The following is a 144,179-nucleotide window of genomic DNA, read 5'->3' on the forward strand; positions in this document are numbered from 1 at the left end:
GAGTTTGTGTGGGACGTCTGGGGTCATTGGGACAGAGTCTAGTAACCCTGTGTCCTGGGACAGGCCTAAGCAGTGAAAGAAGACGGACAGATGGATGAATGGATAAACCATAACTGCGTTCAAATTATTTGCAATAACACGTTTTTGTGGCTGACATTTTTTCTTAAAGCATTTCTTTTCACTCTGACTCAGTTTTCGCTTTGTTTTTTTTGGCTAATTTATGAGTAACTCTTAAAAAAAATAAATGCTAAACATTTTGTTATCTTTTGACCACTCCCCTTAGGGGTCGCCATGATTCTCACATGTGATTTCTGTGGCAGATGCCCCTCGTGACACAACCCTCTGCACTGATCTGGTGCTTGGACCAGAACAGTGAAACACTGAAGAATGCCCCCATGTGCTTATAGTTGCTTACAGCACCCAGCATTCTCTGGGGGTCAGCAGCTGTCCAGGATGGTACGATTGTACCAAAATCAATTTCCTAAATGTAAATCGGAAATAGGGGTGTGGTCATTTGATTGACAGGTAACTACCAAATCCTCACCTAAACCTTCTTTAAGGTCATCTACTGTTAGTTTTGCATTTTTCTATTAGTTGCCTCTTTTAAAGCTAAAGTTGTGATTTTATTAGACGACCACAGAAATAAAAAAACTGGTTTTAAGTCGTAGTGATGGGTCACATGACCACACCATGCCCACCATTAAAAACACAGGCACTGAGAAAAGCATCAGTGCCATTTGATATGCAGCAGGATTTATGGGCACACAGTGTGATAAAAGTCTATATCTGTTTTATGTGGTATTATGTCATTGTTTAAAAACTTTGACATTAAAATTCACTTTGTGAGACTAAAACCTTTTGAGAAAACATGTGCATGCTTGGTCTGAAGAGCACAAGCTCATTCTTTTTTCGTGCAGAAAAAGTGTAGATTGTAAAAAAAACAGAAGTGTGCAGAAAATGAAGTATTTAAAGTTAATTTTTTAAAACTTTAGACTGTTTAGCTGCAGCGTCTTGCTTTACTGCAGTTACAAAGCAGTCATGATTCAGCAGCTGACACTCATCAGTTCCCCTGTCATACTGCCTGTTTTTTTAAGTCAGAGGTGTGAGGTCTGACTACAACAGCTCCACCTCCTCTGCTGCCTCCGTTTGCCTTTGTTGAGTCAAAACCACATTTGCTTAAATTGACTGCTCTTCTTTCGCCGTGGCATCCTTCAGCTGTCATTCTCCTCTGATCACGATGCTGAATGCTCACAGGTGGCCTCCTATCCTCCTGGCTGCTGTTATTCCATGTAAGTGTGGTACTATTGTTTCATTATGTTTTTCTATGAAGGCTGCTAAATCAACAGGTCATCCTTTAAATTCTTTCTCTTTGCTTTTAAATGTTTATAAGTGTAATTGATATAATCTAAATAGTTTGAAAATAAGGGTGTAATCTAGATATTAAACTGTTTGCATTTCTAAAATGGAAAAAAAGGACTGTCTCATTGTAAATAAATGGCAAGATTTTAAAAATACTTTAGCTTCCTGAGCTGCATTTTGTCACTGTTGTAAAAGTCACAAGTGCGAGCGCCTGGCCTAGTTTCATGTCCTACACTTCAGCTCAGAAAGCTTTGGTGGTCCTGCATTTGGGTTTTGTGTCATTGTGGTTTCTAAAGAAGTGTTGAGATCAGAATGCATGCTACGTGTAGAAGCAAGTTCCACGTTTCCAGGATGTAAAATGTGTTCAACATAAAGAGGAAAAAAAACAAACATTATATCTTTGTATAAAAAACACAAAACTGCAAAACGTTAAATCCCAAATATCCAATCCTGACCTGAGATAGATCATGCAATCACTTGTTCCGTTAAATGGTCTTGATGATGCACTCCTCGTGCACACCAAGCAGGAAAACAACACATAGCTTGTTGCATTTAGGGGAGCTAGTCATAGCTAGTCAGTGTGCGGGAGGATTTCTTTTGGACTAAAATTTTTGTCAGGATCTTAAATTTACATTTCTGAAATAAGGATTTTTTCTGTAATTTTTTTTTGCAAGAAGACCCATTTACCCCTTGTGCTGCTTTGATGACCCCATCCTTACTTTGACGTGTTCTCCCTACCATGACAAAGGTGGATAACGGTGGAAAGATTTCATGTAATCCATGGACACCATTGAAGATTACAAATCATTGAAGAAAAAAGGTTCAGAGCACTGTCTAGTGGGTCTAGATGACCCAACTCCCAAGGTCAAAGTGCCTAGGATAGCACAAGGGTTACTTATGTTTCTAAGAAGAAACTTGAGCAGGGAAGTAACACCTTTTATGCTGCCTTGTCATTCAACAACCACAACTGAAGCAAAATAAGCTTAACATCTGCTTCTCCCAGAAGCATGACGGTTACTCAATGAAGTGATCTCGCTTAATTTCCTGCAGTGCATAAATTAATATTTAAAAATACCTTTTTTTGAGGCTTTTTCAAGCTTTAAAATAATCTACTGCCTGTGAGTGATTTTTATAGGCTGGCTTGATGATTTTATAGGAAAGGAAAGTCTCATTCTTAACTTGTTTGGAAAGCAGCACTAACAGATCTCCATTTATAATCATCGATATGATTTTCTCCAAAGACTAAACTTTAAAGGGTTTTTTTGTTCTCAGAGAAAAGAAAGTAGAAAAAGTAGAGGTGTACCCATTCATATAATTGAGTCACCCTGTCCTGGGCTAAAGGGGGCAGAGCCCTGTCGTCTGACAACAGACTCTGATCAGGAGGAAACTGATGCAGAAAAATGACAGATGAATGTAAAGTGACAGGTGTTCCTCTGGACTAGGTGTCTTCCTGCAGTGGACTGATGGGTTTCTCCAGCCTGGATTGCTTTCTGAGGCTCACATTTATCAGCCCATCCTAAACCCCAACGAGAGCATTCCCACACAAGGTATGCAGAAACCAAAGACCACATGTTATCTGAGGCTGGTTTTTAATTTTCGTGAGATGATTCACCATCGATGGGCTGAATGCAGCTGCTGTAGACACTGCTGAGTGTTTCAGATCAGATATGGAAATCCAAACTGGATCATTTTGGACAACACCTGTCCTGCAAACACCCACTAAAACAAAGTTCAGAAAAACTGATTCTTCACGGTTTATTGAGTTTTTGTAGATGATTCGATTTTTTGTCAATACTTTTCACGCATTTGTAGCTACATAAATACTTGATGTAAACAGGAAATAGAGTTTCATTTTTAATGGCTTAGGTTTTTTTTTTTTTGAGAAATAAAAGCTTTTTATAGTTACTAGGACGTTCCTGTACCCCTTGAGGTTGAATTTCAGCTTTCCTGCCAAGTGGTCACCATTTTATATGACTATAAATTCATTTGTCAAAATTCCATTCTTAATAAATTTCTATTTATAAAATCTTTTTCACACATATAGTGATTTAAACTGAGCAAATGTGGGACTCTTCTTCATAAAAACAAATTCTTATGACAAAAATTGAGAGAAAATTAGTTTGTTGCCAGAAAAAAACCCCCACAGAAACTGACTGACGAATTGCTAGTTTACGTGAGGACTTTGATTTATGGATTTTAGAAATAAATAAATTAACAACCAAATGAAAAAAGAACAAATGAAATGAATTAATGTAAAAACTGATTTGACTGGTGATATGATTCAGAAATATCCCTTAAATGTCCACAAAAAGGCTGAAGAACAAAAATTTGTGTAAATGTGCCTTAAAAAACATTTTAGGCATTTTTGTTCTGATGAAAATTTTATGTCTTCACACTTGTGTTTTAAATGAAAATTTAAAGTCATTTTTTGTATGAACAAGTATGGGTGTGTGTATAGAAATGTACCGATGTGTACAATGAACTGTAGTATGTGTATGTTTATATACAGTACAGACCAAAAGTTTGGACATACCTTCTTATTCAAAGAGTTTTCTTTTTTTTAATGACATATTTTCAGTCGTTTCACACTTTTTTTGTTATGTATATAATTCCACATGTGTTAATTCAAAATCCCACAATGAGCATAAATGAGAATACAGCTGAAAACACCTGAACAGGTTAAAAACAGCAGCACATCTGGCTTGTTTTTGTTGTGTGCAGGAAGCTACGCAGTGAAAAACTATAATGGAAATTCGTGTGTTATGGTCGTCATGGGAGTGGAGTACATCATCACTGAAAACAAGGTCAGAGTGTGTCCTTTTGAAATGTGTAGCTTTATAAATAGTAGAAATACAAAGCTACCGTAATTTATGCTTTTGGTCCTTTTTTTCTTCTTAAAAACTGAAAAGAAAAACCCAGATCAAGATGTTTTTTCTTTTTCTTGTGCCCTCAGATAAACTGGTATTTCAGCCTGGACCCATCAAAAGTTAAGGTCAATGGATATTGTGGCAAATATGTTGCAAATATCTCTCTCACGATACCAGGTGATACAGCCAGTCTGCAGTTCACTATTAAGAAGGTAAAGCCAAATAAAGCAACTTAAATAGAGAACAGACACAATTCAAATTCAAATTCAAATTCAACTTTATTTATATAGCGCTTTTCATGCTTCATAGCATCTCAAAGTGCTTACCAAAGGAAAAAATAAAAAATAAAATAAAATATAAAACAAATAAGATAAAAAAATATATATTTTAGTTAAAATAATAAACAAAGTAAAAAGAATGTAATAATAATAAAAATAAAAATAAATGCAAATAATAATAAAAAAAATGAATTAATAAAAACACACAAAAACCCAACACATACACATCCCTCCTTTAAAATAAAAACAAATAAAATTAGCTGTTAAAATTTTATAAAATCAAATAAAAACATGTGGACAAGTAAAAACTATGTAAAAGCTTTACTTAAAAGATGTGTCTTAAGTTTTTTCTTAAAAACCTCCACAGTGGCTGAAGCCCTCACGTCCTCAGGCAGGCTGTTCCACAGGCGAGGTCCACAGTGTTGAAAAGAGGCCTCGCCGTGGGTTTTAGTTCTGACCTTTGGGACCACTAGCAGACCTGCACCTGTGGACCTGAGGGCTCTGGGAGGGTCATAGACTAAAAGTAAATCTGATAAAAATGAGGGTCCAGTTCCATGTAAACTTTTATAAACTAATAAAAGAACCTTAAAATCGATCCTAAAGCTGACTGGGAGCCAGTGCAAAGACTTCAAAATTGGAGTAATGTGCTCCTTCTTTCTGGTCCTGGTTAAAAGGCGTGCAGCTGAGTTTTGAACAAGCTGCAGCCGGTTTACAGTATTTCTCTTAGCACCAGAAAGAAGAGCATTACAATAGTCAATGAATCAGACTCATCTGCAGAAGAAATCCTCCCAGTTTGAGCAATAATGTTTTAGGATTGCAGAAAAATGACACCCCCACATGCAAAACACTGATGTTTAATTCCTGAAAAAACTATTTATAATAATGATAAAGCAATGCGCCTTTCAAAACACTCAAGGACATTTTATATGAAAGTAATAAAAACATTTTATGACATATTTTTCAGGATTGTACTTTAAATTACATTTTTCCATGAATGTGTGTTTATGTTTTGTGATTTTTTTCACTTTCTCCAATTTGTTTTGTCTCCAAGAAATTCGACAAATTTTACGTCTCCCAGTTGAATGCTCACTTGTCCCCTCAGCCTCTTTGCAAAGGATGTATCAGTAAGAAAAGAGATTTTGTGAAAGTTTTACACCAAAAAAAATGAATAAGAAAAGCCCTCTAACTGAACATTTGGTTCATTATCTATTACCCACAGATAAAACATATTCAGGCCAGATCACCAGTGAGATGCTTTTCATGACACCTGTCTGTGAAAGCTTCAAGTGCAGGTCAGGACGCCTGCTTTCTGTTTCACCTGAGATGAAGATCAAGATGGCTCCTCTGCAAATGCAAGCCTTCAATTTTTCTGACAGAGAGTATGGTAAAAATGAAAGGAATTTGATTGTTTCAGGATGGTTTTAAAACAATGGTAAAAGCGGAAAACTGAATAAATGTTTTTAAAAAGTACAAAGACAAAAATCAGTGTAAAAATAAGGTAAAGGTTGTCAAAAGTGAAGATCGTACTCCAGGTTTTTCTCTAGTTTTCGATCACACTGTTGGAATTACAATTTTTGAGGAACAGATGTTTATTTTGTATGAGTTTTAGGTTCAGTAAACTCAATATTAATCATTCCTTAACTTCTCTTTTAGATGCAGTGTGTCTCAAGAAGTCAAAGAAAATCATTGGCATGGTTATGGGAGCAGTAGTGATGACTCTGGTTTTCATCATCGTGCTGTCATTTCTGTTCATCAGAGACCGGCACAGACAAGGATATGAAAGGATGTGAATCTGCACATGTGTGTGTTTTTTATGTATGCTTGGAAAAAATTAATAAAGATAACCTATTTTCAAAAAAACAGACAGCTTTCTTTTACTTTATTATCTTTCTATTATATGTCTTAACACCAATATAATATCAAAACATAAACTATAATATTATAAAGTAACAGTAACATTACCCAGGGTAAAAACAATATAAATTACTAAGACCTTGTTGTTTTTGTAAGGCGTATTTTTAGGATGTTATATCGAGTAAAAACGTTAGAAAAAACATACTTTACATACTGTAAAGTCAAACAATATAAAAAACTTATTTCAAGGGCACGCTGACTGCTAAGCCCTCTGGTGGCAAAATCGGATCCCTGCAGCTCCCTCTACGCCTCCACATCCCTAATTCCGATTGGCTGTCACAACTACGAGTCCCTGGTAGGAACATAATTGTTAGAACATTTTTCAAAATAATGTGTTTCAAATATATTTCGTGCAGTTGTAACCTTTTTCACATGTATTTCTAGATTTTTCTAAGCGTTTCTTTTGCTTAAGATAACATACACTGCCTGAAAAGTGTCAGACGAAATCTCGCTTTTTTCCTTTCACCTGCTCATTAGCTAGCTAGCGTCGCTAGCCTGGTCAGCTGAAAGAGATGGCTGCAGTAATTCTGAGTTTCCCCACACTGTGTGGGCTGAGGATACTTCCGCGGTGAGTGCATCAATATGAGAAAACGATTCAGGTGTTTTTATTGCTCCGATTTTCAGTTTAGTTAACAAAGTTGAGGCAGTCAGTGTTTATCTTCCATCCTTGCTAGCTCAGCCTCCAAAACCCTGAATTATTTGCAAAATAACGACAAAATCAGAAATTTCCCACTAAACTAAAGTTGTAGACCTTTTTGTCGTGTGATCACGTAGAACTAGTGTGATAACTGATATGAAAAAGAGCACACACTGACAGCTATCAACGAGACACAACAGACACAACGATCAATCAAAAAGCTCGTTTTCTTTTTTTATTCTGTATTTAACGTCCTTTGTCCTTTTTAAACCAGTGGATTCATTTAGGTTTAATAAACAGTAAAAAGATGTTGAGGATTGCGTGTTTTTCTTCTCAGGAAGCTGACATGGAGCAGAAGAAGCGTGAGGCTAGCTTCAGGAGGAGGAGGTGAGTAAACAAACATTTAATTTGGTTTAGAGACTCGTTGAGGTTTGATCTGAAGTTAAAGTCAGTTAAAGTCCCATTATCTGTCACACACCTACCTAGGTGTGCGACATTTGTTCTCCGCATTTGACCCATCCCCTGGGGGAGCAGTGAGCTGCAGACACAGGCGCGTCCGGGAACCCCCCCAATCCAACCCCTTAATGCTGAGTGTCAAGCAGGGAAGCATTGGGTCCTACTTTTAAAGTCTTTGCTATGACTCGGCCTGGGTTTGAACCCACGACCTTCCAGTTACCGGGCGGACATTTTTACTGGTTTGGCTCTTCCTGACAAAGCAAATTCCCCTAATGTGTAGTTCAGGAGGCACGATGTTGGTTCAATATCCTTTTTCTTTTGACAGGAAGAAACAAATTATCTTTAAAAATGTTTCTTATCAATAAATTTCCTTAACTGCAACAGCGTACGCCGTTTTATTTTCTTTATTATGAAGTTGCATTCCAGTGTAACTTAGGACTCTTTTCATGGATGCATAGTTTGAGTTTTATGTTGTTGTTTTTTTTACTTTTAAACTCTGCAGGAGTAGAAAGGATCGAAAAGGTGCTGATTGCCAATCGGGGAGAGATTGCGTGCCGTGTGATGCGTACGGCTAAAAAGATGGGTGTGCGCTCCGTGGCGGTGTACAGTGAAGCAGACAAAAGCTCCATGCACGTGGCAATGGTGAGACGCTCAAGTCTCTGCTTCTGGATCTGTTTCCATCGCTCGCCACAGTTTGACGAAGCTTCGCTTGGGCTCATTTCAGGCAGATGAAGCTTATCACATCGGCCCTCCTCCGTCACAACAAAGTTACCTCTCCGTGGAGAAAGTTTTGGAAGTGGCCAAGAAGTCGGGGTCACATGTAAGTAATCTTGCCAAAAGTTGTCAGGGGTTTACCTCCTTTAAGATCCACTATTCACGTTTTTGTTCCCCTTTTGTCTCTTTTGTAGGCAGTTCATCCTGGTTACGGGTTTCTATCAGAAAACACAGAGTTTGCAGAGGCGTGTAAACGGGAAGGAATCATCTTCATCGGGCCTCCCTCCTCTGCCATACGGGACATGGGCATTAAGAGGTGATAGGATTTTCAAATTTTTTAAGCTTAAAACACATTTTTCTTCTTTGCTGAACTTAAGCTTTTAAGGATGTGTTGAAAAAAATTTGCAAAAAGGAAACAAAATTAATTTCTAAAAATGTGTCCTTAGCACATCCAAGCACATCATGTCAGCTGCCGGGGTGCCAATTATAGGTGGTTATCACGGAGAGGACCAATCAAACGAGAGGCTGCTGGCAGAAGCTGCAAAGATCGGCTTTCCCGTGATGATCAAGGCGGTCCGGGGTGGAGGAGGGAAGGTAGAGCTAAAGGCAACAAAACAGTAGTCATATCTACTGCATCTTAAAATGACTCTGCCTTCCAGGGAATGCGGATCGCACGCTCAGAAACAGACTTCCTGGAGCAGTTGGAGTCTGCAAGAAGAGAAGCCCGGAAGTCCTTTAATGATGATGTCATGCTGGTGGAGAAGTTTGTGGAGGATCCCAGGTACTGTGGCACAAACTGTAGAATGAGTCGTCCTGGCCCCGCCTGACCGACACCCCCGTCTTCCACAGACACGTAGAGGTCCAGGTGTTCGGCGACACGCACGGCAACGCTGTGTACCTGTTTGAGAGGGACTGCAGCGTCCAGAGGAGGCATCAGAAGATCATAGAGGAAGCGCCGGGGGTGAGTGCTGCTCACGCGGAGACCGAAATCTGACTCATGCATGTGAGGGACGCTGCAAATCTGCAGTTCTGACATTGTCTCATCACATTAAAAGGATCCTGAAGCACAGGAAATATTCAACCTTCTATTTCTGTGTAGCATATTAGCAATATATTTCATTTGTGAGTCTCACAGTTGAAAAAAAAACATGTATTTTATTACAATTTTACTTGAAAAAAGAAAACCTTATATTTTATACATTTCTTTAACAGGAGAACAGTTATTTCATTGTCTTAAGTCCATATTTGCAGCACAAAAGAAACGGTGTGCTGTAATATCTACTTCAACAATGAATAAAAAGGCAGTGAAGAGGAATGATTACATTGAAGAGTAAAAGACCTCCTGCAGACATAAACTACTTTTGAAGTGTGTTTTTTGTTGCAGGAAGAATCAGAAGTGCATTAAATAATAAATCCAGTTCCTGGTAAGTGCACTGAAGCCTGTGCACCAGCAGAACGGGCCTGCACATGATCTATTTCTTAGTTTGGAGGATTCAGCCAGATTTTTACGACCTTGTCATCATAGATTTTGTTTTTGCTTACCTCTTTGAGAACTTTTGCATTCTCTGGCAGGACGGTAAAAAAGGGAAAACAATAGCAATAAAAAAGAGGTTTAGTGTTTTTCTACAATTTTAGAAGCTGTGCAGGAATTCTCTTTTTTTTAATAGATTTTTATTAAGTGCTTCCATTTGTAAGCTTAGTGTCTTTGTGAGGAAAAAAGCTGAAAAATAAGTGTTTTTCTACACTAAATGGCAAAGATAAATGTTACTGAAGTTTCCTAAACATAGCTTTGTTGTTTTTTATCGGATGTGTTCGAGCTGAGTTTCAGTTTCCAGCATGAAGATCACTTTCACATGGATTGGTTGAAGTTTACATCTTCACGTCTTCTTCTTCTTCAGCCAGGAATAAGCCCTGAGGTTCGGAAGAAGCTCGGCGAGGCGGCAGTCAGAGCGGCCAAAGCTGTTAACTACGTTGGTGCAGGTGATCCTTACTACCAGCTGTTCACCCCAGCTGTTCACCCTTGAGACTCTAAAAACCTTCCCCTTCCTGCAGGTACGGTGGAGTTCATAGTTGATGCTCAGCACAACTTCTACTTCATGGAGATGAACACCAGGCTGCAGGTGGAGCATCCAGTCACTGAGATGATCACAGGAACTGACCTGGTGGAGTGGCAGCTCAGGGTGAGGCTGGAAGAGAGGCCTGAAATGTGAACCATCTGTTGATGTTTTCCTTAAGTCGGCTTTATGGAAATCTCCTCCAGGTGGCAGCAGGGGAGCGCCTGCCCCTCCTTCAGGATGACATCATCCTGAGAGGACACTCTTTCGAGGCCCGCATCTACGCTGAAGATCCAAACAATGAGTTCCTTCCAGGGGCGGGGCCCCTGCTGCATCTGTCCACGCCTCCGGCGGACCGACACACCCGCATCGAGACCGGAGTCAGAGAAGGTGGGGAAGGACGGAGCCGCTTTTGTGGGTTTTAAGGTGGAAAAACGGGGGCTTGACGGCTGATTTTGGCTGCAGGAGACGAGGTTTCTGCGCATTATGACCCCATGATTGCCAAGCTGGTGGTGTGGGGGGAGGACCGCTCTGCTGCCTTAAAGAAACTGCGCTATTGTTTGCGGCAGTACAATGTGAGGGCTGAAGCACATTTGAACCTGTCAATCACCAGAACCGCTCCCAACATGCCGCCTTATGGTTTTAGATTGTCGGACTGAACACCAACATAGACTTTCTGCTGAGCCTTTCTGGACATCCGGAGTTTGAGGCTGGAAACGTGAGCACCAGCTTCATCCCTCAGCACTACTCCGACCTCTTCCCCACTCCCAGAGCCCCGTCAGGGGCAACCATCTGCCAGGCCGCCCTGGGCCTCATCCTGCAGGAGAGGAAACACACGCAGGAGTTCATAGAAACCTCGACAGGTATCCAACGGCTGGGGAGGGTCTCCTAAGAATGAGGTCAAACTCGAAGGTTCTACTGTGCTGTTTGTTTTCAGATCCGTTCTCCCCGTTCGGCTGCAGCAGTGGGTGGAGAAGCAACACGGAGTTCAACAGGAACATGACGCTGCAGATCAGTGACAAGAGTAAGTCAAACTCATAACTGCTGCTGCAACCAAACAGTCAGAGAAAGAAGGCAAGTCTGCACATTTTATTAAAATAATCCATGTCAGAAAAAATGCAACACACTGTTTTTTTCACGTTTTTAAAAGCTTGGGTTGTAGAGAATATCCTGTGAAAACTGTCAGAGGAGAGGAGTGCAGATGTGGGCAGAGTCAATCCTGCATCTGGGATTGAATTTGCTCAGGGGTTTAATGTGCTGGAGCTCATGAATGAACCTGCATTCATCATTAAATGTTTGTATTAAAATGTTTGTGCAGGAGAAAAGGTCAGCCCTTCAGTCACTGCCATCACGGAGGAGCTTTTATTGTGACGAGCATTTGTGTTTGCGCCAAACGTTCTATATTTAAATCAGCTTTTCTCGTCTGCAGAAATCGACGTGCTCGTCGTTTACAAGAAAGACGGAAGCTACAAAATGCTTGTAAGATCGTTTTTTATGTTTTGGTAAAAAATAATAATATTAAGACTAAAATATGAAAGCTTTTTCTTTTCTTTTAGGTTGGCGAGGACGTGTATGATGTGACAGGGGAGGTGGAGGAAAGTGGGGGAGCTTCATTCTTGCATTGCTCAATAAACGGAGTGAAGTCTCGTCCCAAACTGGTGATTTTGGACAGCGCCGTGCACCTGTTCTCCACGGTATGACCTTTTTTGCCTCTTCCAACACAAACATTTATGCATATTTTGAGGTGGCATGTGTCTTTCTGTCAGTGAACCGCATTCCAAAATGCTCACCTCTCTCCTGCAGGAAGGGAGCTCCCAGGTGTCGGTTCCTGTGCCAAAGTACCTGGCTGGAGTGAGTGGGTCGGGGGCCCAGGGTGGAGCCGTGGCCCCCATGACTGGAACCATCGAGAAGGTGAGTTTCAAACTCTGTTCGGAAGGGCATCAGTGAAAAACCTTTGTTTGGTTTCCGTTTGCTTTCCATCCCATTCATGGAGTAGACTGGAACCTTCAAGCTGCTTATTTAGAATTAGACTGAACCAGCTAGGATCGCAAGAATAAAAAATCTAGAAGAGGAAACAAATCCAACTAATAGATAGCAATAGTATGCAAATGAACTCTGCTGTGAATTACTACAGTGTGAATGCAAAGTACTGACAACCAAACTAAAAGTAAAGGGAAAGATGAAAAGGTATTTTACAAAAGTCTAATGCAAAAAAGCACCAACTTGCTACAAATTTAAAAACGCCCTAACTGGTTAGATTCAGTATTCAGGGCAACTAATGTTTTTATTTCATATTTATGATTAAAATTGAGCTTAAGACTGAGCTGGTCTTTTGATTGACAGGGAACCTGTAACCCTTGTGCTATCCTAGGCACTTTAACACTGGGTCATCTAGACCCACTAGACAGTACTCTGAACCTTTTTTCTTCAATGATTTGTGATCTTCACTGGTGTCCATGGATTACATGAAATCTTTCCACCTTTATCCACCTTTTTTCATGGTAGGGAGAACACTTTAATGCAAGGGTGGGGTCATCTAAGATAGCACAAGGGTTAAAACTCTTTCTCCCCTCCTTGCAGGATTTTTTATTGTAAAGTTGGGGTTCAGTGATGTCACATCAAGCTGACGACCGCAGTGTTTAAATGACTCAGAGGGGGGGATCTTACTTTCATCGCTCTTATCAAAGACCCGCTCTGATGAAAGTGGTGCTTTTGGAGCTTTTAACATGTTCTTGTGGCCTTTTTCTGACATATTTGATGTATATCAAGAAAATTAAACTAAAAATTGCAGTTCTGAGTATTTCTTTATTCGAATTACTGTGAATCAGGTGCAGATGTAAACATGCTGTCTGAGAGATTATTAGTGACATAGAAGATATGCTGGGTGGGCCACAAGCTCCCAGCTTTCCACCACAGAGGGGGGGAGGGGGGGTTGCTCCACACCAACAATCCTGCCCACAATTGAGAATTTTAAATAAACTTGTGCTGCTCTGCAGAAACTGTCCTAGAAAACTACTCAGTTTTTTTGGTTTAACTGAATTAAAAGACCACCAGGGACAAAAATGGATCAAAGAATGATCAGAATGGGTCTGTAACCTCACATTTACTTTAGCTTACCTGAGATACCTGCACAAATATGGACTCTGAACTTTGACCTATGGTTCACCATATTTTCCCCTCATTGTTCCTGAGATGCACACAGACTTCATATCACGGACGGTTGAAGCAGCTGTTTGATTTCAGGTGCTGGTGAAAGCCGGAGACAAAGTGGAGGTTGGAGACCCACTCATGGTCATGATTGCCATGAAGATGGAGGTGAGCAAAGCACCCCCCACCCCCGACTCCACCCTTTATTGACACTGAATCTCTTGGCTGACCGACGCCGTTTCTCCTGCAGCACACGATCCGCGCGCCCAAATCCGGCGTGATAAAGAAGGTCTTCTTCCGCGAGGGCTCTCAGGCTAATCGCCACGCTGCGCTGGTGGAGCTGGAGGAGGAAGAGGAGGAGGAGGAGGGGAGCAGCCAGTAAAACCCACAGAAACGGCTGGACGAGGAGATCGGGACGGAGGTCATCCGCTGGAGTCTAATGCATCTGGAGTACTTTTGTTTGTTGCCAGATTTATAAAGCTTTGGACGTTTCTCCTACATAAGTCTCAGATGAATTGACCTGACTCTAAAATATTGTTCTTCAAAACTGTGACCACTACATGCACAGACGTGTTTTTTAATAAGTTTGTCCCAAAAAACAACTCGAGTGTCTGATTTAGCATTAAATATTCAGTCATGGTCACAGATTTAAAATCTATCAATTCTGTTCTTTCACAAGGTTTATGGAAGGTAAATAGAATGTTACAAACACTCCAGATTCAGGTCTGCTCTGAATTTTTTGTTTTTTCCCCCCAATAAGTTCTAGGGCTTCATTTGGCTAAGAAAATCATCTGTACAGGATTAAAAGTTGGACACAGAGCCTTAAGTGGACAGATGTTAAATCACAGCGCCTGAGCCGCCAATCACCCTCCTCTTTCTCACTGTGTGTGATAAAGCCTTTTAATAATCTAAGAACTTTTACACTAATGTAGACCTTTGATCATTTCCTGGAATATTTTGTAAATGATGGAAACAAAAGGTCTGTGTGTAACCCTTGTGCTATCTTAGGCACTTTAATGTTGGGAGTTGGGTCATCTAGACCCACTAGACAGTGCGCTGAACCTTTTTTCTTCAATGATTTGTGATCTTCACTTGTGTCCATGGACTACATGAAATCTTTCCACCTTTATCCACCTTGGTCATGGTAGGGAGAACACGTCAATGGTCATCTTGACCCCATGGATAGCACAAGGGTTAAACAGGTGATACCTGTAGCTGTATAGCAACTAGAAAAATAATAAATCTTATTCTGTCTGGTTATACCTACTTGCCATTTGTTTGAGGAGGGATTTCTGGCGGTGGATCACCTGCTAATCAGGGAAGAGTCATGTTTAGTCAGAACTGGATCTTAAAGCTGACTTTTAAATATAATTCAATATCACTCAACAGGTTTTCATAATTCACTTGTACACCTTTCCTTCTCCTTACACTAAATATTTTTTGTAGTTTCTTGATGGAGAAATGTAGTTTATTTGACCACTAGAACCTTTTTTCCTTAATGATTTGTGATCTTCACTGGTGTCCATGGATTACATGAAATCTTTCCACCTTTATCCACCGTTTTCATGGTAGGTAGAACACGTCAATGTCATAGGATAGTACAAGGGTTAAATAAAATTTAAAAAGGAAGAATTCTTTTGTAGAGGTTTAAAGGTAAAATGTAGATGTGGAAAAAGTCACTTAATCTGGATCTGGAAAATGACTTTGCAGATATTAATGGTTAACATAGATCAGGAATAATGACATTCCAGATATCCATAATGCATATCTAAAATGTCGAGACTGCTCGTCATTGAAGAGTACCGTTTCAGATGCCCTGAAATAACAGCAGCATGATAGGAAATTGTCTGTCAGATGTGCCTCTCTGACACAAATTCAGCCAACGGCACAAGATCTGAAGATATTCTGGATCTCACAAACTCAAAGGCGACGTGTGTAAAAATGTTTTTATTTAGTAAATAAATCTTTAGCTATAAGACAGATTTACAGACAGGAGGAGCAGAACAGACAGCATGAGAAAGCGTCATCAGAGGAGTGATGATCAATATCAATGTCTGGTGCGGCGGCGGGATTTATTGATGTGAAGACGGAGGGAGATTGCTTCAAAAAAAAAGGCTGGTGTGACCCACTGCTGCTGCTGCTGCTGCTGCTGCTGCTGCTTTGGGAAGAAACGCCTGCTGCACTAAACCGATGGGTTGACATTTTAATTAAGAGCCTCACTTTTGAACTGATCGGATCAAGGAAACCGTCATTGGATTACAGCCTTTAAATGCATTTCTGCACTGATGGGACATCAGTCAGACACGTATCACCTTACAGTAACCACAGTTTCATGCATTGGGGGGCGGGGCTTCAGCCTGCAGAGGAGGACACAATACACGAGTGGCCGTTTCTGTGGCAGCGTGAGCCTCCAAATGAGCAGATAACCCCAGAGCGGAAGACGAGGACGCATTCAAACAGATGTGACTAGGATTTCTTTCAATAGGGTATCCAATTGAATTTGGACGGTGCCTCTGATGAATGACATGGCAATAATCAGAGGTTGAAGGGCGATAAAATATTAAACCACCATTCCAAATGACATGCTTGAGTAATCTCCTGCTTGTGGAACATCCCAGAGGGCTTCCATTCAAACCTAATGAACGGCGCTGGAATGACGCCGGAGATGGAATCAAGCCCTTTTCCATGTCATCCGTCACTTCCGCTCGTATTTAGAAGAACTGCTTCAATCGATTGAAAGTGTACTTCTGATGAAGCTACCAATTATTCAGACCCACTGAACACAAGAGGGCATCAGATCCGCACATTTCCACACGTTCCTCTCGTTTGCCTCTGGCCAGGAGGGACTCGTGCTCATCGGCTTGAATCATCAGGCAGAAACCCACAACAACCACGTCCTAAAATGGCCCAAAAGCCAGAGGTTATTAAGCTTGTACCACCATGAGGGAAAACTACCCGTATTACTGATGCGCTTGTGTTTAATCAGACAGATCTGACGTTCCTGACGGCACTTGTGGGCATCGTTTACACTGAAAAGCAGATTTCAACAGCAGGTTCACCACTAAGACAGGAAGTGTTAGATTTTGATGCACAAAGAGTTTGGAAAATCAACATCCTCCCGAAAACGAAGAATATTCTGCCTAAATAAATACGCACAGAAAACTTGAAGAGAAGTGCAGCAGAATTCTTGACTAGAAGGCTGAAAACAGACAGAAGCAGCCACCAAAAGAAAACATTTGTGACGTGTCACCAAGTGCTTTTAGACCCTCCTTTGACATGTGCAAGGCCACAACAGTCAAATATTCTTCAACTTAGGAGTTTTAGGAACTAAACTGAGAACACAACACCTCTGTCATGCGCCTTTTTGAAGTTGAAAGTTTTGTTTTTTTTTAGCTTTGCAACTCTTGAGGTTACGGCCACTTCCTGAACGCCAAACGACTTTGAGGGCCCGCCTCTTATCAGACCAAAAACCAAAAACAAAAAAACAATCTGCTGGATTGCATCCATCTCTAAAGTCAGTCTCAATGTCGTCACAGACAAAGCTCCGACTGAGACACGTCAGGAACAGATCAGGTGTTTTCTTCTGACACCTGTGAGGTCAACTGGTTGAAAGAAAAGGAGGAGCAACGGCGTGGCGGTTCTATTCTGCACCTGGAAGCTTTCACTCGCTCGTTAAAACAGCCGAAAACATGTGCAGAAACACTACGATGCATGAAAACAACAACGTGAACAAATGACAAGAATAAATACACACTCTTCAGTGAGCAATCTGCACTGACATGTACAGAATTCAACATGGACCCTTCTGAAAATGAGATCAACAAACTAAATCGGAGCTGCCGGGGAACGTCTTCAGCCTTTCAGCGACGAGTGTGGGTGAGTGGGTGTGTGTGTGTGTGTGTGTGTGTGTGTGTGGAGGGAAAGGAGGGTTTCAAACCGCCTGACAAACGTGTGACCTGAGACAGATCTGACCTGTGGAGCTTACACTACAGCGACGGAACAATAAACGTCAGCACACACACAGCAAAAACAACGTCAATGGAAAACTATGAAATGACTTCAATGGTGACAAACAGAGATTGGTTTTTGGCGAAAAACATGAAGAAAAATGAAACTTTTGATATGCGAGCTTCGTGAAATGCCGTTCCTCTCCCCTAAAAGTGAATTCTGTATTCTAAATGTATATATATATATATATATATATATATATTTCTCTAGTAAATATGGAGACATTCTGCTGTCTACCGTGCAACAGCCGGGATTTCAAAAACGCTTCTCTGCATTAAAGTTGGCCCCCGACACAAACGTTTCCCAATCCAACCCTCCAGGAGAGTTTTCCAGACATTTGCATGGATGTTCCAGTCATGTTGTGCCTTAAAACAGTCCAGGTTCTCTCAGTCTTTAATGCTCAGATGTTTTTGACCATCAGGCTGATGGAGAGAAGGCATTCAAAGGGGAAAAAAAGGTGTAACAGCTCTACAGTACCTTTACTATTTCATCAACAACATCTGCAGAACGTATGGCTTTTTAGATATCTGGCCTCCCTCAGAAGTGGAAGATCAACAAGAAAGCAGCACAAACTAACAAGTCTTCTTAACAAAATAAGCGTCTGTACAATCAGGCACAAGAATCCTTTAGTCTTTGGTAACACAGTGGAGGTGAAGCGCCAGATGAGGCTCAGGGAGATGAGGTCCAAGATGCTACGGTGGTTCCAGCTTTTTTTTTAACCTCTCAGATCTGAGGAAAGAGGGTGCAGCAGTGGAGCAGAGGGCGTAGAGACACCAGCACTACAAGTTCAAACATGAAGGAAACAACCGAGATCAGACCTTAGCTTCTTGCCAGATGTTTGATCTGGATGATCTGACTGCGGTGCTACAGGAGCAACCCTGGATGTTGGGCTACAGAGCTTTGAGCAGAAGATTATATTTGCATCTATAGAAATAAACAAAAACAAGCACGGGCCCTTCGATTTTCATTCTCCTGCTCTTGAGAGTTCATTATGCGTCCTGCCAGTTGCAGCAAAAATGTTTGGCAACTGATCCAAGAAAAAAAAAAGAACAATCTATGTATTTTAGATACATTTCTATTCTCCAGGACAGATGAAACCCCTGAACTTGGCAGGAATTAGGAATTTTCCAGCTGGTGTAGGGACTGACGCTGCAGATCCAGAGGTGTTGAGCCTGAGCCAGGCTGTCTGCCTTCATTCCCTTTGATGTGCAGCACAGCTCAGGTGTCATTTTCACTCTTTTTGTGAGGATGTTTAATGAAGCAGCCTGCATCACTCAACCTGTTCCGCTCAACTATTTCCAGCTGAAGATGCTTTAAGTCGAGGCTAAAGCAGGTTCATAAAATGGTGATGGAGGGGGTGGAATAGCAACTCAAAGGTGAGTGGAGGCTTGCTTGTTTCCCATTTGTGTTAAAGTCAGCGGCCGTGGGGTTCAGCAGCGGGTGCCCTCGATGGGCGACAGCGTCAGGATGCTGCGATCGTTGGAGTAGAAAGTCTCTGTGTCGCTCCAAGACCTGGAAACAGGCAGCAGTGACTGAGGGTTAGGAGGCTGATGCATTGGGTGTGTGTGTGTGTGTGTGTGTGTGTGTGTGTGTGTGTGTGTGTGAGAGAGAGAGAGAGAGACAGTGGGGCAAAGCCGTCACTAGCTATAGAGAACTCAACAGAGATCAGCATCTACCAAACCAAGCTGAGGAAACAGAAGATGAAAGGATGGACGAGTGATGGATGTGATGAGTGAATGAGGAGAAAGGAAAGTCTCCATAGATTTAGATGTGAAGCTTGGCCCTTTGTTCAGAGAATGACACTTCTTTTCTAGATTCGGTATTAATACATTCTATTCCTGTTTTTAATGTAGTTTTTGACCTGTGTTTTAAAGAACTTTGTGATTTTTTTACTGAGAAAAGAGCGTCGGTGGGGCAAAATGTGAAAGAAAAATCCAGAAAAATCACATTTATCTGTAAATATGGCGAAATATTAAGTATTTGGTCAAGAACAAAGGTTAACTCAGTACTTTGTTATATAGACTTTGTTGACAATGACAGCAGTCAAATGTTTTCTGTAAGTCTTCACAAGGTTTTCACAAATTGTTTCTGGTATTTTGGCCCATTCCTCCATGCAGATCTCCTCTAAAGCAGTGATGTTTTAAGGCTGTCGCTGGGCAACACGGACTTTCAACTGCCTTTTCTATGGGTTTGAGATCTGGACACTGGCTGGGCCACTCCAGGACCTTGAAATGCTTCTTACGAAGCCACTCCTTCGCTACTTGGGCTGTGTTTGAGGACGTTGTCATGCTGAAAGACGCATCCAGGTTTCATCTTCAATGCCCTTAATCAGGGAAGGAGGTTTCCACTCAAGGTAACAAGTGGAGGACAGAAGATCCTCTTACAGAAGAAGTTACAGGTCTGTAAGAGGCAGAATTCTTGCTTGTTTGTAGGTGACCAAATACTTATTTTCCACCATATTTAGAGATAAATTCTTGAAAAATCAGGCTGTCATTTTCTGGATTTTTTTTTCTCATTTTGTCTCTCATAGTTGAGGTTTATTGAGGATGAAAATGACAGGCCTCACTCATATTTTGAAGTGGGAGAATTTGCACAATTGTGGCTGACTAAATACATTTTTGCCCCATTTTGTATATAAATGAAATGTCATTGCTTGATGTCTTCAAACTTCTATATTTTCTTTCAAAAGTGATGAGACTGGTCTAAGTTAACTTATTAAACAAAACTTTCTGAATTCTAGAACAACATGTTATATTAGAGTGACTTTTCCCTCATAGTTTTAATAAAAGCAATACTTTCTATTTTCTGCTACACGAATAAGTATTTGTCCTTTAAATGTATGATAATTTGCATCCCACAAAATTTCTGGTGAAAATCTAACAAATGCCAAAACAAGAAACTTACATTCTCTTTAAAAAAATAAATTAAAAAAAGGCTGATTTTAAAGCTATATTTGATGTCAAAGAAAGGACTCTAAGATCTACATTGGTTTAGATGCTCCTAGCTTGTTCTCTGTAGGGATGGGATGAGCTTAATTGCTGGATATATGAAGCTGAATGAGAGTTATTAAAAGGAAAAACAAATCATGATAAACAAGCAGCAGTCTTCCCACTTATAGCATCTTTAAAGCCTTTTTTCTTTTATGTTGAAAACTCCGGTAAAGCAGGAAACTATGCATCAAACTTATCTTCCAGCCTACAGTAATGAGCTTATCATTGAAAATCATGCACTTCACTTCTAAGTGGCCTCAACTGGTACCAAAGTGACTTTTCAGAAAGAAAAGGGAAAAATATTTAGAATATTAGAATTTTTAAAATAATGGGTTGAGGGTCGGTGGCTTGTACAGCGAGTCATCCTGAACCAAAACTAGCGACCAGTCAGTCTAAGCTGTACTGTATTAGAACCACCTTAAGAAAAGTATATGGAATCATGAACGTCGTCTTCAAAACTGCTTCCACACCAAGAGTGAAAGCTATCAACACATGCAACATCTTTACGCTTTTATTCTCTTATGGCAGTGGTCCCCAACCTCCGGGCCATGGACCGGTACCAGGCCGGTATATAGAAAAAAAATGTTAAATAAATAAAAACAAATGCTAATTTTTGGATACTTAAGGAAGTTTAATTTTGGAAAACTACTGGATTCTGTTCAGCACATCCATCTGTCACCCGTCACGTGACTTTAAGAAGCTGCTCAGATCACAAAGCTGGTAGCCCAATGCTTAAAAGCTAATAAAAACCAAAAATGAAAACGTATTTGGAAAGTTTCTTAGCGGGAAAAGACGACAGTTTATTAACAAATCAGAAACAATTTTCACAAATCAACAACTTTGTTAAATTGCATCTTAGGTCATCTGTAAAAAAAAAAAAAAAAAAAAAATATTAACGTTTTCATGTTTTTTTTCTTTTTTTAAACAAATTTTCTTGTACGCATTATACTATGAAAAACACGTTTTCAGAAAGCGGCAGCTTAAAAACATTACACGCAAACTTCGGCCCCTTTTTCGACCGGTCTGTAAAAATATTGTCTGACATTAAACCTGCCTGAAAAAAGGCTGGAGACCACCGTGTTATGGTACCATGATGTCATTTCAGAATAAAATGAGACAGTAAACTGCATAATTTTCAGAATAAAGTTCAGGTACACTAAAGCTTTTTCTTTTCCAGCATCCTTTGAAAATATCTAACGAAAACGGATCTTCGGGACGTCTGCACCTTTCTTTTGTATTTTATTTTTTAAGTAGATACCCATCACAAAAGTCCCAGCAAACCAACATCAACAGCGTTTACCATCAAAGTGCAAACAGGGATTACGGTCAGAACTTTTTCTCACAGCAGAGACCCCGACGACAACAGCGGCTCCACTCTGATCTCTACATGACCGCGTGAGATTTCAGAGGTTTTATTCTTCTGGTTTTTAGAATTAAACACAACTTTTTTTTATATAAAAAATGTATCAAATAGATATTTTATTTGATTTCTTTCACCCCTTGCCGTTTTGCTTTTACAGACGTCTTCTTCATCCTGAAAGGTAATCATGATCTTTGTCTTAAAACTATCAACCGTTTTCAAAAGACATGGTAAACAACAACAACAAAAAAGACACAATAAAGCCGCCCACAGTCTTTAAATAGACCCATGACTCAAACGGAGGTTGGACTGGAGGCGCTCTCACATGCCTCATCACTTGCTTGTTTATCAACCCAAACACCTGCTTAGTACATGGACTCAAGCAACCTTCTTCTCTACAACCCTTCTGGTAACACATGACAGAAAAATACACATATAATAAAAAGAAAACAAGCAAAAGCCCAGAACAAGCAGATTTATGACAAGAACAATACATTAACACATAAATAATTAAAAGAAAGTCGAACATTTCAGATACGTGAGGACAAAGACACACAGGAGAGGAAGAATGTGAGCGGCTGCACAAATACATACAGGATTACACCTACTATAAAATATCTAAAGCATCTGCTGCCTTCATGCGCTGAGACAGACTCTGGGCATTTGTACTTTGTAGGTGTTCGTAGAGTGGAAGCTGAGCTCCTTTAGTTTGAACCTTAAAAGGAGGTGAACTCCGTCCAACTGGAACAGCAGCACGTATAAAACAAGCACGCCCTCAGTGTTGGCCTCCAAATTCAAGATCCGCAGAAAAAATAAAAAGATTAGTAGATACACCTAAAGAGGATGTATTTTCTTTTAGGTAATGTCAGTCGAATGCTTTCATCTTCTACAAGTTTATTTAGTGCATGAAAGCCCAAAGAATACACAGGCATCCTCTGTATGTTATGCAAAATCCCTTTGCCTTTAAATATGAGTGCATTTCTATCCCAAAACATGATTCAGCTGCAGCCAGCATTCAACACTGCTACAGGCAACGGCAAGCAGCCACTTCCAATAAATACTGAATAAATACTTTGTGTATCATAGTAATAGTAAATATGCGAGCTATATTACGGTTAGCCGTCAGATTTAGAACACAGGAGTGGGTGGACACCCTTTTCAACATGGCAGTGTCCTAGCATTAAGGCAAAATGTGGATGAAGTTTCATGTCTTTCTCATTTCCTCGAACCAATGAAGCAAGGAAAAGCTCAAGGAGATGGGGGGTGGGGGGGGCAGGCGTGTTAGGTTAGCAGAGAGGTGTAAAAGAAGGGTAACGAGATGACTCACCCAAAAAGTGGGGGGTATAAAATTACAAAAGAGAATTCTGCCAATATTCTATTTACAATGTAAAAGCTCAGCATTTTTTTGTGTTTTATTTACAGCCTATTGGGGCACAAATTTCCTCTCTGTTGTATGAACCAAACGGCTTCCTCCCAAGGTCAGGAAAACAGATCAATCATTACTGCAGGATGGAAATCATTCCAATTAAATCAAGGGTTTTGAGGAAATCCCACCCTGAACTGACAGTGAATAGAAGTCAATTTCTGTGGTGGATATTCCACGTAAACTGGACTAATAATTATTTGGAAAAGCGCTGAAACAAAAAAGCAGGCTTTCTGCTCTCCCACTTAAAGTGGTTACATAACAGGATGATGGTATTTCCACAGATTAAATTCTGTCGGTGCAGCTGTTGTCTCCACTATTAAAGCTAATCCAGACTAGTTTTTATGTCCTAGTGTAGAGACGGCAGCTTCTGCTCCACTACAGTCTGCAGGTGGGGCAGCGAAGAAGAGGAGGAAGAGAATACAGTTTCATTTTTCATGCATGCAGCCATAACCTTTGTAAAAGAAAACACAAAACTTCAGACAAGCCGACATGCAATTGACACCACAACGTACTGAGCACAACCCTGAAAACGCTCGTGAATGGCGGTACATCTTCATTCCCCATTTAGTCAATACAGAGTTTCAAGAAGAATTGATTGCTCAGCGAAAAGCGTTGATCAGATCAATAAATCGATGACCTCACGGGGTCTCTGGGATTTAAGTGCAGACTGGGGAAACTGCGTGCTCATCTCCCAGGTCTTTAAAGCTACATGAGGGTAACGCTTTCCGTGAAGAATCAAACGGCTTATCATTTATCACCAAGAGGGCCAAAGTGACAGCATTGTAAAGTCTGCATCCGTTCAATAAACGGACATGACACCTTTAAGCGCATCTTTAGAGCTGCTTTGAACTCTGCAGCGTATACACATCCCCATTTGTTGCTTTAGTCAATTTTGATTTGACCATTGCCTGGAATCATCAAATTGTAATGAAGTGCATGAAAGATTAGATAGTTTCCTGTGAAAATCATCTAATCCCCATTGATTTTTATGGAAAATTACAGACAACAGAAAAGACAAACAGGAACGACAGAACAGATCATAGACGGTTTCAGACATTAGACACATGCGCCAATACACTGGAGTATGCACCAGTGGCACAGACATGACGTAGTGTAGCGTTCACACCAGCTGGGTGCGTAGAAAGGTCATCATGTCTGTAACTCAAAATGTCCTACCACCAAACTTAAATGTAAAAGTAAAAGCCTCAACAGTGCAGTTTATGCCACTCTAATGCAAATAAACTATAGTCATAAATCATCTTTTAGCTACATGAGACTGGCCTCTGCATCTATATGAAATGTAGCTTTTTAATCATGTTTGTTCAAATTACCACTATCCTCAACAATAAAAATCACAGCTGCGTCATGGTCATAGCAGCAGGCTTAATTCACGACACCAAAAGACCCTGGAGATTCATGGAGATCCATAATCATGGCTCCTTGATGCCCTGCCCACCTGTTGCAGCGGCTGGATGTGTGGCAATTGCTGGCGCCGGCTTTGCAATGTCCAGTCATTTGGTCCAGGAGGCTGGCCAAGCGGGAACAGCCACTTTGCCCTTGTTGGTAGCAGCACAGGGACTCCATACAGCTGAGGGCCTGCGCTGGGGGGGCTGATAGAGACTGCTGCAGAGCAAAGGTTGTGCAAGTGCAGAAAAAGAGCCAGAGACGGTGAGTGCAAAAGAATAAGAATGGTTGAAAGATGGGATGGGGGAAGGGGGAGAGAGATAAGGATGAAGAACAGAAGTGTGTGAGAAAAAAACAAGTAGAGAGAATATATTAGAATCAATACAAGAAAGACAGGCTGTCCCCCCCCCCCATTCGTCTCATCCATGTGTTATCTTCCACTGACAGAATGATAGGAGCAAATGGAGGAGGACTTATTGCATGCGGTCACAACACAATACATTAAAAACTTGCTACATGAAGGGACTGAAATGTCGCAAATAAAACATTCATTTCCACCTGCAAACAAATAAAAAACACACATTAAAGGGCAACAGGTTTAGACAAAAATTACTGGGAAAAATGTGTATTTTAATGGGATTAAAGTTTGATTCAGATCCTGTTAAAAAATATTGCGTCAAACTCAAGAAACTGGCAATGTGTCGAGGACTTCTCTCTTTGATCACTAGTACTAAAATAGAGTGAAGCTACGGATGCTCTGTGGTCGCCTGCCTCCTTAAATATTTTAATATTTTAAAATAATTTTTCAAAACATTATTAATGCAACCTTGGACTTGGCCCTGAAATCTCTGTCGACTCAGATGCATTTGTTAAGTGTGCATTATATTTAAAGAAAGACAGAAGAGTCTGTAAAAAAACAGCCTGGACTCTAAAATAATGATTAATGTGTGATAAAGAATGGATAAAGCAGCTTCTAAAGAGTTGCAGATACAAAACACAGAAGTAATAACACGGTTATGGATCACTATAATTGTCTTTCTTTTGTTTGTGTTTCTGGGAATTGTTGATTACTTGTTGGATAAATTTAAATAAAAAAAGCTCTTCAAAGAAATATACCGTAGTAAAACCTCTACAGAAGAAAGAGCGATCACATCTATAATGTGTAATGTTGACTCTCCTTTTCGTAGAAATAAGAGGGGAAAAAAAGAAAGTTTAATCAAAAACATGAAGACCTGTACAACTGGTTGCTTGATTACTAAAATCATTCTTTAAAACTATATAAATGATCTATAAAGCTTCCATCAGTTTAGGAGAAACCAAAGGTTTGACTGGGATTTGACCTTTACTCTGATCCACGTTTGGCATAAACTCAAACTTTTTTTGCTGTTTGGATGGCAACAGCGAAACACAGTGACTTCTAAATAAACTATGAAGCTTAAAGTGCTGAGAGGAAATAAATGCATGGTTCAGAGCTTCTGCTTCTCTTGTAACATATTGGTTTTCATTGGTGATGGAAATTGATTTGTGACGCTGCTGGGCAAAAGTTGGAAACAAATATTTACTCCAAACCGTTTAAAATGGTACAACACAATTATGGTCATCAAAGTTTCTCAGATTGTTGTTTGAAAAATACTCTCTATCTAATGACATCTTGCTCAAGGCACAAGTTAATAAATGAACTGCTAAAAGCTTAATTTAAGAACTGTAAATTAAATAGAAACACCCAAAAATGAGGATGTGTGATGTATATAGGAGTGGATCATTTCTGAAAAATATACATTTTGTTTTTTATTTAAGGATGAGGGCATTTCACCTTAGAGTAACGCTAAAGTACTCTCTATAATCATCTTATTTTGTTTAGAAAAACAAATGACAGAAGATGTTTGACCCTATCACCTGGAAGCAGAGTCTTACAATTTTACAACATCTGAGATGACATTTTACAAGTATAGTAGGGCTGCACGATATGAGGAAAACTTGTGATGTGTGATATTAGTGATCAATATTGCAATGACCATATAACTTGCGATAAATTAATAAATAGCAACAACAACAACATTTCACTGCAACAGTTTAATTTAAATAAGAGTCAAAATATTTTAAATTTTACTCCAAATGACCATCGACTACATTAGAGGCGTACATCTAACATAAAAGCTCCATCCGATTGGTCAACAACGTGAACAGCTATATCTGATTGGTCAAAAGCATAAAGGAAGTTATTCAATTTGTTAAATAGTTCAAGTTGCCATAAGATTGTTTTAGCTATTTAAGGTTTACAATTTATTGCGATTTTCGCTCAACTTTTGTGATATGGATATTGCACAGCTTGAAATTGCGATAACGATAAATTTGTGATTAATTGTGCAGGCCTAAAGTCTAGCATATATATGGAGTAAAAGTAATAGTAAAAACTGTTTGAATGGTTTTTAAGTCTCTTAATTTGTCAGTTTAAAAAAAAAAATCAAATTCAGACTAAAAAGGAGCCTCAAAACACCAAAAACACAGATAAATCACAAAGCATGATGAAAGCAGGTTGAATGGAAATATGGGAAACAAGCCAACATGCCACCAGCATTCTCTCTTTGTTTTAACTCTAAACCCATACCTGATCAACAACAGTGAGGGATGGATTGAGACCAGGTTAGAGAAAGTCAGGCACAGTGATGGTTAGGTGGGGGAGGACAGTCAGTCACATCTGGGCTGGGAAGGGTGAGGTTATTCATAAAAGGGCAGGGAAGGGCGGAGTTAATTGTGACTGGGTGAGACAGTATGGGGTCGTTCAAGTACAAGGTGTTTCTGACAGGAGGCGATGCAGAAACACTATTTTCCTTTTTCACAATAAAAAGCTAGCATGGGAGCAGCTGTGACATCCAGCCATGAGGTAATGAAGGCTGCCGGACGTGTGCAGGTTACTGCAGCTTTGACGGGATGCACAGGGTCGGTTGCTCCTTGGGGGGAAATTGGGGCAGTGAGTGTACAATGGGGTAAATGGAAGTGAAGTACATGTGAGGTACTACCTAGGGGGAGCAAGGGTCTGGGCCGGGGGCAGCACGGGGAGGATAAGCAGCTAGCAGGTGCCAATTGTCCTCCCCTGGCCTCCGCTGGGCTTTAACAGGGTCATATTTTGGGCCGACTGAAGCCTCACCCTCTTCCATCTGAAGGACACAAGATGCTGACAGTGAGCCCTGCTGACTAACCAAACAGCTTATCCATCAGCCATGAAGACTGCTGGTAGGTTGGACATTAACCCGGTAACCAAGAGTATAGCCCAACAACACAAAACAAACAAAGGCATCGTAGTCATTTAGACTTGTATTCAATCTATGATTGTTTGCTAAAACTAGAAAGCTGCTCGTGTGACCGGATCTGATAACTGAATTCCGTTCAAAGCTTGAACTTTGGATCAAGCCGTATTTCAGCTGAACAGAGGGAAAAAATAAAGATTGATTCCCATATTTGTGAACTTTGGAGCCATTACATTTTACGTATTACATTTTTGAATAATACTTCAAAATTTTAGGACTCAATACAAGCATAAACAACTCCAGCAGCACACTTGGATTGATTGGCCAGTGCTGATAATTTTGCAAAAGGAAAATCAATCAATAAAGCAGGCAAAATGATCTCCAGAAAAGTTTTGTTTATAGAAATGAGCATTTTCAATCTCCTTGGTGGTTGGTAAAACAAACAATCTACACAAACCCATGCAAGTTATAAGAATTAACTTGAACTTTCTTCCAATTGACCTTATTGTACATGTTTGGCTAACAAATATTGAGATCTATTTCTTCTTGGTCTCCTGATGCATATCAGAACATCACTAAAGTGAAATGATAGCGAATCACAGGTTTGCATGGGTTGATGAAGCATAGCCCTCATTTAAAAAAAAATAATTCCAAACTGGATGGGGAGGTAGGTAAAGGTACCTTTAAGACTATAAACAGTACAAACAATTAAGCAGAAGTTTAAAGCATTTGTGAGATTTCTTTAAATAATGTCGATAAGCAGCAGATTTAATATCACAAGGAATTAACCTTCTGCTACATGCTTTACAGCTACAGAGAAGGGAAACTATGACTAAGAGCCCTCTGGGCTGTTCTGTCAGTACCTCCATCTCTTCAAATAAGGTAGATAAAACCAAACACAATACAAGCTACTGAAATTAGTTCAGCAGCACAGCAGTAAAGAAAAAAAAACATTTTAAGTAAAAGGATTTCAAGAATCCAATTAAGGATACAGAAAGAATTGTGTGACACGGGTACAGAAAATGTGACATCTATGATCTTAATTGTTTTCAGATTTAAAACAGATGAGACCAGATTTGCCTACATTATTTAGCACAGAAAAACACACTTAGATGCCAGTTTTTTTTTTTTTATTTAACAGGCATTCATTTAACCCAATCCTTAAGCACATTGCATTTAAACTAGATTTTGTCTTGACCCTCCATATACTGCCTACAAAATTATCAAATGGAATTAAGATTTCTTTTAGAAAAGACAAAAAAAAACTGGCACCTTAATGGACTTTAAAGCCGTTCTAAATAAACAGATTATCATTTTTCCTGGTAGAGATTTAGATCTGTTGGTCATTCATTTTTTACATGCTATTAAATAGGTATATAAATAGGGTATGCGTGCATGGAAAAGCATTAACACATACTTCAAAAAATACTGAGCTTATAAGTGTTTGCAGATCAGAAGATGCAAAAAGAAAACCTGTAATTACTTAGTTCCAGAGAGCTATTTGACTGCGAACAGCTTTTTACTTAAAGAAAAAGTTTTCATTTTTTATTCTGAAATGGTCATCAAGACAGTGACGTGTCATGCTGCTGTTTAAGATGCTCACTCATGCAGAGACAGAACATCAATCGTCTTTGTCTGTCTACAGAAACTGTGCAGGTTTCCAAGGCAGAGGAAGCTTCCTCAACCAGTTTGAGGACTTTAGGCTGTTCAAAAGCACAGGGATGAACTCTGAGTACAGAGAAACTAATGGTTTGATGGCTGCACCATGCGTTGGTCTACGTTGTACCCCCAAAAAAAGTGAGTGGCATGCTAGACTGTGTGTACGCATTCGGAACAAAATTACTCGATAATGGTAAGTCTGACAAGCCAGCATAGCAGACCTATGCCTTTAAAATCAAGACTTCAAAGGGGACCGTTGCATCTCAGCACTGCCTTCAGATTCAAACCAGTGCAGGGCAGGACTGTATGAAGTCAGTGGGGGAGGCAGGGTTCACATCCTCAGGGCAGCCATTCATTCACTGATCCGTCCATTTGCTCATGCAATGAAATACTATGATGTGAAGATGAGTAGGGTCAAAGAACACATATGGGCTACAATAGTGCCAAACATGCAGCAACAAAAGAGCTCAACATAACATTCTTCTGCATGGGTTCCAACCCCACAAGGCACCAAACCCATCTTCAGCTGTCCCACCTCGACCACAGAGAATGCTGATTGGCTTGTCTAGAGCATGCAGACAAGACGTAAAACCCGGGGCCCGACTCCCAAGCTAACAGCATACTAAGCTGATGAGCTGCTAGTGTAGGAAACAGCCTGAGGGAGGGATATGAAGAATAGTTGAATGAAAATAAACAGGAGTACCTATTTCATAAACCAATTCTGTCATAACTAAGACTGGGTAACAATGGAAAAATACAGATTCAATTTTGATTCCCAATTTCTATTCGGTTAGAGTAAATATCTACTTGCAAAATTTAAGTTCAAACCAATTTGCTAGGTTTTGAATAACACTTTTCATCTAACTAGTGATATCAACTGAACAAAAGTGGAAGTTTCATCAACTAGATCTTAAATTCTTACATTAAAAACTCACTGAAAAGGGTATTTGCCTGCATTAAAAAACAACCCCTTTCACTAACTGCAAAGTGTTTAACTGACTTAATGTAATTCAAAAGTATGATTTCAGATAGGAATTTAGATAAATATTGCATGGAGCAAGTTAGAATGTGTATTTTACCTCAGCAAGGTAAAATATAGAACTATTTCTGTTAAATAAAGCACTCCTGTAGTTAATTTTCCCCCTCTTTTTATCTTAATTTTAAACAATGAATGTTAATGCCAGGGCTGAATCGATGGCAGATCCTCTACCTAATTTTGCCCAGCTGGCTCTTGGCTCTGGACAACGGCTGCAGAGCGATGAAGTCATCACCTATCACCACTCGGTTGGAATACATCTACACCAGGAGAAGACAGACGAAGGGTTAAACGAAGAACACACAGATAGGTTAGAATACTAGCTCTCAGTCACACATGTCTGAGGCTGACAACCCAACATACCAAAAGAGAGACACGACAGGACAAAGGTTAGAGCAGAAACAACAATCACCACACAGGATAAGGAAAAGCTCATTTCTCCAGTGATGCAGGAAAAGAATATCCAGAAAAAGAGGACCATATCTGATGCATAAACCATTCTCAGCACAATGAATCAATACTGTAACAGAGCTGGTCATTATGACAGTGATGTTCCTTCTGCTCTCATCTGTTATCAGGGAGCAGTCATGTGGTGATAATACGAACACCATGACGTCCCTGTTAAAAGTGGGTTACTCATCACCACTGACGCTGAAAAAATGTGAATCCACACGCAAAAACCTTTTTTTGACTCAATACAGGATTGTAGTGAACATGGATTGAGCAAACATCTATTTCTATGCTTTAAAGCAGCTCAGAAAAAAACAAAATATTTAACTAATGGAAAGCCTTTTGCTCCAGCAATTTATTTATTACTTTTAATTCAATTTTAGCTTGAGTCTAGGCCTGAAAAGCTTCAGAATGCCTCTAAATCTATGCAAAATACTTTATCTTGTCACCCTCTGGCTTTGGTAAGGGACTAACTGACAGTCAACCTACTCCAATAATTAAAAACAAGGTCATTTATCAAACCTTTCACTATCAATGGATGTTTCAGTATTTTCTGTTCAGTATTTTATTTCCATTTCAAACTCTTTCAAGTTGTTTTTCTCATTACACACATTTTACTCTTCAAAACATGCTTATCTTTGAGAAAAAGAAACAAAAAAGTACAGACCTGTTAAATAATTCTTCTTTTAACAACCAAAACCAACAAGAAACAAAATATTAGCAGAGAAGATACAAATAAAGTTGACAAGCAAGTCAATTGTTTGGCTATTGATACATTACTATGAGATATATAATAACATTAAGAAATTGTTTGTCGAAGATTTTTAAAGTCAACTTAAAGTGCAGTAAATACAGGATTGGAATAATAACTTCCTAATCAAATAATATTCTTATCTCAAAATCAAGTATCAGAACTGTACCTGGCTCTTCTGGGTGCTGGTGGGCTGCAGATGTCTGTAGAGGACCTTCTTAAACACATCAGGAGACAGGCAAATGATGACGATGATGATGATGGCAAACCACGCTGAACCGCTGGATAGAAGCTGCACAAAAACAAAGTACATATCCTGGGTGTGCAGGAACGGCCTGCAAAGAGCAAAAACAAATAGTTGTTACACTATTCACAACAGGAAACACAACATTTCAACAGTGAAAACAATTATCCGGTTTATCTTGAAATGATACCAACTTTTGTTAATGTCTTTGAAAAAAAACACACACAAAGCATAAAAAACATAAAGGAAATAACAAGCCAGACAATCGGGCTCACTTTTGTCCCATTCACACTAAATTAAGGTTTTGCTGGTAGTTAACATGGTGCTCTCAGGACAACTTTATCGTTCCCTGGCAGCAGAGTTTAATGACTGGTTTCCTTGTCAGGGGGCAAATTATAATTATGGCCTAATATTGCACGAGTGGCTCCTGAAATGTGTGGTAAAGAGGTTACGATTGATTTTCTCGCCCAGACATCCCAGAGGCTAAACGCAAACGGGTCTAAAACAGATATTTTCCAAATGTGACAGCATAATATTAGCAGTTAAATCCAAAATCCCAGCAAAACGAAAAGAAATATTGCAAATTAATATTGTATACATACTTTAGAAAATAAGTTTTAAAATAAAACTGTGAGGAAGGTAAATTGAAGGGCTGTTATTAGAGCTGCTTATGGCGCCTGTGTTGTTTTACAGAAATACTACAATACTTCCTATATACCCCATACAACATATATATATTTATTTAAAAGATTGTTCTAGAAACTCTTGAGTATGTGTTTATTATTTGCAAAGAATTCTTTCTAAGCCCTGTATTATAAGGCAATAACAAATGTGACAGTGTAATACTTCTGAGGGGACAATTTCAAAACCAGATAAATGGTTGAGATCCCAAAATAATATTAAAAACAAAAATCGTGTACTCTTACCAGATAATGCCTCCATAGAATAAAGAGAAGATGAAATAGAATGCAATAGAGCCCCAGGTCACAAAATGGTGCATCCAGGTCCAAAAATGAGTCTCTAATGCAATCTGCCAAAAAATGAACGAAAAAGAGGAGAAGACAGCAAAGTTACAGTCACCAGTGAAGACACACTGATGAATTACAGCTATTTGCTCCAAGAGGGATCATGACCTCTTAATCTAATAAACAATTTCTCAAGTGAACAGCTAATGATGACATTCTCTTCCCAGCATGTAGCATTTCTCTCCTTCTAATGTGAAAATGCAAGTGTTGCTGCGTAAACATGTTACTTTTTTTTTTTTAATTCATCGAAAATAGTAAGCCCTTAAACTGGAAATTTTGGAGGAAATTAAAGGTTTTTATTAATTTATTTTGATTAAAGAATATCTTCACTATCAAAACCATCTGCAATATTATGAACCCTGGAATTATTGTCTGTTAAAATACAGTGTAGCTTATAAAACCAGCAGGAATAAAATCCATACAAAAACTTTATCATAACCAGAATGTAGCAATATTACCTTTAATGTGACAGTAATCACCATCACTGTAAAAACAAGTGTTCCAAACGTCCAATTCCCAAACATCTACGAAAACAAGTACAGGGGTCATTAGCAATAACTGCAGCACACAGCATTTTTCATTCGATGAAAATAAACTATGAGTACTGAAAATAAGAAGCTTAATTTCATGCACAGATATGGTTAGTAGCAGTACAGCCAATATATATACATATATATATATACAGTGGGGCAGAAAAGTATTTAGTCAGCCACCAATTGGGCAAGTTCTCAGATTTCAAAAGATGACAGAGGCCTGTCATTTTCATCGTAGGTGTATCTCAACTATAAGAAACAAAATGAGAAAAAAAATCCAGAAAAATCACATTTTCTGTTTTTCAAGAATTTATTTGTAAATTATGGTGGAAAAAAGGATTTGGTCACCCACAAACAAGCAAGAAATCTGGCTCTCACAGACCTCTAACTTCTTATGTAAGAGGATAATCTGTCCTCCTCTCCTTACTCATATTAATGGCACCTGTTTGAACCTGTTACCTATACATAAAACGCCTGTCCACAACCTCAAACAGTCACACTGCAAACTCCACTATGGCCAAGACCAAAGAGCTGTCTAAGGTCACCAGAAACCAAAAGGTTGACCAGCAACCGGCTAGGAAGACTGGATCTGCAATAGATAAACAGCTTGGTGTAAAAAACCGTGGGAGAAATTATTAGAAAATGGAAGACATACAAAACCACTGATAATCTCCCTCCATCTGGGGCTCCCTGCAAGATCTCACCCCTGGGGTCAAAATGATCACAAGAACGGTGAGCAAAAATCCCTGAACCACACGGGGGACCTAGACGTGTCCCCCTGCTAAAGCCAGAACATGTGCAGGCCCGTCTAAGGTTTGCTAGAGAGCATTTGGAGGATCCAGAAGAGGATTGGGAGAATGTCCTATGGTCAAATGAAACCATAATAGAACTTTTTGGTAAGAATTTTACTCATCATGTTTGGAGAACAAAGAATGCTGAGTTGCATCCAAAGAACACCAAACCTACTGTAGAGCATGGGGGTGGAAACATCATGTGTTGGGGCTGTCCTGGGACCAGGACGACTAACCTGTGTAATGGCAATAATGAACGGGGCCATGTATTGTCAAGATTTTGACTGAAAACCTCCTTCCATCAGCAAAGGCATTGAAGGTGAAACATGGCTGGGTCATTCAGCATGAAAGATTATAAAATAAAATATTGAGTTAAACTTTTGTTCTTGACTAGATGCTTATTTTACACCATATTTACAGATACATCCTTGAAAAATGAGAAAATGTGATTTTCTGGAATTTTTTTTTTCATTTTGTCTCTCATAGTTGAGGTTTACCGATGATGACAATTACAGGCCGCTGTCATCTTATTTAAGTGGGAGGACTTGGACAATTGTGGGTCACAAAATACTTTTTTGCACCACTGTATATATGTTTTCTAAGGGAAATTCTGAACTCTGCTCTTTTGTCGACAGTGAGATTTGGTATACATTTTCTTAGTGCTGCCAAAAGGTTAAGAACAGAATTTTCATTTTAGCTCGTTAGAATTCCGTAGGATCCGGCTGGTATCACTGAAAATGCTGGCTTGACTCAATATCTGATTTAATTAGATTAAATCAAATATACATCTATTTTAAAGCTTTCCAATTGGTTACAAAAAACTACATTTAGGAAAGCAGCGACTTCATTTAACTTCAGTTAATAAGATTATAAACTGTTACATTAAAAACAAACAAAGTATGTTTTTGGCAAAAGGTCGAACGCAAAGGCTTTACTTTTCATCTCCAGAATACCATGCAGATGTACTATTAAAAATGCCCCATTTGATCTAAAAGAACCTATTTTCAAATGTTATTTTCAACTGGACATTTTCGGAAGTCACTATATTAACCTCCAAGGAGATACGCATTCAACTGTAGAGCAGACTCTTACCAGCTGCCTGTTAGCTCGCAAGATCTGAGGACATGCACAGCATGAAGGCAGAGGGAAAAAGGCGCAATTAAGAAAAGATGGAGGAAGGAAAAGACAACCAAGAGAGAAGAATCAAAGTAAGTGCATTTAAAAATGTTTGATTTTATACAGAAAAGAGGTAACAGCAAGAGGAAAAAAAGATTTATCAGTTAACTAAAATGATGAAAACAGAAGAGAAAGAGCAACATCTCAGAAAGACTCCACATGAATGTCAAGCAGTATTAAGAAACATCAAAAATGATTTTAAAAAAAAAAAAGCATTCCAACAACTACTATATATATATTCTTGTGAACTGCCAATTTTCAGTAGGTATAATAAAAATTTGTTTCAAAATGTGTTTTTTAATACAATTTTTTTTACTCTATGACACACACCTGCCCGTTGCCCATAAGAGTTGTGTCTTCTCCCATAAGTATGTAGGATCCAAAAAAGAAGATGAAGGCATGACAGAAGCCCAGCACAGTCCAGTACAAGAACGTCCGGAAAGACAGCAGGGAGTTCTTGCGGATATCTCTGTTAATGACAGTAAACATAACACTAGTCCAGACGTTGAGCTTCACTGAAATCCTTGATAAATGCCTTTCACAAAAGTTAACAAAAACAAAGTAAAAAAAATTAGCAAGCCTCGAGTTTGGATCTAAGCAGGTAAATATTTCAATACTTAGAAGCTAATCAATTTTGATACATGGAAGCAAATCAATCCCGGTACTACTTTACTACACCCCTGAACCTCCCCTTGTTCTTCTACAAGTCCTCTATCCTTTTTTTTTTTTTTTTAATTGGTCCCCTCTCTCAGGTCCTAATCTCCCAATCTATTTACCTCGACTATCTCCAAAACATCTAACATTAGATGACCTTCGGAAGCTTTGATTTCTGATTCTATCCATCCTCGTCACTCCCTAAAAAACTCAAGCCTCTTCTGCTCTCGAGGTGGTTCCATCTTTAAAAGACTGTTAACACTTGAAGTGTTGCTCAGAATGGTGGATGATGCATGCATGACCTTACCTGTACAGGCAGGGTTTACTCTGCAGTACGTGTGGGTGGACCAGCTGTTCAAACAGACTGTACACCAGGATGGGCAGCGAGGTGAAGCAGATGTTGTAGAGTGTCAGATAAACACTGTCATACAGAGTCTGGATGGGACAGAGGCAAAATTTCACTCAACAATAACCAATTAATAAAGGTAATGTCCCTGCCAGTGCGGATGAAATGCATGAAATAAGAGGAATGCTGGAGCCAGTCCATCGCAGGGCCACACAGACAGACAACCACACACTCACATCTACACTTAAGGGACAATTTAGTGACCAATTAATCTATGCAGCGTGCTTTGGCCTAAGGGAGGAAGCTACAGTGCCTGGAGAAAACCCACGTGTGCAACAAGGGAACATGCAAACTCCATGCAGAGAAGGTTCAGCTGGGATTTGAACCAGGGCCTTCTCTCAGCAGTATTTATAGGAACCATTTCAATAACATAAATGACACCACTTCAGATCTACTTAGCATAAACATTTTAGAAGGAAAGAAAATGTACTGAATATACTAGAGCAAAACATAAAATAAATTGGAAGGCAAAGGGACTTACTTGTTGTGAAAACAAACAGAAGAACTGGTATAAAAACTGCGGTGTAATAAAACAAACATTCTAAAAGAGACAGAGTGAAACAAAGACACATTTAGACAAACCCTCACATTAAGAACTGACAAAAATCCTGATGTTAATCAAAATCCCTGAACTGCCACCGGATCTTACCTTATAGAAAAAGTACTGTACAAGGGTAGCAATTCGAATGTAGTAGAAGTGACCGTGGACCAGCAGTAGTTTAGCCAGGAACTTAAACCTGGCAATTGCATAGTCACTGTTTCTCACGGCCTGACGACCTTCCTTTCCCATGATACCTGTACACATTTTCCACATAAACACAGAAAAATGTAAAAGGAGCCTGCAGAATACAAACTACATGTTTGATCGTACTGTCAGTGGGCATTTACCTATGCCGACGTGGGCTTCTTGTATCATACTGACATCATTAGCCCCATCCCCAATTGCTAAAGTGATGGGTTTTTCTGGGGAAGTCTTCAAAAGTCGCACAACCTAAACAGAACAGAGCGTTAAAGACATGTTAAATATTGTTGACACTAGGCCTGCACAATATACCGCAAATTTATCGTTATCGCGACATCAAGCTGTGCAATATGAATACCGCAAAAGATGGCGAAAATCGCAATAAGTGGTTACCTTAAATGTGCTAAAACAAACTCATGGCAGCTTGAAATATTGAACAAATGAAATAAATCCCTTTATGCATTTAACCAATCGGAAGGACCCGTTTACGTTGTTGATCAGTCAGATGAGCCCTTTTATGTTTGATGTTTGCCTCCCACGTCGACAAGGGTCACTTGGAGTATAATTTTTAAATTGTTGCAGTGAAATGGAAATGATGTTTTTGGTTGTTTTGCTATTTGTTTATACACCGCAAATTATATCGTTATCGCAATATTAATCAGCAATATCGCATATCGTGAGTTTTCTTCATGTCGTGCAGCCCTAGTTGACACCATGTTCAAAAAGACTCAAAGTCATTTCACAAGAGATATCACAATACAACAACACAACTCAATACTTTTTCAATGAAAATAGTGTTCTTTTATTATTTTTGACAATACATAAGAATAATTTGTGCAAGCCCTTATTGGAGAGACCTTTAACTGGGCTACACAAGTTGACTTCAGTTCAATGTGAGCTATTCTCTAGCTGTCCTGTTGTCTCTGGGAGGAACAGATAGATGCAGTCTGCATACTTGAGTGGAGTCAAAGGCTGGACATCCAGTTCCATCCCTTATAATTGAATTTAGCTGCAGCTAGACGTTTCAGTTGAATCTAGATGGAATTAGTTTTACATGTCATGAGATGTGTGCTGTAAGCATAAAAGGCAGCCTACTGCCTGGTGCAATTTCATTAAAATTTGCGGTATAAAATAACCAGTTTTGAGGAATAGAACCCTCTGCATCCCTTTCACTTCTTGTTTTTTTTAAGCAAAGGTTTCTTACATTTTTCATTAAAGAGCCATACTTTCTCAGAATGTTTCAAAAGGGAAAACCTCTTAGTTTTTGCAGCTTTTCCACTGATGCATGAATGATTAAAACATAAAAAGCTAAATAACTAAATGAATGAACCAATGCACGCTGCTTAAAACAATACAAGGAAATGACCTGTCTTGATAGACAGCAGCAATAACACCTTCATACATGGATGCCACCCATGGGTGACTTCTGCACAGCAGTAGGTTATTACCTTAGCTTTCTGCAACGGGGCCATACGGCAGCACAGCACAGCGGAGCAGTTCTTGCACACTTCCATAAACAGCTTCTCATGTTCCCTAAGAGCTAAAGACAGACTGGCCCCATCTACAACCAAGCCATGCTGAATGACGTGGTCCTCTTTGATCCTGCAAGCAAATAGAAAAAGATGACCATAAAGGAATATTTCATTTGAAAGGTTTAATTTTTGTTACAATAATAACATTAATTTAAAAAAAATTGTAAGTGTGCATGGGTTTTTTAATTAACTAAATAATGAAATATTGGCATTTTAAGTAGTGAATCAGTCACACGCACGCACACACACACACACGTCTACCTTCTGGCCAGTCTGCGGAGCTGCTCAGCACACTCATTGTCAGAGCGTTGTTGCAGAAGCTCCAAGATGTTCATGGTTCTATGAAAGTGGCCGCAAGACAGGCTGACGCTGACCGCCGTTTCATGTTTATCCCCAGTCAGCACCCAAACTTTGATTCCTGCCAGTCGCAAAGCCTCAATCGTCTCCTGGACTTTGTCTTGAAGCCTGATAATTCGGATGAGGGGATATATTAATGAATATGTTTGGATGAAAACACGGCGTTGGGGATTTGAGAGTGCAGAAGGTCATCTTAGGAGTGTCCTAATGTTTGCCCTTTTTTGACCACAGCCTGAAACACATTTTTGGACAGTTAACATGATCTGAAGTGATGATGCCCATCAGCACTGCGCTTGGAATACTCGGCTGAAAACAGAAATGTTAGTCATGCCTTCCATGCTTTGATTATGACCATGTGTGCCCTGGGAGAAGTTCATCTTTGACACAGAAACAGAGAAGCAAACAGGAGACAGCAAAACAATAAACCAAGTGTGAAAAGCTGTGGTCTGTGTAAGCAGATGGTGAGTGGATACTAACACATAGTAGCATTCATTGCCAGGAAGAGCTCATTGAGATGACGCGTGCATCTCCCTGCTGATTTTACATTGTTAGCTGGAGATTCACACTCATATAGCACAGCACACGTCTGTTTTGACATTGTTGCTCATTAATAAGTAAGGCTAAAATTATTTCTTTTAGTCGACTCAAAGAATAACATTTCACTTCAGAAACAAACATTACTTTAACCAGTAATAACTACCAATTTAATAACTCCCCGTCAATTATTAAAAAAAAGAGATGGAGGTTTAATTTCTCTAGTGACATTTCTTAAAAGATTAAGCACAGCACTATAAAGAAATCCCTTAGGATAGACAACACAACTGCAGTGGTCTTAGTTTGTCCTTTTAACTTTTGCTAATTACAAAAGAACCCAACCTGCATCTCAGGATACTTGGACTGTAATTAGTTTTAAATCCTTGGTCATAGCAGGAGAAAAAAAACATATTTTACTGATAAAAGCACAAGATTAAGGTTAAACATTTTTAAGCAGCTGATTCTCACACCAGTTATACACAACTTCGAGTTAAGACAGCAAGAACCTTTCAGAACATTTGTGTACCTTGGTTATGTCACTGAATAACAAAGCACTACTGCTAAACCAATGCCATCCTGAATGGCAAATGCAAATTAAATGTGCATTGTTTTTAAAAGAAAAGTTCTACTCAGAGTCTCCATACTTGTCTTCCACTGCTGTGGCTCCCAGAAGCTGCAGGTCTCTCTCGATGAAGTCGAAAGCCTCCTGTAGCTTCTCCTCTCTCTGCTGCAGTGCAGTGCGAGCAGCTGTCAGGCGCTTGTCCACATCCATGTACTCCTCTGGACTGAAGTGTCGACATGCAACCACAAGGGTCCGCAAACCTTTCTAGAATAAGATGAAAAATCAAACGGTTGTGATAAAAAACAGTTCAAGAAAATGTAATGTGAGACATATGTAACATGACTGTAACATCAGACAGTAAGTGTGGAGTACAGAAAATATGATAAGATGGTAAAAGTGAACGAATAAACCCTAAGTCAGGTAACTGGAGTACAGAGACGAGAGCGTCTGAAAAGCACGTCAACGGACATTTTAACATCTGTTTGTCTGCCATTTTTGCATCTTCAGCAGAACATACAGATATTGTTACTGATTCACATGAACAAATCCAAGTCAATAATACAAAACTTTAACTGTTTTTTAGGACTCACTCACACTCTACTTTAACACAGCAAAAGAATTCTGCTTTAGCAGCAGCCTTTACTAGCAAGATATTAAAAAGCTTCTATAAAATTGCTAATCATGACTGGTACAAAACAGTTGCATCTAAGTTTATGATCTACCGTGTTGCTAATCTGGCACCCTTTGTGAAACAAGGCTTTTAGACAGAAACAACCCAAGGTAATGTTCCAATATCACAACTTTAAAGTAGTATTTTACTTTTACTGTCATTTTTCTGTTCATTATCTTCTGTCAAATTTTACTTTTTCACTATTTAGGAAGCACAGAAGGGAGCTTTTAAAGTAGATGGACGGAAATGTGTTTTGGGAACCTTGTTTTTCTGCTTAAAATCTCAATATTTAACTTCAGTATATCAATACTTGTAAACACACAAGGGATAGTGCCACGTTTTTATACAAGCTTTTCCTCACCTCAAACCATGGTGTTACATTTACATACATATAGACGATTGAGTGTTTCTCACCAGGGCAAACTCATCAACATGGAGTCTTGTTTTTTCAATCTCCCCACTAGTGGCAAAAGGCAAGATGGCTGACTCGGCACCCTTGGTGAAGAGGACTGTTCCTCCTCGGTAGGGAAAAAAAAGATACACTGAATACACTAAATACACAACTAAACTGTTCAATTCCACCTTCAAAGATTCAATCTGTAAATTTTCAAAAATGCTTTTAGGTGTTCTTCCTGGTTATTTGAATGAATAGATGTTCTCTGCTTATGCAGTTGAGTGATTTCCCAAGAATGTTCAACTCACTCTCTCTCTCTTTTTTTAACAATATATATTTTGCACAAAGACAGGGATTGCATATTAAGCTCCAAGTAGCTGATGTGGAAAAAGCAAATAGAAATGTATAATTGTTAATTTCTGTAATGGAAACTAATGCACGATTCTAGAAAAACAGTATAACCTCTCGAAAATATGACCATCAGCAGGAACTTTAAATGAAAATGTTATCGCAGTTTTTCTTTGGGGAATAGCTCTTTAATAGGCTTTTCTTCTTTGTGTTACTATGTGAGTGTTCTTTAGTAACCTCTAGTCCTTTGCTTCTACTGTCTGGGTTATAATATTTCCTATATTGATAATATCCCCTGCAGTAGAAAAAGAAGACAATATTACCTGAAGGAGTCTGTAATATGACACTCATCCTCCTGCGGTTGGCGTCAAACTCCAGCAGATGAAGTAGTTTATACCTGGGGATCCATAAAAAAAGCTGTTGACGCTTACAGAAGATTGTTATCTTCAAAATGTAATAATTGAAGCAGCAATTCAGTGACCATCTGTTGTTTTTGCAACAGTCAAGTTATAGAATCCTTTATGTGCTATAGCAATAAAACATCCCAAGTAAGGGTTAATGGCAGGCGAAGTGTGCATTATCAGAAATAAACGTACGCTGTGGAAGCCTGAACTGTCAGACGTGAGCGAAGTGTGTTCATATGTTTTCAAAAGCTGTTCTGGGGGTGACAATCCATTAGATGTCTATAATGAATGTAGATTTTTTTTATAAATGAAGAGCTATGGGTCTACATACTTCTCCAACTTGCCAAATGTATTGATTTCCATGGTCTCTCCCCTGCTTCCAGTGAAGGCAACTCCAATCCTGTAGAAAAGAGATCAAAAATTGTCAGGTTTTTTTCACCATGGTGACAATGCAAATTTGAGACAAGCCCCTTTGTTGTACTTCCTCTAACATGTTTGTTCCTTTAAAAACATTTAAATTCTCTTGGTGTCACAAAGACGTGCTGTTGATATATAGCCTTAATAAAAATCAAGCCAGAACCAAACGAGCAGAAAAAAGGAAGTTTATATAAGTTTAATAACAACATCCCAAACAGTCATGCAGTCTATTGAATTGGGCTAGTTTTCTAAAGTACTCCAGAAAGATTCCTATCAGAAATAACTAAATTTGAAAGTATAAGACACATTGTCTTTGTTTTAACTTAACACAAAATAAATCTGTTGCATTTTGTAAATACTTAAAAATGAACTGAAAGTTTAAACTAAAACAACCATTAAAACCAGGATGAATAATAAGACTGCTATAATAAACAAAACGTTCTTGGGGTTGGGCTAATAAGTCATGAACAGTTTGTTTACCTGTGATAATTGGGATATGCTTATTTAAACAACTACTAATAAATTATGCACCTTACGTAAAATGGCTATTGCAAATGCTAAACTGAACTGTTGATTAAATGAGACAGCAGGAGCTGAATATTAGATTTTATTGTACAGTATTCCCCACATGTGGGTAAAACAACACATATGTCATTTTCCCATCATTGTACCGTAATTGCAAACTCAAATTTATGCCAGCTATTGGATTTCATCTTAGGAAATCTCAAATTATGTTAGACTTATTAATTACTGCTTATGTTTTAGATTTTTTCAACAGCCCTGAAATGGAATTCAGTACTATGTGTGCTTATTTTTAAGTAATAAATAGATTCATTTGGATATTTACATGCTTTTATTATGTTTTAACAGTGAGTATTGTTATTAAATGTTCAGAAAATCTACATGACAACATATCATGTGACAAGACACTGAAATCTTATGTGGCCTCATTATTAAAGTTTTGAGTATATTCAGGTCCTGTGAATACATTCATTCATTCATCATCTTCAGTTTGTCCCTTTCGGGGTCACGGGGCTTCTGGAGCCTATCCCAGCCACTTATGGGCGAAGGCAGGGGACATCCTGGACAGGTCGTCAGTCTGTCGCAGGGTCACACATATCACAACCATGCACACTCACACCTATGGACAATTTAGAATAACCAATTGCCCTATGAAGCATGTGTTTGGACAGTGGGAGGAAGCCGGAGACCCCAGAGAGAACCCCCCCATGCACGGGGAGAACATGCAAACTCCACACAGAAAGGTCCCCCATTGTTGTTCTGTTTCCCCCAGGAATTGAACCAGGAGCCTTCTTGTTGTGAGGCAAAAGCGCTAACCACTGCGCATCTCTACTGTGAATAGAGACGTCTAATTTATAATTGTATAGTAGTTTTCTGTAAACAGAACAAAGATAAATGTGTTCGTGAAGGAACAATGCAAAATAATCTTCATTACAGCAAAAACTAAAGAAGAATGTTTAAAAGTAATGGTATTGATATAAATTAAGCATATAAAGGGAACATATTATGTAAAGGTATTTTAAAATTTCTATTGAGCAGCTCCACATTTAGACCCTAAAACTAGAACCTTAAACCTTCAAAAAGAACAAAATGTGACCTGGATGAATGACAATCTGCACAGACACACAGAAGTAGTTTTCTAACGTGACTTCTGAACTGGAAGCTTTTGAGAGAATATTCTAAAAATAATTCAAACTAGCAAACAACAAATACAACTATTTTGTCTATTCAAATAAGAATTTTATGTACAAATCTGTCAATAACTCTATGGAACTATGAAGAATTTCTAAGAATGTGAGAGATTATGAATGTAATTAAAGGTACTCCTTTATTACCTTTTTGTTGCCTCTACTAAAGCCTTCTCATCTGGTGAAGAAGCATAGTACTCCATGTGATTGGAAGAAAACCCATTAACGTGAGAGAATGGGTCTGATGCTCCAAGCGGGAGGTCCGGCTGGTCGTAGCTGATCTGAACAGTGTGGCATAACGACACTGCCTTGAGAAATAGGACTTCATCGCCTATCTGGATGAATACACAACGGGGAATGGAGAAGAGGGGAAATCAAAACGTATTCCAGACAATGTAGTGTGATAGATATGCATCCACTCGAACATAAGAGTGTGTATGAGCGTGGTAGTGTGTGCGTGTGCTTTACCAGGTGAGCCACAGAGCCATCTGGTGAGTCGTCTGTCATTCCCTCTGGTAACAGTTTGCCATTAACTTCACGGTACTTGGTTCCTTTTATTGAACACTCACGGAAGTGCATTTCATTTTCTGTTAGTGTGCCCGTTTTGTCAGTAAACACGTACTCTACCTAAAAATGGAAGAACAAAGGCCCAAATGAAGACAACTATAGCTAAACATTAAGCCAAACTAGCTACTTGGTCTTTTGACTTTATAATATGTTTAAAACTACACAAAAACAATTAGCTTGGTCAAAAATTTACATTATGGCTAAATACAAAAAAATGATTAAAATAGAGACTTTTCTATTCTTTCTGGTTGTTTATTTTTTTGAAATGCAAGTAATTATAAACAAAAACATCTAAAAAAAAAAAAGAGCACCTGTCCCAACTCTTCATTCAGGTCAGACGTGTTGACTTGAGCTTTTTGATCCGATTCTTCATGGTACAAATCTAAATCCCAGCCAATGAAAAAGGACCCCAAGAACTTCTGCATCTCCACGGTAACGTAGAGCGAGATGGGAATGATAAAGTTATAGAGGACCAGAAATGCCAGAAAGTCAGATATAAACTTCAGAATCTGAAAAAAAACAAATAAGAAAATACAGTTAATAAATAATAATAAAAGAAGAAAGAAGAAAGAAATAAAGGGCATATATCAGAAAAAAAATATAAATAGAAGAAATGATCAAAGGTTTGAAAGTACTTTTGCCTCATCAAGATCTTATCCACCCTGGATGATGGGGCCTCAAACTGAACGACCTTAATCACTCAAGTCAGGCTAATATTTTCCCATTAGAAAAATTAATTACTTTTTGTGACAGGAAAGGAGAACAAGCAAGATAACAGACTGCATGGTTTTTTGGATTATAAATTCACAGGATATAAAAAAAATAGAGAATCCACACTAAATAAATCAATGCATGCTACTGCTGAGCTGGGTTTTAGCAAACTATATGTCAATTGTAATGACTGAAAGAAAGACAATAATGGGGTTAATGGGATCACAAATTATTCCAGAGATAAAAAGAAAATATTGTACTAGGTTGGAGAAAATCTTCAGTCTCTGAGAACAATGTTGCCTTGTGCACAAATATGTGTGTTATGTCCCTCTGTGTGACTTGGAACACAGCACATGCTGGTATGTCTTCCTGATTAGTGCTGGCAGTTAATGTGCCAACAGATTAACAAAGATAAAGCACTCCTTTCTTTTATCTTTTTTCAGACATTCCTGATGTTAAAAACTGCCCCATCTACCCCGGTATGATCACATCTACATGTTCTGCAGATGAGAGAAAAAGAGCAAACGCTCATTAAAAAAAAGAAAGAGAAAATCTTATATGTCTAAGCAGACTAACCGGACTGCTGTTTCTCTCTTGTTCAGTTTTCTGGTTGTAGAATGGCTCATTCCATTTCTCCTCAGCCTGCCAAGCATACTTTAGGATGGTACTGAGGATCGCCTCAAACAGCAGGATGACCAGGTAGATGATAAGAAAAGTATTCATTGACCTGTCGGAAGGATTTTTAAACAGGAAATTCAACAACACATTCTTCAACAAAAAGGTTTTTTTGCTCTCTAGAAATAAAACAAATTCCTTACTTCTCGACTGCAGAGCGTTTCTGGGACTTGCATTTATAGTTGAGGGCCATCTTGGATTCCATTCCTGTGTAAACTGCCACACCTGTAATGACAAAGATGGTTTAGCCATGACATCATACCAGTGCTTTGTCCATTATCGACCCAAATTTACATTTTTATTCACGAGAAAGTGAGAGTCAAACGTTTTAGCTCTTTATTCCAAAAAAAAAAAGACACTTGCAAAACCAATGCCATCAAAAAAAGAAAAACACAACAAAAAAATTATTAGATAATTACAAAGCAATGTGTTGAAGCGCTCTGGGATTAGCTTGTTTACATCACATCAGTGATTTCCTTCATGTCAAAATCATTTTGTGCATCAAGTGCCATAAGACAGCAGAACATTCATCCTTTTCTACTGGACTTTAACAAAACTTCTCATTGCAAAAAAGGTTATAACTTTTCTAAAGAAATTAGTTTTGTTTATGACTCACCAAAAATCTCTTTCGTATTTTTCAGCCTGGCTCCTCGCAGCAGCAAGTTCTCCGGACCCAATGGTCTAGAAACAAACATCAAGATGGTACATTTTTACAATAAAATAATGCACAAAACGTAATCAAAAAAGGGTTTTAGCACAATCACTCTTTTACTGGCATGACAGCAAACATTAATATCTGACAAATCCCGGTATTTACATAGTCAAGAAACCGTGTATTTATTCACAGATATGTAAAATGTTACAATTGTGATCCACAGTTTGATCTAAAAAGCATTTTAAGAAGGTAAAAGTACAGTAAATATTCATTAGGTTTAACTGCTAGATGCCATGGAGGAATAAATATGGTCTTACCTGACAATTTCTTCCCCATGTTGAATCACAGTGATGCGGCCTACGAATCTGGAAAAACAGTCATTTAGATTAGAAGGCTGAAAGATAAAAATGCATCTATTGGATGATATTTTTCACATGAAACAAACGTGCATCATTTGTCTTTAAATAATCACATGACAGTATGTTCAGAATGGTATCCCTGTTGGTAATAACTGAACTCACTGTAAGGAGGATTTTTATGTTTTCCTTTTGACGGTGTGTGAGTTTGGTAGAGATTACCTGTAGAGGTCGGCTTCTGGCTGCTGACACTCAACCACAGCCTGCAGAGCCTCCAGTTGGGACACTGACTGACACACTGATGTCTCTGGCACAGAGAAGTGAGTCTGCAAAGAAAATGGGACTTTAGAAAAACAACACGAAAGACACATGCGGTAAAACAGCCTGAAGAGGTTTATCTTAAAGCTTTTATTGATTTAATCAGTTCATTTGAATTTTTTAGTTTATGGTGACATAAAAAGGAAAATACATATTCTACTATTTCCGTTTGTTAAATCGCATGTAATATTTCTTAATTTATATGTTTTTATTACTGCTGTGCTAATAACATGATGGGGGAGGGTTGATTTCTCACCGTCACAGGTTACACCTAAAACACTCCTGTTACCATTCATGTTCACACACAAAATGCTAATACAGATACTCAGCTCTGAATCAAATCATGAGTTGCCTGAAATACAACAATGCAGTTTTATTTTTGAATCTTGTTGCTACATTGTTCAGTTGTCATGTTCAGTTCAGTAGATTTCAGACTGCAGTGGATTTTGTGGTATACCTGCTAAGTTTAGTGCATTTTGTCGAGGGAGTTTCCGGATTGTCCAACAGACACTCAACTTTGGCTACAGACTTGACAGACCTTTTGTTATCATGTTTGGAGGGCTTTTATGATTCTTTAATATTTATATTCAATTTCTCATGGTAACTGCTTTGTCTGATTGTGGGACTGATAGAACTGTCAATTTACATTATATTTCCAGTCATATTTTGTGCTTACCGCATGACAATGACAATACAGTTCTCTGGTTTAGAGAACTCTATTGAAAGACCTCTGCTGGCAAGCTGAGTAATCTGTGCATGACTACTGAGCTAGGGCAATCAATGCAAAAGAGGAATTCATACTGTGGGGTCAAATGGACTGATACATTCATTTTTCTGTACAGGAAACTTGATTTAGAATTGAATTTTGAATCACATCTAAAAATAAACATGTTTTCGGCCACATCATCCAGCTCTAGGTCATTGGATGAGAAGGAACCCAATTATATGAAACTCTTCATAAAAAGCGATTTACTGTCTCTATAAATAAGTTGTCCCATGGTTAAATGTTTTTAAAAAGGAAACCATAAGATATTGACAGTATAGGAACAAATTGTAGATAAAAATCAATAAATGATTTAAAAAAAATGATAGAAAAAAAGTTGTGTCCAATAAAATGGTACAGTTTAAAAATGACCTTCTTTGGAGTATTTCAACATGTAGAGCTTTATTATGACGTCATCCACTAACAGACTGTGACTTGAGTTTTTTCTACATTATTTTTTTCTACATTAAATACTGTTATTGGTCACACCATTTAAATATTAAATTATGTGAAGTTGATTAACCCACAATGGGGCATTTAAAAAATATACCTAGACTTCTAGCTGACTTGAGGTACATTTGTTTTAGGGGTTTCCTGAGTAGGTTTATGTTTATTTTTGAGCTTGTCTTTCGCGGCAGTCTTTAGAATCAAGAGCACAGACTTTGAGGTTGGTCTCTCCATCGAGGCTGGCTGTGGTGATGTGACAAGTCCCGTCTGCACGATCCGATGACAGCAGCACCAAGTCAACTGGAAACGTTTCATCTTTCGCCACACGAACAATGTCTCCCACCTGGATCCATATGCACACACAAACACACAGACAATAGTAATGAGTATAGAAGCTCAGCTAAATGTTTATGCAATAACTATTGGCATTTATGATGGTCTTAACAGCCATAGAACATTTGCTAATCTAATTTGAAACTCGTAAACTTTAAGAGAATTAAACAAATGTCGTTAAAAGAAAATTTGTGAAACGTGATATTGAAGACAGAAATGTTCAAGAATTATTTTTTAATTCAAAGTAATTTAGAAATATTTGTGTGAAGTAGCAAAAATATTTATGGAGTTAATAAAATGTTTGGCTAAATTTACAGGCGTAAATCATTATGACTTTATCTACTGTTATCCACTTTTAAAAAGCTTATTTTTTTTTCCCAAAAGCACACATGTCATTCAAATCCAAATGCTAATTTCCAGCAGCTATTGAATAAGAGATGATTCGTGAGCACTTTCATTTTAGGACCGTGTTATGGCAATGGTTTGAAATCACATCAAGTGGAAAAAGTGAGCATCATATTTTCACTAAAATTAAAATTATAACATTTTTAAAACGGATACTAATATATATAATAACCTTACCCTCAATAAAAAATAAATAAGTAAAATGATTTTTTCAAAATTTACACCAAATGTAAAAGTTGTTTTTTTCATAGATTCTAACCAGTAATGTGAAACACCCTTTTGTTTGGCCACTCAAAAAACAAAACTACTATATAGAAAATGATTAATTGTATGTTAAAAAAATAATCATCACATGCTCTAGGAATTTAACACCCAAACCAAAGTTAGTACTGGGTGCAGGGGTTAGCTATGACCCATACAGAAGATCTGCACTAACAGAGCAGCTTAGTTCATAGAGCAGACAATTGTGTTGAAACCAGACAGCATGACAAAGTTCATTGGTTTATTTGGATTACCCTGATGTTTTTAGATCTCGTTTGGACCAGACTTCCACTTCGAACCACAAACACTGGAGCTCCATTCACTTCATTATCTGCCTTGTGCCTCAACCAGTCCTCGTAGCCCTGCAGAGTGAGTCAGTCAAAGGTTTCTGAAAAGCTGCAGATGTCATTTAAACTTTCTTTCACTGACATGGTTGCACAATACTGGGTTCCTAGTCTCTCTGACAAGTAGCAACAACTTTACACCAAACAAACTTTAAATGTATGCATTTTTGATGACCTTCATAGACTGCAAAAAGTAAGCAGGATATTTTATGACTAAGCCATTGGAAGATGGTAAGTGCGTTCTGACCTGTTTTATAGCCGTAACTGTGATCACAAAGAAGAGCGGGAGCCCACTGGTGATTGGTGAGGTTGGAGTATCTATCATTAACTGAAAAGAAAACAGCACAGAATACATAGCATGATGACATCACAGCAAAAATGAAAGAATGTGTAAATTAAAAAATTAAAAAAGGCAAAAAAACAACAACCAGCAAGTTGTGAAGAGAGAAGTAGTGGTTTATGTATGAAACCGGAAACCCCCCAACTTCCTTTAAAAGTTAACCAACAGATTCAGTCAGACCTACACACCAGTGAGCCACAATCTCTATGTAGAGCCACTGATGAAATTCTTTCCTCAGCCCCTGAATCCTGTTTTCAACCTTCATCCTAATGTTCAAAACAACAATTTACCTTTATTATTGCAAGAGAAGAGAGAAAACTATAAAAAAATATATATCTTCACAAAGTAAAAAGTGCATATGGAGGTATATAGATTTCCATGTATAAATGATTTTCACAGATTTATGTATGTCCTCATGATATTCAACACGAGACATGAAAAGTTTCAAAGCAACATCTATAATGTCAAACACATTATTTGATCTACAAGGATATATGATAACAAAATGTTACTAATTGTCACTCATCTTTTTTTTTAATTTTTATACTAGGGTAGTCTGGTAGGTAAACCTTAAAATTGCTGGAGAACACGCTCTATACTGCCAGGAGTATTCCCACACTCATCCAAATAGTTGCATCCAGGTGTTTCTGTTTCATTGCTACAGGTTTATCAACATTGAGGCATCAGGAATGCAGACTGGCTCTCCAAAAATATTTTTCATAACCAAAGGTCACCTGTCCAACATGTCCAGTCGAGGAACTTGTGTTAAATGAGCCCGTGGTTTACAATAAACTAGGACTCAGCCAAGAAGGGGTAGACCACATGACCAAAAAGTAGGATCAGTGAGTGCTGAGAGCTGTAGTACACAGAAGTTTTCAACTTTGAGGTCGATCACTTGAGATCTCCAAACTTAATGTTGTCTTCATTATAGCTTGAAGAACTGTGCAAAAACAGTTTCAGGGAACGGGTTTCCATTTTTGAGCAGCTGCATACAAACCATACATCAAAGAACAGTGCAAAGCCATGAAAACCATTAATCTCTGACTCACAACTTCCTAGATGACAGCAAAATGTTGTTTTGTTAACACTTAACTGATCATCTGATTTACAAGCTTTACTGTCTACTCACATTAGTGTTGGTTCTAGAAGCAGGGGTGTACCTACAACAGTGAGTCTGTTTCCTGCTTTGTTCCTGTAAGAACACTATAGATCCAACATTTTTTCCAAAAACCTGCTACATTGCAATATTTTCTAATTGATTATTGTAAACAAAACGAGCTTAACATGCTTTAACAAGTCGTCAGCTTGAAGTTGACAACTGTAAACATTAAAAAAATGACAAGAACGTTAGTTCAAAAGTTATAACAATTTTTTTCAAGACTACAAATATTAAGTAAAGATGAAACCTCCTATCTGCAAATCCAAAATATTTTGTGATCAATTATTCTTTTAGGTATTAGCAGGAAATAGCATTTCTAGTTTCTAGGAATAGATGAAAATCAGAAATTGTCAAATTTTCTAGTCAAAACAAATCATCTCAAAACAAATTCACTGCAATTATTTCTCCTTTAGCCGACTTAAAATGTACCAATATACAATGGTAGCAGAGATATTTTTGTAAAGTCAAATCAAATCAATTTACTAAAGGACTAAATACATCAAATACATGGCTGAAGGAAAAACCAAATGTGGCTTCAGCAAACATTGACTGCTGGATAGTGAAATTGCTTTGGGCAGGCTGTAAAGACCCACATCTCACTGCACTGTGAGGCTATAATGTTTGAATGCAGAGGCAAACCTGTTCCTCTTGAGCTCTCTGAAGCTGATGAGTCACTCATGCGAATGAGGATGCCCAACACACACACATCACACACCCAAAACTTGTATCCAGTGCAAAAAACCTATAGTCCCACATGACTCATTTTCATTTGTCTGAGAAGACCATGAACGTTCATAGGAAGATTTTTTATATGCGTGTTAACTTACCTGCACAAGGAAAATAATTAGAAAATAGAAGTTTGCTATTCTTCTGAACTGCTCAAACATGTTCTTGGGAACAAAATTCCAAACAGTGTACTGAAATAGAAACAAAAACAAGGATTGCCGTTTAAAGGAACAAGGAATAGGAAAAACACAAACAAATGTTTACTTTCAAAGACTTAGTGTGTTTATAAAGCACAAAACTGATGAACATACTCAATAGGTTTCGTACATTTATTCCTAGAAACATTCCAAAGGCTGCTATGGCGAGTACAGTATACATTATGATTTAACTAAATATCTTGCTAAAGAGTTTCCAAGTTGGTAAGAGTTGCATATTTTGTCAGTTACTCTGGAAATTCCCTCAGTAACACGACTGTCTTTGGTTATTTAATGCATGAAGCCTCCACTTTAAACTGTGAATTGTTTGTGTAAGAGCGGTCTGTTTAATCCATTGGTTACCAAATCCACAGTTTTCTACGAATCGACCATCTAAAATCCACTTTAAAAAAAAAAAACTAAGAACACATGTAAACCACATACTTTATAATGTGTGATAAAACGGATTTAGCAAAAATTATCCTAAAATGCAAAGTTTCATCAAATTCAAAACATTTATGGAATAAACTTTTATTTTTTTTATTTTTTTTTACCTTAGATGAGATGATTCTGTTGTCTGCAAAGCGCTGTGGTATGTAGTGGCCATTCTGGGGAAATCGGTTTGCTACATAAACTGTCCTGGTGTCACTCTGATGAGGGGGGTCAAAGCCCTGCGAGAACAGAGAAGACAGGTTAAGAAAATGCCATGGATGACAAGTTATTTAGGTAAAATTAAACATGAAAACTTAAAATAATTTTGTTTTATTGATTTAGAACCATTTAATTCAATGTAATTTAACATTTTTATAAAAGGACTGGTAAAATACAAAGACTGATTATCCCTAAACTCCAATTACATCATAGCTGTGATTGTTTATGAGAAGCACCTTTCATTAAAACTGAATTTTATTTTTAAAATAAATTTTATAAGTGTACTGCTTATGTTAATACAGTACAACAATCACCAACTGCTATATAAATTACATAGTGTTCCCCAGCTTATTTGCATCTCAATATTCGCTGGGTCATGTATTTGCGGATTTTTTTTCAGTCATGTGATTCATCACAAAAGCACAGACAACTCAAGACACTTGTATGAGACTTTTGCGTCCGAAGAAGGTGCTGAGAAATTTATGAGGAGTGGAGTGGAGACGAAGAGCATGCCGGCCTGTCTGCTTCCCCGCCAGCTTCTAAAGAACATTTAACAGCGAGCAACAGCTGGTTCTACCAGTTCCTGAATCACTACCAACCGAAGTTTGTGCCTCTGCGTGGAGAAATGCATAATCTGACTCAGGAGCGGCCAGAAAATATCCTGAAACGCTGAGAAAGATAATCTCTGGGAATGATCATCATCCAGAGCAGGTGTTTCATCTGGATGAAACCGGCTTCTTCTGGCTTCTTTTATTCTTAACTAATGAAGGAGGACGCACGGGCTCCTGGTTTTAAGGCACAAAGAGACAGAGTGAGTCTCCTAATGTACGTTATCAAGAACGCTTCCGTAGTTACTTGTTCAGAATAAAAAACATTTAAAAAAAAACTCTTTTAAACAATATTCCAATGTTCTTTAAAAAATGTTTTGCAAAGTATCAGAAATATACTTATATATATATATAACTACTAAACAAATATATAGTCGGGACTAACTAGTGCAATGGATTTTTAATGCAATTAGGAACACAGGCTCCCTCACTAATTTTTTCTTTTTTTAAACGGCTAATATGATGTAATTGATCTCACAAAGTGAAAATGTAATTGATATGGGTGTTTTGGGACAACCGTTTATGAATGATCTGACTTCTGAAAAGAAAAATATTGGTGGTTTATTAAATAAATACATTGAAATACATTTTATCACATACTGTTCAAATGCAATGCATTGTGGTAGGGCTGGGCGATATGGCCAGAAATATCCGATTTTATTGTTTTAAATTTGATTTCTGATTTTTTTTCTCGACCCCCCCCCCCCCACTTAAAGAAAGCAATAAGTACAAACGGCAGACAACTTAATGCAAATTTTGCTTTGATTTAATCAAACGCAAGACAAATGTAACCACCATTTCTGGGATGAATAATATACAAATGAACACACTTTTGGAAACAAAGTCCCCGCTGTGTTTTAAGTCACACGTTTTAGTCTAGACCAGTGTTTTTCAACCTTTTCTGAGCCACGGCACACTTTAACCTTAAAAAAAATCCCGCGGCACACCAGCATCCAAAAACTAAAAAAAAAAGGAGGAGAAACTCAGTCTGTATTGATCTACAGTCCCTCCACAGTCTCACATGCATTTTTGAGATAATTGTTGTAGAAAAAGCTGGAAACTGCAGCTGTTTTTTCCTAAAAGATGCAATTAAAGTTAAGTTAGAAGATTTAAAAACAGTTTGAAGTGTGTTCGTTGGTTTCAAGACGTTTAACAACAGATCTCCTTGTGCGCTGTAACTCTCACAACCCAATGCATCATGGGAGATGTAGTGCATAAAACGGCCGGCGGAGAACGCTTTTCGGAGCTTCATTGTTTTGTTCACTTGTTCCACGGTCTGATACCGGATTTTGTGGAAAGCTACACCGCTAAAGACGAGCTTTAGCTGGTATTTTTGTTAGAACTGAGCGACTTTACGAGCTAAATCGGGACAAGGAAGTGAAGACTTTAACCACTTCTGATTGGTCAGACTGATGACATGTGATTAAGCTCCCCAAGAATGATTGGTGGAGACAGTTAAAGCGACGGGACTTTTCCAAAATACAGCCGGAGCTGCAGGTGAATCGTGGTAACGTCATTCTTATCAAAATGTCTTTAATAAAATAAAATAAACGCAAAGAAAAAGTATTTTACGATCTTTTATATTCCTAACTCCTCAGTGTTTTATCAGGGCCTGTTTGGATGAACAGAGAGCTGAAATCCTGGAGATGGGAAATGTTGTTAAATCAGTTAATGAGGGCAATTTCCCACGGCACACATGACCATCTCCCACGGCACATTAGTGTGCCGCGGCACACTGGTTGAAAAACACTGGTCTAGACTATAGTTTTACTAAAAGGAGACAAACATTCACCTTGAGGGTAGCACCATTCTAAAGGAGTAACAATACAGCTCATATTTGGGGTCTAAGTTTTTAATTAAATTAATAAACCCCGTCTTCTCCACAGTATATATGGATACCATTTCTTTGGCCGTATGCAAATGTTTCCCACATGATATAAACTAGAACTGTGACGGTGTGGGATTTTTGATCACCGCGCTAGTAATAATTACAACGCAGTTTTCTTTATTAACAAATAACAGTAACAACTAACTATCTAAGTAATGAATTACCTATATAGGCATTGTAGAATGAGTATTGGTATCAGGGCGCTGCGTGTGTAAGAGGAATGAGCGCATGCCACGTGAGAGTGAGTGGGAGCGTGCACAAGTATTGGGGGTGCGCGTTCATGTTTGGAGTTACGGAGTGAAGGAGAACAGTCATAAAAGGTTTCCCCCAGGTCTTGGAATAGGTTTGTGGTGCTGCTGCCTTTGACTGCAATGGGATATAGGCAAATGTTGCAGCGTGGGGCCTCTTCCTCCATGTCTGTAGCAGCAAATCCATACCAGTTCCAAACAGGTGATTTTATTCCTTTCTTGGGAACAAACTTCCCACTCTCATCGTTAGCCATGTTGTCGCTTGCTGTTTCGTGTGCGCTATGATGTTGTCGTTTGTCACTTGCCATACCGCCGTGTGAAACTAACGCTACGGGAGCTCTGGGGAGCCAAAAATGCGCCATTACACAAAAACTTGATTTTGTTATTTTTTTAAATCGCCCGCAAGTCGAATTCATTCATTCAATCGATTTTTCCCCCAGGCCTAAATTGTGGTCTATATTCACAAATCTAGTGAGCATCGATGCACACTGGTATTTCGCAGAGACTTCTGGGAAATTTCTAGGGCACTCGATTTTGGAATTGTAAATTCGGACAACACTACAAAATGGCGAACGCACTATAGAGTGCACTATGTACTGCACTTTATAGTGAGTAGCGAAGGAATTCAGAGATAGCAACTGAATGTGTATGTTGTGGCAACATGATGTCGCATGAGCCTCCTGCCTTAATTAGGGAAGAGACTAGGCCTGCATGATATGAGGAAAACTCGCGATATGCGATATTAGTGATCAACATTGCGATGACGATTTAACTTGCGATATATGAACAAATAGCAAAACAACCAATAACATAATTTCCCTTCTACTGCAGTTTATTTCAAATAAGAGTCAACATACCTTAAATTATACTCCAAATGAAACTAGTCAACATGGGAGGCGAGCATCTAACATAAAAGGGCTTATCCGATTGATCGAATGCATAAATGGATTTGTTTGATTTGGTTAAGCACAAGGTTTAGCACAAGATTTAGCACATTTAAAGTTACCATTTGTTACGATTTTTGCTGTCTTTTGCATTATGCGTTTTGCACAGCTTGATATCGCGATAACGATAAATGTATTATTTGTTTATTTTATGATAATTTGTAAAGCTTATTATTTATTTATTTATTGTGAAGGCTTAGAATAGACAATATCAGTTTGATTCACTGAATTACCAAAATAAAGAATATGCTCATGCATTTCCAGAAGACATCTGAAAGCACTGGTTAAAACACAATATTTTTATTTGATCTTATATTTTTAATCAAATGAAATGCAGCTCAATTCTGTATTTGAGCGAGGTGAGCAAATATTGATAAAGCTGCTACTTTTAGCCAAAGATAATAGAAAAACAGAAGCATGAGTAATACTGTTGGTATTTAACAATACTGTTTTTGAAAATGGAAAGGAATTTCTGTAAACCAGATTTAAAGAAAGCCTAATAAATAAATTACAGAGGCATGGTTTTAAAATATAACCAATTTTTTGGGTCAGAATTTCTCATCTTCAAATAAAACGTTGGGTAACTGGCACTGATAAATGAAAACTGTCACTCTTGCAGAGAACTTGTAGTTTTGTACTCCATGCACATCATACTTATTGAAACATTACTTAACTGCAGTTCGGACCTCTGGCAGGAATTGCTAGAAAGCTTGTCTCATTCATACATTTTTTGGTGCAGGTTATACCTTGAATTTCCCTCGCATAATATTGTATTACACGAGGGATTTAAAATTGTAATTTATAATAAGACAACAAGTAGTAAGAAAAAAACTTAATGTATCAGTATTTTATCAGATGGAGGCTTGCGAAAAGGCACAAAACTACTTCAAAATGTTTTTTAAAGAAACATTTTAAACAAAAAGCTAACATTTTGTCTAGTTAAACATTGCTGTTGAAGAATTGTGCTGTTGAATCTTTTCTTTTTAATGTTGTCATAGTCCATTTGCTTTAGCAAAAAAAAAAACAGGATTGCAGTACAGAAAATCTCTGTCATTGAAAAGGTTCTGTACAACTTGCACAACTGTGTAGGTGAGTGACCCACAACGATGAAAATTGTGTTTTTGCCTTTTTTAAATGTTCTTGTGGCATTTCTTTTAATTAAGAAAGATATGTATTCAGAAAATTAAGCTTAATAATTGCATTTCCGATTATTTATTTACTCAACTCACCATGAATCAGGAGAAGACAAAAAAAATGCCATTAGAAAAAGAGCATATTTGTGAAGTAGAAAAGTCTAATGCGTCCACCTGTAGATAACTACATCCATGTACGTCTTCGTTTTACTCATCTAAGTTGGCATCTGGCTCAAAACTATATGGCTGGAAAGCTTTTTGTTGTACCTGTAATATTAGTTTGGGGGTGTGAGGGGCTGTAAGATGTAAGGACAGCATGTAAACAGCATATAAACTCAGGTGAATTTCTAATAAACTACTGCCGCTCTGCAGAAATTATACCCTAGAAAACGACAGTTTGTGTGTGTGTGTGTGTGGCAAATTAAGAGGACTTAGAAAAATTTTACAATGGATCAAAGGGTGATTGGAGTTGGTCTTTAAGTGAGAACTTTTAAGAAACAGAAATTGTTGTTGTTTTTTTTTCATGTTAGGTCTTTTAAAGGCTTCTCTTAAAACCAACAAGAAACAACCAAAACAGGAACTAAAATTAATTAACATGATATTGGCAAACACAATATCAATAAGTTCAAGCAGTACTAAAAAATGTTATATACAAGATTTGCTGCTTTTGAACATCACCTGAATCAAGTTCACTGACAAAATAATTCCCATGGGTATCACAATTTCTGATTGAATAAAAGAGATTTTTTTTTATATTTAATATTTTTGAGGTAATTTGGGGCTGTGTCAACACCAAGCCAAATTACAGTGGTCATTGTGTAAAAAAACACAAGTGAATTTAAATTGCACTGCCACAAATCTAAACACAGATGGACAATTATTCCCTTGGCAAAACATGCAACTTTCTCGCAGTCTTGGTGACAGACAAAACAGCAGACTTTGCGGTAAAGCTGATTGAGGGACCTCAAGTCAAAAACTGCAAGTTACCAGAGTGACAAGAAGTATGGAGGCAATTACATCAACACAACCTGCAGAGGTTGTGTTGTGTTAATGTGACAGAGTTGCATTAAAGAAATGAACACTGTTTTTGAAAATAAGACTATTTACAAAAAGCAGACCAAACCAATATAGAATACGGTAGAGAGAACTAATAGTCTTGAAATATGGACAGAGAAAATGTCCATAGCAAATGTCGTATTTCTCATTTCATTTACAGCTATAAATCAGCAGCAAACTTTAGAAAAACCAATGACAATAGTAAAAGCTTGCAGCAGATCCAAGTGATCAATAAAAATGAATTAAAGGATGCTTCTGCCTGGTAAGAAGATGGGCTTTTACCATCTGACTTACAATTCCTTGTATAATGACAGAACTGAAGTCAAACATTAATATACAACTACATCTTTCTGTTATTTAAGAAACTCAAATAAAACAGCAACCATAATATTTTTCACACCTACAAAGACTATTGAAATGCCTTAAGACCACTGGCATTAAGATAGATGTTAATTAACTTTTAATTAACTACACATGCTAATCAGATTAGATGGGTCAAAGGAACAGAGCTATCACAAATAACAAAGAGCCTGCTATGCTTCTGAATTGACCTGATTTCTCAACAGCTTTGCTTAAAGGTAATGGTCCAGATTAATCTCTTAGGGCAAAACGAAAACTTTAGTACCATCGAATTAGTAAGCACCTTCTGACTAAGACAGGGCAGTTAAATAAAAATAGAAAAAAGACCTAAACAATAATGAAACGTACTAGTTATAATCCTGGTTTGTGTGCTCATGTCACAAAACCACTCATTCATTCAGATAGGCACACGGCCTTCACATGGTCCACAAAACTTCATCAGTCACACAAGTCTTATTTATTGGACACTCGAATGTCAGGGCTGATATTTTTCCATGCAGAGTTTAATTGGAAATGAAAGCTAAAAGTGCTAAATAAATCAACTAAAATAACACAGTACCCCATTAAAGTGTCAATGAAACTGTATAAATCTTGTTTAATATACAATGCTCCTTAAACTTACCTTCTGCATTGGGAACATCTTAAAACTGAACCTGAGACGTGGGTCATTATTTTTGATTCAATAACCCAAAGGTCCTTGGCTGTTTAAATTTCCTTGCCATTTCATTTTTCATTAATGAAAAATAAAGGTATCTATCTGCTTACAGGAAGTTTAGATAAGATTACTCTGACATGACTATTACTTGACCAGATTTCATATCTTTACATTTTAAGGTAATGGGTGGGTTGCTAAAAAAAAAAAAAGTACAGATTTCCCTCTCTGAAGAATATCTAAAAACTTGTTTGCTCTCAAAAACAAATGAGAAATATAAATATAAACCAACTTAGAGAGGGATTTTTCCACAAATAAATGTTTTATTGCTACTTAGCTAGTCACCAGATTTTGATCAAATAAAAGAAATGATTAATTGTATTAAAAAATAATGATTTTTTAAGGTAAACTTCCTAATGTCATGCTTAGCAGTAGAAATGTGACTGGATTCAATCAATGTTTCTTCTTGGTTAACATTTGAAAAGTTGCTCTACCTACACTTTAACTTAGAATTAGTAAACCAACGTTAACTTAAGGAGTGTGATGTAATGTGTAATCAGCACTTAAAATTCGCCGTTTCCTTACTGACGTGTCTTACTGACAAAAGCGCCATTTGTTTTAAAACACAACCAAAACTCACGTTCCAAAAAATATGCTAATTTCACAGACTTTTAGCCACCTAGCTAGCGACAAGTTCACCAACTTCCAGGTACATTGGTTGAACTAAAACAAATTTTCAGACGTCGTCATCACACATTTCAAAACATTTTTGAAATTCAACTTAACACTTAAACACGGACTTAACTTTAGTTCTACTGTAAGATTTAAACTAGTTCGCGTTGCTTTCAACTGTTGGGTTAGCTGGGAAGGTAAATGTTAGCTAAAGGTAACCTACCTGACAGTCATCAAAGCAATGTTTTGTACACATCGGAAAGAGCGAAGCAGCTAGGTCAACCGGCTAAAATGAGCTAAATAAAGTTCGAATTGGTTTTCAATAGCTCAAAAGTATTTCTATTAAATATTAACTCAAACTGATAGCGTAAAGAAGAAAACGTAGAGCATGTTTTACCAACTGCTGTCGTATCCACCGAAGCATCCTCGCCGTTGTCGTTCCAAACAGCCAGCACAGTCGTTAGCTCTGCGCTAGCACTAGCTACTCCAACAAACCCGTTTTGGGGCAAGAATATATCCTCCACAGTCAGCTGTTCTTGGTCGCATTGCGCGGCACATTCACTCGGTGTAACTGCGCAAGGAAACGCATCCAGTCTTTCCCCTCGCGCGTTAACGTCGGACAGATGATGATCCCCAGCGAAAGTGACAGACGGTTGGTCGCGGAGTCTCTGCGAGCTCCGCTACTACATCACTGCTGTGCCACGACCACTTTCATCCTGCCAGCAGGACACGCAAACGGCGCGCGGCGCACACACCCACTGACAAGAAGCTGTGCAACATGCTGCTCTCTCTGCAGCCTTTCAACGCCCCCTACCTGTGTGCAATCAGAAACTGGTCAAAAGAAAGAATAGTCCGTAAATATTTCAACCATTCCAACCAATATGTCTATAAATTCAGTATATTATACCGAACACAAAACTCCGCAAGTTAAACAAAAACCATTTCTAAAAATTCAAACTATATTCACGTTCTAATATTTAATCATTATTTTTTACGATTGTTAAACAAAACTGAAGCAAAGCCAGAGTTGTTTTTTTTTCTTCAAAATAAAAGGATTTACACTTCCAGATTGGTGGCAAAAAGTACAAATACTAGTATTAGTAATCTCTAACTAATCCATTCTCTTATAGCTGCATCTGTTTGGAACACCCAACAATTTTAGGTTCAGATTCACCATTTCCTTTAATGTCATTGCATGCACAGCCAAAAATATTGATGCTCTCTAGGAAAGAATTTACAAAAGTTAGGGTTGAAGACAGGGGCGGAGCTAGTGGGGGACCCCACACAGCAAGAAGCTTTGCCCATTCAGGTTTTGAGTAAATATTACTATCATTATTGACAAAGATAAAACAAAAGCAAAAAATAAACAAAAAAAAGCTTTTTTGAAAATTGCAGAAATAACAAAAGCAACATTTTTCAATGAAGTCTTGAGCTCCCTCAAATGATTCTAGTAAGCAAATACAAGTTTTTTGAAATACATGTTTTGACCTTTTTATTTGTAGTGGCCTTCCACTCTGCTGTTTACTTTTGCCACCCTTTTAAAGTCTTCTTCATTTAAAATGTTTTGGCTTCACCACTAGTTAAAAAAATGAATTTTAAATATGAAATGTGACATATAAAAAAATGTAAAAAATATGCAAAGTCAAAATATATAGGCGTCAATTGCACTTTTCTATTAAAATATTGCACATGCTGGTAAAGACACAGTGTATTTTTAGAGTTCTCATTTTTTGTTTGTTACAATTTTTATTTATTTATTTTAATTGACTTTGTTGTGTTTTATTGTGATTGATTCTGCATTTAAACAGCAGTCATCAAACTCACTAATGATAAACTGTGCGATCTCCTTGCTTTATTATACTATAAAAAGTCAATTTGTTATGTATGTCACAGAGCCCAAATAATAAATCCAATAGACTTTTAATAAGCCAAAACAAAAAATTGTATATATATATATATATATATATATATATATATTCACATTGGCAAGCTCTAGTTGGTCTGAGATGTCTGTACATATTGTTAGATCTCAAATCCAACATTTATGTTGAGAAATCTTTTAAGGTTTAAAATATAAAGTCAACTGAATGAGTCTCTCTTCAGGCATCTCTCCCCTTCTCTTCTGCATTGCGCTCCATTGAGTCAATAATGTTAATAGACAAATAAAATCCCAAGTTCTGTTTTTTTAGTATAAAGTTTCCTGTACTTCATAAAACCTATAATTAGTTCCCATAAATGCTAACAGAACCAAATGCTAATAATCCAGTTTAATCAATGTGCTTCAGCAGCTATATTTGGAGTAGGGCAGCTGCAGCTGTTTAGTAATTTTTCTCCCCCTCTTGCTTTCTCCTTCCATCCTAGAGTGAAAGTAAACTACACACATGAATTTGCATGCTTCTGCATTGGTCCCTCTCTCTTGTGTCTTCAGGCAGTGGCGTGACTCAGCTGCCTCTGGCACATATCACTTTCCTACTCAGTTTGCCATTAAGAAATCTTTTAAAGGAATAGACCAAATGCCACCAATCTGCATTCATCCCCTAGGATTAAGTCAGCTGCAAGCCTCTTGCAAGAGTCAGCACAGTCACACTCCTGACTGTCACAGTGTTTGTTGTATTCTGGGTTTATGGCTCTGTCATCTCATATTGCACCAGGATAAGAGTTTCTTTCCTGCTCCAGTAAAAGCAAAAAAAAAAAAAAAAAAGTCACAAATGCATCTCACAATAACAGATTTACTCTGCAAATGCACTGATTAATCTGCTTTCTGTCTGAAGCACAGCAGTTTACCCCATGTGACTCTCAGCAAAAACCTCTAGTTTACACTGACTTATGTAACGCCACTGCAGCAGGAACATCTGGGAGTTCATCCCTCACGGCTGGACTGGAAAAAACATGTTAATCATTGATGTGAGAGGCTGGCGCAGACTGACATAATGCTGGTGTTACCAAGACTGTGCTACATCTAAATTTTCTATTTTTACAAATAGACACATTTTGGTTACATTTACACATTTTAAACTTGGTGACAAACTAATAAAAATTAATCATCTATTTGAGCAGGTTTATATTGCAAATGGTGAGGAAAACTATTCTTTTGTCAATAATTTATTGTAAAAGCCTTGGACCTTATGAAGCAAAAAAAAGGCAATCCTGGCATAAAGCACAATTATTTCCTACTGCTAATACACCTCTTTGTTTTTGAGTGATGTCCAGTGATCCGCAGACAATCCTCTTGTCTGTGAATGAGATGGACGGCCAAGCACAAGATAATACTTGGCTGCTTTCCCAGCTTGTACTGAATCAAATTTATCCAGCAGTCTTGGAATTGCTCGAAAGAGCAATGAGTCATTATCTTAAAATTCTTTACCACGCCGCACTCAGGATGTGAAATCAGTTATCCAACACATGGAGCATACGGTATGATTGCTTTGTGAAGGACGTTTTTGGAGGGTAAGCTTTTAATTAACTCAATGAGAAGCTTTTTCTTAAAGTGTTTTTTCAAAAAAACAATGTCTTGTCAGTAGAATTTCATTCATTCATTTTCTATTCCGTTTTATCCCTTTCGGGGTCACGGGGCTGCCGGAGCCTATCCCGGACACTTGCGGGCAAAGGCAGGGGATACCCTGGACTGGTTGGCAGTCTGTCGCAGGGTCAGTGTAGTCTATCACACATCCACACACTCTCCTATTCACACCTACGGAAAATTTAGAGTGCCCAATGAAGCATGTTTTTGGACGGTGGGAGGAAGCCGAAGTCCCCGGAGAAAACCCACGCATGCACGGGGGGAATATGCAAACTCCACACAGAAAGGAACCCCATTGACGTTCTGTTTCAGGTCCACCAGCCAGCCAGGGGCCTTCTTGCTGTGAGGCAAGAGCGCTAATCACTGCGCCACCATGCAGCCTACTTTTTGAAGCAGTCAGTTCAATTCAATTTATATAGCACAATATCACAACACAGTTGTCTCGATGAGCTTTAGACCAGTAATTGTACAAAATCATAAAATTTATAATAAAATACAATCGCTAATTGCTAAAATAAACTAAACAGGCTAAGCTAAACTGGGAATCCTTGCCCTCAGACCCTCCTTTTAATTGAAGTACTTCAGTTACAAATAGTAAAAAAATATATTAACATTGTTTTACCCTGCGACAGACTGGCGACCTGTCCAGGGTGTCCCCTGCCTTCGCCCTCAAGTGGCCGGGATAGGCTCCGGCAGCCCCGTGACCCCGAAAGGGAAAAAACGGAATAGAAAATGAATGAATGAATGAATGAATGTTTTACCTTTTATTTTATGCGGGCTACTTCATTAGTACTATAAACTGGTTTCAAAGGCATGGTGTCTTATCTGAAGGCTCCTAAATCAATGACATGCCGTGTTTGATTACAAAAGTGGGAGGCTTGTTGGTCAGGTGAGTAGCATGAAGAAACTAAAAGTACTTAATATTGCCAAACAGTCAAATGGAATTGGCAATACAAATTTTGTTTTAGCATCTTCCATGATTTTTTATTTAGAATGAACTCCTCAACGTTCACCTGTTTGCCATTTCCGATTTAAAAAACACTTCTTGTTCAAGAACTACTGATATTATTTATCTTTTTTGTCTTTTTCCTCTAATAACATGACTTCTTTTTTCTTTGTCTGCACATAGAAGTCAATAGAGTCATGAGGCAGCATAGCTCCTTTTAGCTGTACACATTTGCAAGGTAATCCAGCCACAGATTGTTTTCTTTTTTTCTTCTTTTTTTTTTTTGCATATGGATGTGACATCTAACAGATCATCTGGTCTGTTGGAATTTCAATTCAACTTTATAACCTAGTCGGACATGGCAAATTTCACCAAAGTAAAAAACAAACAAGAGGACAACATAGTGATGTATGTGTGATGTTAAAAAAGAGATTTATGGAAGATATGGTATTGAAAAGCTGTTCTTTTTCAGTTTAGTCTTTGACAGCTTAACGTTTTCTTTTTATTGTAAAGTACGATTATTACTGTTTTAACTGGGACTTTACTACCTTGTGAATTATTGTCTATGCATTATTTATTTGCTAATTGTGTAATTTACCTTCTGTAAGGACTTTGCCATACAAATACTTGCCTTGCCTTAATTACCGTAGTTCAGATGCAAGGGGTGGATTATGGGTAATAAAATGTGGCAGGAGCTCCACAGATAATACTTCTATTTCTAGGTATTCTGCCAGGTTGCCCTGAATCAGCAAAAATGGCTCAGAAGGCCCTGGATCTACTGTACCATAGAGCTGCCAGAAAACAACAAAGCATCACTAAGGTCATTGGGGTCACAAGTGTTCAGTGGGTAACATTATAAACCTGGATGTTTGAAATAGGGCCAGGGAAAGGACCTCCAAAGGCACTGCCACCCACCATATCACGCCATATAGAACATTAGAGACGGGCCACTCCAGGACCAACCACAGTACATTGTTGGAGGAGGCCATTTCTCATCCTGTGGTCCTAACTGAATTTAAAATTAAGCACAAACAGAACATTTCTATTATACCAAAGCTTGATGCCTTTTTATTTTTTATTTTTTAAATGACAACTTCACACAAGTTGTTTTCAGCTTTTTTAATCAGATTATGAGACGGTCTTCGTTTTGACAGCTAGGGTTTGGTCCAAAGCATTTTATAAAATGAGTTTTATGCATTTTAATAAGGTTGATTTTAATAGGGTTAATTTGTGGTCAATTATTCCAAGCACAGTAATAAGCCTAGAGACTCTGGGCCCTACCTGACAGAATACATTTGTTCTGAATAGTTATACCAGGGGTCACCGGCCTCTCTCAATAGTGGACCATTAAGAATAACAAGAACAAGAAAAAAAGAATAACGACAAGAAAACTTAAAAGAGGTCACCAAGAATTTGACTGTAAGCCTACATCTTACTTCTTCTTGTCTTTACGTTGTGGCTGTAAATAAGAATAAGTGTGACATCACCCAAAGAAAATGACTTACTTCCAAGGAAACAAAGTCAATTCAGTTGCAAATTTTTCAAGATATAGATGCCGCCGTGTTTGAACCCGACGATATCAGTAAGCATTGAGGCATCTGATTGGTCAGTTTCTTTACTTGAGTAACTTCAAATAAAGAAAAGAAAGAACATGTTAAAAACAGGCGGTCGAGCAAGAATGGTGACTTCCAAAAATATAATGACTGAGATGGCTAATAGCTGTTTATTTCTCAATGGAAGTCTAAAGGATTTGGCTTCTTGGAAGTAGCAGGTCCTTCTTATTTGGAAGGAGGGAGGGGTGACTCAGTCCAGTTCTCCTATATAGTCAGTGGTTATGAGCTGTAATTGTTCCATGTGATTTACTTGATTTACTAAAAAAAACACGTTTTCATTGTAAGGTTTCTTTCAGAATTGATTTAAAACAATCACAAATTGATTTATTTTACTACTTCTACACATGACTACCCAACAATTATTCTGGGTTATTTGTTTTAACAATATAGTTCATTTACAGATGCAACTAAACAATTAGAGATATTTGCATTTTGACTTTAAGTTGGTGCTTTGTAGTAAATGCAAATAGTTATCTGTCCTGTGGTACCTGAAGGCAAATAGAGCCAGACCTAAAAGGAAAACAAGACCTTTACTTTACTTTCATTTCCTTAACTTTGCGTTTATTTCATTTTTTTTCTTTTATTTCCTTTCATTTAATTTATATTTTTTCCCCTTTTGGTCCCTGTGCTGCGTTTCTAAATGGTCTTAGTTCAGCAGACCAGTTTAACCATGCCACGGCTGATCTTCTTGGTAAGCACACCAGTGCTAAGTGGCTTTCAATTATTACCACTGACTATCCCTAATAGTCATAATAGGCTTAGGACAAGTTTTTTTTTTTCCTAAGGCAACCTCCCCCCCCCCCCCCCTTTACACTGCATATGCTCAGTCGTCAGCTTCCACTTCTCACAAGTGTATTTAGTGTCTGTCTTGTCTTGTTAGGATAAATATCTGTCATACTGAAGGAGGAAGGCTCTGGGGAGTCCAACTTCAATGGCTACTCTGCCTCTGAGGAAGCAAAGAATTAGTGAATTGGCTTTTAAACCGTGGAGAGTCGATACCAAAGTCCATAAGCAAATGAGGTACATGAGAAGAAGTACAGGTAAACTAAGACAGTGTTCAATTGTGCAGTTTCCTATTTGCCAGACTCATGTGGATTTAACTACGGATGGAAATCATTATTTTGGTATGTGTTTATGGATTTATTATAAAATGAGTAAAGACAAAGTGTTGAGATCCAACTTGTGGTGTGAGTCTCCCTCTTGAGGACAAACTGAATTGTTGCAAGTGTCCTAATGGAATGGAAAAGAAGATCAAAGATGTGTTATTGGCTCTTTACTATCAGATAATTGCAATCAGTGTATACATCTATATTCCTTTGTGTGATTTTTTTTCCTTTTAGTTAGATTCATGACAATGACGTGAGTGAATCACTGCACTCTTTTTGTTTCTTATTGTGTGTTGGCTGTGTTGGAATGTGTGTAAGGTTTGTGTATACTCGGCTAGGTGGGTGGTATTGGATTTGCTACTAAGCCACCAGATATTCATCTAACACCCTGACCTCCATAGTCTATGACCCGGGGAGATGGGGAGAAGGCAACTCTCCATCAACTTCGGTAGGTCATGGATGACAAATTGTGCCTGTGTGTTTCTATCTGTGTGATAAATGGATTACCTTTTGAATGAACCACAGTCATTATGAAAAATCCATATACAGCACACATGGTATCCTTTCAATAAGAAGTGTCAGAGGAGACAAGAAGACTGACAGCAGTGTTGTTCTCCAAAAGTTTTCACGATGAAGATGGGCCGAAAAGGTGATTAAAGGTTAATTATTGAGTGCTAGTGGAGTGCAACCTTTCAACATTTGACCTTTGGGATCACTGACATCTTGTGGGTAAATAATACTGCAGCTGATGCATGTCAGATGGGAGAAGTCAGAGTTTGAAGACACTTTTTTTTATACTTCACCAAAACATGTAACAACTTTGTATTTAAGTAGCCTAACTAAATAAAAAGTCTGAGCCAAAAAGGCAGGGAAAGCACAAAGATTTTTTTGCATTTACTGTCAATCTATACACATATAGTTGTCAAATGTGAAGACTTGAGTGTTATGTTTCCTGCTTCTAAATCCAACTCTCTCCAACATTTACTTAGCTGTTGGTATTTTCAAGTTCTGTTGCAGTTCAATGCAAGCTGAGATCAAAAATGACCACTGCATAACTCAAATAAGAGACTAACTACCATTTATTTTGGATATCAGGACACTGCACTTATCTTTAGAAGAAATATTAAAAAATATAAAGAATTTTACAGTTTAATTTTTCTGCAACATTTTTTGCAGATTGCACAAGCAACATTTCTCTACAACACCAAAATATTGAGTATGTTAAAAAAGTATGTTAAAAAAATGTGTCTGTTTCCGGTGAATTCTTGCATTTTGCAGACTATACCAAGTACTACCTGCTTATACCAATTTCTTCTTTGTTGTAGTTGCTGCTGCTATGGAGCCACCCACAGACCACCTAAACTGTCAAGTTTGCCGTGTCAAAGGCTTCCCTTTTAAATAAGACCCTTTTAAATAAGAAGGTGGAGGCATGTGTGCATGAAAAATTGCTGTCTGCACTTTTCGACTTTTTGATCTGCTTCTTTTCTACCCAGACAAGCAGATGCTTGAAAATCCAAACCTTTTCCCTTCCATCACCCTGACGTTCACAGACACTTTTTCAGAGAAGCGTGGTGAACCGGAAGCCCTGATCATTGGAGTGGGCGATGTTAGTGCACTCCTCTGCCACACAGAAACCGAGAAAAAGTGTAAACCAAGGAAATTGATCAACCCACAAAAAAACATTTTACATTTTTTCACCGGAAGTGAAAAATCACACTATTGTTTTAAGTGCATACATCAATAGTGTGTTTCTGTGGTGTGGGTTACAACATACATCTGCCTGTGCAAACGACTTGGAGTTTGCTCTGCGGTTGCTATGGTAATACTTGACACTGGTGATTTTGGACTTATCCTGGCCCCTATCGGCTCTGTCTCTTCCTGCCGAGGCTCCCCAAGTTGTGGCGGACTGAGCAGCTGCTGGTTTAGATAGGTGTGTCTGCATGAGTCCAGACTTGCTCCGTGTCAGATGGTTTGTTTTAGCAGATGGCTAAGTGAAAAGCAGTTTCCACTTAACTGGTGCTGAAGGACATTTCTCTTTTTTTGTTTTTTTACTTCTTCTCTGTGCCAAACAGGGAAATGTATCTTATCAGACTTTTCAGTTTCTTTGCCAGGTTAATTGCGCTCAAACACCTGCCAGCCTATGAGATGCTAGGAGAGTGTGTCTAACGCAGCTGCAATTCTCCCAGATTTTTATTAGGAATCTAAACCAGCTCACTTTATGGTTTCACATGTCAAATTTTCACTTTTTCTAGACATAATTTGGATTAGAAGGAACTTCTATTTACAGTATTCATTTATTTTTACATAAATACATTTTCCAAACTTGCTCAGTCCTGTGTGTGGTCATTGGGTTGCTGGAGCCTACCCTGCTACTTTCAGACAAAGGTGGAGGACACAATGGGCAGATTCACAGATTATCGTAGGGCCACTCAGAGATAGTGACACCCTATTTACCAATTTAGGGTAACCAGTTAACATATCTAGCTAGCTTTTAGGCTGCGGGAGGAAGCTAGAGTGCATGAAGAAGACCCACTCATGCATGGGGAGGACATGCAAACTCCACAAAGAAAGGAACCAGCTGGGATTTGAACCAGGGCCTTCCCACTGTGAGGTTAGAGTGTGAATCACTACACTACTGTGGAGCCCCAAAATGTTAATATAAAAATGCATTTATTAAAATATCTATTCCTTTCCAACCTGTTGATAATAAATAGGTAATAACAGTACAATATGTCACATCCTATTTTTCATGTGGTGCTGCGGTTACCTAGTTTATCATCTACTATGGACTTAAAATATTTTGTGCATTATTTCCAACATAAAGCTTTGTTTTTGTTTTGCATACACCTGTTAAAAAACAGAAGAGCTCTGACCAGGTAGACGATTGAAATAAAGCATCTGCCTTGATGCAACGTGCCATTGCAGGTGTGTGTGCACTAATTTGCATGTTATCAGGAAAACCTCTGGTTGAACTCCAGGTTGTACATTTCCAAAAGTAAGTGCATGAGTATGAGTACAAGTCCTTCTCTACCCTTCTTGTTCCCATTTTTTTTTCAGTCTCATAAATATTAGCCAAAAACACACATTTGAAGACAAAACCTTTGCTTTTACCATCATATTTACAGATCTTTCATACCTCTGTGTCTAAAGCAGTGAACCTGTCTGTCCATGAGTTCTTGTAATCCTTCTAATAGTCATGCTCTATGACATAGTCATTTACATAGAGTCTATGTAAATGACAAGCCTTTCATCTGCCTGCTCTGCAGCTACACAGTTATAATGGGCCTGACATCATGTAAGCCTCAGCAGCTGGCTGCTGGGAGCACGAGTGTTTGTAGGTGTGCAAATACAGATGAACAAGGAGTTGTTGGTGCCTGCATGGTGGAGAGGCTCTAATCCATGTTTGTTCTGCTCCAGCACCAAAAGAGAATGTCCAGAACACACACTCGCTGCACACCTGCAGACACACACACAAATGCTGAACACTTGACATTCATTGTGCATTGGATATAGGAGTTATCACATCCTGTTTGTGCAGGAGTTGACGATAAAACAGCAATTTTGTCATCCGAAGCAGTGATTCAAATCTTTGTGACCCCTTTTACCTCAAAACCAGCACACAAAGGGTCAAAGCAATGCTAATTTAAGAAAAATATGGTACATTTCTTAAGCAAAATTGAACATGAATTCAATTTGGTGAAACATCTGGACTTGAAAAGCCTCTTTTATCTATGATTGGTTATTACAGATGTGCATATTTTTTTACAACCTGCAGTGGTAAATCAGAAAATAGGGTTGTGTTGTCACGGCAATCCTTTGGGCCAAACCTGAAGCCCTTCAGTGACGCTGAAGTCTGACTCTAGCGTCTGGGAATTGAGACACACATACCAGTCAGTCAGTAGGCTAATCTCGAAGGCCAGTAAAGATGGGACAGAGACCACCAACAGAGTTAGGGAGTCTATCTAGACCTGTGGGTTTGAGTCACAGAGAGCCGTTATCGCTCCACACCTTTGATATGAGACCAAGCTGGAGCTGAAGTGGAAAGATTTGCACAGTTCGTTTCACAACTTCTCTTATCTGCACTGAGTGAAGTAATGCCTGATACTGCCTTTACCACTGCTCCTGTGTGTGTGAGGGCAGCACTGTCTGAGAGTGTGTGTGTGTCAATCAAATCTTTGTCTTGAGAACGCTTGATATATTAGGTTGATAATGCAACAGTGTTTCTGTGAAAGCACTCATGTAATGTTTGTGCCTTTTTAAAATCAGCTAAAATAAAGAAATTGTGCAAAGCAAGATTTGTCACATCTAAATATTTGCACATAGAAATTCTTTTTTTGGTTGGTTTTAAGCATACTAATTACAGGTACATGAAGGTATGTTAAACTTAATTTCTAAACCATATTCTTTTCCTCTTTTAGACCTAGCCGGCTGCAGTTTTAGGGTCAGATTCAGTTGTGTGGGTGTAATTGTCAAGGAAAAGCAAATAACAAATTATTATGAATAAATGAATAATTATTTGACTTTGCTACTCACTGACCGTTGACTTGATCAGAGCCAATATTTTTATGAAAGACAGAAAAAATTCAAAGAGGTTGGAAATGAATATGCTAGAGATTTTTTATTTGGGGCCGCACAGAGGCAAAGTGTTTAGAGCCCTTTCCTCAAAGCAAGAAGGCCCTGGTTCAAATCCTAGCTGAGACCTTTCTGTGTGGAGTTTGCATGTTCACCTTGAGCATGGCTTTGTTCTCCTGGAACTCCAGCTTCCTCCCACAGCCCAAAACATGCTTTAGAGCTTAACTGGTGACTCTTAATTGCTGCTTAGTGTAATTGTGAATATGTGGCCCTGAAACACACTGGCACCCTGTTCAGGGAGTACCCTGCCTTCACTCAGCAGTTGCAGGGTTCACCCCTGTGACCCCAAAACGGATTCAGAAAATTCTGAAAGTGGTTGGAATTTTTATTTGGCTGTACCAAACTGATGTGCAACAGTTAAAATAAGTACAGTTTTCGCACCATATTCTATGAATGTGCAGGTAGTTACCTGATTTTTCTTTTACCGGAAAAGTAGAACTGCTGATTTGCACTCATTTTGAAAGAATTGTTTTATAAAATTTGCTGTAAATTTAGTTTTTCCTTAACAGAATCTGGATTTTACAAGGAAAGAAGACATAGAGTCGTCAGGTGTTCACACTTTTCTGTGCTACATGTGGAGTCAGGTGTGTGCTGGGAGTTGGACCCACCATCATGTTTACCTGAAACCTCTATGGAGCGCAGACCAAACACACACCTTTTTTTCTCCCTCTCCACTCCTCTGTTCCTCTTTCTACCTCCATATTTTCCTTCTGAAGAGGCAGCGTGCTGCTAAACACCCACGGCTATCAAAGACAAAGCAGGAACGCGGGGCTTAATGAAAAGTGGATGCATACAAGCGTGTGCGTGTACTTGTGAGTGAATAAAGGCAGGGTCTTACAAAGACGTAGTCTTTTTAAAAGACTAAAAAAAACACACACACACACACATGTTCATTAATGATTAGTGGCAATGGTTATGAGAATGTGTGTGAGCTTTATGTGGCATTTGGTGGAAAAGATAGATGGAATTGAGATTTAATTAGGAAAAAAAAGAAAAAAAGTGTCACAAAAACACCCCCCCCCCCCAACAAAAAATCACAAACACAAGACACTGTGTCGTCCCTTCACTTTACTTCAAAGAAAATGTGTTTTTAGTGCTGTACTCATTCAAAAAAAGTTTAACTCATGTTTGATATTTTAAAGAACTTAATTTAAGGTTTTAGCTAAAATTGTAACCTATTCAACATTTTGCCACTTAAAAAAAATCCTTTTGAATATTCATATTTAATTGTTAAGTTTGAGATAATTTATAATTAAGGATACACAACAGATAAAGTCAAAATACTAATTGACATTGGCAGCCGTACAGTCTTAGTTATACATGAAATGCTATAGATTACAAATGAGATATTTATTCATTTAACCCCTTGTGCTATCCTAGGTGCTTTAACATTGAGAGTTGGGTCATCTAGACCCACTAGACTGTGCTCTGAATCTTTTTCTTCAATGATTTGTGATCTTCACTGGTGTCCATGGATTACATGAAATCTTTCCACCTTTATCCACCTTTGTCATGGTAGGGAGAACACGTCAATGTAAGGGTGGGGTCATCTAAGAAGGCACAAGGGTTAATGTGCATGTGAAGGCAAATGAGTGAGCACTTTTGTCAATGTGCTGGATCTTTCTGCTTCTAAAAATAAAAAAGATGCGATGAAATATCAAGGCATCTTGTAGTTCTCTCTTTAGACACAAGATGGTGCTACATGCTCGGAAAAAAATGACTTTTTGAGTTAACCTCAAACATGAGTTCATTGTAATTTTCCCATTTGACCGCTGAAAATAGATTTTTGAACTTGAAAAGACCAATAATATATGGATTCAAGCTCATATTATTAGGAACTTTACTTATATATGATCAATTCTAAGAAAACCTAATTATGTCCTTTAAACACTTCAAATTCAATCGAAACTGTGATTTTCACTGACTGATTATGTGTGACAAGATGATTGTGTTTTGACAAAGGTTTACATCTCAACCTCTATTTCCCAACTCTTACAGTGTGTTTGTCAGATGGAGCACTTTTTACACAAGCTTGTACATACACGGCATGAATGCATGCAGGAATAAGTCTCATTCTGTGTTTGCCTGTCCCATGTTTGAAGCAGCCACTCTGTCTTTGTGATAATGCTAATCCCAGGCAAAAATAGAAACCCACACCCAATGTGCAGACAACACCTGAGTCTATGAACCCTCACTGTCTGGTTCTTTTCCTACTGAGTAAATATTTGCTTCAAAAGGCTTCAAAGACTGTTGCTGAAATTTTGTGACGTAAAGACACTTGTTAGAAACAGTCTGGTATTTTTTTTTTCAGTATAAAGACAAAAGAAAAGACCTGCAGTTTGAAGAAGATTGTGTTGTTTTTAGACATTTTGATGGATGGATGGGAGGACAGGAAGGGTCTTACTTTCACACTCGGGCTGCAACCGCATCCCGCCTCATGTGTGTTCTGTCTTTTCCCTGACTAGGACTTTAAAGAGACTAACATGTTTTTATGGCTTGTTTTTGGGAAGATAAATCACTCACCTTGCATGCATGCTGCGGTAATCCCTGAGCAAATGACAAATAGAGATGGTGCTTACGTGTTCTATTTCAACAGAGGATTCTCATTTCTGAATTTTACTTTGACCCAGGAGCTTGTTGTAAAGCTTTGCTATTTGAAAAAAAGACAAAATGTTTAAATGATCTTTTTACTGACCACAAAGGATTTGATCTAGGATTTTTTAGGAGATAGAACTGGGTAAGATTCTGACCCATGTTATTGTTGATGAGCAACAATGTTGGTTCCATTTTTTTTTTTTTTAGAGGGGACGTTGCAACTCTAAACAGTTATCTTTTACATCTATTATTAATTTCCTGGGATTTTAATTTTTTTTCAAATTTTATTTAACACATTCATCTTTTTTATAAATCAAAACATCCAAATCAAACGGCAGGTGAAGAGGCATTTCCCACAAATTGTCGGCGGCTTTATGAGGTCAAAATTTCAAACACCGGTCATTGAAAAAAAAATGTAATGAAGGAAAAATTTACCAACTACTAAGGAAATGTCTATGCTGTAAGCAATAAAGATTGTAAGTTTGTCTCGTTGTCTAACCTATGACATAATGGTATTCTGTACTATGGTTGTACTGCACAATGTTTTAGTGCCTGTAGTCAGTTTATCTACATGTTTTATTAAGCAAAAGTGCAATTTATTTTAGTTTTTTCTTTCTTTTTTTTGCATGTTCAAGTAATAGGTTTTAAACCTTACCTTATTCTTCTGCATTAAAACTTCTAGAGACCAGCACAGGGGCAGTGGGTTACAGACATTAAAACACTGGCGCACATTTTCTCTAGGAATAACTTGCTGCTCTTTGATCATTTTAAAATTGTTTAAATCAAATCTCCTTATTTTCAAAGTGCATTTGTTTATTAACTTTGGAAAGTCCAGCTCCAGCTGACACATATCAATGTATTTCATCTGAATGTCAGCAAGGTTTTTTTTAACTGAGTGATTCAGTGATCTTATGACCTTTCCATTAATTGTTTTTCAAAGACGTGATTAGTAAAGCAACTTAAACCTTTTGCATGGAGTTCTTGCAGAAGTATTAAGAGTCTGAGATGAAAGGCACACGTTGATTTTATTATCTCTGCCATATGGATGCACGTGTGTTATCACCTGAAATTAATAATGCACCTATGGCCCATACCTTTTAGTATTGATAGATGCAAATTTTACTTGTCAAAAAATATATTATTTATATCACATTTTCCTGACCTTTTTGTTACGTCATAGTTTTTCAAATGTCTTTGATTTTTTCGTGCCAAAAAGCTAACAACTGATAAAAATGTTTTTTGGGGACCATGGAGGCCAAGAAGACTAGAAATGAGAGTAGGGGAATAAAAGTAATGATTGGTTGTTAAGAAGAAAGAAATGTCTTCCTTTTTGACTGCCTCAGGCCTATCTTGGTATGGCTTTTCCATCAATGGGAGCTTTCACTTGCCTTTGCATGATAAATATGAAGGTTGTGTGTGTGTGACTAACCGGGTCTAACAGACCACTCCAATGCATGAGTGGACTGGAGCTTTGCCAGCATGTAAAACCTAGCAACAAGATTTGATTTGGCCTGCTGAGAGAAAGAGCTGGCATACACGCAGCATGGGCATATGGATCTTTGTTCACCCGTTTTGGACCGTTTAGTCATTCTGCCACTCCAACTGGACTACTTAGTGAATTGGTGCTACCCCTGGTTCTGAAACACACATACGTTGGCCAGCCAAGGCTTGACTCTGCCGCTTCACAGTCTGTTACTGTTCACAGGTCTTGAATGAAATAGGGGGCCCTTTCCAATTAATCCTTTTAATCAACATGTGTGATTCCTGGCTCAAGTTGGAGTTGCCTTCAAGGTAGTTCATGCCAACCTAAGTCAGTCTGTAGCCTCTGGGGCCTTTCCTTACCATCAACCCTACTCGACTGTTGAGGTAGGCAGTTCCAAAAAGGATTTCCATCTGCTACCAAATCTAACAACACAACCGGTGTAGGTACCGTAACCGTTCAGCCTGCAATAACCGTTCGGGGTCCTTTCGACTGAGGATAACGTCACACTAGGGTAACCCCACTTGGACAAACTACGTAGCGTGGATATCTGCTCGGGCTCTACATGTTTTTTATTACACATTTTCTTTTGTAACCTAAAGTTCTGACAGGATTCCAATGTTTATAGAGAGATTTTGCCATAGCCCACATGGTAAAAAGATCTGCGGACCAACGGATAGCCAATTACATAATGTGACGTCAGCACTAGTCGAAGGACCCCGAACGGTCATGGTACCTACACCGGAGATCATTGCTTAAATCCTCTCCTTCGCCAAAAAAAACATTATTTTTTTTGTTTACATCGCCTATCAACAATAAATTGAAAAACTCGATGAAGTAAGAAAAAATGTTTGCTAATCAATGTTATTAAAAAAAAGCCAGATTGATGGCTGCAGTTTGCCTAAGCTTTCCTCTATCTGTGGGACTGGACATCATATTTGTTATTTTTTCTTAGTTCTATTTCTGTTTATTTGAATCGAAGAAAAAGATTGTTTGTTCCACTCTTGGATGAAGCAGATATGATAAGCATTTTGACATTGTAACTGAAGTGTGGATGAAAACTTTAGATGCAGAGTGCTCTTTCAATATCTGGAAATGAACTGCTTTGGGCTAAAACTAGCACTTTATATGTCAAATTGTCTCTGTTACATAATGTTCCTTACATGATCACTTGTCAGAATAGTTCCACACAGACATGGAAAAAGTGTCACTTTATCTGATGTTGTGATTCTTATTAGTAAAACAACAACCACAAAAAATCTTATTACATTGTCTATCAAAAACGTTCTCAAAAAAAATCTATTTTCCGTTTGCTGGACAGCACCAGAAAGACTAAATAGTTGATAGAACGTCTTGGTAGATCGTGTAGTCGACATGGCAGCATGTCAAATGGTCCCCCAGGGCTCCTCCAGCTTCAAACCTCCACAAGAATTAAACCAGTTTTTAAATTAGCCCCGTTCAGAAATACTCTAAGTCTGTCATGCTTTAACGTGGTGTCACATTTCCTCAGATTACCATCATTACAGTAATTAATGCTTTAATTTCTGGGTATGTTTTGAAATGAAACCCAAAGAACTGTGATTTTAATGTAATATGGGACTAATGTGTTGAGGAACTTCAGTAATCTGACTCCCACACGTCTTGGATCTGTAGAATGGGATTTATCTGCTGTAATACTGTTCAAACAGTTGGAGGGAAATTAGACTGCAGACCCAAACTTTGTGCCGAAGCGCTGGACATTTTTGGGCAGAGTGAAATATGTTGACGTGTGCAGAGCAGCTGAAAGAGTGAATCTGAGTGTTGTCAGTGTCACTGCTGTGGCTTTTTTCCCCTGTAATCAGTGCCTCATCTGCCTTCCATTTTTGATCAACGTAGGAAATTCGGACTTATTTACAAAGAGACGATGGAAGTAAATTAATGGAATATGCAAATTTCACAGCATTATTTCTTTTTGTTCCAAATGAACTAAGCAACCTTTGAGTAGATAAAATGAAAATGTTTTTTTTCTTGTCACATACAGACGGATTGCTAACTAGGTTTCACAGAATTGACTCAATGGGCTGCACTGCCTTTGAGCTCCACAAGGTCTTTTGTGAGGAACATATTTAGGTTATTCAGACACTGTTAGTGGTAATGAATATTGCCACTTGTGAGATTACCACTGAGAAATATTGAAATGAAGAACCCTCTGTCATTCTACAGTGTGAATGTAATCTTTTTGTCTGTGTTGGTTTGTGCGTTGTTGTGAGGCTTTGCTTGGCTCTGATCTGAACCACTCCAACCTCTCTATTAAGCACTTTTTTCATTGGCTCAACATCTGCCCTTTTTTGTCTGTGATTGGTTTTGGATGATTCAATATTTGGGCTGAGTTGAAGTTGATGACTAATTTTTCTAGCAATATTCCTGAATCAGAGGGACATCGGATTTCTTTCAAAACAGGAATTAAGAATCTCAATTAATCACGAGTTTCTCTGATTGCTGGAAAAGGGAATCAGTTGTAGAAATGTTTTTTCTTTTTTTTTAAATACCTAATTTGTTTGGCTTTTTCAGGCCATCAGTAGAAAAAGTAAACATTTTCAGGGTGTGGGAAGGATATTTTGCTTATTGTTAAAACCATAGATATATACGACGGAGTTTTAGGGCCACGGTGAGGAAAAAAAATTCTGGCCAACGTGACGAGATTAAAGTCGTCATGTCGACTTTAATCTCGTCATGACGAGAAAAAACTCGACACAAAGTTTCGAGAAAAAACTCGTCGTGTCGAGATAAAAGTCGAAATAAAGTTTCGAGATTAAAGTCGCAATATTGCGTGAGAGCAGTGAAGCTGAGTCTTTCAGGAGTATTCAGTGTTATGGCTAATGTTAGTGAGCTAGTGGCTTTGTAGTTAAGAGTTTACGACAGAGTTTAATGGCCACCAAAAAAAAGTAATTTTATTAGGAGATAAAAACTCGTAAATTTACGGGAAAAAACTAATAGATTAACAAGGAGAAAACACCGAAGTTGTCTTTTTATCGGAGCCTAGCTTGAAGATGAAATATGTGGAGCCTTTTGTGAAGCTTTATTTCCGGATTATAGGTTTAAAACAAAGAGATTTTGAGCCTTTTGGCGACTCAAAATGAAATTATTTTCCGTGTAGCCGTCTTTCCGGGGTTCGGTGTCAGTAAAGCGGAGTTTCATCTGTAAAATAAGGAGCTCAGAGACACGTTTGGGTGTAGAGGACCGCTGCAGCCTTTATTCTCCTTTTCATTCACATAACCTGAAGTTCATCTGTCTCATTACGTCATGAACCTGTCATCCGATCACCAATGCGGAAGTAAACAGTGTCACATACGCCCACTGCTGCAGATGAAGCGACCCGTTTGATCATTAAAAAACAAAGATGAATGAAAATAGTCTGTTATATTAGCATTACAACGTTGATAAAGGCAAAAAGTGCTTCTCCTCCTCAGACAGAAGCATCACACAAACATAGAGATCTGGTCTTTGGTGGAGGAAGAAAGGATTCAAGCAAACAGCTGCAGGGACACCCGATGGCTTCATCGGGCTGCAGTGATCCTGCAAACCAACCATCAATAAATAAAACTTTAATAACTTGTGAATCAATCAAATGAGCCTCCAGACATTTGGAACGTTATCAATTAACATTCAGCTCACCTGTTCAACAAAGTTTAGTCGGTCTGCTCTGCTGCTGCACGGCGATCACCTGCTGCTCTGCATGCTGCTCACTTCCACAATAATCTCGTAAATTTACGAGTTTTTTTCTCTCGCGCGCAACATTGCGACTTTAATCTCGAAACTTTATTTCGACTTTTATCTCGACAGGACGAGATTAAAGTCGACATGACGACTTTAATCTCGTCATGTTGGGCAGAATTTTTTTTCCTCACCGTGGCCCTAAAACTCCGTCGTAGATATATGGTCTGTGGCAGAGGTTCTTAACCTTTTTACACCGGGACCCATTTTTCACAGTACAAAGTGAATCGAGGCCCATTCAAATTCACATGCTAATTTAAATTGATCTATGTTTTGTTTAATTTGTATTAAATAATTATATAAAGTCCTCTTGGTTTATCAAGGTAAAACTTTGTGGGGAAAAAATTTGACACAGTGTGATCATCTCAGACATTTATTTTCACACGGAACAGGTAAACAAGGGTCGTCATGCTTAACACAAATCAGAATTAAAAAAATATTTATAAGGTATTTTGTTAAATAAAATGTGGTACTAAAACAAGCACATTTAAAATAAAAGTTTCAAATTAAATAAACTGTAAATGACATTTAGATGAAGTACAAATTACATTATTACCTTATAACCGGCTGATGAACTTGACCAATTAATAATCTTAATTTTTTTGACCAGATCTTGACTCTCCAAATCTGTCACAAAATAACAACAACAGTCACAACAGTGGTTTTTTTTAAACATGCTGCAAATCTCATTTCATGTTCACATCTTAATGTGATACTTGGGACTGTCTCTTAACATGCTCAAATCGAGTCTGGGTGGAATGGGAGGGAAAGGCTTCTCTTAATTAACGTTAGCGTTATTAACAGAGAGCACATTTTAGTACGCCTTACCATTAATCCGATCACCTAGCGTTTGCCCGGGAAACTGCAGCAGCGCGACACGTGGTGCATTAGCAATTTATGGAGAGCGCCCCCTTTCCCCACTGCACTGGCTTGATAGGAACTAAGACGTCAAACTCAAAACAGCAGGAACTGGCGTTAAAAAAGCCTAATAAAAAAAACAAATGGGGAGGGTTATGAAAATGTTTACTGATGCATTTTGTAGTGCTGTCCAAATCTACAATTCCAAAATTTAGAGGCCTAGATATTTCCCAGAAGTCTCTGTGAAAAACCAGTATGCATGGATGCTCACTAGATTGGCGAATATACACCACAATGCATTGCGTTTGGACAATTTGTACAAAGAAAATTTATTTAAAAGTATTTATTTTAATAAACCATCAAACAAAACACTTATATCATTAGATTTTTGCTTCGTGAAATCAATGACGTCATATTAGACGTTTGAAAAATAAAGTAGTGAGCATGGTGTCCAAATTGCTTTTAAAATCCAGGGCACTACATAGTTCCACACTAGACAGTTTTTTAGTAGTTATGGGTTAGGATGGGAATTCGAACACAGATAATTTCTTTACTCAGCTACACCGCATATTGGTGCTACAACACCTGGCTGACGCATCACTGCCACCAAGTGGTGGGAGGCTGCAGTCTGGTCCTGCGGCCCTTGCAGCCCACACATTTTTTTTGCCGACCTTTAGTTAGCGCTCAAGGTCCAACATTATTAATCCCATGGTTAAGAACCACTGGTCTATGCTACCTGTATATATATATATATATATATATATATATATATATATATATATATATATATATATATATATATATATATATATATAAAAAACGCCCCTCTCACCCTCCGCGGGTGGTTTCTCCTCCAAGCTCGGGTCCTCTACCAGAGGCCTGGGAGCTTGAGGGTCCTACGCAGTATCTTAGCTGTTCCTAGCACTGCGCTTTTCTGGACTGAGAGGTCTGAGGTCTTTCCAGGTATCTGTTGTAGCCACTCCTCCAGCTTGGGGGTTACTGCCCCAAGTGCTCCAATGACCACAGGCTCCACTGTCAGCTTCACTTTCCAGGCTTTCTCCAGTTCTTCTCTGAGTCCCTGGTATTTCTCCAGTTTCTCATGTTCCTTCTTCCTGATGTTCCCATCGCTTGGCACTGCCACATCCACCACAACGGCTTTCCTCTGTTCTTTATCCACCACTACAATGTCTGGTTGGTTCGCCATTACCATCCTATCAGTCTGGATCTGGAAGTCCCACAGGATCTTTGCCCTCTCATTCTCTACAACCTTCGGAGGTGTTTCCCATTTTGACCTTGGGGTTTCCAGTTCATATTCTGCACACATGTTCCTGTATATTATTCCAGCCACTTGATTGTGGCGCTCCATGTATGCTTTCCCTGCCAGCATTTTACACCCTGCAGTTATGTGCTGGATTGTTTCAGGCGCTTCTTTGCACAGCCTACACCTTGGGTCTTGTCTGGTGTGGTAGATCTGAGCCTCTATTGCTCTGGTGCTCAGGGCTTGTTCCTGGGCTGCCAGGATGAGCGCTTCGGTGCTGTCCTGTAGGCCAGCCCTTTCTAGCCATTGGTAGGACTTCTTGATATCAGCCACTTCAGTTATGGTCCGGTGGTACATCCCATGCAGGGGTTTGTCCTCCCATGAGGATCTGTCCTCCAGCACTGTATCCTCTGTTCTCCATTGCCTGAGACATTCACTGAGCACACTGTCAGTTGGGGCCTTGAGCTTGATGTATTCATGGATCTTGGATGTTTCATCCTGGATAGTGGCTTCTACGCTCACTAGTCCTCGGCCTCCTTCCTTGCGGCTAGCATACAGTCGCAGGGTGCTGGATTTGGGATGGAACCCTCCATGCATGGTGAGGAGCTTTCGTGTTTTAACATCCGTGGTCTGTATCTCTTCCTTTGGCCATTTTATTATTCCTGCAGGGTATCTGATAACGGGCAGTGCGTAGCTGTTTATTGCCCGGGTCTTATTTTTGCCATTGAGCTGGCTTTTCAGGACTTGCCTTACTCGTTGGAGGTATTTAGCTGTTGCAGCTTTCCTTGTTGCCTGCTCCAGGTTGCCATTTGCCTGTGGGATTCCAAAGTACTTGTAACTGTCCTCGATGTTTGCTATTGTTCCTTCTGGGAGTGAGACCCCTCCTGTGTGGACTACCTTGCCTCTCTTTGTCACCATCCGGCTGCATTTCTCGAGCCCGAATGACATCCCAATGTCAGTACTGTAGATCCTGGTGGTGTGGATCAGGGAGTCAATGTCACGCTCGCTCTTGGCATATAGCTTGATGTCATCCATGTAGAGGAGATGACTGATGTTGGCCCCATTTCTGAGTCGGTATCCATAGCCAGTCTTGGTGATTATTTGACTGAGGGGGTTGAGACCTATGCAGAACAGCAGTGGGGACAGAGCATCACCTTGGTATATCCCACATTTGATGGACACTTGTGCAAGTGGCTTCCCATTGGCTTCAAGGGTGGTTTTCCACAGCTTCATTGAGTTTCCTATGAAGGCTCTTAGAGTCCTGTTGATGTTGTACAGCTCCAAGCATTCAGTGATCCATGTGTGTGGCATTGAGTCATAGGCCTTCTTGTAATCAATCCAGGCTGTGCACAGGTTGGTGTGTCGTGACTTGCAGTCTTGAGCGACTGTTCTGTCGACCAGGAGTTGGTGTTTGGCTCCTCTGGAGTCTCTACCAATGCCCTTCTGTGTGTTACTCATGAATTGATCCATGTGCCTATTTATCTTTGTTGCAATGATGCCTGACATGAGCTTCCATGTTGTGGACAGACAGGTTATTGGCCGGTAGTTGGATGGGACTGCACCCTTTGAGGGATCCTTCTGGATCAGGATTGTTCGCCCTTCCGTTAGCCATTCGGGGTGAGTCCCATCTCTTAGCAGCTGGTTCATTTGTGCTGCCAGGCGCTCGTGGAGTGCGGTAAGCTTCTTTAGCCAGTAGGCATGTATCATGTCAGGGCCCGGTGCTGTCCAGTTCTTCATACCTGAGACTCTTTCTTGGATGTCTGCCACTGTGATGGTTACTGGATTCTGTTCAGGGAGGTTGCTATGTTCTTTTCTCAGGTATATATATATATTTACCAATGAAGTGCATGTATGCCATTTAATGCAGCAACATTTTGCAGAGCGGCAGGAGTTTATTAGAAAGTTGCGGGTGGAACTTTTAGCACGCAGTAAGCCTGCACTCATTTTCCATCATTTCTCTTTGTTTACAATTTCTTCCTCTAGCTTACAGCCCCTCACAATCCCAAGCTAACATTTGCAGTGCAACAAAAGTGCAGAAGCATTAGTTAAGATATCCAGCTGAGCAGTTTTGAGCCAGATGCCAGCTCGGACGAGGAAAACAAAGACGTACACGGATCTAGTCGTCTACAAGTGGATTCATCAGAATGGAGCGGAGCAGGGAGCTTTTGGACAGCCCAGTACGCTCACAAATATGCTCTTTTTCTCAAGACATTTCTTCGTCTGCTTCTGATTTAAAACAACATGAATAATGAAATACTCAGAAATTTAATTTTAAGAGTAACATTCTTCATATATGTCCTCCATTCACAAGAAAAATCCCACAAGAACATACTAAAAACATCAAAAACACAGTTTCATTGGAGTGGGTCTTTAATTGAGATTTAACTGTAACTCTGCAATGGTGAATATAGATATTATTTTCAAAAGCTACAATGCCTTGAACTGTTTGTTAAAAAAAACAGCTGAGCAAGGTTTCTGGTACCACCATGTCTGACATGATTGTCACATTTATCTGGTTCACTGGATTCCAATCAATTTATTCAGAAGATGTCAAGCTTTGTGTTGTTTTTCTCTCTTTTAATTGTTTTGGGCTGAGTGAGCAGCGCAGGGAAGCGTGGACTCTGCTAACATTTTAGGAATGTGACGGATACAGTGGGAGATCTGTGTCCCCCACCCATCCAACCCCTAACACTCATGGATGACACAGCTCACTGATGCATCTAGCTCATTATCATCACACACAGACACACTCACTTTACACAGACACACACAGACGCACACATAGACTCAGGCTGTCATGGGAAATGCTCAGTGGAAAATAATTTCTGTGGCCACATAACCTCAACCTAAAATATGGGCCGCTTATCAAAGATTCTTTACATGAGAGCAAATTTTGTTTCAAAGGCAGTTCCATTTTTCTAAAATTTTAAGTAAGTAATAAAAACCTTAGGTTTTAGTTTTTAAGAAAGGAATCCTTTCTTATTTATCATCTACAAGTCATGTATTCATTCATGCTAAGTTCCACACCAATGCAACTTGCTTAGGGCAGCAGAAAAGGGTTACAGAGAGGCAAGAGTTTGATAGTTTTGATTGGAATCATGTTTCTGTTATTTATTTCACAATGTTCTGTATTATAAAACATATAGGAAATTACTGCACATACATAAAAGTTAAAACAGTTAAAGTCTTCTTAGCATTTGATGAAGTTAAAAAAAATCAAAAACATTGAGCAAGACAACCAAGAAGCCTTGGTCATCAACACATGAGTTAGGTTTCATCTTTACACAACTTTACATGACTCCTTAATTATGCCAGTAGTCATAATTAATTAGAGTTTCTGCGTTAAATTACATACAAGATTTATTTAACGTAGAGTATATGGTGAAGGCTGAAGATCAAAAAAGATTTTAGGGTCAAACATTTACACTATTACATCATTACATGTCTGCACAACAAAAAGTCAGTTAATTCTTAATAATAATCTATTTAGGGGATGTGTTTGGTCCATTGACTGGATATGAGAACAGGACTGAGTGACCCTTCTCCCCTTGTACTGGCTGGTCCCAAAAAAACTAAATCTCTAAGACTTCTATTTAGAAAAAAAAAACATCTATTACTATGTCATTATATTTCTCAAAATAACCATACTTATTCTAATACTTTTTGCCAATCCTACAGTTTTTATATTTTTTTTGTAGTTCAAGTTATTCAAATTATAAACTAACCAATCAGTTGCCTCAAAAAAGTAGTTGTTCTTACGCTGAACGTCCAAAGCATTTGATTAAAAAGATTCTCTAGAGCCAGCTTTCAATTAATATGGGTGTGGACTTCCAAGCTCACTCCTGATTTGCAAGACATGGATGGAAATGTTGACTCAGACCTACTTGGCCCAATCACTACTTATTGGCGATTTCTGGTTAAAATGTGGCAACAATTGCAAAAAAGTAGCGACTGAAATAAACTTATTTCATTGGAACCAGAAGTAAGTCATTTTCAGTGGGTGACATCTCACTCTCTTAGCCCGGTTGTCATTTACTGTCAAAGTACAACTATGTACTTCTCAACTATTTTTTGCCAGCCCCCCCCTAGGAAAAAGAAAATGTTTTGCGCCCCCCCTAACCCCCCACGACCCCCCCCCCCACAAACTCATGCGGTGACAATATATTAGTTGGTATCTATAAAAATTGTGTAAGTATACCTAAAATTGTATCTTTTAAGATGAACAAAAGAAAAAAGCACCACTTTCAACAAATATTAACTTTATTTTGCCGCACAGAAACCCTGTTCTAGTCTAAAACAAAAAAGACGCTTAAAGTACCTGAAATAAAAAAATCTGTCATTCCTTATTTAAACTAGAAACATTTTGACCAACTGAACCATTTGATGCTGAGAAAAATAATTCAATCAATAAATGATATTAAATGTAAATTGATCTGAAACATTAACACAGCAGCACCAATATATTTAACATTTTTAGTCTGAAGAAACAGGTAAAAAACTTAGTGCTGATTTTTTTTCTAAATGATCGATTGTTTATTTATGATCTCATAAAGTGCAGCTGTTTTCCTGCATTACCTGCTGACTCTATGTCAAATATTGACACCAACTAAATGACAGGCAGACAGAAAGAATACATTTATGGAAATAAAGACATGTCATCAAAATATCTACAATAGTTCATAAAGAATGACATTATTAGCATGAGCTGAGTCATCTAAAGGCACACGATGATCCTGGTGTTGAGCAATCCAGGCAGCGCTTGCAGCTCTCTGCGTGCCCCGTTCCCCTTTCATTCTAACACGCAGCCGCGTGTGACAGGAGACAGGAGCAGCTTCAGGGACGGCAGTTAACAGTTTCAGGCTGTTCAAAACTCTGTGATATAACAGACAATAGGAACCGAATAGTGGCGCAGATTTTGTCCAAGCACTGAGCCGCTGTCACCACCGGCCCCATGTTAAATTTGCGTCCCGGGCAATTGCCCGTATAAAACCGCCACTACTGCGCGACCCCCCTGGCATCGCATCCCGCGCGCACCACAATTTGAGAAGCACTGATGTAAAGAAAGTTTGAAATAATAAAAATGTCATAAATGAAAATAAAAGGCCCATTTTTAACCGGAAGTTGGCCGTAAGTAAAATAATTATTCTTTTTTCCAGGTTTCAAAACATAACATTTCAACACAAAAACATGAGTTAAAGGGCTGGCTTAAAATTTTAAGTCAAGATAACAAACTTGATTTGTTGTGTTAACATACCCTTTTGTTGTATTAAATTAAAATATCTTGTTTTTTTGTTTTGTTTTGTCAAACCAAAGTACTGATGTTGTACTTGGCTAGCATTGAGGGCGGAGGTTCCTGGGTCGGTGCCTCCATGGGCGCAGGGCGGGTGGTGGCTGCTGGCTGGGAACGGCAGGCAGGGGCCATGCTGGGTGGCTGGCCGCTAGGGCGTGAGTTGGGGGGGGGGCCTCGGGATTCTGTGGCCTGGGGGCCGGCTGCCCTTGGCCGGTGTTTGCCCGTGGCCGGTTCCTTGGCGCTTGGCCTGGCCCCCGGGGGTCAACGATGCATTCACAGCAGAGGGGTAAAGGGGTTAATTTATTGCACTTATTTTGGGGATTCTCTGGGCAAAGGGTTTGATTTATTTATTTTCACTTTATTTAATGACTTTACCTTTATTTGTTTTATTGAGCCGGTTTAGCTCGTGCTGGTTTGGGGCGCCTTCCATCCGTGGAACCAGGGTTCGACTCCGGCTCCCTGTTCCCTTCTCTACTTCTGTGCCGGTCCCAAGCCCGGTTGCTTTGAGAGGGTTGCGTCAGGAAGGGCATCCGGCATAAAACATTGCCAAGTTTACCATGCGACTCGTTCGCTGTGGCGACCCCTGATGGGAAAAGCCGAAAGGGAACACAAACCTTTATTTGTTTTATTGATTTATTTTTTCTTTTCATTCATTTATTATTACTCTTTTTTCCTAAATAATTAATTAATTAATTAATTTTCTCTTTCTTCTTTTTATTTTTCTGGGGGGGAGGTCCTAGGAGGGGGGGGTGTAGAGCTAGTTCCTCAGGAAGGTCAGGGGCATGAGTGGTGGTGCTGGACCTCCTGCCCCCCGGGTGTGGCGCTAGGCCCCTTCCTTGCTGACTGTCTCTCTGCGCTGGCGCTGTCCCGGTCTCTGTCTGCGGCTGGCTGGCCGCCCTCTGGTTTCCTTGTCGCCCTGGGAGGTGAGGCGCCCACTGCGGCTGGCTGGGGGGACGGTCGTTTGGGGGGAGCCTTCTCCCCTGATTGCGTCCATCCGCCTGCTCCTTCCCGCTCCCACCCAAACAAATTTTGCACACTGGTGGAGGGGGGCACGGTTAAACATGCTAACTCATCTCCCATTGGTCCACCCCTCAATTTTAACTCTCACTTTAGACACCACATACTGCATGTTGGCACCACACACGCAGCAAACACACACTTACACAGAGGGACTCTGGGGTTGGGGGCTCAGCTGACCCGCCACCCCACTGGAGACCTCCCATTTTACCTGCAGCACACACACTGCACACCCACACTACAATACACAGGTGGGATTGGGGAGAGGTGGCCAGGCCCCTATGGGGTCGCCTGGCGTGTGAGGACCCTGCTAGCCGAGACGGTGGCCGGGCGTGCGGTGCTAGGGGGTTGGTGGGTTGGAGGTAGTTACTGTGTAGTGACGGGGAACGGGGAGCAACCAGAAGAATGTGTGTGTGTGTGTGAGAGTGCACGGGTTGAGACAGGCCTGGGGGCTGCCCCACCAGTACCCGCTGGGGCTCACCCTCCCTTTTCCAGATTGGGAAGGGCAGTGGTAAGGGAGGACGGGTTGAGGGACGTGTTGGGTGAGGGGGGGCTGTAGAGGGTAGTGTAGTGTAGGGGGATGTAGGGGTGGAGCTGTGGTTGCGTCTTGATCTTTTGCCTGCTAGGGTCGGGCGCCGGGGCTGGCCTGTGGTGACGAGGGTCCGGCTGGGTGGTGGGCTGCTTCTGGGTCCTCTGGGCCCTGGCCCTCGCGTCTCGGTGTACAGCGGCCCCAATGGCCGACGCCAAGTACGGCGGAGCGCGCCTGTCCTGTGGTCTGGGGTCCTGAAGCTGGACTCGCCTAAGCATCCTGGAGCCAGAGGGGCCCATGTAGGGGGGCCTCCTCTGCACCTGGCTGGGTGGGTGGGCGGTCCCCCCCTGCTTGAGCTGTTTGGGTCCTGTCCCTGGTCTCTCTCTCTCCTGGTCTGGCTGGCAGGGCTGGGGAGGATCTGAGGACCCCTGACTTTCTCCCCCTCCCTCTTTATTTATTTTTCTTCTACCCCCCCCCCCCCCCCCACACACACACACTTTCCGCCTATCCCTCATCTTTAATAAAAACAATATGAATGTATACTTAAAACACAAAATGTAACAAATAAATAAAAAATAATTAAAAACCCCCACAAAAGAACAGAAAGGGGTTTGTACAAATTTTCACTCTGGCTATCAGATGATTCATAACCCCTTTTTGTAATAGTAAAACTTGTCCAACACAAAAGGCCTTCAGCGCTCATCTGTTTGCTCAGTTGTTGGACAGAAGTTACAAAAAAAATAAAAGAATGTAATTTAAACTTCTTTTGGTTTTGTTATAACTGAAATAATTTTTCTCAACTTATTTATAAATTTAAATTGTTTTAAGCAATGTGGTTTCAATAAAATTATGATAAAATATCATATCATATTCAAAAGAACTCACATATTTATCTGACTAGACCTAAAGAAGACTACAAAAGAATTAAAAATTAGAACTACAATAGCTGAACACCGAGATTCCTCCATTCATCTATTGCCTTAGCCTAACCTGGCCACTGCTGGGTGAACACAGGGTACACCCTGGACAAGTTTGTTGCAGTGCCACGCAATCACGCACACAAACCTAGGGGTTATTAAGAGTAGTCAATCAACTTTTGAAGCATGTGTTTTGGAGTGTGGGAGGAAACACAGTTGGCATGAACATACAAACTCCACACAGAAGGGGTCAAACTGGGATTTGAACCAGAGGTAAGAGTGAGGTCGACAACCACTGCTCCACCATGCAGCCCGTGGAGACTGAACATAATGAAGGCTTCATGAGGCTTCTTCGGAGGAGGAGGAGGAGGAAAAAGAGAAAACATTCCTGCTTAGTAACATCATATGGTTGCAAATTGGAAGGGCAAAAAGAAGATTGTACATTAAATCAACTGACCGTAAAACCTATTTTAAGAAATTTTGTTTAGTTGAGGCATATTTGACCTAAAATTTTAATGTATACGAAAAATATGACCAAGAGCTTGTTCAGTTGAATTACAATAATACAGTAAAACTACAAAAATGTCAAAATGCAATTTATTGTGTTCATCTGATACAGCACTTTTATTTAGCTTAAGTTGTACTAACAAAAAAATAGATAAATGGAAAAAAAATCTATCCAGCATCCGCCTTTTGAATTTCCTCTATTTTGAAAAGTCCTCCATTCCACAATTTAATTCACAGCACCTTCGCTGTTAAACAAAAACCTCAAAACTAAAAATCCGGTTTTGGTTTTTCCGGCATAAGCCAATGTAAAATACTCAACACACACACACACTTGCACAAACACACTTGTAAGGGCCTGATTAATTGTACCTAATTAGCAATGGTAATGACCAGGTGTCTGAGAACCAGCCAGCTTCTTCCAGTGTAAGGGGGCCAAAGGGGAAACCAGAGTGTGTATGTGTGTGTGTTAAATGTGTTTTGGGGGGCTCCCAGTTCCCAGAAAATCCATTCCCACTGACTGACACTCCCTCTTTCCCTGTCTGAGACTCACTGTGTCTTGAAAGCACATTCACACATGCTGAACTAAAGGCCAAGATCAATTAAAGGTTTGGGCAGCTCGGGTGGGAACAGTGCTATGGTCATGGCAGGGGTGCTGGGAGCTCTCGTTAGTCAAAGTGTTTATGCATGTTTGCGTTAGAATGTGGCTGCTGAAGTGAGCACTGGATGATGTATCGCTTTAGCAGCCTTCCCACTTTAGCAACCCTCTCACAACAGGACATGAAATGGTATTTAAACCAAAGGACAGAAATTGGCTTTCATTTTTTTCACCCAGCATGTGTTTTTAAAGTGATATTTTTCAGAGTAGAGATTATTTTCCATGTGCTAATCTTGCTCTGGGTCTTTCCAAGTAGATTTGACAGTTGAATCTGTAAACGAGTAAAAAAAAAAGAATTGTTCTGCTGCAGCTTTTCTGGACTAGCTAATAGAAACTGTGGAATGGAAAACAGACGCAAACTAATGTGTTAAAATGAGGATTGTGCACGTCAAATCAATGCAATTAAAAGTAGGGAGAAGGACCAAGAATTGGAATCAAATAAAACAGACTGCATCCCTTAGACAGAGAGGTGCACTGGATGGAAAGAGTGGCCTGTGCAAAAAAGAGAAATTCAAGGTAAAAACACGACATTTATAAAAGGAGAAAATTGAATGTCACTAAAAAGAGAATGTAACTGTGCCTACATTGTTCAGTTTGCTGAATAAAGATAAACTTCAAGATCTTAATCTTCTTTCTCATTCCATTTGTTTCTACCTGCGTTGTATTTAAATCTGAGTTCAGTGGTCCCTCGCTATATCGCCGTTCACCTTTTGTGGTCTCGCTATTTCACTGATTTCTTTTTAGTGCAATTTCACATGTCCTTATTTGGTCGCAATGCATTCTGTATCCTGATTGGCTGGGGACATTATCAATTAATCTCCTCCATGTCAAATGTACATAAATCTTTGATTGGGAGCAGAGCTTTGTTTTCCTTCTAGAACACTAGATTTATTTTTTGCGTAGGTTTGAACATGTAGAGTTTAAACACAAGTGAAAAGTGAGAAAATGTTCATGTCTGCCTGAGAGAAGTGTAGAAAGTGATTTAGGGAGGATTTTGACACTTTTAAAACATCTGTAAACCTACTATGTGGATTTCACCAATCCTGGGTTATTTTAGAATTTAACCCCTTCGATAAACTATGAGCTAAGATACATTCAGCTATGTTATCTCTAGATTCCCGACATCCACAGCATCCTCTCTTAACCCTTTAACAACGGTGTTTTGGCGCAGGTGTTAACATTCTTTTGACTATTTTAACTCTTCAACCATTTACGCAATTAATGTATTTCCATGGAATCTGTTGCAGAGAAAAGCGGCCATGTGTCAGGGAGCAACACGTTACGTTTTCGATGCAAAGTCAATGTCCAAAGTCACTTTTATTTATTTATTTATTTATTTATTTACTTTTTACTTGTCCTGTCCAACAGCTGGGCAGGCAGATGAGAGCTGAGGGCCTCTTGTGTTGGACATATTTTACTTTAACAAGAGGGGTTATTAATCTTCAGACAAACCAAAGGTATGACTGAATAAACCCCTTTTGTAATTGAGGCCAAACTTTATTCATTTCAACCATGAATGAAAATCTTTGGTGTTGGACCGAACGGAAAAGGAAAGAAGGGAAGAAGAGGGAGGGATGTCAGAGGAGGGGGGGGGGGGGGGTGATAGTGAGAGGGGGGGGGGGGGTAAGACCATGAAGCAGCATAGAGCAGACAGGTTTACTGGTTGTTTATCGTTACGGTACAGTTCAAATGTAGTACAAAAAGGGCGGGGCCTGTTCACACACACTCAAATATTATCAACACACCTGCTAGCTGCAAAAAATGTTCACATGTCAACATGTACACAAAACAGATAGTGTTCACGAACGCATACATATGCCTTTAAACCAACTAGTGTGAAATCTTTCATTCCTTCAATCATGCAAACTATAAGTGCAAAGGTGAGCTAACACCTGTGCTCAGGTGAGTGTTTATGTTCTTCTAAAATGGATGGTGGAATGTGAAAAGAAGGAGGAGGAGCGCCCAGCCACCCCCACACCCAGACCCCAGCAGCAGCGGCAGCCGGAATTCCCCCAACGCCACACGGGAACAGGCAGAGAACAACCGCCCCCCGGGCGACCAAGACCACCACCCAGGCCAGGGCCAGCAGGACCGCCGCGAGGCCCCCAGAGCCAGAGAGCAGGGAGGCGCGGAGGGAAAGAGAGCGCCGCCCCAGCCCAGCCAGGAAAGCAGCCCCCCCGCCGCGCCGGAAGAGCCCAACGCAGGGCCCCACCGGAGAAGGACGCCCACAGCCCCAGACGAGCACTCCACCACCACCCAGGAGTTCCGGGCATCCCCCCGCCCCAACCCCAGGTACGAGCCAGGACCCCCCAAGGGAGACCCGCTCCGCACTCCAGGCAGCCACCCACCCGGCCCACGGTTGGTCCAGGGAGGAGCAAGGCAGGGGCCCGCCGCCCCCGCCCAGGAGGGGGGAACCCCGGGGAAAAAAGGGTGGCCCACAAGGGGTGTTATAAATATGGCCCGACCAGGCTCGGCCATCTTGGAAGTTTGGCGGGGCCCAGCGCTCAGGGGCACGGACCAGGACCCACCCCCCAGGGACACGAACACCCCCGGCTCAGGTGTAATATGAACCCCCCCACCGTGCGGAGATAGCACCGCCGGGCCCAGGGAGCCGGCACCCAAGGGACACGGCCGCCATCGCCAAGGGGCCCGCACCCCCCACCAGGGAAGGGGTAGGGGACAGATGGACCCAGGTCCCACCTTCCTTGCAAAATGTGTGTGCGTGTATGTGTGTTTGAGAGGGTGTGTGTGTGCATGTGTGTGTGTTTATGTTGGAATGTATATATTGAAGGGGGAGGGGTGTGTGTACTAAGGGGGGTGCAGTTAAAATTGGCGAGTAGGGCACTAAGGGGACATCTCCTGATTACTCACAGTGATGTCCCCTCACCCTCCCCACCAAGGGGCCCTAAATGTCTAAGGTGCGGTTAAAATTGGCGGGTAGGGTGCCAGGAGGACATCTGCTGCTTGCTTGCAGTGATGTCCAAGCACCCCCCCTACCAAGGACCCTACATGTCTAAGGTGCAAATAAAACCGAAAGAGGGGGGGCCCACTCCATACGGCAACCATAGGAGGAGGGCCACTGCCAAGTAGCCCCCCCCCCAAGGTGCATCGCAGGCTAGACCCCCCACCCCCTCACCCTAATATGAGGTTATATGAGGAAGGGGGTAAGTTGGGGACAGCTGGTAGACTGTCCCCCGGTGGTCAAACAGCTGTCCCCCAGCCCCCCCCCGCCCCCCCCCCCCCCCCCCCCCCCAGCAAAGGGGCCAGGGCCACCCAGCCCAGGGGCCCCACCCCCGGAGGCGCCGACACCCCAGGCCCGGCACCACCCACCCCACACAGAGAGAGAGGAGCCAGAAAGCGTCGCCCCCCCCGGAGCAAGCCCATGCCCCCACCCCCAGACGCCGGCCCTAGAGGTCACTTTTATTTATGTCCGAATCAGATGATACACTTTGATTGCGTTATCAGCCCAAGAGTTATGGTAGGTCAAATATTGTGTGTTTTTTAGGTGTTGCTTGATTTGGGGTTTCATTCCAGGCATTAGTTACCCCCTTTTGTGTTGTGGTTAATAAAGTGTGTTTGAGGCACAATTATTGGTGTAAAAAATGGATACAAAGGTTATTTCAGGGAACACACAGTTGCAAGGACAGTCCATCAGCGGATGTGCTTTCAAAAAAGGCAAACACAGAAACACATTTAGCCATGTTTGTGGGCACAGACCTCCTGCTGTGCAGGATTTGATGATAACCAGTACTGTTGGGCAGGTGAGAGGGTCATATGGCAGCAGTGGGAAAAGCTGTTATCAACCTACCCTGTTCCCACACGCAGAAACACACACACCATGCACGCACAGGGTTATCACCCTCTCTGGTTCCCACACACTCACCTTACATCATTACCTGACTGCAAGAGCCAATCAGCCAATAGCACTCTGGAGCTGCAGTCAGGTGACCTGATCAGGAAACTCTAGCACCCCGATGAGGTTACACACAGCCCTGCTCTGATAACAGCTCTCTGTCTATCCCTCTCGCCCTCTCTTTCCTTTTCCATGCTCTACAATTTACAGATTTGGTTTCACCTTTGCTTTCATGCTAAGCTGTTGGATCCCTAATCCTGGTGGATCTGTATATTTGCTGGTGAGGTTAAATACTTTGACATTTTGGGACATCCAACAACAACTCCTTTTTTTTTTTAAACTAAAGTTCTTGCTTTTTTTTAACTCATCCTTCTAATCATCATAAAGGGCATCTTTGAGTATTTGGTCATTTGCAAGCAGGTCGACTTTATTTACACTGATCTCCTGAAGGCAGCATTGCCTGTAGTGGTTTAAAAAAACAGAAATGAACCTTTTAAAAACTAAAACACAAAAAGAGCCAAATGCAGAACATACTTATATGATAGTTAAAAAAACATATTTTGGATCATTTCTTCCCCTTCATCTTGTAAATTTGCATGTCGCACTGGACCTGTCTTGCAAACATACAGTCCTACAATAAACATTTGAGATGCTATCAGTGCAATTTTAGCAGTCAGGTGGCACTAGAGGGCGACAGAGAGTGAAATTGGTAACTCAAGTCAAAATTTAACCCATACCATCCAGACTGCTCTCAAGTGTAAATCTTTCTCTAATACACAGCAGGGATTTTTTATGGTCTTTTTTCATACGCAAATATGAAGCGATAACAGGTCACATGAATGGGAAAGCTCAGCCTCTTCCATTTCTATTCAACCGCCAACCTTTTTTTATTTGTCAGGAAACTTGGTGTACATTTGTCCTGCTGCTTTACATAAGTAGCTAAATATTTTTCAAAAACCTTTATATGTGGTATTTTGATGGTAAGAAATATTTACATGAAGCCTGTTAAACTTGTCACAGACAATTCGAACAACAGAGTATCATCTTAAAGAAGTCTTTGATACAGTGGTCAGCGAAAGCAAGTGCAAACAGAGCCAGATGGCCAGATTTGAACAGGGGTGGAAGAAGGCTAATTTTTAATGTCCAGGCCAGGGGCACGTCTTGGTGGGAACATGTGGACATCTGTAACAATTAGTCGGAGGAGCTTTAAAAATCAGATCCATCCAATCCAATTGTTTTATGATGTCCTCTCCAGTCTACACTTTCAAAACAAGAGCACACAATTACCTACTTGGACCACTGTCCTCTTGCAAGCTGTGCAAGAGGACAGTGGTGCCAGCATTACAAGACCAGATACTAAAATTTTCAATAGGTGCCATCAGCATGAAGATCAGTAGACCAAGAAGTAGGTAGCCCCCCAAACAGTCAGTTGCCTTCACTGGTCCAGAATTATGGGCTTACCGTCCAATTCCACAGCAGGGACTCTTTTGCCAACAGATCCTTAAACTCCTTCACCTGGGGCAGGAGCATTCCACCCACGTGGAGAAGATAAACTACCTTTCTCCAGTACAAAAAACCATGGCCCCAGGATGAATGTCAGGCAGGTGGTGACATTCATTCTAGCCGCTTCACAAACCAGCCCACCAACCAATGCATGCTGCAGGTTTTGACTCGATAAAGCCATCAGGACAACATCATCTGCAAAGAGCAGGGAGAAACAAACCAGACCTCCACCAACCCCTGGCTGCATCAAAAAAGTCTGATCTGTCCATAAAGATGATAAACAGAAGTAGTGATAAAGGGCAAAATTCATCAGGAGCTGGCCAAACTTACTGCTCGCTAGGGCTGCACGATATGAGGAAAACTCGCGATATGCGACATTGGTAATTAATATTGCGATAACGATATAAATTGCGGTATATAAACAAATAGCAAAAAAAAAACAAAAACATCATTTCCATTTCACTGCAACAGTTTAAAAATTATACTCCAAATGACCCTTGTCGACGTGGGAGGCAAACATCAAACATAAAAGGGCTCCATCTGATTGATCAACAAGGTAAACGGGTCCTTCTGATTGGTTAAATGCATAAAGGGATTTATTTCATTTGTTCAATATTTCAAGCTGCCATGAGTTTGTTTTAGCACATTTAAGGTAATCATTTATTGCGATTTTTGCCGTCTTTTGTGGTATGCATATTGCACAGCTTGATTTCGCGATAACGATAAATTTGCGGTATATTGTGCAGGCCTACTGCTGGCTATGCAAAACAAGCTCCTGCTCTGGTTATACAGAGACTGGAAAGCCCTCAGTAAGGCTCCTGGGACCGCAAACTCACAAAGCATCCAAGCAAATGTATTCTCTCTAATATTTAATGGAAGTGTCCATTCATCCATTTTCAGAGCCTGCTGAATCCCTTTTGTTCACTGGGCTGCTAAAGTCAACTCAACTACTGTTGGGTGAAGGCGTGGTACACCCTGAACAGCTCATCAGTCTGTTTCAGGGCTTTAATGGAACCAATACGTAAAAGTTATTTGTCATACATGCTTTGACCAAGTTTCCACTTTCTGTTTACAAATTTGACCAAAACTCAGAAGTATCAACTTCTGAGTTTTGGTCATCACTGGAGGCAGGTGTCACAAGTAAGTCCCCAAAATCATTTTATAAAAATCATATGACTCTATCTGGCAAAGACAGACATGTTCAGAAGACAAAAAAACCAAGTTGCAGTCCTTGAATTTACACTGTCACCTGTAATCTCAATTAGGCTTCTAAAAGTTGAGATGTTGGTTTGGTTGTGTATTCACAGGCATAAAACATTTCTATGAGACCCTGTAGGCTCAAAGGGGACTAGAAAATCCCATTGCAACAAGCATAAATAGAAACAAATAAGTCTATGGTAAACTAAAGTTGGATTGGAAGTATTCACTATCATTTCAAGATTGTTATTTGGTAATGATCTGCACTGAAGTGCATTTCTTGGTTGATGGAGATGCAGGCTGTCTGAGATTTGTCACAAAGGTGAAGGTTATGGTTCAGTGCTGTGATCTGCTGACAGTGAGTGACAAGGCCCCTCTCCTGTCTCCTTATATGTAACAGGACTCCCGTACCTGAGCGTAGCCCTGACCCTGAGACCTCTGACCCCCACCTGCTGGGTCATTCTCATGCCACCCTGACCTGCTCTGAAACAGGAGAGCAACGTGGGGGAGAGGAAGTGAGCCTACACCAAATAGTTAAATCTAGTTATTAAAGCTTTTTTTTTTTTTTTTTAAACTGAAACTGGAGATTTTTTGTAAGAAATGATGCATCGAACAGGCAGATCTGGGTCAAAATACTTTGTGTAATCTCAACTTAGAAAACTAATAATAGAAATATCAATACAGATAAAGAAATAATGTTCAGGCTATGTTATTATTGTAGAAAAATGGTAGTCGTCACATTTCATAACATTTCTACAACAAAACAATAAATCTGATCCATGGCAAACATTGTAACTGGAATAGCGTCAAATGGTCTCACTAAAACAACAGTACTTTTCTTGGTTTTAGTTCATTAAATATATATATATATATATACTGGTATATATTTTTTTATTTAAGATGACTGAAAAGACTGAGGAAATGTTGAATTTAGAGAAAAGAAGACACCATTCATCTGATTTTAATCATTGTCCAGGTTGTTAACACTCGTGTGTGAAGCAGGAATAAAACCTGTGAACATGGTCTTAGTTAGGCTGTGATTTGAAACCTTCATGCTGACCTTTAGTGGCGTCACAAAGGTGTATTAACAGTGTCCTCTTACATCAGGGATGTCCTAGTTCAAGTTCAGGTGGGGCTTTTCTTTGTGAACTTCATATGTTGTTTATATGCCCACAAAGGATTCTGACATTATGAACATATGGGTTAGGCTAAATGCATCTAAATTATCAGAAAAAGAGAGGGCGGTTGGTTCTTTATTAATATATAAAGACTTTCATCCTAAATTGAGATGGTACATTGGTAAAACAATGTGCTTAAAATCCGCTTTTTGTTTTAGCATGAATCAGGATAGTGAATTTTTTCATGTCATAAATAATATTTATTTATTTGCCAACAGCTTACAATGACTTAAAATAGCTACACCCATTAAGTGTTGATTTGATGATAATTTAACCCCTGGTCTACAAACTTGCACCTCATAATGGTAAAAAACAAACATTACAGTTGATGGTGTTATTACAATGACCACTTCAACTTGAGTGCAAAAAAAATCTCTCAACATAGTTACATTGTGCTAATATCTGCTAAATCAATCAATCAATCCAACAAGTAGATAACTAGAGCAGAAAATTTCATATATTTAGATTAATTGCAAGAAGACAAGACCACACAGCTACAGTGGAGAGTTTAAAACGTTGTCTTGCTGCTAAAATAAACGCCAAGTGCAAAATGATTTGGCTCTCGAGTGTTTTCAGAGATAAAGTTGATCATAGTAAATAATTTTTCCCGTTTCATAAATATAAATTTCCATGTTATTATTCTGGATGTTTAGCCAGTCCATTTCAAGGCCATGCAGAGACAGGAAACCATAGTCACACCTAAAAATGAACACAAATTTTAGTAAATACATTCCATTCCTTTAGCACTTACATTCCAACTTAGTTGTTACATTAGTTTTTACATTATTTTTTACATTAATTAGTTACATTTCTAGAACTTAAGGTGTAAAAAATTAAGGTGTATTAATAAAACATGTTAACAACTTTTGACCCATTTTTTTTTTTTTGTAAAATATAGTTTTTAACTAAATTATTTACTGCCTGCCACTGCAAGTGGCCGGGATAGGCTCCGGCAGCCCCGTGACCCCGAAAGGGAAAAAACAGTTAAGAAAATGAATGAATTAATATTTACTGCCTTTGGGCCGGTTTAAAACTAAAAAGAGGATTTATCCCTGGTTTTTACCAAGTTAAATATAAGTTATTAGCTGCCTTAGAAAATCCTTAAAATAAATACACCTAATTTTTTTAAACAAAAATTTACTCAAACATGCAGATGTACTTTTGCCTCATTGCTTATATAAATACTTGATGGCTTTGGAGCTTTTTTTTTTCTTTTGCTTAAACCACTGTTTACTTTCACCAATGTACGGCCAACATTAACAAAAGAAAAACCATTCCTCAGAATATCAACTTTTATTCTGTTTTGTACAATTTTCAACGTTTTATTCAACTAAACATTTTGTCTGAACAGTTTGCCCATTTTTTGCCCGCGCACAGCCTGTTTCTACCCTTAAGGCCAGCTGTGATTAAGGCATTCACTTTCATCATCAAAGTATGTTTGTTAATTTATTTATTATTTTAATAATTGTTTTTTGACGTTTTATCATTAGCTGGTGGAGTTTGCTGAAAAAAGCAGCTGTAGCAGGAACACATGTAAACGGATCATTATAGATAATCTCCACCAAAATAGGCTCTATACTATAAGAAAATGGCATGCATGTACATTTTTTTAATTCAGCTCGTGGCAAAGGGAATCCCCGTTCAAATCCGGCCTTGAGCCCCTCTTGCTGGAGTTTGCGTGTTCTCTCATGCCTGCATGAATTTTCTAGCGGCACTCAGGTTTCCTCCCACAGTCCACAGACAGGTTGATTGGTGATTTTAAATGGACTGTGAGGTTCATCTGTGGTTGTTTATTTGGTTTGCCTCCATGTGGCCTTGTGATGGACAAGTAACCTGCCCAGGTATTCCCCGCCTCACACCTGGAGTCAGGTAGGATAGGGTTCATGTAATCCTTAAAGTTGAGGTAATAGGAAGACTTTGTCTTACCTGACTTTTTGTTATCTTTTAGAGTGTTACCTAAGGATTACTCAAAGGGACGGTGGCCAGAATTCCTAAGAACCCTGAAATGATGATGAAAATGTGGCACTATCTGTCTGTACATCTTGTTCTTGTGTGTTTCTGGGACAGCACAGAAGCTTAAGCTTTCAAGCTTTCATTGTAATTTTCCTCTGGGTGAAGCAGTTATTAGTTTGTTCACCACAAGGGGTTTGCGTCTCACTGACCCCCAACGGACAAAATATGATATTATCGTGGCTGTTTATGCTTTCTCTGTGATTCACTCCTCTCTCCATTTTGCCTTTTTTTCTTCTCCATCTCTCTGTACTTGGTTTCCGCTGGTTTGCTCTCTTCTTTGTCACTCTGTAACTAATATGACACATAAAAAGGCAATGACAATAAGCGTAGTGGTTGAGTCAAAATCAGGCCTAACCTGATACCAAGCTAACCCATGACCCTTAGGGTGTGTACGCATGAATAGAAGGAGGGAGGAAGAGTAGACAATCATATTTATCTGTTTCATGTGGCTTTCTCCTTCTTCTAGTTGCTATTCTCTTCTGGTGGATCTTTTGTTCGCCTAGAGAAAGAGTTTAATACCAGGACTCTTGGGGTTAATAACAACTCTGACCTCACAGATAAACCTCTGTGTGCCTGCCTCTGTGAAAATCCATGTGCCTATTTTTTTTTAGTTTCTAATCTAGGTAATAGGTTGTTTGGAAGATATTTCCAATTGTCTTTGGCAGTAGAAGCACCAAGATAAGCTTCTAAATGCTGACTTGTATGTCATTGTTCTGCTAAACTCCCCCTGCTGCACATTAGAAGCAGGGTAGAGTTAAGTGAACAACACCTGTAAGTGCAGCATAAAAAATGTATATTCCTAATGTTTCAGATAAAGCTGAAAGCTACTTTTACCAATTCAGAAGGCTTTTTTTTCTCCTCTGGACTCCTGCACAGCAACGATGTACCCAAAATAAAAGAATAAGATATCATTTTAGCTATGAGGTGAAAAGCATTTAACTGATCTTGCATGTTTTGTATGCTCTTGTAGTCTTTAAAGGCCCACTCTGATTATTTTTTTCATCTGTTTTGAAAGTGTTGCCAGTGGTCTCACAATTGTGATTAAACCGTTTTTAGATACAATAATAATATAAAAAGATTTCATTGTCTAGGACAGTTTTTGCGGAGCGGAAGTTGCTCATTAAAAATTTGCCTCTAAATTGGGGACTATTGGTGCAGAGCAACCCGGCCCCCCTTCTCCTTCCCGTTGCTGAGAGCTTGGAGCAGGGAGTTTGTGACCTGCCTACTGTGTTTTCTGCAAATTGGCTTTTTTTTAATCAAACTGCATTTTTTCTTCTGTTCCTGATTTACAGTAATTTGCATAAATACTCAGAAATGCAATTTTCAATGGCTGTTATTACTGCATATATTGGATGTTATGAAGAGGACAATGTGAATAATTTTGACATGAAAAACTGAAACTATAAAGCTGTAAACACATTTTTGGAGTTATGGATTATTTTCATTTATCCAGTAATCCTAAAACGTTTTATTATTCTACTTTTAAAGTATAAAAATGAACGGAAAATACTATTTCAGTTAATTTCTTTCTTGTTATACTAAAGAGATGACAAAAACACCATGTGAGTTTTAACCGCTCTAAATTCAGAGCTGCAAACCTTTAAAATGCTGTCTTGGCTTCGAAAGTGGAAAGCAAAAATGTATCCATGCGGAATAGTATGATTTTCCTATCACAACATATGCACTCAAGTTCACACAGACGTGCATGACAAGCAACTAAATAAAGTTTGTTGGTTTTTGACTCGACTTAAACTCGAAGGAAAAACCTTAATGAGGTGCCAAGACGAAAGTAGTGTTATTTTAGGCGTGCACATGCCTGTGTGTTAAGTTGACACAGAGGTGGAGCTCTGAATCCTGACCAACTGAGATAAGGCCTTTGATGACAGCGCTGCATTAACCCACCTGACACACGCAAGCACACATGCAGCCCAGTTGGGGAGGGACAGGGGTGTGTGAAAACATGCTGTAAGAAGCCTTGGCTCTCTGTGTTTGACACTAAATCCTATTCAGGACAACAACCACACTGACAGGGAGTAGGAGGTGCAGAGAGGAGGTTTATTACACACCAACATGACATACAGTAAGAAGAGGGAGGAGACTGAGGTTTCACCATGACGCACATTTGGCTGTCATCTTCAAACCAGGATGAGGAAAAGAAGAAGACAGCATGCTGCAGGACAGGGCATTCAACTATCGCTTGAAATGGGCTATAGAGTAAAACTTCATAATCTGGGAGTATTTAGTCAAAGTTTTTTACTCTTCAGAAAATTAAATTCTAGGGTTGGAGTGGTTTATTTGTTTTGCTCCAAAATACCTCAGTGAAGGAGAATGCAGCAATGTTTTTTCATGGAAACTATCTTATCTTGCCAATTGCTGTTTTTAAAATGTTCTTGTAGCATTTGGAATGGAGGACATTTATTAAAGTTTACAATTGTATTTCTGAGTATTTATTTGTTTAAATCATTGTGAATCAAAAGTAGAGCTTATTTGTGACGTAGAAAATACGCGGGGTGGGCCAAAGTCTCCCTGCTCTGCTCCATTCTGATGCATTCACTTGCAGACGACTACATCCATGTACGTCTTATTTTTCCTCGTCATCTGTTTGATGGAAAATTTATGGAATATTTCTACTGATTAAAGCCTGAATGCAGAATTTATTAAATTTAATTTACAGCTTTTACTGGTGAAAACAGTCAATGCATCATTAAACCATTTTAAAGAGCCTGCAGTTGTCAATGCAGGAGGTTGGTCAAACTGAGGAACAGGATAAGAGATAAACAATTAAAAAGATGATGGATGAAAAAGAAAAACATATAATGGTTCAGTAATGGTTGCCATCTGCATCTTAAACCATTTCTGATCCTGTTTGAGTCCTTGTTTTCCAACACCCTTTAACTGTCAAAAAGAGGAATTTGTGAAAAATCATAAATTGCATAGCTTGGAGTTTTAAATTTGAAGGATATATGATTTTGTAAACTACTAATGAAACATAATTTAAATGTTATTTTGAGCTTTTATCTAAAAAAAAAACAAAAAAACAACAATTGTAAATTTACTTTTGGTTAATGAATTTGATCGAATTAGATATTTATAGTAACATTTAATGAAATTGTTGATATTTGACATACACACATATTTTTCTGTTTCACAATGATAATTTCATTGAAGATAATGTTGTGGCATATGATGAAGAGATATAGGTTTCTATCTGGAGGATGGTGGAGGTAGAGCAGGACAGCTGTGAGAAGCAACAGTTGTCAGGCCCGAACCAAATTCCCTCCTGCATAATTTAGCTGTAACAGCCTGTCCTGCCCTCAACAATATCAACATCAACTATCACAGCATTAGAGAGGTGCAACTGCCTGTAATATGATCATTTTGCTTTTCTTTCACTATGTGTTACCTTCCACAAATACACATATCATTAGCCTAATAGCATAATTGCCCAGGTCATATTTAAACGATTTTGAAAAACAATACAGTTTTTACCAACAATGATATGATGATATTGTAAAAAAGGAAATTATGCTAAGACACTGCTAGATTAAATAAAAAACCTGCTAACAGTTTTTTTTTTATTATATTTTTTGTCATGAGCAAAGCTCTACACTTGGAGAATTTACAAAGTAAAGTCTCATGTCTGAAATTTTATGCAAATATTTTTTACAAGTATTTACAAAATGACAAACAATTTTATCTAAAGGATATAAGACCACAGAAAATGTTAATTTTGGACAATGATTGTAAAAAAAGGTTTTGTCTGTGTTACTGCAAAAAGTGGTAGGTGGGCATGAGATTTAAATGGTTAAATTGGCACTTTTTGTTCATTTTATCATGTTAAACAACAAACATGTAGATCATTCAAGCACTAAAAGATTTTCCTACGCCTGAGCTAGCTTTTGGAGCTGTTTTTTTAAACAGATATTTTAGGTGCATTAATTTTACAGCTTTTTGTTTTTAGAGTGCTTGTTTTTTGGTAATGTCAACCCTGTACTGTTAAACAAGCCTTTCGCTTTGTTTGTAGTTGTTTGCACATCACTCAAATGTGCCCAAATGTCCGTATGTTTTTTTGGACAAGACTTAATTTAGCTTTCGTGCTAATTCTGGCATAATTATGTTCTAGCCATGCTAAAATATTGATTCATAGGCATTGTCCTAGTTTAAATAAATACATAAATTCCAAACAACAAGACATGATTTGACTCTATTCTCCATTCATTAACATCTTTAGCACATATTGAACATTAAATTATTCAATTCTAGTGTTTTATAATCTAGTTCTGGACGGAATTTAGAAGCCTGGACCTTCTGAGACTTACTGAAGATTTTTTTTTTTTTTGGTGTGTTAGAATTATTAATAAAAACTCTTCTGCTGATAAAAAGAGAGGAAATGCTAATGCCACTGTTGCAAGGAAAGGTTAACTTGATAGTGTTAAATCCTTGCAGTCTGGAAAGCGAACACGGACACTAAAAACACAAAAGCAAAGGCATGGTAAAAGTTTAAAAACATACCATCTAACATCCAATATCAGACTTGACGTGATATTTTCCCAATAGTCAGTTTCATTTCTTCTTCTTATGGTACTTGGCCGGTAGGATGTTGGCATCCGACCAGCAAAAAAACAAATTTTAATTTACAATGTCATTTTGATTATTTAGGGTTTGTTAAAAGTTTTTTTGGACACTAAAGATTGTAAAATTCAGTAGGTTGTATTGCAGACTATACAATAAAGCTCAGAATCTTGAGTTAAATCTTAAAAAAACAGCCTAATGTAACAGGACAAACATGTTCTTTAAGAGGACTACAGAGATACCTGATACTACAGAGCTCAGGTTTGCCCTCCCTGCCCCAGCCTGACCAACTAGACTTAAGGCTAACCTCAGCTAGTTACTTCTGTGTCACAGTTAAACTGTCACTTTGTTTCCTTAGAACGCATTGAAAACATGTTGGCTTAACAGAAGAAACCTAAAAAGACAGCTTATACATATTTGCTCATAATAAGACATTATGCTTTTTTAGTGTTGGAGACAAAAGCTGTCAAACTAGCATCAAAGACAAACGTTTCGTGTCTTGTTCTGACTGACATGTCATCTTTCGGAAGTGCAGGGAAGTAACCACAGAAAAGCTGCGCCAAAAAACAAAATGAATCGGAAGGATGTCAGAGATGATCTCTTTTAATTGTGAGTCTTTGTCTCTTAAGCTGTCTGTCAGTTACAGAAACAACTTCCTTCCTTCCAAGTTGTTCTTCCTGTTTTTGTTTTTTTGCCAATTCTTTGATGTCATTTTTATTACAGAGGTTACACAACTTGCATTTCCCCAAAGTGTTAAGAAAACAGCCTCCTTAGAGCAGAAGCAGAATTGGTTTTGTGTGTTATGGCAGACTGGCGCAAAGTGATCCTTAACAGCATCCAAATGCAAAAGTTATATGTAACTGGAGCTAAAGTCATTGCTACAGACATAACAAAAACTAAATTTGACTATTGTGTCTCATTGACTAAAATTTGAAGCATTTGCAAATGAAGAATGGACCAAACCTTTAATGGACTTAGCTTAAAGGCGTTGAACATCAATACATTGAAGTCATCGGGTAGAGGTACAACAACTGCAAATGTGACTTTAATTTTGCATTTTAGTTTTAAGACTTCTCCTTTGACTCCATTTGACCCCAAAGTTTGTATTTATTTATCTATTTTTGTTGCATCGGACACGTGCAATTACCTGGTCTCTGGATTGGATATTAACCATAAATATAAATGGTCCCATTTTGGTGACAAAGGCAAAGGTATCTATCCGTATTAATCACCGCCAATTCAATTCAATTCAATTCAATTCAATTCAATTCAATTCAATTCAATTCAATTCAATTCAATTCAATTCAATTCAGTTTTTTGTTTATATAGCCCAAAATCACAACAACAGTCATCTCAATGGGCAACCCAAGTGCAATAGTCTGCTGCTTTTCCCTAAAAATGCAGCCGTGTGATTGATTGTATTACATTTTCAAAAAGCTTCTCAGGTGTCGCACATCACCATTACCTGCTGACGAAAAAACAAAAACATTCAACACATCGTTTGTCTTTGGGAGACAGACTCTCATGATTTGACAGATAAACATTGTTCAGACTAAATTAATGAGCCATGACCCATTGATGCTTAATAAACTTTTGAACATGTAATATTATAATATTTGGTTTATAAGTTTTTTTTTCTGTAGAGTCTGTTGTTATGACAAGTATCAAAAATAAAAGACTATGAATATGTTTCATTTATAACACCAATTCTGTTTGTATGAACCAGAAAGGGAGACATCATGCAGGGCATTGGCTTTTGTCAAAGTCTCTATGAAGTATGAAATGGTTAATCCCTTGCTCGCTTGGCTGCTGTGATCTATTTCTCTCCGCCTCAGGGGCAACACAATCATCTGTCAGTGGATCCACCCATCCATCCTTCCATCGTGCCCAGGGGCCCCTCTGGCCACTCCTAACCCCAAAACACTGCACCCTCCCTGGGACGAAACCTTGCTGCACGCCCTCTTTCCCCTCCCTGGAGCCTCCAAGGAGCCGCTGGCTTTGACCTGACTTACAGGGTGTCGATTCAGCCTGAAATCAAACCCTGGTGAGAGAACACAGGCCTGGATGGCCAGACAGATAGATGGATCTATAGTCAGCACTGAATCATCCAGGCTGGGCAGAGAGGACACGAAGACATGCAGAGGGACAAAGGCTTATGAAAAAGTCCTGAAAGTGTGTCACTATCCAGTGGGATGAGAATTAGTCAACTCGCGTTAACCTTAACATCAAACTTGTTGCTACTTGTTTTACCATTTTTTAATAACGCCTCTAAAATCCGTTACGAAACAAGGTGACAGGTAGAGGGGAGTGGAAGTGGACACTGCCACTTAACAGCTGTTGCTTTGGTAAAACACACACATACACAAATACACACACAAGAAAAATTCAGTAACCTGCTGGAAAGTTCTGCGGAACATACGGGAGGCAGAGACGCAGTGATCACACAGATACAAGATTACAAAAACAAATAGTACAGTTAGTGCTCGATCTGCATTGAACATTTTGCTTAAACACACTGATTCTGCACAATTTAGAAATCTAGATAACAATCTGCACTCACTGCAACTCACATTAGAGAATGTGTTATAATACTATTGTACTAGAGACAGCAAATATATCAAAAATGATGAAAGTATTAATTGATCTTTTGAAGTTTGAGTTTTAAACAGACTTTGATTTCTCTCCAGACTGTCCTTCTGAAAGATGTAAACCCTTACTTATGGATTTCCTTTTAAACGTAAGTAATTTCTTTGAGGGGAAATCTTCATGTACTTGGGTGCAAACACTCAGTGGTGCGGTTCGCAGCTTCTCTCTTTCCATCTCCTGTCTCCATTTCAAGGATCTATCAAGAGGTTAACAAGAAGGGGGTAACAAACTTTGAAGCTGTGCAACCTCCAGGCATGATGAAAACCAGCTAGAAGTGCAAGTGGATGAAGGAGTGAGGAAGAGGAGAGCTTGTAACTGAACATTTCTGTCCAACTACAGAGTGAATTTTACGCAAACTTTTGAACATTGGTGAGAAGTAAAATGGGAATTAGGCACACTTTTATAAATGAAGCTGATGGTGATGCATTCTTCAAATAAAATATACAAATTAGGAGATGTTTTTGAAAATTTGGACTTAATAGTTTCTTTTTATTTAACACGCAGAGTAAGGCTGATCTGTGTCTTCATCCTTCCAGATAGCCAGGGCTAAAATCTTCCAGTTCAAGCTGCAGTATTGGGTTTCCTGACATTAGCAGCCCCTGTGGCGGCTCCAAGGCTGCTGCTCTTTGAAGCTTCAGTGGTGCTGCCCCGGCTCATTTGGTAACAGGTTGGGAATGGGCCGCTGGCGAAAAATGAGACCCCCGTCGCCCAGGAAACGTGGTCCCCCACCCACCTTCAAAACGTGATTTGGAGTGAACATACAGTGACATTTAGCTGAAGAAAAGTGAACGAAACACAAAGAGTTACTAAACTAGATAAAAAAAAAAAAAACGTTGTCAGGACGCAAACCAACGTTTTCACATTTGTGAGCGCAAAAATGAAGACATTCAAGTGATTTTTTGGTGTCAAGCAACCCTCCCAGAATCAGCCCCCCAGGCTCATTTTGGGTTTTCAACCCATAATTTGAAGAAGATGTTCAAGGCCAATTGGTTTCGGTGTAATGAGCTTGTCTTTATGGTCAAGTGTGGTCATTACTGTGACACTGCACAGATGTAAAAGAGGCTAAATGTTACAAAGTTGTTAACTGAAAGCTATCCTTTTACGCCAGCCTGAAGGCACGCAACTCAAGCCAGCTAAATGCTGAGATGTTATCAGCTGAAATCATTTAGGTTATAGATTTCTTAAAGTCAAACTTTTCCAACTTTCCATATATATTATTAAAATCTCTTCAAAGCAATCTTGTGTTAATTTACTTCTAAAAAAACCTTGCTCGATTACTGCTGGTGTGCTGTTTTGTTATTCTAGTTGTTTGTCTTTTCAGTTTTACTTTACTGTCATCATCAGTTAGTAAAGAAGTTCTTAAGATTTCAATGCTTTTGTGCTCCAAGACCTAATCTTTCAACAATTTGAGTTAAATTAAGGATATCCTGCAGTTTAAGAAGTTAATTACAGGAATAAGTAATTATGAGCTGTCTTTTTCGTTCAGGAAAAACCTGTAAGTGACTCATGCTCATACATCAGACAGTTATTTTTTTTTTGCAAACATCTCCTCCTGACAGTAATCAAGCTCATCCTTATGCATTTGGAGCACTTTATACATCTTTCTATATGCTCTCCATGTGCATACATTTTCATCATTTCCAGGCGAATCTTCCCTCTTTCACTTGTTTTGCCTCATCTATGAGCACATCCACAACCCCCATCTTCATCCCTGCGTTACTGATTAAGAATACAACCTGTTGTTGTTGTTGCCACTCTTTCTTGATTACCTGCAGCTATTTTTTTCATGCCTTCATCTTCTTCCACCTCATCTCTGTCTCTTTCTGGCCTAGCTGCTCGCTCAAGCACTCAGTGCGTGCATGCCTGTGTGTGAGTGTGCACATGCGTGTGTGGCGGTGCATGGTGGCCTAACGAGTTTGATAGCTGTCACCTGATCCTGGTGATGAGGGTTGCTGTAGTAGCGAGAGGAGAGTTAGGTTTCTTCGCTGTAATTAGTTTTCCCAGCCTCTAATTATACCAGACGGAATTACAAGCCTGATTGACTGTCATTTAAGCATTTTAATTCATGGAATTACCCTTTTTTCTCCTTAAAAAAAGGGGGGAGAATTGTTGTTTTGACAGGCAGGCGTGTTAGGTTGGAGTTGGCAGTCCAGAACGTGCCCATACATATTGGCAGTTTTGAACAAGGCAGAAACACTTGGAACGTGACTAAAATTTGTGTCATGACCAAAAAAACTGACTGATCAGCCCAGAGCTTCATTAGTGATTGATTTCCTTTCCCAGAATTACATAAAGATGGATCAGTTCAAAACAAAACTTCCTCTCCTCCTTTTTAAGCGGTGTTGTTTTAACCCTCATCTTTAATTCATCCTTATGACACAGACCGCACTCAGAGCAGATAAGAGGAGCAGGGAGGCGACACTTCAGTTGCTCCTCCATTTCTAATCTCATATTTTCTCTCGTCTCATTTGACATGAGAGTTCTCAGTGAGCCTCTGGACTCTTCATACTCCTTACTCCTTCACTCCAGTCTGAATTAAAAAATGATTAATCCATAATGTTAAAGATGGCCTCTTATTAAACATCTTTTCTTTATTTTTTTAGTTTACTTTAGCCTATTTGATCATTTCTATGAACACTGTCAGCAAACTGGTCTAGTCTATTCTAGCCACTTTATTTTACCTTTTATCTTAAAAGTAATTTTTTTTAAAGAAAACATTAAGGCAGCTGATAACATTTTGCAAAATAGGAAATAATTAAAACTCAAAGTATTTGAAAGTATTTTTTAAGGCTGCCCTCTAAATTCTATGTTTTAATTCATATGGTTGTGCTTCATAAATATGCCAAACATATCTAGGTGAGGTATTGATCCCTTTTTAACCCTTGGGCCATCCTAGGTACTTTGACCTTGGGAGTTGGGTCATCTAGACCCACTAGACAGTGCTCTGAACCTTTTTTCTTTGATGATTTGTGATCTTCACTGGTGTCCATGGATTACATGAAATCTTTCCACCTTTATCCACCTTTGTCATGGTAGGGAGAACACGTCAATATAAGGGTGGGGTCATCTAAGATAGCACAAGGGATAAAAGCCTTAACCATAATTTACTCGGTTAAGTTTGTCAAAACGAGTCCACAAACATTAACAACTATCCTTAGATTTTGATACATTTCATAGTAAAAGTTGGTATTCCTGTTTTTTTGTGTGTGTATTTTATGTGTCAGTTTATTCAGGAAAATACAAGCTTTGTCTTAATAATGGTTGTTGATGATGATGATGATGATGATATTTTATTTAGGACATATGCATTAAAAAGAAAAAATAGAACAGGATTAAAAATAAAAAAACACAAGAAATATCTGAAAGGATTGATAAAGTGATGCACAATCATAAAAATGAACTGGAGAAAATACAAAAATAAACTTTTACTTCAAGGTATTGGTAATAAATCAACAAGCTATTGAATGCTTAAACGTGTGGTAAATGATAGTACTTAAGATTTAATTTTCATAAAAAAAGTGTATGAGATCATTTTAAAATACGACTTCATTTTTGTAAAAAACAAGGCTAAAAATCACTTGAATTTTGGCTATTTTAGCAATTCTTGTCATTTTCTAACTTTCCAAAAAAGCAGAATGGATCTCCAGACAGCGAGTGGTCAAAATGTTGAAGACTTGTAAGATGCTTTGTGACTCAAGTTTTCTCAACACTGCTCAGTGAAGGTCAATTAACTGGAATATCGCCTAGTATTTTGTCATGTAGAGCTGCTTATGTTGAAAGAAACCTTGAATTTTCATTATACTAACAAATGACAAATTACTTAGTGGTTTGCATTTGTTTTAGCACTAATTGAATCTGAAACTGCAAAAAAAAAAAAAAAAATCTCTCACCGTTCGCTCAAACAAGAGAAAAATAGAATTGCATCATAATTTGTCTTAATTTTAGGGAGCACTTTTGTATCATCAACTCTTGTTTTTTTTAATACATGTATGGCTTGTTGTTCATAAAAAAAAAAAAAAAAAGATTTTATTTTTTCCCCGCTAACACTCAAAAGCTCTCACATTCAATGGGTGTGTTATGACTTTGCCCTGCTCATGCTGCTGTCATGACCTGAAAACGTGCTGATCTTATTAATAATCCGGCTGAACTGAGCACGCTCCACAGAGCCCTTATCCTCCCAATGTCTTTTTTCTCCTCTTTACCGCCTTTTGTGTCCCTTCTCCTCCTCTTTTGATATTTTCTTCTTCTGCTGTATTGCTTTGCTCGTCACCCCTCCAATTTTTCCATCCCATCTTTTTGCCTCCTTTTTCTTCCTCCGTTCATTTCTTGCTTTCACTCAGTCTTTCCCCTATCTGTTCGGCAGTCTGTTTCTCATTCACACTCCCTGCAGACTTGCGCCTCTGATAGAGCAGCAGCCTCTCAAACGATTAACTCTGCAATCCTTTAATAACAATCTCATTCCCTCCGTCGCTCCCTCAGTCGTTCACTGAAGCCCTCCCAGTTCATTTTGACCACTTTATTTCAACCTTCCATTCATGGGGCTCAGATCACACAAGGGGCTGTAATGACAGCACATTTATTAATTAATTGCATGTGTAATTGCTAAAATTAAGTTTGGGAAACTTGGTAATGATGTGAGGAATTACAGGCATGGAAGAAGAGAAGGAGCTTTGAAGACCAGCCCCCCTCTAGGGCTGGAAGTTGGGGGGAGGCATGGATGGATGGATAGAAAGGGAAAGATAAAAAATAAAAAGGAAGGAGTTGGGAGAAAAGTAATCCTGGAAGAGAGCCACACAGTAGAGGCTGATCAGAAGTGATTTTTTTTGTCTTTGGGCTAATCTTCTTCTCTGAAGTGGTGTCATGGCTGTCACTCTGCTCTTCCCATCCCGTCCGTCCGTCTGTCCGTTGTGTGACTGTAAATTCCCCCCATTGATTCCAACCGCTTTAATTAACTTTCTTCCTGAGATAATGGCTAGCTCAGAGGAATCTGCTCTCCTCTAAAAAGTCTTGAGAAAACTTTTCACCACATCTCCACAATGGCTAACAGGGTCCCTTCAGCTTCTGCGTAATTTATTTCTCTTTATTGTCACGACTTTGTCTGAAAAATGAGATTTGAACATCAGGAGTGAATTGTTTATTGTCTGGGGTATTCCAGAGCAGATGTACGTTCTGGGTCTCTCTGTGCCGAGACGATAGGAGAGGAGTCCATTGTACGAAGAGTGTGTAATATGACTGAATATGCGTCTGGATGGTAAGAATGTCCTTGGAGGAATAAATGGTTTATCACACATATGAACTGTTGAAAAGACTAGATGAGAAAAATGAAAAGAGGGAGAAAAGAGGTGTAAATAGAGCATATTTTGCTCAGCTATCCAGTTCTGTGCAAAACTTTTAGGCTTCAAAAGTATACCTCAGAAACAATTTCTGAATTTTTTTATGCCTTTATTTTGTAGCAGATGTTAATGAATTACAATGACATTTGAGCTTGGCTTCCTTTTGCTTCTGGAACTGTGTGGACATTTGGCAAATTTTTCTATTCAGATAGCACCAGACTGAAGGTCAGATTCTTAGAGATGGCAAATCTATTTTAGTGTCAGACAGATTTTTCCTTTTCCGTGCAGCATGTTGTCAAATAGCAAACTTAAAGAAGCGGCACACATGGGACTTCCACCTCTCTGTGCTCATGCATCATGTAGAACTCAAAAGTCCATTGACTGTTACATTCATTGAATTCCTAGTTGAATTTTTCAGTTCCCGGAGACAGAAATGCTCAGAAACATTCATTTCAGGTCAGGTCTTTGAGTTTAACTCAGGTTTCATCTCTTTGAGTGGCTGGTGAAAGTAAAACCTCCAATAAATGAGCTTGGTCATGGAGACATGCCATGATCCCAGATTTGTCCATGTTGTGGTAACTTCTTTTAACCAAGTAGTGGATGGCAGCAGTGTCCATTTTAAATCTCTTCTAATAAGTTGTGAGAAAAAGTAATGTAAAGAGATAAGAGTTAAAGCTGTTGATCTTTAAAACCTTCAGATTTACATTAGTTTGAACCCAGTATCAAAGTATCGAAAATGACATTATAAGATATTTATAGATGGATTATCTTTTATGTTGTTAAAATGTACTACTACTACTACTACTACAATTTAAATATGTTTGTGAGGCTTTTCTATCTGGCAGCTGATCTGTAAATAAAAGGGACAACTCCAGCTTTTAAAAGGTTACATTATCTCAAAATGCACATTTTTTTGGATTTTATTTTTTTTAACTTGTGCTGTCCAAAAGCTGAGCAAGCAGATCACAGCTGAAGGCCTCTTGTGTTCAACACATTTTACAGTGACAACAGGGGTTTATGGATCTTCAGACAAACAGAGTGTATATTTGTATAAACCCCTTTTGTGATTGAGGCTAAGTTTTATTTATGATAATTATATTTGTACGCATTCCTTGTTGGACCTGCCGGAAGAAAAGAAGAGAGAAAGAAGCGGAGTGGGATGTTATAGATATAGATGGGGGATAAAGGGTTAGAATGGGGGGGGGGGGGGGGGGGGGCAGTCGATAATACAAAGTCAAAACATAAGAGTATCATGAGTAAACTGCATGTTGGAAAGATAGAAGAGTTGGATCAGCAAATAAAATAAGGTGGGTACATCACTACAAATTAAGTAATTAATTAATGAAAATGCAAGACCATATATGTACATTAGACCCATCACAGACAATGTACGTTTACTTTTATTGCTGGATTAATTTTTTTGTTTTTTTATTTTTTATTTTTTTACTGCATCATACATAAAAAAGTGGAGGAGGAAACAAACAAACATCTTGAAAAATTGTAAAAGTGCCAGACGCTGATAACCCTTTTATTTTTGCACAGCAATCACCCATTGTGCTAATGTGAGGTTGTTTCGGTGGTACTACTGTATAATTCAGGTTTGTTACGGATTCATTAAAACAGTTTTAGCAATGTTTGAACACAATACAAAAAAATTCTGCAATGTATCTGCAAATACAGGTCAACAATGGAATGATCTGAGGTTTTGTTTTGGCTTACCAAAACCAAAAAAAAATAATACTCCCTCTGGGACTGGGAGTTACTGGGACTGATGTGGAATCTTTGTTTTCCTTTGTTTTTGTTATTGAGACAAGAGGATTCTCCTTTCTTTGGGTACGGTGTGGAAAGGCCAAGGTATTCCATCCATCCATCCATCCATCCATGGAACCTGCTTAATCTCCTTTTGGGTCATGGGACTGCTGGAGCCTACCCAGCAAGTGTTTGGCAAAGGCAGCATACACCCTGAACAGGTTGCCAGTCTGTTGCTGGGCAAGACACTCAAATGCACACCTAGGGCAAATTAGAGACTCCAATTAAGCTGGAGACTTTCATGGGAGAACATGCAAACTCTACACAGAAAGGTCACAGCTGGGATTTGAACCAGGGGCTTCTCACTGTGAGGTGAGAGGGCTAACCACTGCTCCACCGTGCTGCTCCAAAGGTAACCCATATCTCTGTCATTTTGTAAGTGACATGGAAACATGCAGGACAGGGCTTGGGAAACACTGTTCTTCAACTCTTCTTCCCAGTGTGACCTATCGAAAAACAATCAATTAAAGTTTTCTAAATGTTGTTTCAGTCTGGAAATGCAAACTAACTCAACTAGTTTCAATTGATTTTGGAGGAACACAAACTCTCTTTGGGACAACTAAACTCCTTTTCCATTGGATTAACTCTAGCTTCTCTCTTCTTCACTCTTCTTTGGGGAATTAGTGTTTCAACTACGTGTGTTAGTACCTCTTTCTCTTGGTCCAAACTTCCTCTCAAAATTAACCATTAAACCAACTGCTTCACCCTTAGGCACAGATCATAAAATGTATGAGTACTTCTCTTAAATAACAACGCTAAAAAGAACAACCAAAGATAGTCAAACCCTCTCACAGCTTGTAAAACCCAAAAAAGGCAACCAATTTCTTTGTGGATGAGAACTGTGGCCTCAGAATTGGTTTTGCCTGCAAACCTCTTTAGTGTCTGATGTAGATACTGTATAGCCTATCCATTGATAGGCACCCTCTTCATTTTGAGCACAGTAACCTAGTCCTGTAGTTACCTGGGTCAAGTGTGATTGAACAAACAGACAAACAAACGAATGAACATCCACTCATCCACCCACCCTCTGCTTGGGGTTCAGGTAATGAAGGCAGCACTGAAAAAATCTAGACCTTCCTCTCCCGGTTACTTTTTCTAGTTCTTCCTGGAAGATATAGAGATGTCCCCAGGCTAGCCAAAACACATTCTGCCTCCAGCACATTCTGGGTCTTTCATAATCTCCTCAAGGTTAGAAATGCCAATAGTACATCACTATATTGATGTCCTGATGGTATTAATGCCAGATGTCCAAACCACTTTACTGACTCTTCTTGATGTGGAGGAGTAACAGCTCTATTTTGGGTTTCTCCCAGATAGGAGAGCTTCACACAGAATTAGGTCAGGATGCACAGTATTCTAAGACACCCATTTGGTTGAGCTGAGAAATACTCTGTACAAGTTATAAACAGGATCTGTGTTAAGGAGCGACCCTGTCAAGGATGAACTTTCATCCTAAAATGAGTCTGACCAAGCTTCGGCTGTGTTGGTTTGGGGATCAAAGGCCACAGGTGTAAAACTTTTCTGCTGGTGTGAAAAAAAAGGAAAATAAAAGCCTCATCTTGTTTAAGGACAGGTGTAAAGTTGACTTATAAAACTTTCTGTGTGTTTAAAATCATTGTCTTGTTTACAGTCCACTCCCTCGTGTTTCTCTAGGGTTTCTGGAGCAGCCATCTGTTTTTGATAGAGAAAAATAAATGTAAATTGTTAAAGTTTTAAATTAATACAGAAAACAAGTGTCTTAAGTTAATTAAGGAACTTCAATCCCTTCCTGACTTAACTTCCCCATGTCATAATTGTGTTATTTGCCATGGTTTTAATATAAAAATTTAGAAGACAACATGTTAAGATAAATTTGTTTCTAGCAAATAATCTTTAAATTTACTTTTTAAAGTTTAAAATCAGTCAGTCAGTCATAGCTATTTTGCATTTGTTGTTCAACAGGCCATGAAATGACCTTTAAGACAGACGGGTCAACACGAGCGTAACGATGGCCACTCGGGGTTGTTTTACAGGTGACTGTGGCTGAAAAGATCCTCAGAAAGAGTGAACATCTCCTCATCTTTACCTGTCTGCTTCCAGTGAGACTCACAAAAAGAGGGCAGCTATAATCCTCGCTGGTGAGAAGGGAGAACAGGAGGGGGTGGTTAGTACACCCAGCAAGTCAGCCAGTCCGATGTGAGGGCTTGTGATAGCGAGGACACTCGATCACATTTATCTGCAGTTTACACCTTCCTGTCTTGATCTCTGAGCTATACAGGGGATTGTGTTTCCTGCTAAAAGAAAGAAAGTAAGTGAGATTTAGGGGTAGGAGGTGGAGTGGATGGATGGAGGAAGAGAAAAGAGGCCAGGGCCTTCTGTGTGAATGCTGGTTGGGATTGTAAAGTGAGCTGAGCGATGACAGCTAAATGCGCTAATTTTCTGCTGGGACGCAGCCTTTGTCTCTGAAGGAGGGCTCAGGCCACCGGCTGGACCACTGAGAGCTGAGGGATCAATGGACTTTTTTTTTAAATCTTAATGATCTAGTTGCAAGTTTAGTGACCGGATTTTGGCAGTCCACAGGATGTCTGTTGGATGGTGAAAGCCAGGCAAAATGTGTGAACGTAACTTTATTCAAGTAAATATAGAGGAAAGAAAACCTGACCATTCATCTGTTTGTTATTGAGATCTGACTCCATTTCCTTTGCCAGAATGTTTTTTTTATTTTTTTTATTTAAATCTTGCGAGTCTCCAAAGTTAATTTAGTGCGACAAAGTATTAGGCCACCATAAAAATAAAAATAAATAAATAAACAAATATATGAGAATAATCAATCAATCAATCAATCAATCAATCAATTAATCAAACAATCAATCAATCAATCAATCAATCAATTGATCAATCAATCCTTTTATAAAGTCAAAGCTTTACTATAATAAAGTAATAAATTATGAGAAAAAAGTCAAAATTTTACAAGAATTAACTCAGAATTATGAGTAAAGAAGTCAATATTTTACAAAAATAAAGTTATAAGTTGCCAATTAAAGATATTAAAGTAATAGATTTATGACACAAAGAAACATATAAGCAACAAAAAAATAACTAATATTTTGTTTCAGTATGAAAGACTTTGAGCGCCAAAACGCGTTTACTTATACAAAGTCTTTTAGTGAGTCAACATCACCTTATTGTAAGTACACACATTGAAATAATTTCAGGAAACGTGGTCTCTTCAGAAGACGATTCTTGCCCTACAAGGAGGGGATTTCTGATTTCTGAGAGCGTTATTTACACTGTCAAGAGTATAGTTGCAAGTCCAAATGCATAATGGCACATTGATTCAAATAATAAACTAAAGCCTATGGCATGACCATAAATGGCTGCATTGACTGATTTAGTTAGCACATAATGTGGATGGAGGCTTACACCACCAAATTTATCTTTGAAAACCTGAGCTTTTTCCTTTTAAAGTGACAATGTTTTTCCACATAATTTTATGAATTTACTCTCGTAAAATGTTGACTTTTTCCTCATACTCTTATGACTTTATTGTCATATAAATGTCTTTTTTTATTTAATGGTGGCCCTACTACTTGTCGTATTATAGAAATTTACCTTCATTAGATATTCAAAAGTTGAAGTTGAAGTTAAAGTTTGGCCGAAAATACAAAAGGGGTTTATACAAATATACACCTCTTGTGTCCGACAATTCATAAACCCCCAGTGTAACAGTGAAATCTGTCCAGCACAAGAGGCCTGAAAAGGACAAGCAAAAAATATATATATATATTAAAAAATATTATAAAATCACAAAATCTTATTTATGGATGTATTAATGAATTACCCAGTTGCAAATTATTATAATGTAATTATTTTAGTGCTTCCAAATTTTGGAAAAACACAACAAAAACACTGATATAACATAATGATACAACAAACTTTTTGTCTTCGATATTATTAATTATACTGAAGTCGCAATACATTTAAAGACACAACATGAAAAGTTTGTAGGTCTTGACTTTTGTGTAACCTGCAATAATTAGGTAATTTAATACAGATTTCAAGAGAATAAACTCCAGAAACTCACTCACTTTGGGAGTTCTTTCTGACTATGAGAACAGAGAGTAGATCTGTTCTAGATGATCTGAGGGGTTAGGGTATTCTTCAACTTAAAAAGAGATTAGTTATGTACTTTGGGCCCCAAAAAGATTAGTTGTCTGTAATCCAGCAGGTCAGTCTAGAGACCTGTGACTTCTTTGCAGTGTTTTGGAGTTTGAATTTGATTGAATCACCACAATCCCACATAAGATCAAAACAAGAAAAAAAAATTCAATGTCCTGTTGAGATATGAGTATTGTGGTCATTGGTGTATTCTTTGGTAACATTATTTGTGTGTCAAATTTAAGGATTTGATCGTTTATTTAGTTTATTCTTGGAATCAGCACTAATGAAAACACACAAGATAGAGTTTTGGGGAACCTGATGTGAGTTTCTGCTCTCATCTAAGTTAACTATAGACACAAAACAACACCTGTCCCACAAATATGAGTCAAACAAGTTTGGTACCGGACTAAAGTCCCACTCAGTTTTCTAGACAAGTGAAATTGGATCAATTTTGTCAAATGCAGCATTTATGTCTCTACAAGCATACAGCACATTTTGTCACTGTGAATGTCATTTAACACCTCAAATAAGAATTTATTCTAAAATAATTAAACATTTTATTCAGGTGTTTTAGAAACATCTATTGCATAACTATAAGGATAAAAAAGTCAAAAATCAAAACAAAAAAAACATGTTTTTAGTTTATTTGCTTTTTTCTCCATTAATTGTTTCACTAAAACTTAAATGTGAAAAACAATTGTCTTCATATCCAGATACATTCATGTTATCTTTAATTGTTTAAAACTGTAGTGCTTAGCACTCATGGCTCATAGTGAGAAGACTCTCGTTCAAATCCAAATGAGACTTTTCTGAGTGCAATTTACACGCTCTCCTTGTGCATGCATGTGTTTTCTTCATTCCACAGTCATACTTTGTAAGTTATTTGGTCCCTTTAAATTGTCTCAAGGTGTGAATCTGTGTGTTTTGTGACCCTGCGATGCTCTGGCAGCCTGCAAAGTGTACCCTGCCCTCACCTCAACAGTAGCTGGATAGGATCCAGCAGCCTCATGACCCTCAAAAGGGTTTTCAAAAAATGGGCGGATGAAACTTTACAAGACAGTAACTGACATACATTTTTGTTGTGAAAATGAACTTTTTGTGTGGTTTGGTTTAGTTGAGGAGTCCCGTAAGAATTTTTCTCCATATGATTTCTGAAAAAATTCCAACTTTTGCTTAAGGAAATCCCTCCTGGACTTTCAAAGAGCGTTAATTTAGCTAAACTACTATTCTGCTTTAAGAGAATACTTAGAAAGTAGCACTTAACTTGACTAAATGAGGAAGTGTTGGCTGTAATATCGTAACTGGTCCAACCTTACTGAACCTGAAGGTTTTTCTCCTTTCAGCTGACTAATAACAACTGTGTGTTTTAATCTTAAATTCTGCACAGAAACAACCTCAATGAAGCACAAACTACTCAACAACAGACATAGATGAAGAAATGAATGCTTGCGTTCTCAAGGCCTTCCAATGGACTCATCGCCCTGTCCAGGCGAGTCAGATTCTGAAACTTGTCCAGGCACTTTGAATTGGAAAATAGGGGCATTTGAGGCAAGTGAGACACACAGGCTCACCCTCACTTGCTCTATTCCACACACACACGACAAATCTACAATGTAAAGAAGCAATAAGTAGTAATAATCCCCCCGGATTGTTCATGGGAACAGGCTCCTGTTGATTAGCTGCAATTATCCTTAAATATGTGGTCTCTGCTTTCTCCTGCTCGCCCTCACACACACACACACACACACACACACACGTACAGTAGATTTGAGGTTTTGTTTTTGCATGTACACGTATGAGCACACAATGTTGCTCTGTGCATCATTACACACACTGTATAGCCTTACACAGGTAGAAACCTGAAGACTGGGTTAAGCTGTTTAAGGCTCTTTTGGCTTCATTAAGACAGAGCCAGCTCAGTCAGACAAAGTAGCTTTCACTGAGGTCCAGAGTCTGTGGCGTTCAGTCACGCCTAATTTAACACAGACCCAATGTTAAGTGATTCTTTAACTTTGATTCTGCTCCATTTGTTCCCATCTCAGATCATTTCTATTCTGCGCCATTCTATTTGATAATTTTAATACAAATGTGCTGACAGAGGCTTTTTTTTCCTTGTTTTGCGGCCAAGGACAATAATCACGGCTGTTTGTGGAAGTCACACCTGAGCCAAAATCCGCGCTGCAAGGGATTTCACATGTCTCTATTACATCTGAGGAGAGACTAATTTTACATCAGAGCGACTCTGAGAGACATCCAAAATTAAAAGTGAAGAATGATCTGACACACAGTAGCTTGGAAGTTGTTGTTTGCACAGCTGCTTTAATGTGGTTTCCTGAACTGGACTCAGATTAAAGCAGTTTTGACAGGATTTAAAACCACAAGTGTCATGAAGGCAGGATGAAGATTCGCATAGGACTCAAGCCCAAACTAATTTCTGAGGGAGCTTCTGTTCCTCTGAGAAATTACCAACTCCTGTTACAATATCAACCAAGGACATTTATATTTACTATATGCAGGTACTTATCTAGACTTTCTCTTTAATAGCAAGCTCTCTGTACACCTAATAAAACATGATAAAGGATATTCACCAACTTGGAATTGACTGCTTAAGCTCTTGCTCTGATACCAGTTTTCCACCAGGGGGCAGTGCAACTTCATCTGCACTTACAAAACCAGGAGGGATGCTCATTGGAAGAGTGTAGAAAAAGTTTGTCAGGAAGGTACAAAGTATGAAAGGAAAACAACAGAAATCACGATGAAAACAGATGAAAAACAAAAATATTGGAAACAATTAATAAAAAGACAAATATTGATGGAAGAGAGAAGTATGGCGTGTGGAGCTAAAAGGGCTAGAAGAGTTAAAAGACCTTTTTCTATGTAGGTGCAGTCACAATGCTATTTGTTTCAGTATGCTCCAAAAACCTGGTTTGTTCTAGACAATTTAAATAAACAAGCTGAAAACATTCATTTTATTCGGCTGTGTGTTCAGTAACACATGATGTACTTAAAAAAAAAAAAAAAAAACTTCGTCTTACCTTGGACTTGACCTGTAAGTTGCTTTCTGAGCTGTGTCAGACTGAACTCCCTTTTCATTGAGAACTCAAAACAGCTTACCGCAGGAACAATGACCCTGCAATGAAAAAGAGTGCACAATAACCTGAAAAAGCCAGAACATGGATGTGAAGGCCTACGGCAGGGGAGGTCAGGGGTCAGCTCTACAAAGCCCACAGAAACAAAATGAAACTACAGGAAAAAAAAGTCTGTGGATTGCTGTGTAGTGGAAGAGTGACTGATGGTTCAAATGGAATGAAAACATAGCAAAGGTATCAACAATCTTACAAATATTGGTTTCAAAATATGAGATGTCAAAACTAAAAAAAGTAGTTTTAAAGCAAGGACAAACAAAAAAAAGTTTTTTTTGTTATTGTTGTTTCATATTTGGACCACAAACTTGACTTTTTGATTGTGAAATACTTGAATTAAACTCAAGCAGAAAAACTAATGATTTGATGACACTTTCAGTTTTTTTAAAGCTTTTTCTCAGTTGTAAATGTTGAGATTTTAATGGAACTGTTGTGTGGCATTGGGAACCACTGCCACACAACAGTTTTTTGCAATCACTGCTTAAGCCTGCTAAACCCCAGGAACAAGTTAAAATCTTTAGTCTACCACATAAGCAATTACAGCCAGGCCAGACTTTGTGATACCTCACCTGCTCAATGACTATAAACTCTAACCGTTAGAAAACTCCTATACCGCCTTTTTCCTATGAGCACAGACGGTTAAAAAAGGGAGCTGAAAAGAAGATTAAGAGGAGGAAGGAGAAAAAAAGGGCACAAAGAGGAACAGAGATGGAGGGAGAGTCCAAGTCAAAAGTCTGGAAGTGTTTCCTGAGCTCTTGTGTTTGTGTGTTTTTGCGTCCTTGTGTGTTTGTGAGTCCAGGGGTCCTAAAACTGGGCAAGAAACATCTGTGGCCGCAGTGATGTCATTGAGAGGGGTGGCAAGAGAGGAGCAATTAACAATCACATGCACACAAACACACACACGCACACTGGAGAATCACACACACACACATATAGGAGAATAGTGTGGGATAAAACAGGGCTGTAAAAACAGGGCCAGCTTGCAGCCAGTCAGGCCGTTACCCACAATGCCTTGGGCCTGGATGCTTGTCACTAGGTTCCGGTCGGCGTGGCAACAAAGCTTATTAATCTGCTGATGGAGGGCCAGCTGCAGAGGTGGCAGACACACACATACACACACTGGTGCACAGACGAGCAGTCACACGTTCACTCACATTTAACATAAGCACAAGTGAGTATTTGTGGGGTTGAAGTTTGTGCACACAGACACGTACACACAGCTTTTTCTGACGCAGGCGTTATGGCACTCCTGCTCTTGTCCGCCGCTCCGTTGGGTCCATGTTGAATCTCGGAGGGACGGCTTTTCTCCTCTGGCTCTATGCGTCACCCACCTTTCCTTCCTCAACATTTCTGATCAGTTTAGCAAATAGTGACAGAAAGAGAGTACATGTGTGTCTGTGTGAGTGTGTGTTTGTGTTTCTTTTTCTTTTCCAACTTTAATGTTATTCAACCAGCATATCCTTGCTGGTTGCCTAGAGACAGGGATTTGAGCAAGGCCCCTTGGTTCATTCCCACACAGTCCTCCGGTCTGTGTGTGTGTGCGCGCGTGTGTGTGTGTTTTCACGTTGAAAGGATATTTCTTTCCTTTGCCTTTTGATTCTTTCTCAGTGTGAAGCGGCTCCCCGCAAAGGCAGTATGGGTGGGCAGAGCAGAGGAGAGGTGGAGGAGGTGAAGAGGAGGAAGTGATGGAAAAGGAACGAGCAGAGTGGAGGAGAGGACAGGAAATGTTGAAAGTGAAAGAGCAAGAGCACGGCAGGTTAAGAAAGGATGATTGAAAGAGTGAAAGACGGGCATGGGGAGGGTGGGGGTGCAGTAGGACGCACGGAAGATGAAGAGCGGGGTAAGGAAGAAAGGAGGAGGGAAGGAGAGCTGCTGGTCACACATCAAGGCCTGGAAACAAATAAAGCCCCAAACTTTGCTTCTTTTCTTTCCTTCACCCATCTTTCCTTCCATCTCCAAAAAACTTTGTTTGTCTTTACAGGATGAGTGTTTCCACTGGTTTATAGGACTATTAAAGGAGAGCATGTGTGCTGCTCAGTCTGCAGTTTTGCTGATGACCAATAATGAGTTGGATGGTCTTGTTGTGATTAGTCTGTGATTTTTCCAAAAAGTTTACTCACCCACTATAAGGACATTGGCGACCAACATTGTTTAAGGAATTGCACAATGAGCAGAGCATGAACTCTGGTTGCATTGAACTTTGTTAGGGTTGTATTTTAGAGTTGCGTTAACTCACGAGTTTTTACAGGTACTTAATGAAAAAGTTTGTAAAATCGTGATAATTTTTTATCCCCTGCCTTTGCCCACGAGTGATTGGGATAGGCTCCAGCAGCACCGTGACCCCGAAAAGGACAAAATCGGTTAAGTGGATAAATAAATGATAACTTTTTAGTGGAAAGGAAATTAGATTGTCATTTTTGAGTCATTTTTCCACATATGCAGCCACAGTTAGAGTTATATATTTAGTTTAGCTCAGAATAACTTCCTCCACTGATAATACAGATTTTGCCCATAATAAGAAACATTAGAAATTGCTACTTTAGTGTCACTAATAACAGTTATTATCAATCAGATTGTGAATGTGTATCTTTGACACAACTGAAGATGAATTGTCCAAAAATGTCATCCCTTGTCTGTCAATCCAGCTAATTTTAAACACAATTTGTTATTTTCTTCGTCCAACATGACAAAAATGACAATTTAATTCATTTCCCACAAATATGAATTTCAAAACAAAAGATGCTACCCTTCTGTGAGGTTCTGAACTCTCACGAAAGAGGAGCGTCATGAATATGTGAGGTTAAGTATCTATTGTTTAATAAATGTCAGTATGATTTTTTTTATTCCATAAAGAAAAAAAAACACTCCCCTTAAAGCTTATTAACTTATGAACAACCTTGAATACTATGTATTCTTTCAGTTGTCAACTTTTGTCATACTTCAATTGTTCCCCCCACTTTTCCTCTTCATCCTCCCTTCTCCCCTCTTCATCCTCTCCTCCTGATCATCAATCTCTCCCTCAAAACTTAATGCCCCCTGATCCCAATCACCCCCCCCCCCCCACAACCACTCCAGCTTTGCATTCCTCCCTGCTGATGTCAGCTTCTAAACGAAGTGCGGCGTGCACATGTCTGCGTCCTCGGTTGCCAGGACGATGGGCACTTCAACAGCTTTCTGCTCCGACACTTTGAGCCCCGAGCCTTGCTCAAAGCATCATGGGAAAACAATTAAAAGCTTCTCCAAACCGCTCTTACTCTGCGTCTGCTTCGCTCGCTCTCTTTGTCCTTCTGTCCCGCTTTCCCTACATCTCCCCGTCCCTCCCTCTCCATCTCGCCCTCTTTTCGAGGATCTTCGCTCAGGCTTGAGCCTCTTTCTGAACTGGAAACAAATTTTTAGTTTTCCACCTGAGATGTCTCTTATAGGCAGAGCACAACAGGAGTGAGCAGCTTTAGTCCGAACCCTACAGTCTGAAGGCTGCCTGCTTTTGTACACCTGCATTTAAGTGTGCAGTAATTTTCTGACTCGTGTTTCCCCCACACCACTGTTGGCTCAGGTCTGTAAATACTTGGCCAGCAGATATGCACAAATATAAAATAAAATAAAAATAAAAATAAACATTACTGAAGCTGTTTTTTTCTTGATAACATAGATCCTATGCTGACGCAGCCTGACACCAGAAAGTCCACCTGTGGCAGAAATGGAGAAATCAAGTTTCTTTAGAATGTAAAATCTCTCTACAAGTTTTGTTCATGACATTTAAAAGCGGAGAGGCAAATAGCATCAGTAGATGCAGGCGATGAAAGTGGTGCGGCCTTCAACTGTTTGTGCCCACAGATTGAGTAATTTCCAAGAGAACACTTGTCAGAATTGTGTCCAATTTCTATGAACATAGCTTTCAAGATTTTCACCTTTGTAGCTATTTCTGTTCTTTTTTTTCAAAGTGAGATTTGTTTTCAATTACCAAAGCCATGATAATATTTTATTCTATGCAATTATTCTAAGGTCTTAGGGGTTATTCATTTTAAGTCAGAAAATGCCAGCTATTCATGAAGTGCCTAATAGGGTGTTTGTATTTTAGTTAGAGGATAAACTGATATGATAAATTATAAAATGATTATTTTTTTAGGTAAATGTTCTTTAAAGTTTTATTCAAACGTGCAACATTTCTGACGCATAGCCCAAACATCTCCTTAAACTTTCGTTCCTGACTCTGACACTGATAAAACAGGTTTTAAATAACTGGATTAACTTACACAAAGGCTTCAGTTGGGCTTTGAACAACAACTCTTGCAACATTTTTTACATTTTTATTAACCCTTTTTTTCTTTGTGAAGAATGAACATCGATGCAGAGTCAAACAGCTTCTTGGATCATTTAGAACTCAAAAAAGTTTATCTTAAAATATTCACACTTTTGCTGCTCGTGTCTTGAGCGCCTAAGATTCTGGGACTGATTGATTATTGCACTTTATGTGAAATTCCCAAGAAATGTATGCAGATTTGAATAAATATTCAACTTTGCAAGGTGTTTTTTGCAGTATCTGAGTCACAAATTCAGTTCAACTGGTTGACATTGTGTGTATTTAAAGTTGCAAGCTCAGTGAGATTCTAGTTTGGGGTCAAATATTAATTCTGGGTTCAACAACATGTAAAAAAAAAAACTAACATGTTGTAGGTAAAGCATGCTAGTGTCTTAGAAGCAGGACAGAGTGATTTTGCACTGCATTTAGACATTTAGGTCTACCCATCCATCCATTTTTTGAACTCGCTGAATCCCTTTTGGGAACATGGGGCAACTGGAGCCAGCCCAAGTACTGTTGGGTGAAGGTGGGGTACACCCTGAACAAGTCAGTTGCAGGGCCACAAAATCACACACATTCACAACTAGAGGCAATTTAGAGACACTAATTAACCAACCTTCTCACTGTGAGGCAAGAGTGCTAATCACTATGACACTGTGCAGCCCCAGACATGTCTATTTAGAAAAGAGAAAAGAAAAAAGAGTAAGTCTTTTCTGAACAGGAAGAAGAAATACTAAATTTCAAAATAAAATGAAAGACCTCATATGTCCCCCTCGCATTACTCTGGGATAGATTCAACATCGTGTCAGTCCTGATTAATGGACAGCTTCTGACAGTTGTGCTACAGACATAGACAAAAGAAAACACAATGTTCATCCTTCATAATGCCTCTGTCTGGGCCTCAAAAATAAAACTTTAAGCATGCAGTTATGACCTTGAGTTGTGCAATTGGCACAATTTGCTATAGATAAACACACTTCAAGTTGTAAACTGATCAGATTGTCAAATGTGGAACAAAAAAGGAGAGCCTTGAAAAGACCTTAGTCGTTCCGTTCTGTTTAACTGCACTGTGACATCTTAGTCCATTAGATTTGCTGTTTTATTTGTGAGGCATGAACATTAATCCATTAAACATTTAACCTGACTTGCCACATTGATTGTTGCATTTTCTGGGACATGAACAGATGCATGCAAATATGATGGTGTTAATATTAGGATTACAGGAGGTACACTTCATTTACATTTTAATGAAGTGTGAAAACAGAAATAAATATTTACTCATCCGGATGATGCAATAACCTAGGTAAACCTGAACTACAGTATGTCTTGTTTGCTGATCTGCATTGACGACTGCACAAGTAAAATATTAAACAGACTCTCCCCAGTTTATCGGCTGCAGAAACACTTTACAAATTCAATAACAGCTGTCTTTCCTTCTCATTACATTTTGTCAACTGCTGAAATCATTTTTGGAGATGCATTAATTTACTGTACAACATTAACATTTCCTGTCTGAGTCCGTCACGTCTTCGTCTCTCTGACAAACTTACTGAAGTCACAGATAATTCATTTGATTCCAAATTACAGCTTTCCATCACGGCGCTCGCTTCTCTTGCAGCGGTTTGTTGTGACAAGCGGCCTCGCAGCTCGTCTCCAGCCGTGATTTCTGTCGGCCCCGATGACAAAGATATCATGCAGAGCGTCTTTAAACATGACACTGACATGTAGCACTTATCCACTCACTCTAAGAGAACAAGACAGCGCTGCTCCTGGTGACACCTCTCTCATTTCCCATGATGCACATGGAAAGGGGTCGCCTCCGCATGCCGATTAATGATAATCAGAGTTTTTGCAAATTTTGGGATGCTCCTGTTTTTTTTTTGGAGTCTTCTTTTTCATGAAGGACAGGATGGGGAACTGGAAGAAGACAAAAGCTGCCAAAGATCTATTGTGTCTATCAAATGAAACATTTCCTCTATTGTGTTTGATCGAGTCATTTATGAAAGCAGGAGTATTGTATGAGGGGGCATTTGGTTCTGATTGCAGTTCAAATATACATCAGAAGCATTATAAAGGTTGAGTTACTGACAGGAAAATTGTGAAAAGATAATGTTTTTAGGTCAAAGAAGATGAACATCTTAACGGCGAGGCAGGGGGAGCAGGGGTAACAGAAACAGAAACAGAAAAGTCCATGTGAAAATAGGAGCTAATGTAAATCCTTTCTGAGCTGCTCCTTGTAAAGCCAACTTAAAGTTTCCTCAGGTGAACAAAAAACTGCTGCTTTGATTTTAACATTTTTTTGTAAACTTTTTACATTTCCTACAGGAAAAATAATGGTCGTGACCTATTAATTTTTAAAAATATGTTTTTTGTCCTCAAAATTGCTATTTTAATGTTAATTTTCCAGATTCAGGATTCACTCCTAGGACCCATAACTTCTTCGGCCATTCTAATAGCGTTCCAATGTTTTTTGTGAAGGTGAAATCAGCACTGCGTTCAGGGACCGTCCAAAGAGACAGTAAGAAGTTTTCTTTTTTTTTGTTTGTTTTGTAGATATAAGACAAAATTCTTTGACTTGAAGGTCCTAGTTGAAATCCCAGCAGTGTCCTTTCTCTGTGGTTTTTGCATTTTCTTCGTATGAGTGATTTATCTCCAGGTCCTCTTACAGTACAAAAAAAACTCAGAAAAATCTGTGATTTTGGAAGAATATGAGAGACTGAGTTATCTTTTTGGAGTTTAATTTGTCATTTTATCTCTGAGCCCAAAAATACATAACATGCGTTAAACAAAAAAATGTTTATTTTTGTAAAACATTTGGTTGTACATTATAAAAGGATATATATCTAAGGAAAGTTTGCACAGATATCCAGCTGCATCAATTAGATGTTGATCTAATTTAACAGAAACTTTTTGGCTAAGTTACTATAGTTATTTATAAGGCATCTCAAACTTTCCTTGAAAAGGGCAAAAAAGGTACAAAATTTGACCATATTATTAAGGGTCTCACATGACAGCTTCAACCTAAAGGATCCGCTCCAATGAAAATTATGATTTATGGTGTTTTTTAGCATGTTCCTTTGGCACTTTCTCATGATGGAGGGCATGTACAGAGATTTTAAGGTTAAACTCATTAAAAAGTATTTCTTTTGTTCAAATAGTTGTGAATCAGGAGAAGACAAAAGAAATGATGTTTTAAAAAGCTTGTAGTTGTCACGTAAAAGCTACAATTGGCCGGGCGCAAGCTCCTTGCTCCGCTCCAATCTGATGCATCCACTTGTAGACAACTAGATCCATGTACGCCTTCGTTTTCCTCGTCCGCGCTGGTATCTGGCTAAAAACGGTACGGCTGGATCGCTTCAATATTGCTTGCCATTTTTGTTGCACCGGTAATGTTAGCTTGGGGTTCTTAGGGGCTGTAAGCTGGTGGGAGAGAGTGTGAACAGAGGGATAGTGGGAAATTAAGACAGGCTTACTTCCAGACCAACAGTCACAGAACTCTGAGTAGAATTTCTCATGAACTGCTGCTAGTTTGCAGAAATTATGTCATTTAGTAGGACATAATTAAAATTAAAAAACAACTGGGAACGCTTTTAAAAGAGATAAAAAATTATCGGAGTTGGACTTTAAAACTTAATTTTGTGCACAAACATATGTTAACAAAATACACTAACAAATACACAAATAGAAAAAGATTTGGAAGACAAAAAATATTTTTTGAGAGACTGACCTTAACCACATGTGAATAACTCTAAAATACAGCTGGCTTTTCTAACCTGAGGCAACACATAGACATAAATACAATCAAAGACACACCCAGAAGATAACACACATGACTAGGTTAGAAGAAGAACAAAAATATCAAAGAACCCAGTGTGTCTGAAAGACCAAAGGAAACATTACATGTTTGCTACATGGCATTCCTCCAAAAATGATGTGTGTGTGTGTGGTTACACCTTTAAGCCAGAACTTGAGTGCTTCTGTCAACTTTAACTGTCTCCCGAGGCAAAGCTATAGTTTAATTAAAGAAGGACAGACTGAGGCACATACAAGCACACACACACGCACTCACACACACACACGCACACACACACATCTGCTACCTTCTTCTTCTTTAGTGTTCTCTTTATCTCCTACCTCTCTCTTCGCCTAAATGCTGTTTTGACAGGCATTCTGGGCGTGGCTAGCGGGCCAGTAAAGGAAATTTGTCTGTCAGACTGTCTGTCTGTTTGTCAAATTTTGGGCTGATAAGTGGTTATGGAAGGGGTGTGAGGACGCCTTGGACTCACCAAAACTCTCCACTCTTCCTCCTCCTCCTCCCTTCACTCACCTACTTTTCAATCTCTCTGCCATGCATTAAACCCTAACAGAAGGAAAAAGCCACAATTTGAGAGATAAGATTTGTCATTTGAATATGAATACCAGTGGCTTTCATTTGTGTGTGCATGCGTGAGTGTTTGCAGCCACTTCTGGGGCATTTTTATTCCACGTATTTTATTTATTTATTTTTTGAAGGTAAGTTTTGCTTTTGTATCAGCTGGACACATCGGCCTATAGGAACGTGCAGTGATGGCTGGGATGTGGTTGTCAGGTGAAGTGTTATTTTGGAAGCATGCCTGTAATCTTTGTCTGCCAGGATGTCAAGGCGATGACGGAAACACATGACAGAAAATACAACACAAATAGGACCAAAACACACATCAAAGCATCAAGAAATAAAAAAAGTGCAATTCAGGCAGCAATTTGCATTTTTTTTTCAACTATAGGACACGGTTTAAGAGCATGCCTGTGCACACCAGAGCCTTGATTTCACATGGCACGATCAAATGGTCCTAGATCCATCTGACCTTTTTCAGCAAAGTACATCTTCACCCACCTTTTCACAGAAACTACACATCTCATCTCGTCTGCAGCACATCTGTATCCCACCTTTCCCCCTGTCTCATCAGGCCTCTCCATCACAGCTAAGTGTTGGGGCTTAGTCTGTGCTCTCCACACTGAGATGTGTCTCTGCTGATTAATTGCTGTCTGATCGTTGCTGTTGTGCACCCTGCTAATTTCTCTCTCCTTGGGATTTTACGGCCCGCGGCGGCCTGGGTGTGAGGGTTTCCAGCGGTAATTGCGCGGTATTTGTTGCTAATAGGATAATAATTGGAGCAGGTGCAAAAAGCTGGGTTGTTATTGGGCCTGTTGAAGGGATGGAGATTGGCACCACACCAGGGATGCCTGCTGTGCATCTCGACAACGTGAAAACGTAAAACACACGTTTGTGCCAGAGAGATGGAAGGTAATTATTATCCTTTTTTTTTTTTATTTGCTATATCCAGCTGTACCTCTGTTTTGAAAATCTTGCAGCTTTTAAAAAAGATTCTGCCAATAGAAATCTCTTACTTTTTCAGTTCCCGGGTGTTTATGTTTCCACCTTGTTCTCATCTACGAACAAAGATGAGAAGGAGAAATCTGCTCGACTTGGTTTTAGGGGAAAATCCGATGATTTACTAATCTGGGAACAGTGTCACTCAGATGGAAAACTTGAATGCACTCTACACTGTAAAAGTTTAAATCTTAAAGAGGTTTTCTATAGACTCATTGTCGACGTCAGGTAGAAAAAAGTGAATCAGCGGTTAATAGGGACAATGTAACACATTCTGTGGTTAACTGGCAAATGGTGAAGATGATCTTGATTTATGCATTATATACCAGAAGTAATTCTGACCCTGGCATCCAGACTTTGTCGAAACTCAGACCACATGATTTTTCTTCAACCTTTAAAAAAGAAAATCTTTGGGAATGTGTGTCACGTGTCATCTTACGCTAAATTCCAAGCCTCAATATGTTGTTTACCTAAAGGCAGGTTTTGCTTTGGGCATATTTTATGTTAGTTTCTGTAGCCTTTATGTCTTGAAGTGATCTGACTTTTCTCTTCTGACCGCTAATCTCAGCAAGACGTTTTCACTGTTTTCCAAATGTTTTCTTTCTGTAAACCTTGCTCTGGATAGTTTTATGTTAAATGATTATATTTCTTTAAGAAATAAGCAGCATTTGTTTTTATTCTCAGACAAGATGGTTTAACTCCAATAACCATGGTGCATTTGAGGACACCGACTTTATATGTATGTATACATAAATATATATATATATATAGAGAGAGAGAGAGAGAGAGAGAGAAAGAAAGATACAAATTATCTCTATTTTTATTAACCTAATCATTATTGTTATAAAGTAATTGTAACATTTTACACTACATGCATGGCTTTACATTAGCCACAAGGCCATGTTTACTGTCAGGTTTTTAAAAATACTAAAACACTTTTGGACACCTTGGTTTGTAAATGTGTCTTTAATTAATAAAAATGCTAAAAAAGGACCCCCTAAACTGTTGATTTTATTGTATTTTTTAAATCTGCCCCTCATGTTTCAAAGATCAGAACTTTAGTCTGAAGATTTTTCTGAACGCTAAAAAAAAAAACTTTAATTCTTTTCTATATTTCAAAAACACGCAAACAACTTAGGATTTTTTAAATCAAATGCTATTGTTTTTTAGTTTCAGGTTTGTTTCAATGAAAAGAAAGAGGCAAAACACTGGAGGAAAAACTTGGTTGAGGTGCAGAACAAAGCCTGAAACGGTTAAATAAGCTGCATCTTAAGTTAAAGCAGAAAATGTCTCGCTAAAGTTATGCTTTCAGAGAACGAGGAGCCGTATTTGGGAAGCAACAGCAGTGTCGTAATCATCTCTTCCACTTTACCCCCAGAGACGTCTTAGCCTTGAATATGTGACGATATTTATACTAATCGCAATATAGCCGGTGATAGATACAAGCTCTGCTGCTTTGAACTGTAAATGGGTTGTGTTTGGGAGAAGAGAGGTGATTAAGCGCTGCGAGACGGTATAAGACGGTAAATCTGGGGAAGTAAGCAAAGGCGTTGCATCCCGCCTTCCCACCATAAACAAAAAATCCAGCGTAGCTTCTCAAACCCCGTATGCCATCTGGAATCATTTTGGATTAGGACAGACTGTGGCAATGTTCTCTTTAATGTCTCACACACACACATAGAGGATGCATCTTCTACCTCTGGTGCCCCCCACCCATGCCTGCCACTCTTCAGATGTGCTGTGTTTAGCCCCGCTTAGCCAAATGAGCTCCTAATAAATGCAGTGCTGAGCCCGTCTGCTGCAGGAGTCCCTAATAATTGGAGCGCTTTCTTCTTCGCTTTTGAGAGGAAAGTATTAATGAAGGGGTGGGGCGGAAGGAGGGTGTTGAGGGTGTATGCACATGAGGGAGTAGGTGAAGAGGTCTGGGTAAGTGTGTGTGCTAAAGGTGGAGCATGTGTGAATAAAGGTAGGCGGCACATGAGCTGGATGTGCATGTGGTGCAATATTTAAACCTGTGTGCTTATACTAATCATTTGTTCATGTGAATATTTGACCTCATGCATCAAGTTCAGGCAACATAACTGTATTTCTCAAATCCTACTATCAACTGAAAACTGAATTTTATTAGAAAAAATAAATATTAAAAGCAATAACTACATTCTGCAAAAATTTTAAAGGAGATAACCTATTTTTTTTAAATGATGTGTTTTGGTTAAAGGCCTCTGTGTAAAGTGCATAAGTGTGCAGATGTGCATGAAGGAGGGGAAGAAAAAATTGCAGATGTACAGATTTCTGCATTTGGCTGACACTCAAAAGAAAAAATAAATACAACATATAATAGAAAATTGATTGATAATAGGAATGGTTAGTGCACAAAAAAACACACACAACCAGTGAAACCCATGAATGAAGGACGGTTTTCCCTTCTCAAGGCTACATCAATACAAACCTATAAAAAAGAAAAGTTATTACTATGCATAATTCAATGTGACCAGGTTACAACCAAGTTTCTTGAGTTATTTGGTCATTTTTGTAATTGGGGTGGTCGATGAAGTAAATTTGGCCTGTAAATGCCATAACCAGGTCACCCATCAGCTTTCCCTGAAAGAACATATACATGACAAGGGCTGACCCAAAGTATTTCCTTTTCAGATGACAGAAGCAGCAAAGCGGGATAATGGCAAGCACTGGTGTGTAAACCCACTGCCATGCATGGAAACCAGGTTGACTTTGGCTCATGTAAACTAAAATGTTAGTAACATTGATTTACAGATATCTATATGTCTAATTTAAATAATGATTTTTCTTTCTTTGGGGATTTTTTGTGTTAAGTATGATTGGTTGCAGGTTAAGTCATATTTCAACCAAAAAAAACAAAAAATTGTTGCATTTTATTTTTATTAAAAGTGCAAGTGATGAAAAATAATACAATATGGACTCATGACAAAAATGTCTTTTTTTTCTTTTGTACATTGAACAATTTACATTGATATGTTCAACGTTAGGGGTTAAATGTTCTTAATTGCACAAAAAATTCAACGCATTAAACATTTCTAGAGAGAAGCCCCTGAAAACTGAGGCAGCTCACTGGATGCATTTTCATCCACACACGACAAAAAGAATGGAGAAAATAGTCGACAACATATTCTAAATATATTTTCCACTCATTTTGGTTGTTGGGCTGCACGGTGGCGTAGTGGTTAGCGCTCTTGCCTCACAACAAGAAGGCCCCCGGTTCAAGTCCCGGCTGGGGGACATGAAAAAAAACCAACATCAATGGGGGACCTTTCTGTGTGGAGTTTGCATGTTCTCCCCATGTATGTGTGGGTTTTCTCCGGCTTCCTCCCACTGTCCAAAAACATGCTTCATGGGTCAATTAGCAACTCTAAATTGTCCATAGGTGTGAGTGTGAGCGCTAATTGACCGGTGGATTCACTCAGCCACTGCCTCCAACAGATCAGTGCGTGGATGCAGAACAACTTTCTCCAGCTAAACTCAAACAAGACCGAAGTTATTATTTTTGGCCCACAGAAACAAAGAGAAAGTCTCAGCAGCTACCTTCATTCTCTGTCTCTTAAACCCTCAAATCAAGTCAGAAATCTAGGGGTAATCATGGACTCTGACCTGAACTTTAACAGCCATATCAAGTCAGTAACATCAGCGGCATTTTACCATCTGAAAAACATTGCCAAAATCAAAAACATAGTGTCAAAGCCAGACCTGGAGATACTTATTCATGCATTTGTCTCCAGCAGGTTAGACTACTGTAACGGCCTGCTCACCGGCCTGTCCAAACGAGCTGTAAAACAGCTTCAGTACATCCAGAATGCTGCTGCTCGAGTCCTGACCAAAACCAGGAAGTATGATCACATTAGTCCTGTGCTCAGGTCTCTGCACTGGCTCCCTGTACCTCAAAGAATAGACTTCAAAGCAGCACTGCTTGTGTACAAGTCTCTCCATGGCCGAGCACCAAAGTACATCTCTGACATGTTAGTGCCATATGAACCATCTCGTACTCTGAGGACCTCAGGGGCCGGCCTCCTGTTGATTCCCAGAGTCAGAACTAAACAAGGGGAATCAGCGTTTCAATATTCTGCAGCTAAAATCTGGAACAGCCTCCCTGAAGTCGTAAGACAGGCCTCTTCTGTGTTCATGTTCAAATCTAGACTTAAAACATTTCTGTTTAGCCGTGTATATGACTGAAAGGTCCTATCTGCACTTTTCTTTCCTTTCCTTCCTTTATTTTTAAATCAGTTTTCAATTTTTTTCTTTCTTTTCTTTTAAAGTAAATTTTATGTTGATTATTTCTATGATGTATTGTGATTTTAATGCATTTTTCTGTTTTGTGAAGCACCTTGAATTACTTTGTGTATGAATTGTGCTATACAAATAAACTTGCCTTGCCTTGCCTTGCCTTGCCTAATGGATGAGTGATTGAGGATATTCTACCCTGCGACAGACTGGCGACCAGTCCAGGGCATCCCTTGCCTTCACCCAAGTGGCCGGGATAGGCTCCGGCAACCCCGTGACCCCGAAAGGGAATAAACGGTAAAAGAAGATGAACTAATTTTGTTTCTCCCTCTGCGCATTTTAAATCTGATTTTTTAAAATAAACTTTTCTCCAGATTGTATCTTGCATTCTTGGCTACTCTGGCATTGAGGAGACCCTAAGAGCGTCCCCCTTTCTTGGTTATTTTCTATTCTAAGCAGGTATGGAATAAAAACTGAAAAATAAAGTGTCTTTTTGTCTTTTTTAGATTTACATTTGTTTTCACTGGTTTCACAAAAAGTAATTTATAAACTGCTATTTCACAATGTTTATCTGAGCAAATAAACTAATAAATGATGAAAAGTGAAATGTATTATACACATTTTGACCAATAGTTAACACACCCAATTTTTGTATTTAGTGCTTGCACACACACAAATTTAAAGTAGGCAACACCCCCAACTCCTAGAGTGACAGACAGAGTAAAGCAACAGAGTAACACATGTTTAAAGCGGCAGACGTACTGTCTAGTTCGACTCTACATGAGTGAGAGTGAAGGTTCATTACGCCAAGCTGTATTGAAAGAATTCTGAAAAGAAGCTGACCCCTGACAGTAGAAAAAAAGTGCGTATAGAAAAAGTCAACACAAAACATGACAAATGGAAGAAAGACACGTTTTTATTCCCCCCGCAATGCGCCTCTCATCGACTCCCACAATAAGGTCCCTGAGTTCTTTTGTTGACTATGCTGTCCCTCCTCTTTCTGTTTTCAGTACTAATTTGATTTCTGGAAATCAGGGTTTTGTCTTGTGGAGTGACTGACAGTTGCTTTTGCCTTTATGAATGCTGCAAAGAAAAAAAATGAAAAACAGAAGAGAGATTCTGTGGATAATGCTCCTTTTTTTTTTTTTTTTTTTTTTTACCCCGTCGCTTATATCATTCTACAATAATTAATTCCCACACATATCTGCAACATAAGTTCCAGAGGAGATAATTAGGGAAATGATTTAGGTATTGTTCCCCGGCATCTATCAGGAGAATGCTGCAAACTGTTTTTAGAGGAGCAAGTAGTCACTATTACCGTATCTTTAAAGGGCAGCGATTTTGCGTTTGGTAATTGCATGATGGGTTTGAAGCAATGCTATTAATTGGGTGTAGTGAGTATGCATTTATCTTGTTTTCAGTCTCATCAAGCGTGTGTTGTTCGTGTTCGTGAGTCTGTCAGACAGAGATAGTGTACATGTGTATTCAAACAAATAAACTATCTCCACGTCGCATTCATTATTATCTTGAGTCATTTCTTTTTCTGCTATCTGTCAGCAAACATTTGCGCGCTGAGCTCTTTGTCACACTTTGCACCATTTACTTTGAAGGTTGAGCTGCTGCGCCGTGTTTTCATTGTTTCTGTATCTTGCTCATCGTGCTAACGTCAACAGCTAGCACGAAAGACAACTTTCCATCAATGCCTTTCCGTCATAGGGCTGGATATTAAATCAAGAGTTATAAAGTAGCAAAGATAAGCTGCATCAACTGGGTTTCTTCTTTAAAAGCTGAACATTTTGAAGGGAATTTAATTTGAATACTGTTTTTGAGTTCCATCAATAAACTGTAGCATGTTGGGAAATGGGTTATTTAGCTAAGTTCCCAATTTTCTTGAGTAAGACATATTCTTTTTTCATTTCATTTAAGGCTACTAAAGACTATAAAGACTACCAAAAAACTATATAGTGCGGGACTATCTAGAGTAAAGATAAAGATACGTGCAAATGTTTAATACAACAAAAAAACATTTTAAAATGACCCCCTGCTGTGTGCAGGCGCGCCCTCCCACACAGGCAAACCACCTGCTGACAGTAGCACTCTACTTTTCAATGCTTGGATTTAAATTAGTCTTTTACTGAACACATGGCAAACATATCATCACTTTAAAAGATTAAAATATAGATTTTTTTTTAACTTGAGGAACACTTATGCTTTGAGACAAACATCAAAATTGGGGGCCGGTTTCATTTAAAAGTCTACGTCCCTTTATACAATATCCAAAAATGATAAAGTTAATTGAGCAGGCAAACTTATAATACTGTTCATTTGAATTTAAAAACAAGAATAAAAGTAGAGAAAACTCTGTATCGGTTATTAACTTTGACTGCACTGCAAATGTGGCAGAGGCTGTGAGGTATTTTTCTCCGTGGCATTTGTAAAATAATCGCTAAGTATAATTAATGCACTGTACAGTCTTCAGCTTCTTTTGTCAATGGCTGAATGATGAGTTTACAGTGAGAGTTCCTTTTGAAGGCTAGGTGTAGAGAAAAAGAAAAACTGTATTGCTGCTTTCTCTTTTTCTAAATACATTTTTTTTTCAATCTTTTTTTAACCAAAATCAATGTTTTGGAAATGAAACTCCGGTTAAAGCTGAAGTTTTTGGAGTCTTATGCTGTAGATGACACCTCTTGACTTCTGGGATAGACATTGATGCTCCTATGACCCTGAACTAAATGAAGTTAGAATGAAAATAGAGAAATTATTCTTTTGTACTTTATTCCGAATATTACTCTTCACTGAAACGGAGGAGCCGGTTTAGCTCGTGCTGGTTTGTGCCGCCTTCCGTCGGTGGAAACAAGGTTCAAATCCGGGCTGCTCCCTGTTCCCTTTCTCTGCTTCTGTGCCAGTCCCAAGCCTGGATGAATTGAGAGGGTTGCGTCAGGAAGGGCATCCGGCGTAAAACATTGCCAAGTTGACCATGCGACTCATCCTCAAAGAGAGGTTGTTTCCCTGTGGCGACCCCTGATGGGATGAGCCGAAAGAGATAGAAGAAGATTACACTTCACTGAAACATTCACTAAATGTTTTTATTCTTCTTCTTCCACTTTTGGCTTCTCCCATCAGGGGTCGCCACAGCGAACTAGTCGCATGGTAAATTTGGCAATGTTTTACACCAGATGCCCTTCCTGACGCAACCTTCTCAAACCGGGCTTGGGACCGGCACAGAGGTAGAGAAAGGAACAGGGAGCAGCCCGGAGTTGAACCCTGGTTTCACGGACGGAAGGCGCCGCAAACCAGCACGAGCTAAACCAGCTCCCAAATGTTTTTATTCTGATGTATGGAGAAAAGCACAAGGGTCACACCATATAACCTGATCGTTTGTACTTTCTTGAAAAACTAACAATTTCAAAAGAGAGTTGAATTGTGAATAAGAAGAGTGTGAATGGGTGAACAATGTTGGCAGTCCTACGGCAATTTAGCAGGGTACCTTGACATATCTGAGTGTTTTTTCAGATTCAAGAAAAAAATGTCACATCTCTTTATGTTTTACTGTACTTTCTGCTTAACTTGTTTCTGAGAGCACACAATATCAATGGTAAAGGAATGTATAGGTTTTTTCAGCTGAAATCTGTTAGGAAAGTTTTAGTTCAGGTTTTATGCCTAAAAAGCCAACACAACTCTAAGGTTGTGTAATAATGTGTACAAGATTGATGCATTTGATGTGAAAAGTGTTAAATTCAGAATTAAAGTAAATAAATAGCTAAAATAAAAATAAGAAATGGAATTAGTTTGAATTGAAAAAGGTGTGTTCTTTGAAATGTGTGTACATGAGATAAATTTAGCAACAAAGCATTCCTTTACTACTGCGTCAGCCATCAAGACTAATGACCAAACCCTAACAACTAATGGCCTGTCAGTCACAGAACCAGACTCCACCCTCATGGACAATAACCAAATCTTATTTAATACCACTTGCCCACTAATTTATGTTTTCAAGCACTACACATGTATGTTTCTGCATGCAAGATGGCATGCTTGCACAAATGTCCCGTGCGAGCCTCGCTGTCAGCTATGCAGAAGGTCAGGTGTGCAGAGCTGATAGAACCACAGCAGGATTTCAAAGTTCGTCTTTACAGCAATTTGCTTTTCAAACCTCAAACCCAAAAGTTAAATGTTTACAGAGATTATGTGGCTAGAAAAGGGTTCTTCAGTCCTTCAATGGGTTACTGGTGTTTTAGTGTTCACTGTTTTATTTCAGTCTTGGTTCCTTTAAAGGTTGACAGAAAAATACATGAAGGCTGAAGATATTTAATATGTTTTCTTGTCTGTCTGTAGATGTGACAATTATGTAACATAGGCTACTAAAGATTATTGAATATTAATGAAAAGCATTCTTGGGGACTTAGGCAAAACAGATCTCAGTTTTTCAAACATCCATGGCAACTAAAGTAAAGCCATTTTATGGTTTTCCCTTGTGCTACAACCTCCTGAAAAGGTGCAAACATTAGCAACAAGCTTCTTACTGTGTGGTACAGAACTTTTAAATGTGGACAGCCTGCAGTCCTGCTGCCTCACAAAGATTGTAACTGCCAGATTCTCCAGATTTCTAGATTATTGGGCCCAAATCCATGAAAAAATGGTTGCAAGTTGCCGGTGGACAAACATTATTTTGAGCCCTCCAACTTGGAGTGCACATGCAATGTATTTGTCAGCTAGAATTCAACTGACTAAAATTGATTTAGCAATTGTGAGTCCTATGTTGTGCGTGCTAGAAATCATAGGATGGAATTATCTTTTCTGTTTTCACAACCGCTGCCAATAGCAGATATCACAGACCATCTTTCTTTTGCAATTATGTGGATTTGAATTACTCATGCCTTCTTACACATTCTGAATAGTAATAAATCATAGCACAATGCACAGAAAAGTCTAAGAAAGGAATGTCAAAAAAGTGTATTCTGTAAATGCATAAAACTTTGACATTGGCATCAATGTGATATTTATTAATTTAAAGGAGAAATCTTAATTTTTTTTATACACAAATTTGGTGGTCAAATTTGGCTAATAGAAAACGTAATTTATTTGCTAAAACATAGAGAAGTAAACAAAATAAAGAGGCGTTTTTTGGGTGAAAATTCAATACCAGATCATAGAAAACAGCACTCCCAGTTTGTTTGCTGTCTGGAAATCCAGGTAAAACTTGTCTGACGTGAGATGCAGGTGTTGCAGAGAGGAAGGGAACCAGACTGTTTTTCTTTCCCCGACATGCCAGAAACCCAATCAATAAGCTTCCGGAGTCTATTCTTACTTCAAGATATCTTATCCGGTTTTCACATATCACCACTTTGATGTCCAGGTAAAAACATGTTGTGGGATTGTCTATTATTGTCTACTATTCTATTAACACCCATTGCTGTTCCCTTCAGTAGTGGTTCTTGCTTTATCATAATTTCATCTCACATCATAAATTGGTGGTGAATTTTTTTTTAGGCATTGTTTTATCGACGGCTATTCATACCTTTATGTTAGACGTATTTGTCCCCCTATTTCTTTTCATTTTTTAAAGTTGAGCTCCTAATAGTTTTTACAATTTTTTACGTTTCCCTTAAATTGGTTTTGAATGACTTAAATCAGGAATGTCCAAAGTCCGACCTGTGGACCAAATTTTCCAAATTTCTCCCGTCATAAACCAATATAATGCAGCCCCTTGCACTTTCTAAGAACTACAATTACTTGCTTGTGATTGGCTAAATTAGGCTGTAGTAAACCTGTGGCAATAACTTACATGCCATTCACAGCCTTAAGGACCAAACAAGGAGAACAGATTCATTTGTTTCTGTGATCTTTTGTTTCTAGTGGTTTGTACTTCTGAACAGGAGACATCTGTTATGTTCTTGTTCACATGATTTAAATTTCAAAGTTTACAGTGAGCACTTAATCATAAATAACATGTAACATTTCATATGAACCCACATTTAATTTTAAATAAAGTTTTATTTCCAGTTTTTTTATTTAGTTTCTGATCTTCAAATATTGTATTGACAATACTTTTAGTAAATAATTCTGTTCCACATGAAGGAATGAAAAGTATCCCATTTCAAAAAAAAGATTAATATTTTCATAAATATTCAAAGAATACAAGCATATGGGTTGGCCCTCACACATTTTCACAAAATTTGGCTCTCTATGCAAAAAGTTTGGATACCCCCAAATCTCACAATAACCAAAACCCACTTCACCCTTGCCACTCTCCTTACCACTGGCACCCCTTTGTTTGTTGTAAATAAACAACAAGTACACATTAATTCACTATATAAAAACATACCCCAAAACAGAAGTTTTACAGTACCAAGTATAGATTTTCCCATTGACCAACTTCTGTTCTAAGTAAGGCAGACTCCAGACCAAGTAAAATGACCTCTATGATTGTATTTATTGTAACAATTTAAACTGTTGGAAAATTGGATTGGATTAGGATTGTTTTTTTAGTGCAACTTTCCTCAGTAACATGCCGCCCATGGCGATTGCCATGTCTAAATCCAGCACGAAATCCCATCGCTTTGATCTGATCACTTTTGCATGAGAAGAGGTCATTTCTTTTCTCTTTGCCGCAGAAACAAGTCCATTCAAAACCAGAGCTTCTGTCAAAGAAGTTACACAACAGATAAGTCTAAGTGAAAACAGGCTGGATTTGTGCCAGTTTAGCTGGCAGGAAACTACAGCAACAACGCAGCAGGTGTGTGGAAACGCAACTTCACATCCAGCTGTCAGGTGTATGGTTCAAGTCTCTTTCTTATTAAATAAATCCACAGCCACTTGACTTTTCACAATGAAATCCAACACAAAATCCAGTTTAGGACCCAAATGTTGTTTAAAAGAAAACAACGTTTCAAATAACTGTGGTCTTATTGATTGGAGAGAAAAAAAAATCCTCCAAAAAATAAAAAGTAAACTTTTCTACAATACCAGAAATGTATGGAATAAAACACACACAACAATCTTTGAGTTCCCTGAAAGCCATTGATTAATAAGTTTGGTGAGCATTTTAGGCACAGAAACATGATGGAAAAACACAAACATTTCATAAAACAATATTTCTTGAGTAGAAAGAATAATTGTGGTCTGTACTTGAATATTTAAAGTGATTGAAAATGATTTTCGGTTATGACTTATCTGCCATCACAGAGTCTGGTGTCATGCCTCAGGACTCTCCATCAAGGTAAAGCAAGGAGAAATCACAGCAATTTTTTTTCCATAGAGCCAATTTCAGGGTTGGTGTGTGTATAAGGGTATGAATGTGTGTGTTTTAATGAAAAAAACAAATACAATGTTAGACTTATATTAAAATAAAGAAGACTTAGTCTCTCTTTGTAGCTCCCCAACCTTTTCAGCTTCTGTTTTTTGTTTAAGTTGGAAATTTACAAGATTTATAGTATATATATATAAATTTACACTGTGTTACATGGTAACAC

General features: G+C 38.9%; 3 protein-coding genes across 11 annotated transcripts; 2 read left to right on the top strand and 1 right to left on the bottom strand.

Moving 5' to 3' along the window:
- Positions 1 to 1,144: 1,144 nt before the first annotated feature.
- Positions 1,145 to 6,366, top strand: lamp3 (lysosomal associated membrane protein 3). The gene is made up of 7 exons (XM_011474186.3): positions 1,145 to 1,289; positions 2,802 to 2,906; positions 4,081 to 4,163; positions 4,313 to 4,438; positions 5,556 to 5,628; positions 5,724 to 5,888; positions 6,158 to 6,366. The coding sequence occupies exons 1-7, from the start codon at positions 1,238 to 1,240 to the stop codon at positions 6,292 to 6,294; spliced, it is 741 nt and encodes a 246-aa protein (XP_011472488.1). The 5' UTR covers positions 1,145 to 1,237; the 3' UTR covers positions 6,295 to 6,366.
- Positions 6,367 to 6,694: 328 nt separating this feature from the next.
- Positions 6,695 to 14,688, top strand: mccc1 (methylcrotonoyl-CoA carboxylase 1). 2 transcript variants are annotated; one of them, XM_020702526.2, is made up of 20 exons: positions 6,695 to 6,713; positions 6,896 to 6,986; positions 7,393 to 7,442; positions 8,014 to 8,153; positions 8,236 to 8,331; positions 8,420 to 8,541; positions 8,672 to 8,819; positions 8,885 to 9,006; positions 9,075 to 9,186; positions 10,124 to 10,205; positions 10,278 to 10,405; positions 10,486 to 10,669; positions 10,745 to 10,854; positions 10,926 to 11,142; positions 11,217 to 11,303; positions 11,709 to 11,758; positions 11,836 to 11,973; positions 12,083 to 12,190; positions 13,523 to 13,594; positions 13,677 to 14,688. In XM_020702526.2, exons 2-20 carry the CDS (start codon positions 6,931 to 6,933, stop codon positions 13,806 to 13,808), a joined length of 2,154 nt encoding a protein of 717 aa, XP_020558185.1. In that variant the 5' UTR covers positions 6,695 to 6,713; positions 6,896 to 6,930; the 3' UTR covers positions 13,809 to 14,688. The 2 variants fall into 2 exon arrangements, with proteins under 2 accessions (XP_020558185.1, XP_004068099.1); XM_004068051.4 differs by having other exon boundaries at positions 6,703 to 6,986.
- Positions 14,689 to 15,358: 670 nt separating this feature from the next.
- atp11b (ATPase phospholipid transporting 11B (putative)) lies at positions 15,359 to 61,489 on the bottom strand. 8 transcript variants are annotated; one of them, XR_002289993.2, is made up of 32 exons: positions 60,946 to 61,091; positions 53,065 to 53,181; positions 52,418 to 52,507; positions 50,339 to 50,419; positions 50,002 to 50,109; positions 48,963 to 49,091; positions 47,443 to 47,546; positions 47,182 to 47,229; positions 46,826 to 46,890; positions 46,353 to 46,434; positions 46,111 to 46,261; positions 45,135 to 45,332; positions 44,725 to 44,883; positions 44,404 to 44,591; positions 42,462 to 42,530; positions 42,050 to 42,123; positions 41,399 to 41,502; positions 40,397 to 40,578; positions 39,123 to 39,326; positions 38,778 to 38,931; positions 37,476 to 37,578; positions 37,237 to 37,382; positions 37,069 to 37,128; positions 36,489 to 36,616; positions 35,858 to 35,996; positions 35,444 to 35,467; positions 33,486 to 33,551; positions 32,929 to 33,032; positions 31,928 to 32,093; positions 30,732 to 30,817; positions 24,667 to 24,830; positions 18,812 to 18,946 (listed from the first exon to the last, which is right to left on the bottom strand). XR_002289993.2 is itself a non-coding variant. In XM_020702523.2 (31 exons), the coding sequence occupies exons 1-31, from the start codon at positions 61,144 to 61,146 to the stop codon at positions 18,865 to 18,867; spliced, it is 3,519 nt and encodes a 1,172-aa protein (XP_020558182.1). In that variant the 5' UTR covers positions 61,147 to 61,489; the 3' UTR covers positions 15,359 to 18,864. The 8 variants fall into 8 exon arrangements, 6 of the variants coding, with proteins under 6 accessions (XP_020558182.1, XP_020558181.1, XP_023810130.1 ...); XR_002289992.2 differs by having other exon boundaries at positions 24,667 to 24,833; positions 60,946 to 61,090; XM_020702523.2 differs by lacking the exons at positions 30,732 to 30,817; positions 60,946 to 61,091 and adding an exon at positions 61,120 to 61,489 and having other exon boundaries at positions 15,359 to 18,946; positions 24,667 to 24,833.
- Positions 61,490 to 144,179: the final 82,690 nt, after the last annotated feature.

This window comes from Oryzias latipes, chromosome 4 (assembly GCF_002234675.1).
Source record: "Oryzias latipes chromosome 4, ASM223467v1".
In the NCBI taxonomy this organism is placed as follows: domain Eukaryota; kingdom Metazoa; phylum Chordata; class Actinopteri; order Beloniformes; family Adrianichthyidae; genus Oryzias; species Oryzias latipes.

What these genes read in the sequence shown, in the direction of transcription:
- lamp3 (XM_011474186.3), top strand. Translation starts at nt 1,238, where the DNA reads ATGCTGAATGCTCACAGGTGGCCTCCTATCCTCCTGGCTGCTGTTATT. An exon ending in CGAGAGCATTCCCACACAAG is followed by an intron (nt 2,907 to 4,080) that starts GTATGCAGAAAC and finishes TGTTGTGTGCAG; the next exon opens with GAAGCTACGCAGTGAAAAAC. An exon ending in TCTTTGCAAAGGATGTATCA is followed by an intron (nt 5,629 to 5,723) that starts GTAAGAAAAGAG and finishes TATTACCCACAG; the next exon opens with ATAAAACATATTCAGGCCAG.
- mccc1 (XM_020702526.2), top strand. Translation starts at nt 6,931, where the DNA reads ATGGCTGCAGTAATTCTGAGTTTCCCCACACTGTGTGGGCTGAGGATA. An exon ending in GTTCATAGAAACCTCGACAG is followed by an intron (nt 11,143 to 11,216) that starts GTATCCAACGGC and finishes GTTTGTTTTCAG; the next exon opens with ATCCGTTCTCCCCGTTCGGC. An exon ending in TGACTGGAACCATCGAGAAG is followed by an intron (nt 12,191 to 13,522) that starts GTGAGTTTCAAA and finishes GTTTGATTTCAG; the next exon opens with GTGCTGGTGAAAGCCGGAGA.
- atp11b (XM_023954362.1), bottom strand. Translation starts at nt 60,978, where the DNA reads ATGTGTACAAAACATTGCTTTGATGACTGTCAG. An exon ending in ATTGCTTTGATGACTGTCAG is followed by an intron (nt 53,182 to 60,945) that starts GTAGGTTACCTT and finishes CTGTTCTCGCAG; the next exon opens with GGCTTTGACCCCCCTCATCA. An exon ending in TGAATGAAGAGTTGGGACAG is followed by an intron (nt 44,884 to 45,134) that starts GTGCTCTTTTTT and finishes TTCCATTTTTAG; the next exon opens with GTAGAGTACGTGTTTACTGA.